General features: G+C 46.2%; 1 protein-coding gene across 1 annotated transcript; it reads right to left on the reverse strand.

The window, feature by feature from the left end:
• Nucleotides 1–7654: 7654 nt before the first annotated feature.
• LOC144168909 (uncharacterized) lies at nt 7655–67246 on the reverse strand. Its single transcript, XM_077697906.1, has 6 exons — nt 66820–67246; nt 53279–53437; nt 45560–45867; nt 44276–44431; nt 32041–32137; nt 7655–8486 (listed from the first exon to the last, which is right to left on the reverse strand). Exons 2-6 carry the CDS (start codon nt 53398–53400, stop codon nt 8360–8362), a joined length of 810 nt encoding a protein of 269 aa, XP_077554032.1. The 5' UTR covers nt 53401–53437; nt 66820–67246; the 3' UTR covers nt 7655–8359.
• Nucleotides 67247–131140: the final 63894 nt, after the last annotated feature.

The raw sequence follows: 131140 nt of genomic DNA on the forward strand, positions 1-131140 counted from the left end.
AATTTGCACCTATGGTGTTGAGAGGTCTTAGTCCAGAAGTTCCTGAGAGGTTGCTGCCGGCCGGGCCATTTTGACATGCTTAAGGTTATAACCGGGGTCAGGGCTGGCTAGCGTGCTTTTTCAATGCTCACGTCTGGAGAAAGGGATAGGTATAAGAGTAGTGTTGGAAGCAGGCACAGTCTCTGGCTCACTGTGTGGTAGCGCGTTAGCCTTAGAAAGCCCTGCGGTCCGTATATACCACGCACGTGATTCCCTGAAACGTTGGGCAACCAGTTCATGTTTAAGTTCAAGGGTGGAGTAGCAAGAACAAAGAGCTATTACTACGCCTTGTTTGCTCCTCATACACTCGATCACGAACTCCGCAATATACACTGCCCAAAAAAGGTACCTCGCATAATATAATAACCAACACGAGACACCACCTTTGCGATTTCATCAGACGAAAAAAAAACTGTTGGCAAGAGGAATCTTCAATTGTTTCCTGCCTTTGCTACATTACCGAAGTCTCTACAAACAACGGTTTTTGTGCTTCCACCAAAGGCTTTCTTGCAAGTTTGCGTTTTGATATTTGTACATCAAATAAGGCATTTTATTATTTGCCAACTGCACATGTAGCGCCACCATTTCTTCCGTCAGAAGTGAGTAGGTCCACGTTTTCTTATTATTTGCTTTACGAAACAAACAGCGAAAAATGTGGTAGTTCAAATATACATATTTATACTTTCAGTTTTATTTGTTTCTTGTCGCGTATGCTTAAACCAACTGTTTTTAGGACATATCCCTATGCTCGAAGCACTTACAACTACACTTTGGCTGCTTGCAAATATTCTTGGCACGGAGATTAAATGATACAATGATGCTTGTTTTTTGTTCGACTGCTTTCAGGTACGAAGACATGCCAGGCAAATGAAGCGTGTTCACGGCGGAAGCCAGGGCGCCGACACTGCAATGCAGCGTGAAGCCAGGCACTCAACCAAACATGTTATGGGGCATCAGGAAACGCAGAAGAACTTCATAGGTCACTCACTAAAGTGAAATAAACGGGTTGAGAAAGAAAAGGGCACCCAAAAAAGTGTTTTATGCATTATGATGCTCTTTCATAGCTGTGTCTGTCGATGACTTCATAGGGTTAAGGTGCCTGCGAAATGGCTCCAGAGAGTTGCTTCCTTTGCTTCACCGAATATGCCATAAGTAACTGTCTGCATTTATAATAACGCATTCAAACACCAAACATGGCCGGTCAAAAGGGTTTTTTTCGTCACGCCCAGCACACCTAATGGAGTAAAAACTTTCATGCCCCAAAAACCCAACCAAATGTTATGCCAACACCGCCAATTGTGGTCACAATCGGTTGAGCTTAGGTTCTTTACAACCATTATGCATGTGTTCTGAGTCAACTTCGGAATTGTCACAGAGATGCACTGCTATTAGCTTGCATAGCGATTACACTTAACAGAGCTAGGGAGGAGTTATTCGATGACCCTTTCATGCCTCCTGGCTTCTTAGGCTCTCTGCACCTGCCAAAGCCGTTCGGCAGAGTACTATCCGGACAGTGCTCAATGCTCAAAAGAGCCGAAGCGCAGGTTATAAGAGGTCTGCCTAAATTACAGCACGTCATGACATAACAGAAAGTCCTCAGGACCTGGCAAAAGAAGCATTGTCAGGAATATAGTGTGGGTGACAAATTGTTGGCTCCAGTGGTGTGGAGAAAGGTGCCTGGATGCTTCCAATGTGACGTCCTTGTTCGTTTGTGCGGTTTTGTGTGAAGTTTATTCTCTTCGCTCTAGGCGGTATTTGCTGTGTGTTTTTTTAAGTACGACAGGAAAGAGACCTTCCCCTGCTCGCCGAATGACTGGCTTACCCGGTTTGTCACCTTTCGGGCATGCTGGTGGAGAGCTTCGTTTCTGGGCCTGTAAGCATGAGTTGGAGAACAAAGTATCCTTATCAGATATTAGTGAGGATGTTGCGAAAGAACTTGACAGGCGGTTCGGAACTTGACAGCCGCTAGAGAAGGTTCTACACGCTCGTTGACAGCTTGTAATAATGAGTTGCGCAGAAGTTTGAGCACTTGTTTCGCCCACACGATGTGGGTTGTAGGAATTCATAGTTGTGAGTACGGCTTGCGTAGCAGTCAGAATAGAAGTCAAGGTTGCCCGTCCTGGGTAGGATGCTCTGTGTGTAGACTGCCGCGAACTTTTGCCCGTACTGCTTAATGATAGTTTTAACAGCGAAGCTGTTTACCAATTTCTAATATTTGGTGTCCGCAGTTAAAAATCCCAAAAAGTTGCCGAGTGCGCGCACGTGGGCGCGGGACTTGCGGCGTCCGCCCGACAGCTTAAAAAAAAACAAGAATACCAAGAGCGCTCCTGTGTGCGTGCCAAGCGGCGACCGCTCAGCGTCGCCGGGACAAGTTTGTCAAGCCAAGCATACCGTACACGTAGTAAGATTGGCCAATATTGGCGAAACAAATAACTCTAGCCTCCGCCGTAATTGCGGCAGCACTCGCTCGGAGCTAGAAAGGCATGTGATGCCGCACGCCCCTCCAAGATGACGTCCAAGGATTATTATTCCAAAAAAATGGAAGGAGCTCACATTTGCAGGAACAATAGAGCGCGCGTTTGTCAAGCCAAGCGTACTTACTTAGAGAGATTGGCCAAGATTGCAGCGACCACCCCGCAGTTTAAAAAAAAACAAGAATATGAAGAGCGCTCCGGTGTCCCAAGCGGCGACCGCTCGGCATCGCCGGACACGTTTGTCAAGCCAATCATACCCACGTACTAACATTGGCCATGAAGGTTGCGTGAAGGTCGCTGCTGTCACGTCTTATGCGCTTCTTCATTTTTTTTGTTCTGGCGTCTCGGCGAGTAGTATGATTGCTGTGGGTTGCCTTAAGGAGGGTAGTGAATAAATTGCTTATTTTTTCAGACTCCTGACCGCCTTCCTTCTCGACCTCAGGGACGCCTTTCACAATGAAGTTGTTTCTTCGCATTCTGTTATTTACATCGTCAACGACGTTAACGAGTTCTTCTCTTGGTCTTGGCGGTTCACTTTGGTTTGTGGAACCGAATCGCTCCCAGCAGCTAAATTATTTGTAAACTGGAGAAAACTGCTCACTGTCGGTGTCATTCCGTAAATGGGTGAAGGCAGCCCCTGGATGCTTGAAAGTTTTAAACCTCCATGGAGATCGCGACGTTGTCAACCGTTTCGCGTAGAAATGACCCGTCGAAGTTCACTCCTGTCCCTCTAACTTCTTTCAACCATGTAAGCAGGATGTTTTCTTTTTCTCATACTTCGCACCTCACGTTTGGTTCACACCAGGTCCAAAATCTTGCAGCTTCTTTAGAAGCTACTCTTGGTGACCGACAATAGTGTTGAGCGTTGACACTGGCAAAGAGAGTTCGCTTGCCAATTCTACGCGGTTCCTGTTCGGGCTCTCTTCAATTTGGCCTACAATTTACACTTGCGCCTTGCATTTCTTTGACGTAGCCACAAGCCTGGAAACACGGCCGCGCATCGAAACAAGGCAAAAACAAAGCAAATCACTGCGAGGCAAGCGTGGTCCATGCGAGAAGTCGGGAAGAGAAGTCGATCCTGCCACGAGCATTGCGCACCTTCTTCGTTGATCATGATAAGATTTGCTACCGGGCGGCCTGCATTGCCTGACTTATCATCAGCCCTGCACGGAACGGCCGCGCATAGCAGTAATGTTTCTGACGCAGAAGCGGCGCTTCCGCTTCCTCGGAGTCTCTGTAACGTGCCGGTCGCCGCTTGTTGGAATGCGGTTCGAGCAAGTCTACCAAAAACTAAAGGTAAGATTACTAAAAATCTCGGTCGAGATCCACTTTCGCGATCGTATTATCCAATTTTCGGCACAAACGTGATCCTAATAAACGCAAGAAAATGCATTATTTCTAAGGGACGTTGACCGGGAACGAAAAGAAAGACTTATTTGGCCGAAAAACGTAATATGCCGAATCGTACCAACGAGATTCCACTGTAAATGCCTACAGGGTCCCGGTACAGTAACTGATTTTGGGACCCTTGTCTGCAGTGTTTTTACTTATTCATTGTTCCCAGCACTTCATTAAACTTCTTCTTCAAAAATAAAATGCCCATTTTAAAAATTAGTGCCTATATCAACACTATGTAGTATTAATTTCCGCTTTTGAGTGCAGTTTAGAATCGCTGTTTATATAACAGGACATCATTGGCTGCTCTGAAGTGTGTGACGTTAACCTAGTCCGATAGTTCAACCAACTCCCACAAAACAGCAGCTAGCAGCAGTGAAACGGGATGATTACTCTCAGTGACATGAGGCGCAGTTCTTAATGAAAGCTCCGGAGATGGCGCAGTTTGCTATTGCTTCCACAATTTTTACAGTGATTCTCAGACTAAGCCTCACGTTCTCTCCAAACAGCTTTCTTCAAACATGCGCAGTCGCATCCTCATTTCTGGAAGCATACTCAAATCCAACTCAGTTTTAAATTGAAAGTTTGAGCATGGAACAGGCCCTTGTTAGCAGATCACATCTATATTGCAGAGCCAACAGCGATACATCGCTGCGGAGCTACATATCCTTACACTTTAAAATTCATACTGCCAACGGGCTCCAAAATACGCTTTTCTATAAAAAAATCTGTTCGGCTTGTAAAAATCCCTTAAAACTTATTTTAAAATGTGTGAAAGTGTGTTTGGCAAAGTTGAGATGTCCTGCTTGTACAATTGGGATAATATCTATGAGAAAATTGCCACCACTGCATCTTAAAGTCTTCATCTAAGAACATGCTAAATTCTAATGAAGCATCATCTGTCTTCCGTTTATTATTTCTGTCTCTTACCCGCCGCGGTGGCTCAGTGGCTAAGGCGTTGCGCTGCTGAGCACAAGGTCGCGGGTTCGATTCCCGGCCGCGGCGGCCGCTTTTCTGATGGAGGCGAAAAGCAAAAACGCCCGTGTGTACGAGAATTCGGCGCACGATGAAGATCCCCAGGTGGTCAAAATTAATCCGGAGCCCTCCACTACGGCGCGCCTCATCGCCTGCGTTGCGTCTGCGCGTTAAACTCCAAAATCAATCAATCAATATTTCTGTCTCTTTTTGTCGTGTCGCAAAATTGTAGCTTTAAGCAGACGCAAAGGAGCGCTCAGTCCAGAGTTTGGCCGAATACCGTCTGGTCAGCTAAAAGCATGTTTGCAACTATAAGGTTGCAGTCACTGCACTGACCAAGACAAAAATACCGAAGTTTGAAGTTCGGGCACCCCTACGGGTACCGTGTTCGCAAGGAGCATGTGCAGTGGCAAACGATCCACTGTGTCCCATAAACGACCTTATATACAATAAACGATCAGTGATGACGACACTCTCGAGCAGAGCAAAACGACAGTGCTGATACCCCGAGATCATGAGAAAAGAAACAAAACCGATTGCAAGAGACCTAGAACGGAATAGCTACCCGAAACAAAAGGAGCTGCAATATCCTAAGTCCCGCACATCGGTGAAGCGCTGGCAGGCATTTTCAAAAAAGCGCGGTGTGCACATCGCGGACGTGCCTTCTAGCAAGCTACGTTCTAACCATGTTAACAGAAACATTCCCTCCCACGCTGCAAACATTCAGGTGTTGTTTACAAGATTCCATTCGCCCAGTGTAGTTCAGAGTATATCTGCGAAACAGACAATCTACACAATATACACAGACGTGAAGAGGGGCCATGCACCATAAATACAGGGAAGTTTGCCCTCACGCGCAGGACTTGAATGGCGAAGCTGTTGTAGGTGATCCTTGACAGAAGAAAATTTGAGTTTTCGTATCGTTGTGATGACGTGGTTGACGTAGACGGCAAGGAATTTCAGTGACCTGATCTCGAGCAAGACAAGACTGAGCTCGTCGTCTTGGTCGACGTTTTTGTGCACCACTCTGTAAGCGCGACTTATCGTCTGTAGCGGATTATTTGCACGCTGAGCCTGTCGAAGAGCGGCCTCTTCCCCGGCCGTACGAACTATCCGCGGCTGGTCCATGTGAAGTCAATGACCACCTACAGCAGCTCCGACACTCAAGTCGCGGATCTTTTGCGGTATAGAGGGCATGCGCATGACGACACGAGGACGATCGAATGAGGGGCGTACGCTTTGACGTGTCTTTCTCGTTACGAGCAAGTGTTGCCACGATACGGCGAACGCTGGAGATTTTGTGGCCAGTGTTGGATAATCTCCCTAGGCAGAGCGTGCGCTCGACGCACGCGGCGAGCGCTGGAGTTTTTTTTTTTGGGGGGGGGGGGGGGTAGTATTTGCCACGGAGAAGTAGGTATGTTTAGCTTGGCGAAAGTGCAACGAGGTACGAGTGCACGAGCGGTTGGAATTTTTATTGCATGTTTAACTGCGGACACCATAGAGAAACGATTTGCTGAACCGCTTCGCTGCTAAACCAAGTGCACCTGCGGGGCACTGTGAGAGGACTGGACACATTGTCTACAGGAATGAGGCGAAAGTACTGACAAGCCAGCGCAATGTTGTTCTCGCATGCTGCTGGAGTCCCTGATCACAAAAGCAACGCTAGACACCATAAATAGGACTGGTGGCAATCTGCATCAGATCCATCCGAAGCCACTGCCCCGCCAAATGCCGAATATACAGAATCGTCTTCCACGGCACGCGCTCATTCTGAACAAGGCTCCCGTAGGAGCATCGGAAGGTAAAACTTCAGTATGTTTGACAACCAATTTGGAATGGATTTGAGGGATGAGAGCAAAATTGGCATATATGTAACAACCAGGAGGTGCTCTCGCCGACTTTAATCGGCGCTAAACGTTTACGGCGGCAACCTTGGTCATTGTGCGCAATTTTATCGTTGCAAGGTAGCGCATTTCAGTATTCACAGCTTTCAATTATTCTTTTTTTGTGATTGTTTCACAATGTGCTACGCTAGAGCAAGCGACCGCGGTCATTTAACATGAATGGCGCTTTTAACATGGCGCATTTTGAAATAATACAATGGATATTGATTAATTCCGCAGTTTTATGTAAAAAATACACGGCTCTGTTCTACTGCTGACGTGTTTGTTCAATCTCTAAACAATAAAATTTTTGGTTTCCTTGTCGCAGATAAAGGCCGCGCACGTCTTCGTGTGTATTATTTGCACTCATGTAAAAATGTATCCTGCCTTTATTTTCGTCGTTGGGAGCCTATAACGTCGTTTTCTCCGCCAATTATAGGCGTCTAAAACGCGCATTTTTATTCCCTAGAAATCCAGCCACAATTCATAAATACGAAGTTATAATTTAATAAGTACTCCAGAACACCAGTGTGCCGGCTGCCGCTCGAACTAGGATAAAATTACGAGTTAAATGCGCAGGCAAATTTTTTGAAAGCTTCTAGTGATGCCGATTCTACGCAGAGTAATGACACCATGTACCCGTAAGTAGCACGGCCGTCTGTATCTCTTGTAAGTACTGAGCCATGCGATGTCGTGAAAATCGGTACCGGTCACTAGACGTGCTTCCTCATAAAAAACTACTCGCATTATTATACCAATATTGTTTGAAAGTTACAATCGTGGTGAGGTAAACCGGTAGGTAACATCACACTAAAAGACAAAGAGCTGCGGGATGTGACAAACAACGAACAGAAGAAGTACTGCGTTCATCATCATCGTATCTCCAGTCTCGTTCTTCTCTCCTCGTCGTTGTCATGCTCATTCAACTGCTCTGTTGAAGTTCGCTATAAGTGAACGCCTCTATGTTGGTCACTTTTATAAACATCTGCTTTATTTTTCACAAAATTGCAACTATTTAGACGAATGGACGCTTGACAAGCAGGCGAACTAATTGATAATCTAGGTGTTTTGCAAAATTTTATCGTCTTGCCGAATTAAGTGAAAGTATCAAAGAAAATTAATAAGGCGCCAGTGTATCTTTCGGTCTAGCCTAAATGTATTTTAATCTGCGTGACCGCATCTAATAATTACCAGTTAATGATGTACCGAACGGTATTTCCTTTCACCTTTCAATGACATGAATATTTTTCACATTTACAGCCTTACTCGGCACTACTATCAAAGCAGCCACTGTTCAGACTAACAATAAATACATGAGCAAGGTTTAGGCGTAGCCAGTCACGAGTATCTAACTTTCGGTGGCAGTGCGACAACTGAGGGTGGCGGTCAAATGGTAAAGCCTGTTTCTGCTATCCCCTAATAAATGACTTGCTATTAAGTGACATATAACAACAAGTTAACAACATCTAAACATGTTAAAAAACGCAAACAGCTAAGGCTCATCATTCTGCCGCTGTTTTTACAGGGCACACAAGTGCCCCTATCACAAGGGTTGAAAGGCAAAATCGGCTGGACTAGCAGTGCAACGTTTCTCTACGCCAGTTCGCCTCGCAGAGGTGACGTCATGGGGGTGGAGGAGCCTCCACTGGGTGCAACCTGCTCCAAGCACTCCTCGTCGCAGTCAAGGGAGTTCTCCAGCAGTATGGGCCCACCGGTTTTTCTGTTAAAGACAACAAAGACGCCATAGAAGAGCATGAGACACAGGCTACACAAACATAGCACCTCCATAGAGGAGGTCCAGCGGCTGTGGTGGGGAAAAATGTTTCAGGTTTACAGATATGAGCATAGTGATCATTTGCTGAAGCAAATATTACTACCAAAGCAGTGTTTCAAGAAGTTTTGCCTTGGCTTGAGATTTCGCAGACTCCCGTCTGTCGATATCTAACGGGTGATTGGGTGGTACCTTTTGCTTGCGCTGAAAGGCACGCGCGGACAGTCGAGCCTGAGCGTTACCAACGGCGAGACTGAGGAACCCAGCGCCAGCGAAATAGCCCCTACACTCTCGCCTATTTCGCTAGCACTGAAACGTAGGCACACACAGCTTACACGGCCAACAGGGCGCTGAGGAATCAGGCGAAAGTCACATAGCCTTCTCAGCGCCTAGTCTCAAAGTGCCGTGGCGGCAACGCTCCTAGCAAGCAAAGCGACCAGGCGAGCTTGCGTGTCGGAGGCTCAAACTCACTTGAGACGCAATGAATAACCCTGAAAGATGTAGCCTAGTAAAGCTTTCGCCCTAAAAAGGGAGGAAATAGAGGGTAGCGGCGAAAGAATTGATCGCAGCAAGCTCCCAAGAGGATTGTGCGACGATCTCTTAACCTCACAAATTTCACTAAAAACGCAAGCTATGTTGATCGATTATCGGTATGCACTGCTAGTTCTCGAACGTTTCTGCACGACCAGCTTAAATCAACCCAGAAAAAAAAAAACACGCGGTACACTGACTAGAAACTAACAACGGTGAGTTGAGTAAGTGGAATGCTTTGGCAAAGGTTGCCCTACTCTAAAGTTTTATCCGCAGAGCTGTTCGAGCTTGAGCTTGCTCCGCTGGCGTTAGCAAAAAACACAAAGAAAAAAACTTCCCCGGCTGGAGGCGCCCGACGTGACATTCGCGGTTTCTTTACGAAAAAAATCCGAGTGCACGTGAGCATGCCCCTCGTGAGGAGTACCTGGCGTCGTTTAGGCTTGCCCGTGCGCTTGCGCCATGCGAGGGGCTCTCACACTCGTCATTTTCTGGTTGGTTGAGCATGGAAATTTCGGGGCGGGATCTTTGAAACGGGGAAACCGTGGGCGGGTCGGAGAAAGCGATGTAAGCGGGCTGGATTCGGTAGGCGGCGACGACGTTTTGGCGGCCGTTAATGTCAAGAGTGACACTCTTGTGCGGCCGCTCGTCGCACGAGGAACGTGCATATAATTGCTCCTTCTGCTCCCGTTCTGCTTGGATACGCTGTCCGTGTCGCTGGAGTCGAGCTCGGTCGAGCCCCAGCTGTGGTGCTTCTCCAACGTAGCACCACCAGTGCAAGCTGCGCCGATTTTTTTTTTGTGGTCTCATTTATTGCCGAGTATATCTTCCTGCACCATCGCAGGGTTTAAACCCAATAGGGGCCCGAACGTGGGACAGGTGGCGCTGCTGGCGCCGTTCAACAGCGCCACCAGCGGAAGAAAATCGCAAAACTGAACTGGGTATTTCCTGGCGTGTGAATGTGGAGCACGCGTGTTTACGTGCAGATTAAAAGTGCAACCGCTCGTTACCGTGATGATGTTGGTCACGTGACACGCACAATTTTTGCCAGAAACTAGGTCCGGGCGACGCGCGTTCATTTTAATTACGTAAAATTTAGGTTAATTAATTAATTAGTGGTCATTGACTGGGTAAAGTCAATGTGAGGCCACTAGGGAATGTGAGGTATCAAATTAAAGGTCTTAATGAGTGCAATCACGTGGGGCAAGTTAAAAATTGCTTCCTGGTCATAGTCATTAGACAGTCATATGAGTCATAGATCGGGTTAAAAGTCAAAATGGTGCTATTAGGGCTTGTGAGGTATCAAATTAAAGGTCTCGATGAGTGGAATCATGGGGCACAAAGTAAAATTCGCTTCCTGGTCATAGTCATGAGACAGTCATGTGAGTCATGGATTAGGTTAAAAGGCAATGTGAGGCCACTAGGGGTTGTGAGGTATCAAATTAAAGGTCTTAATGAGTGGAATCACGTGGGACAAGTTAAAAATTGCTTCATGGTCATAGTCATGAGACAGTCACATGAGTCATAGATTGGGTTAAAAGTCGAAATGGTGCCACTAGGGCTTGTGAGGTATCAAATTAAAGGTCTCGATGGGTGGAATCATGGGGCACAAAGTAACATTTGCTTCCTGGTCATAGTCATGAGACAGTCGTGTGAGTCATGGATTATGTTAAAGGCAATGTGAGGTCACTAGGGCTTGTGAGGTATCAAATTAAAGGTCTTAATGAGTGGAATCACGTGGGACAAGTTAAAAATTGCTTCCTGGTCATAGTCATGAGACAGTCATATGAGTCATAGATTGGGTTAAAAGTCAAATTGGTGCCACTAGGGCTTGTGAGGTATCAAATTAAAGGTATCGATGAGTGGAATCGCGTGGGACAAGTTAAAAATTGCTTCCTGGTCATAGTCATGAGATAGTCATGTGAGTCATGGATTAGGTTAAAAGTCAATGTGAGGCCACTAGGGGTTGTGAGGTATCAAATTAAAGGTCTTAATGAGTGGAATCACGTGGGACAAGTTAAAAATTGCTTCCTGGTCATAGTCATGAGACAGTCACATGAGTCATAGATTGGGTTAAAAGTCGAAATGGTGCCACTAGGGCTTGTGGGGTATCAAATTAAAGGTCTCGATGAGTGGAATCGCGTTGGACAAGTTAAAAATTGCTTCCTGGTCATAGTCATGAGACAGTCATGTGAGTCATGGATTAGGTTAAAAGTCAATATGAGGCCACTATAATTGTGAGGTATCAAATTAAAGGTCTTAATCAGTGGAATCACGTGGCAAAAGTTAAAAATTGCTTCCTGGTCATAGTCATGAGACAGTCATATGAGTCATAGATTGGGATAAAAGTCAAAATTATGCCACTAGGGCTTGTGAGGTATCAAATTAAAGGTCTCGATGAGAGGAATCATGGGGCACAAAGTAAAATTCGCTTCCTGGTCATAGTCATGAGACAGTCATGTGAGTCATTGATTGGGTTAACAGTCAATGTGAGGCCACTAGGGCTTGTGAGGTATCAAATTAAAGGTCTTAATGAGTGGAATCACGTGGGAAAAGTTAAAAATTGCTTCCTGGTCATAGTCATGAGACAGTCATATGAGTCATAGATTGGGTTAAAAGTCAAATTGGTGCCACTAGGGCTTGTGAGGTATCAAATTAAAGGTATCGATGAGTGGAATCACGTGGGACAAATTAAAAATTGCTTTCTTGTTATAGTCATGGGATAGTCACGTGAGTCACAAATTGGGTAAAAGTCAAAGTGGTTCCACTAGGGCTCGTGAGGTATCAAAATAAAGGCCTTGATGAGGGGAATCATGGACAAATTAAAAGTCGCTTACTGGTTATAGTCATGAGATGGTAACGTGAGTCACGAATTGGTTTAAAAGTCAAAGTGGTGCCAGTAGGGCTTGTGAGGTATGAAATTAAAGGTCTCGATGAGGGGAATCACATGTGACAAATTAAAAATTGCTTCCTAGTTATACTTATGAGATAGTCACGTGAGTCATAGGTTCGGTTAACCGTGAGTGTGACGCTACTGGGGCTTGGGGGAGATCAAATGAAAGGTCTCCATCTAGAATGTTTTCATACAATCTATTTTTTGAAAAGATAACGAACGAATATCTTTAAATAAAGTTAGAAAGATCACCAGTTTAGGTGACATCAGTTGATATTACAAGCCGACACAAGTCCGCGAAGAATCCGTATTAGGGTACAGCGCACATTGTGGGCGCGATTTTATCTTTACATAGTACTTGTTTGCCTTTCTTTATTTTAAACACAATATGAAGGGGAAATATGTTTGCTGACACTTTTTAGAAACCGTATTTTTTGGTGTATTAGTGAACTTTCTTCACTGTTGATGCGGCACTGCTGTCGAGGCCACTCTATTCGCCGCTGAATGACCTCCCGAACCACGGTTCGCCGCTAAATATCATTCATCTCAAACGTCCTTCGGTGTTGTCGTGTAGCGCTGAAACATTGACATAAAGCAAATGTCATTCGCTCGAAAGATAATTTGATCTGCCGTCTGGGAGTTGTATAACATATGCTACACAGTTTCGACCGTAATCCATATTAGTGCTCATAAAATAAAATAATATTGATGAGGTGCAGCATTTCTATGGCAGCCGCTTGTGTAACCAAGGTAATGCGGCCTTCGCAGAACACTCCGTGCCAATACACGGCTTGCACACCATCCGCGCTGGCCGGTTGCATAATGTAGTTCGCCCAAGCGGGGCGCGATGGTGAAGTAACAGAACTTCACATGTGTTGCCGTCAGCCCACCCCGGAAAATATTTGTACGGGGATCTTTCTAAATGCGGGCTGATTTTTCTGAGCCACTGCAAAAACCGTTACTCGGACTTGGGCATATATACTGTAACAGTCGAATGAAGTGAGCCTCAAAGCTAAGCTATGTGATGAGGTACAAGATGTCTAGCGGAGCTGCAGAAGGACGATCGTTACAATAATAATCATAGCCACTTCTTTGTCTGCGCCTCGAATTGATACGGTATTGGAATGAAAGTGGGCGGATGAGTATTCATGTTCTGGAACCACACTTGTGGCAAAAATGGATCTATTGCCCTAAGCGTAAATGCAAGTAGGGTGCCATAAGCCCGCTCTCTATGGTGCGAATTGACAAACGAATTCGCAGCTGCGGCGTCGCTAGTGCGGCAATATGTCGTTTCGCGGGACAAGCTGAAACAATCCAAGTTATCAATTTTCGTTGCTGCCGACGCTACAAAATTGCTTCCACACGTTCAGAGGCACAGTTGAAGAAGACGAAGCGAGAAGCGACTTAAGGAGAACCATAGGGAGAATGGGCTCAAAATACAAGAACAAGTGAACACTCCTAAGATGGCGTTACCGGTTGCACGAAAGAAGTGGTCACAGCCTCTCCTAAACTTTCCTTATTTTTTATGGTGGAATAGTTTACAAATCGTGGTGCCAGTGTTCAGATAGTTGTGAATAGTTGTAGCGAGACGACACAAACAGGTATCTGTATATTGGAATACATGCATGTCGATTTATTCATTACAGTTTTAAGGAGCAGAAAAGACAGTATAGTGCTGTCACGTTAAAAGAGTAACCCTTCGAAACGTCTTGCAGGGCGCATCATGGCGCTGTTGCGCCGCGCATTCCCTAAGAAGTGGGTGACGTCGCCACGAGTATTCTTGGGGACAGTCATTCTGGACGGCGCATCACGTGACTGGCGTTACTCGTTCTGTCGGTGGCTTGCAACATACTCTCTAGAGCATGAAGTCGTTTATAACAAATTTCACTACAGGAAAGTTTGGCGCTGCAATCAGGTGCCGTCATGGGACTGCTGGAAAATATTATATTTTTACTTCACCGGCCTTTCAAATTCCTCAGCTTCATGATTGACAACTCTTTTCCCGACGGTGGCTCGAGTTTATTTTCCCCCTAGCAGCACGACGCTTCCTATCCACTACTTTGGAGCAAGCACTGCTTGCTTTCTTGAGGCGCTGCGTGTTGCTTTTTTGGGGGGCTGTTAATTCGCGCCAAAGAGCCATAGAAAAAAGAGCTCTGAACAGATGCAGCGAACGCAGGAGAGTCGGATCAAATTGAGCAAACTTCGACTGCATCTATGGTGGTGGAGGGGGAGCGGAAGAGACCAGGGTGGGGGGGGGGACACAAGGGGGTTTTACAGGCTCGGATGGCAGACGACTACTGTCTTTCGATGGCATTTGCAGCAAAGGACGGAGATATAGGGCCTTTTTAAATTCAATTTATGAGAGTTTACGCGCCGCGGCTGTGCACCTGGGCCACGAGGGCTCTGGATTACTTTTGAGCACCTGCGCACCTTTAACGCGCGACGAAATCTCGACATACGATCGCCTTTTTTTCTCCTCCATAAGAAAAGCAGAGATCGCGAACGGGATCAAACCCGCGTCCTTGGGCTCAGCAGCATAACTGAGCCACTGCAGCGGGTGCTATTTTCAGTTACTGCTGTAAGACTGCCAGGGGATGTAAAAGGCTTCCGAAGCGCGCTGGTTCGTCATGTGTATATTTGTTTACTACCATAAAAACGTAAAGCACCATAGATATGTTTACCATCCTGGTATATTATTGTGTTGGTGCTACGTACGTTGCTTCACATGGCATATCAGCCACAAGTAACAAAGTAGCAATAAACAAACAAAACAAATGAATATATTTATTTTTTATATATAAGACAAAAGCTTCATTTCGAATTGCAAGGAGATGCCACCACAGTAGAGTTGTAATTTCCATCAAATAGTGAAGGGCGTGAAAAAAATTTTCTTTTCATGTTTTTTTAGAAAAATATCGGAAATAGAAAAAACACGATTCCAAACATATTAAAAGCTCGACATGCTTTTAAAGGGCTGCTGAAGAGCTTTTCAAAACATTTGTTGGTAGCATTCCTTTATAGTTTTCTTGACGCTAAATCAGGAAAAGGTGTTTATTGCTTGTGAAAATACACCCAAACAGCCTTTTTTTTTCGCGAAAGCAAACGACCCCTGCCCAATGTGCGGTAAGAGATGTGGCTTCCTTTCGCGATCGGGCCCCGGTAGATAACGTCCTATTCGGAAGCACCGGAGCTGCGTTGACCACTCAGCATGCAGAGCTCATTCTGTTCTCATTCCGAAACGGGTCAGAAAGTCCCCAGTAATATTGAAGACGCACAAAATCTTCCCTTAGAATAGGGGAGCTTGAAGAAAGCAGAAACTGAACAAGTCTGCTCTCGGCGAGCTTAAAAAACGAATATTCACCGAACGACTCATAGCCGACTTTGGACTACTTTGGACTTTGGGATGCCGGGATCTTGTGCAGATATGCTATTGTCGCTTTCACCACCAGCGCGAACACACATTCCTAGCACACTTTTCAACACCCCATCAGACCCCATCTCGAATGTGCAACTTGCTTTTTACATTCGGGAGGGCAATAACAAGCTCTAGGGCATCACTTTGACTTTTACCCCAATCTATGACTCACGTCACTATCCCATGAATATAAGCAGGAAGCAATATTTAATTTGTCCCACGTAATTCTCCTAATCGACACCTTTATTTTATTCCTCAGAAGCCCTAGTGGCACCACTTTCACTTTTAACCCAATCTATAACTCACGTGACTAGCTCGTGACTATAACCAGGATGCAATTTCTAATTTGTCCATGATTCCCCTCATCGAGACCTTTATTTTGATACCTCACGAGCCCTAGTGGCACCACTTTGACTTTTACCCAATTTGTGACTCACGTGACTATCTCATGACTATAACAAGACAGCAATTTTTAATTTCTCCCACTTGATTCCCCTAATCGAGGCCTTTAATTTGATACCTCACAAGCCCTGGTGGCATCACTTTGACTTTTAACCTAATGCATGACTCACATGACTGTCTCATGACTATGACCAGGAAGCAATTTTTAACTTGTCCCACGCGATTCCTCTCATCGAGACCTTTAATTTGATACCTCACAAGCCCTATTGGCCTCACATTGACTTTTAACCTAATCCATGACTCACATGACTGTCTCATGACTATGACCAGGAAGCAATTTTTAACTTGTCCCACGCGATTCCACTCATCGAGACCTTTAATTTGATACCTCACAAGCCCTAGTGGCACCACTTTGACTTTTAGCCCAATCCATGACTCATGATGATGATGATGATGATCGTTGGATGTTTATGGCGCAAGGCCAACTGGGGCAAAGAGCGCCAAAACAATAGTCGATGATAGGGGTGAAACCTTAAACACTAAGTAAAATCAGCAAAAACAAAAGTAAAATCACAACACGACAATGAGCATGGCTGGTGTATAGGGCCAGATTTCATGATGCGTGATAGGACATGAGGTTTAAAAACTTGACGTCGGACAAATACTCAAACACACGTTTCACGGAAACAATGGCATCATCACCTAGGAAAAACGATGGATGTAGGGGGAGATGTTGTCTGTAGAGTTCTCTGAAGTGTTTGTGTCGTGTTGTGTGAAGTGCCTTGCATGTGATTAGTATGTGCACTACGGATAGGGCCTCTCCGCACCTGCCGCACTGGGGTCTAGGAGATCCCGTCAGCAGATACGAGTGCGTCGCATGGGTGTGCCCTATCCGTAGCCTTGCCAAGGCGACTTCTGTGTGTCTGTTGTGTGAGTCAGTTGTGTACCGTCCCAAGTGTGGCTTTATTACGTGTAGTTTGTTGTCTGTCTGTTCGTCCCAGTGTGTTTGCCATGTTCTGCGCAGGTGCTGTTTTATGTGAGGCTTGAGGTCTGTATATGGTACGCTTGTTATGTCGACAGTGTTCCTGAGTGCAGCAGCACCGGCCCTCTCGTCCGCCAACTCGTTCCCAGCGATCCCAGCGTGTCCTGGGACCCAGCAGAGGAGCAGCCGATGCTTCTCCGCATACACCGACATGATAGTGTTGAATACAAGATTAATTATGTGGTTTTGGGGGGGTTTATGCGATGATAATGCGCGAACAACACTCAAAGAATCTGTGTAGATGATAGAATTGGGAATTTGATTTTCAAGCATATGTCGTACAATCAGTAAAATTCCGTACGCCTCTGCTGAAAAAATTGTTGTGTGCACGCTCATGGTTCTGGCTGCATTGAAATTTGGACCATGAGCAGCGCACGACACCATAGTGGAGGTTTTAGAAGCGTCACTGTAGAATTCAGCACGTGGGTATTTGAACTGCAAAGAAAGAAAGTGCTGAAGTATTGCAGCTCGCGGTACCCGATTTTTGTCAAGCTTTATAAAAGAAAGGTCACAGGACACAGGGCGAACTTGCCAAGGCGGTAAAATGTTTAAAGAGGATGACCTGTACACGTCTAAAAACGAAGCACTCAGATCCGAGGCTCGCTCTCTCGCTCGAAGTGAAAAAGGCGGAGTAATGGACGGGCGATATACAAACAGCACAGATGTGGATGTATCGTTAAGGACAGGATAACAAGGGTGGTTATTCTGAGATGAAATTTTAAAAGCATAAAGCAAGTCCATGTACGTTCGCTGGTTCTCAAGGCTCCATTTATTACATTCAACATATAGACTCTCGACAGGGCTAGTGCGAAAAGCACCCGACGCAAGCCGTAGCCCCAAGTGTAGTACTGGGTCAAGCATTCGCAATGCTGTTTTACTCGCCGACCCATATACCACACTGCCATAGTCCAAACGAGACCCAACCAAAGCAGTATACAAGCGCAGCAGGAGTTCTTTATCGGAACCATAGGATTGGTGTGAGAGAACCTTAAGGATATTCATTGTTTTAAGACATTTTTGTTTTAGTTGTTTCATATGAGAAATAAAGGAAAGTTTTTCATCAAGAATTATACCGAGGAACTTGTGTTCTTTTTTGACCGGAATCGAGACACCATTCAGTTTGATGTCTGGATCTGGCCTGATCCCACGCCTTTTGGAAAACACAACACAAGTGCTCTTGACTGGGTTCAGCTTAAAACCGTTCTGATCTGCCCAGCCTGCTAGTTTGTTGACACCAAGCTGGACTTGGCGTTCGCAGATTGACATATTGCATGATTTAAAAGAAATTTGCACATCATCTACATATATTGTACAGGAAATGGTTCGTGGCAACGCCTTTCGAAGTGAGTTCATCTTGACAATGAACAATGTGCAGCTCAAAACGCCGCCTTGAGGCACGCCGTTTTCCTGCAGGAAAACATTTGAAAGGGCAGTGCCAACTCTCACACGAAAGGTTCGCTCCGCCAGGTAGCTACGAAGTGTATTAAACATATTTCCCGAGACACTGAAGGCTTTTAGGTCGCAAAGTATCCCGTATCGCCAAGCGGTATCGTAGGCTTTCTCGAGATCAAAAAAGACCGTAGCACAAAACTGTTTGTGGACAAAGGCATCCTTTATATACGACTCAAGGGCGACGAGTTGGTCGTTTGTGGATCGCCCCACCCTGAAGCCGGCCTGGCAGCTCTCGAGAAGACCATTATATTCTAAGAAGTACACGAGTCTCCTGTTAATCATCTTCTCGAGAAGCTTGCACAGGCAGCTTGTGAGGGCGATGGGTCGGTAACTGGCGGCAGAAGACGGGTCCTTACCCTCCTTCAAGAACGCCACTACAATAGCCTCCCTCCAAGATTTCGGAATGTGCCCCGAAAGCCATATGTTGTTGTATAAGTGTAGGAGTGTTTCAAGAGTATCTGGGTGTAGGTGTTGTATCATTGTGTATGTAATCTGATCTGCGCCTGGAGCTGAAGGTTTACATGTGCTCAGGGCAGCCTTCAGCTCATAAAGAGTAAATTCAGAGTTGTAACCAGATTTTGACTTGTTATTATCATGTAAGGACTTCTTTTCACAAGTGGTTTTATGTCTCAGGAAAGTGTTTGTGTAGTGTGCAGAGCTGGAAACGTGTTGAAAGTGTTGTGCAAGTGTGTTAGCCTGGTCTTCCAGTGTGTCCCCTGTTGTACTAACCAGGGGCAGGCTGTGTGTCTGTTGTCCTTTTAGTTTTCGTATTCGTGTCCAGACTTTGTGTGTGTCTGTGTACGAGTTAATAGATGTAAGGAAGGTGCGCCAACTCTCTCGTTTTGCCTCACGGCGCACACGTTTTCCTAACGCCTTGGCCCGTTTGAACAAAATAAGGTTGCCCGACGTGGGGTACCGTCGAAGGATACCCCACGCCTTGTTCTGGGCCTCTCGCGCCCGCCTACAGTCCTCATTCCACCACGGCCTCCTCTGATTGCGCGGAGCACCAGAGGCGTGGGGAATGGACTTCTCAGCGGCGTCGAGGATGTGCGCCGTGAGGAGTTGGGTAGCTTCTTCAACGTGTAGGTGTTCAATGGATGTGTGGTGTAGTTTAGATGTTTCTGTAAATGTACTCCAGTTCGCTCTATCTTCATTGAACCTGTTATGGGAAGATGGACTGCTCGGGCCTTTACCTAAGTATGTTAATGTGGTTGGGAAGTGGTCACTGCCATATGGGTTAGTGCCAACGTCCCATTCTAGAGATGGAAAGAGTACTGCAGAGCCAATCGCCAAATCGAGGTGCGAATAACTATTGTGTCCTATATTATGGTATGTAGGCTTGTTTGTATTGAATAGACATGCTCCCGAAGATGTTAGATATTTTTCGATAAGGCGACCTCGGGCATCTGTGCGAGCAGAGCCCCAAAGAGAGTTATGTGCGTTGAGGTCGCCTAAAAGAATGAAAGGTGTGGGTAGCTGATCCATAATACCCTCGAAATCCGAGCTCTAGAGCTGGAAATCAGGAGGGATGTAAACTGAGCATAGAGTTATTAGCCTATTGAAAATTATGGTACGAATGGCAACAGCCTCAAGGACGGTCTGTAACAGGATAGAATGACACGCCAAGGACTTTCGGGCAATGATGGCCACACCCCCGGAAGATGTACCACCACCAACCCTGTCCTTCCTAAATACCTGGTAACTATTCAAAAAGTTTGTATGTCTGGAATTTAAGTGTGTTTCTTGTACACACATGACACTTGGCTGATTGGAATGCAGTAACTCATAAACATCATCAAGATTTTTAAGAAGGCCTCTGCAGTTCCATTGTATGATATTTTCTCTTCCCATTATTGAAGTTTAGATCTACTGGAGTATGTGTGTGTTTACGTGTCGGCTTTCGGGGCTTGTACTCTTGGAAGGGGCTTTTTCATTTTGTCTACTGACCTGGACGCCGGAGCCCGTTCCTTCCGCTGTGGTGCATGCCGGAACGGCTCGACGTCTAGGTCGTCATCTGAGGGCAAGGGGGTGCCCAGCGGACTGGGCCCCCTAGACTTGGACTGGGCACCCTTTGCGGTGCCCTTCGTTTTGGCCGCGACCGCCGAGGGCGTCACGAGCGCCCCGGGTGGCACAGGCGGTGCGGCGGAGGTGGGAACTGCTGCGGTTTCCTCCAGCTCCATCTCCTCCGGGCCCTCGCAGGCGCTTCGGGCCGGTGGAGAGGAGGAAACAGTGGGTGCAGCAGCATCCCCACGAGACGTGGTTGCCACCACAGCCGCTGCTGGCTCAGCGAGCGGTGCGGAGGCGGGTTGGGCTGCCTGAGGCAACCCAGAGGGGGGCGGGGGCGGGACCAAGTCCAACTCGCGGTACTGGGTCCCCGCCGAAACAAGACGCCGCTCCGCCCCCCGGCGAGCTGCGTCGGCGTACCTCCCCAGGGGGAAAGAGGCGAACCTCTTTCGCGCCTCGGGGAAGGAGATGTTCTCGGTTACTTTTACGTGAATTATCTTCTTCTCCTGGTGAAATTTCTCACAGCTGCGGGACCATGCCGCGTGCGGCCCCTGACAGTTTGCGCAGGTGAAGGTGGTGGAGTCACAATTTTCAGTGGGGTGGTCGTGTGCGGCGCATTTTGCGCAGGTCTGTTTGCCGCGGCAAGAAGTCGTAGCGTGCCCGAACCGCTGGCACTTGTAGCAGCGGCGCGGGTTAGGTATGTACGGACGTACACCACACCTAATGAAACCAGCATTGATGTGCTCAGGAAGTTTTGAACTGCTGAATGTTAAGACTACGTGCTTTGTTGGTATTTCTACATTGTCGCGACGGATGGTGATTCTCCTGACAGCTGTTACGCCCTGATCCTTCAGGCCTTCCAGAAGGTCGGCCTCTGTTCACTTAGCAGATCTGGCTGAGATATCACCCCCTGCGAGCTGTTGAGGCTGCGGTGGGGTGTGACAGTGATGTCCAGATCTGCCATGCGGGTTTGGGTCAGGAGATTTGTGGCTTGCTGCTGCGTCTTGACTTCAACCAACACTTCGCCTGTTCGTAGTTTTTTCGCTTCGAAAGATTTGCCAATGATTCCTTCAAGGAACTTGGAGACGAGGAATACAGATTGGGAGGAGACGGGTTTGGATTTGTCTATTGATTCGAGGACCAAAAAACGGGGATAGTTGTCATGTTTTGGAACGTTGATAGTTGGTAGGGGTGGAAAGGAAACTTCGGTGCGGCCCCTTTTCGGGGGCCGATCACGTCTGGGGGGGGGTTTCGAAAATGCCATATGATACATTAAAAAGCAGGGAGACTGGGGTACTTTCTTCTTTGACCTTACCCTGGTAGCCAAAGAGGTCCCGGAGCTCCCTGCCTGGTAGACAGACAGGGAGCCCATCCGCCGGAGCTTGACCTGGGCTCCGACGGCCACCGTTCGTGGTTTCTAACCCTCCACCTATAAACACATTGCCACGGTTGGATCCAGCGTATGTTTGGGGGCTCGGGGTCCGCGGTATCGCCAGTACCGTCACCAAGATTGCTCAAGGTGCCCCGTGCGGGGAATCCATGACTCACATGACTGTCTCATGGCTATGACCAGGAAGCAATTTTTAATTTGTCCCGCGCGATTCCCCTCATCGAGACCTTTATTCTGATACCTCACAAGCCCTAGTGGCACCATTTTGACTTTTAACCCAATCCATGACTCACATGACTGTCCATGACTATGACCAGGAAGCAATTTTTAACTTGTCCCACGCGATTCCCCTAATCGAGGCCTTTAATTTGATACCTCACAAGCCCTGGTGGCATCACTTTGACTTTTAACCCAATCCATGACTCACATGACTGTCTCATGACTATGACAAGGAAGCAATTTTTAACTTGTCCCCCATTATTCTACTCAGCGAGACCTTTAATTTGATACCTCACAAGCCCTAGTGGCACCGGTTTGACTTTTAACCCAATGTATGACTCACATGACTATCTCATGAATATGACCAGGAAGCAAGTTTTAACTTGTCCCACGCGCTTCCATTCATTAAGACCTTTAATTTGATACCTCACAAGCCCTAGTGGCACCACTTTGACTTTTAACCCAATCCATGACTCATATGACTGTCTCATGACAATGACCAGGAAGCAATTTTTAATTTGTCCCGCGCGATTCCCCTCATCGAGAGCTTTATTCTGATACCTCACAAGCCCTAGTGGCCTCACATTGACTTTTAACCTAATCCATGACTCACATGACTGTCTCATGACTATAACCAGGAAACAATTTTTAACTTGCCCCATGCGATTCCACTCATTGAGACCTTTAATTTGATACCTCACAAGCCCTAGTGGCACCACTTTGACTTTTTACCCAATCCATGACTCACATGACTGTCTCATGACTATGACCAGGAATCAATTTTTAACTTGTCCCACGCGATTCCCCTAATCGAGGCCTTTAATTTGATACTTCACAAGCCCTGGTGGCATCACTTTGACTTTTAACCCAATCCATGACTCACATGACTGTCTCATGACTATGACCAGGAAGCAATTTTTAACTTGTCCCACGCGATTCCCCTAATCGAGGCCTTTAATTTGATACCTCACAAGCCCTGGTGGCATCACTTTGACTTTTAACCCAATCCATGACTCACATGACTGTCTCATGACTATGACAAGGAAGCAATTTTTAACTTATCCCACGCGATTCCACTCATTAAGACCTTTAATTTGATACCTCAGAAGCCCTAGTGGCCTCACATTGACTGTTAACGCAATCCATGACTCACATGACTGTCTCATGACTATGACCAGGACGCAATTTGTAATTTGTCCCCCGTGATTCCCCTCATCGAGACCTTTAATTTGATACCCCACACGCCCTAGTGGCACCACTTTGACTTTTAACCCAATTCGTGACTCACGTGACTATCTCGTGACCATAACCAGTAAGCAGTTTTTAATTTCTCCCTCGTGATTCCCCTAATCGAGACCTTTAATTTGATACCTCACGAGCCCTAGTCGCATCACTTTTCCTTTTAACCCAATCTATGACTCACGTGATTACCTCATGACTATTACCACGTGATTCCACTAATCGAGACCTTTAATTTGATACCTCACAACCCCTATTGACATCACTTTGACTTTTAACCCAATCTGACTAATCAATAATTAACTAATTAACCTAAATGAGGTAATTAACGTTCGAGCCCTACTGCCTCGGGAAACACTCGCGGCAAGCAAAAAAAAGCGCTCACGCTTAAAAAAAAAAATCACGTGCCGCAGCTGTGGGCATCGCGCTCACAGCTGCGGCACGTTCTTTTTTTTTTTTTAGTCCATAACTTCCGCTTTCCACCACTACGGGAAAAAAATGGCGCTAGTGTCGCGCGGCAAACTCCAGGTTCCGGTCCCTATTTGTGAAGCATATTTTCTTCCAGAAAGAGCGTAAATTTAAAAGACATTGTAGCATGTACTAAAATGCGCTTTATATAGCACCGTTCGCCGGACACAGCGGGGGAAATTCTTTAGGGGTACTTTTTTTTACTTCAACTGAGATTCATACAATACACAGGGGGTGACGCACAGAAGTAGGCTCGAAGAATTTCAAAACGAAGGTGAACAGAGCTGCCTGTTTGTATCAAAGTGCGATCAGCCTGTTTTGAAATTGCGTATAGCAGCAGCTGTGTGCGGAGAAAGAGAGCTGCAATATTTCCTGAATTTGGAAATGCCTCCATGCGTACGATAGAGGAATGTAGTCGTAGGTCGCATGCCAACGCCAATTCCACGGGGATCTTGCGCCTATTAAGACTACATTACACGATTTATTCGTAGGCGTTTCATATTTTGTAAGAAACACAGTTTCAATTTCTGCAGAAAGCGCAACCATCGTTACGGGTACGTATAACTGATTGTCAAAGGTGCTTCTCGAAGCAGACACACAAAACAATCAAGGACCCAAATTCTACTTCACAATTTGGTAACATGGTGCTGTCAATTCTGTAGCTGCGGTATCGATAACACTCGGGCTCCCCCACTACACTGCCTCAAACAGTTTCTGTTGTAAGGGTGCGAAACATGAGCACAGCTGCATAATGCCTCGATAGATCCTATTGTGCCGCATGTCTGGCTTGCTCATAACTGACTCTTTGAGCATCTTTTATTGTGTAGCTTTGTATGGATTTTGAGCACTTCTTAAGGATTGTGAAGAAATCAACGAGAACTGTGCCTGAGGACTGCTGATGCACCATTTAATTTCGGTAACATAGTTTATCGATTTTAATTTAAACTATTTAACATAGTTTATCGATTTATCGATTTAAATTTTCCTGACATCTATTATTACGAAAATTGCGTACACTGTGGCGGTTTTTGGGGTACAACAACGTCTGCCCTGGTTATACAATTCTTTCTTAAAGCACGCCCAAAATACTCCACACATCGTGATCAGCACCGAAATTGCAGCTGTTCTGTCAACTACCTGTTGATATCCTGGAGTTTTCCAGTGGCTAAGTCATTTTTAAGTTCCTAAAAGAGCAAAAATACTTTCTATAAAAAGCGCACTGCTGAATGGCATGCGCTATTCTAAAGCCCCGCACAAGGCAGCCGACTGCTTCAAATCGATCGTATTGAAACGGGTGCGACGCAACAGAAATGTCTTTGGTAAATCTCGTCCAGGTATTCTCGCGCACCTAGTTCCTATTCACGAGGCCCACACAACGAAGCTAATACAAAGGTATCCCCCTGCTTCACGCCATAGAAAAAAGTCACTGCCATACCACTATCTGAAGGTAAACGATCAGTGAAGCTGTTTGTGGGTTACTACACCAGACACCTGCCCCTAGTCGACACATTCCGATGTCACACATTGCCATAACGCCACGGCCGCGCGCTTACGCTCTTGAAAACCACGCATCATGGCAACTGGTCTGAGGTCCACGGAAAGCTACAAGCGATCACATACCGCACCAGAGGCGCCGCCGCAAACTACTGCTCAAACCGCGCCGTCTGGCAGGAGAAGCATTAAAGGGACACTGAAGTGATTAGTAAACATTGCGGGATTCCTAGCGCAAATTGTAGTTCGGAGTCCATAGGCCACGTTTAGACCATTCTGAGTGTGTTTACGTGCATTTCATTAGTAGAAAAATAATTCCAAAATTCTGCCCTCCTCTCTGAGTCCTCGCCCATTTTTTGTGGCGTTATGGTGTGACGTCAGGAGGAGATGAGTTGGCTTGACTGCGCTACTGCACGGCCCGCCGACTTTCCGGCAGTGTCAGTCGGCCCAGCGTTTAGTCCGCCAGCCCGAAACGGGTCGTTTAATTCGTTCGCTCAGTTGAAACTAAGCCACGACACGTTTGTGAATGGAAGAATGTGTGTTTCTTCAGTTTGTTAGTTTGTACACTGTATGAAGCTCCAAGTCCAGGTCGCTCCACACAAACGCTGCGCAATCGCAAATGCGACGCTTCGCTGGCTGGTACGGTAGTAGGAAAATCTAAGGCTACTTGAAGGTGGGAGAAGTTATCGAAGTCAATATAGGTGCTAAGGAAATAAAATCAACTGAATCTTTTAGCGTACAACGTAAAACTAGCGAGCAGGAAGCGCTTTTTTTCGCTGGGTGAACAAGCACAGCGGTCAGCACCACGACTCCGCATCTGCGAACGCCATTTCGTCTAAGAAATGCCATTGGTAAACGTGAGATATCGCGGCAATTTGGGGTACGCTTACTGCACGAGCGCTATACAATAAATAGCTACCTAAGCTGTTTGAAATGCTAAAACTAAATAAAAATAATAAATTCGTTATACGTTATATACCTCATATTTCAAACACCCACAGCGCTGGGCCGTGGCCGGAGTGAAGACGACGACGATGGCTGCTACGGCCACGATTGCAATGCATTCTGCTGGAAGCAGCGCATCGTGCTTGGGCCGAGGCCTCTCGCTAACCTCATCGAAGAGACAAAACTACGCTTCCAATATCATCTGGACCATTCGCCACAAGGAAAAAGACTCCAAAAATGGGACCACTTAAATAGTCAGTCTGAGAGCACCGATTTGCCGACAGCATTCCCTCCGTGGGAACGCCCACCCATCGAAATTCTGCGTCGACGCCCGATCCGCCAGGATAAAAGAAAAGTACTCGAACTTCAACTTCCGCATTCAACTTCAACTTCAACTCTCGCAAATGACAAGGAAGGCGACGAAGCTGACATCTACACCGACGCGGCTCTGAATGAAACGACGGCGGCCATTGCCTGGACATCTGAGGATCTGCCGAAATTGAATTGATCCAGGCACATTTCTAACACATACGACCTCGTAGAAGAGGTAGAACTTCTAGGAATTCTGGGAGCCCCGCAGCGAATTTATAACCATTCCGGCCATCTATCCACGAAGAAATTTCGCATCATCACGGATTCCTATGTTGCTGTCCGAGAGTTAAATCGTCCGTTTTCACCGAACAATACGGCAACAAACATCCTCACCTTGATAAGAGACCTACAAATTGAAGGCTTCAAAGTTCGAATTGTTTGGACTCCAGGACACACTAAAGGCGCAGAAGGCAACCGTATGGCACACGACGCTGCCAGGGAGAGGCTACAATGACCTCCCGTGGTGACCGCCACGCCCGTCCCCCATCTCCAGGCAGACTGGCCACTTCAGCTTCGTCACCTCAAAAAGGAAAGCTGCAAGTTCTTACAGGAAGAAACTCCTGTTGGCATCCTTGCCCCTCTCAAGCGCTTCTCGCGTCCAGGGGAAGTATTCACCAATAAAGTGTATGCGAATGCAGCGTACACCCCCCACATTATTTATAAATGCACAGCTCCAGCAGGATCCTAATTGCGCTGAGGCCCCCACTGTAGTCGTGAAGGCACACCAAATCTTTATCACTTAATTTGGCTTTGTCCATTATTCGACCGTAATCGCCACCAGCTTTTAACTGCAGATCCCGCCCCTGCGACTGAACAGCAACATGTTAGTCGGGTCCGCGACGATCCCACCACACTAGAAGCAATCACCGAGTACGCCCTTGAAAACGGACTCTACACATTAGTGTAACGGCCTGGTAGACTCCCCGTTCTACCTACAATGTGAACTGACTGCAGCGTGCACTGTTTTCAGTGTGAACCGCATTGTATACAGCGTGAACTGTACATTTAAGTGTGAGCTGGGCATTTTAGTGCCACTGACTTACTTTTATGTGTTCATTTTGTGATTAGGAGGCCAAGACTGCAACTGTGTTCATTGTGCGAGTTGTGACCTTCCCCTTTTCCCCTCATCCTTGCTCCCCCCAGGGCCCCATGGCCTCTCGTCTAATAAAGTTTTTCACTCACTCAGGTACTACAGTTGCGTCATCTGACGACTCCAGAACCTACAAGGTCGTACTGCCCCGTCTGCCTTCTGGTCCGTTACTCCACTGCGTGCGCTTCGGCTAGTGATTTCTACGAGTCCAAGCCGTCCTGGGAGGCTTATCTTAGGTATTTACAGCCGACAACATTGCAGTAGCGTAGTATGACGATTATTGAGATATCGAAACGGCTCATCCAGCGATAACGTCGGATGTCAAGCAAGCTGTTTTACAGAACCAAAACCGAAATTTGTTTTATTCTAACCTAGGACATGGTCCAATCACGGTACACATCCTCCCGAAGTCACAGCGTTTAGATCGTGTGGCCACCGCAGACCATGCATGGTAGTTTTTTTTTCTTTTGGGCTTTATAAAATAATTACCTACTCATAATAATTACCCTGAGCCCAGGGTGGCCAGCTTTATGCTACTGCGGCTGACATTGACGGGCAGAATTGGTCTGGGCGCCGCTAGGCAACCATGACAGCTCTGTTTACTTTTTGAAGGTTTAGAGACAGCGGGCCAATGAGACGGGAACAGGCTCGATTACGCTAGCATATCTTATTTAGTGAATCTATGGTTACCCTGAAGCACCTAATTAAGCCACGCTTTTCTAGTGGCTGTAGGTTACGCGAGGTCGCTGTCGTTATTTCCTAGCGGGGAGCGATGCAGGCGTTTTCGCCCTTCCCGCCGGTTGAAACAGCCCCGTACGGAGAAGCAGGGCATCGCTACTTTTTCCGGGGGGCTTAAAAACTCACTCTCAACGTGTCATACAGCCGCGCTGCGCTCCAAAAATTACGACTTCTCTAAGAGCGCGCGCGTGGCAACACAGAGGCACCAAAATGTCAGCGCCCAAGGGGTAAAAAAATGTCACATGACGCGGTTCGACCAATGGGCGCGGTCGGCGCCATTCAATAATGAGAGAAAAAAGTGCCGATAATCTCAAACCTGATCTAATGGCTCTATTCGGGGCCACAGCGAGCGATCGCGTTTGTGCTTGGCGTTTATGGCCGGATCATCGTCGGTGGTGTCCATGGAGGTGTCCTTCCGTCGCATCGCGCCCTTTGCCGCTTCTGCTTACACCGGCGCTCTCGAAGGTACACTATTCTTCCTGGCTGGGCACAACGCCGTTCCTACTCATAGCTCGGCCCGTACGGAGCTGCGATTACATCGCTAGGCGGTGTATGCCGTCACAATAGAGAGCTACGTGCATTGAACGCGCACAACTAACGAGACACCGCCGGAGGCGAACAGGTGACCGAAGGAAAGGGTGTAGGGAAGTGACCTGTGGATACGGGGCAGCGTCTGTCGTTTCACTGACCGAAAAAACGGAGGAGGTTTTCTGCAACAGCTTCACTGCAGAATAGTTATTTTACTAGCAAGTTACTTCCTGTCCGTTATATATACGTGCAAGCGTGACTTCGTGGACACGAATACGATAAATTCGGTATTCTTGCAATTCCCGCTTTCAAATGCGTTCTCGCCGTCTGGCGGCTAATGTGAGCACGCTAACGTTCAGGTCCGGTTGCTTTGCTCTAAGTGTCGAGCCGCTCACGGAATACATGCCATGGCCGTTTCCGTTCGCAACTATTGAATTACAGATTTATACTGCCACCACACAATGACTCGGATACAAGCTCCTTTAGCTTGTATGCCAGCGCGGAAATACAGCAGTAAAGGTACACAACAGTCTCACGCGTATCCACGAGTAGTAGACAATGGCTACCGGAGAGCGTTACCGACGATTAAATTGAGAATATAATGTAGTTGCAGGGGGCATCAGAAAGTTAGATGGGCAGATGAGATCAAGAAGTTTGCGGGGATAAATTGGTAGCAGTTAGCACAGGACCGGGCTAATTGGAAATTAATGGGAGAAGACTTCGCCCGGCAGTGGGCGTAGATAGGCAGGTGATGATGATGATGAATATAGTTACGTGCCTGGTGAGTACGGTAGTGTGGTCGAAATAATTCACTCTGTATGACTATCAGCGCTGACTCACCTGTAATTCGCTTAACGGTAAAGGGTCGGGTAAAGGTCAATGGGGGATGCCTTCGTCTTGCAGTGCGTATAATAGGCTGTTGATGATGATGAGCAAAGGAAACCCTTTCAATATAATTCTCAGCAACATATTTAGTTACATTTCAGCTCTCGCACACTGATGATCGCTTTAATATATTTGTTTTGAACAACAATGAGAGTTCAATAAAGAATATCCGAATGTGACGTTCGGACATTGATACCCACCGCCGACGGCGAACACAGAAACCCCGAACAGGTGACGCGAGTCCTACCCTACGTTCGAGCAAAGACCGCCCTTGGGGGACATCATCCTTACTGAACCACCGGCGGTGGGTGGAGACCTAGCCTATGCGCCAGGAGTGCGCAAAGACCGGCCGTGCGCCAGTTACCCGAAACAGCACCCAGCTCTGCCTGCCCTACGGGCGCTGGCGGAGGCCATAAGAAGGCCCTCACATCCCTCGATTGGTCTCTCGCCACCCGCCGCCGCCGAACCCGCCGTAGGAGACATCCGAAAGCGCTCTCGAATCCTAACGGAGATCGAGACGACGATCATGCCTCGTTCCCATCTACGCAGACCAGCGAACCCGCAGCCGCACTTTGAGTTCTCCCCCACGGCCCTGCAGCGTGCGTGGACACCACCGTTCCCCGGAACAAGAGTCCCGGCCTTCCCGGACCCCGTGCACCCTGGCCACAGAGCGAGAGGCCAGGTCTCCGAGGTACAGCGCCAGCCGCCTTCCTGACCCGCACCTACGAGTCACGCCATCTCGCCCGGTGGCGTGTTTCCAAACGTTTTCGCTGCACAGAGCACCCACGTGACATGTGTGATGTCACTGCGCGCGCTATCTTTTTGAGCGCCTGATAATACGCGCCCACCGTTTGGGCTCTGTGACCTCGATGTGGAGTACTCAGTGCAGACGCTGACGGCTTGGGTTCGAGCACCAGCAGTTGTTGTTCTTTGTTTTTTTTTTTTCGGTTGCTTAATTTTTTCTAAATTTAATTTTTTATTCTTAACTGAAATCTACGCGTTATGTTTCTTATTAATGGTGATTTGGTATGTTTTACGTGGGTTTATTATTGGGGTGCAGCCAATGACCACCTTAAATTACCGTTATCCATCGCGCGAGCAGACAAGTCCCGTGGGTGATCAGTGCAGCGAAGCGTTTCGAAATACGCCGCCGGGTGATCACGTCGGCACCAGCCCAACTTCATTGCTAATTAAATTATTTATATAGCCAAACCTGTGTGGCCTCTTTCATGTCAACTCCGTGGAAACCCATATAGTTGGTAGCGCGACACTATCAGCATATTGTGGGTGTCACAAAATCATAATGTTTAGTGTTGTAGGGGGTTGCGGTGTCGCCTAGCAAATCTCCGCATGTAAGAAATACGCCGAATATACGAGTTTGTGGACGCGGGAAGGAACTGAATAGCATCTTTGGCAGAGATTCCGCGCAAATTTCGTTCCAATTTTTGTGAATCGCGAACCCTATAATCGTGGTTACCTCGGTTACCTTGGTTACTTCGGCAAATAGGCACTAAACATAAAACGGCCTCAGTCTTGCGCAGTTACTTCCGAAGTGGAAAAATTGCGCATAAGAATGGCAAATTTCCGTTAATGCGCGCTGGCCTTGAAACACCTCAGAAACAATAGGTATAGGGAAAAATTGCTGTATATTTTTTTCGACTTGCTCCACCGTCCCCGAAAACTGACATTTTCGAATTTCATGTGTACAAATAGAACACTCTCCCACGGAATAGCGACCGTGTCCACAGCGGTGCCATCAGCGAGCCACCGCAACTGGTAGACCTGAACTACGCGAAAGACAACAGCGGTAAAATCAAGGGAACGAAGCTAAAATGCTCTCCTTTTTGCCGTTCTTTTCTCGCGATGCCGTATATTTTATGTAGATTACATTTTCATCGAGTCATCCTTCATTGCCCTGCTACGATGCTTCTTTGGAGCGACCTCTGAACAACTGATAAAAAAGGAACCTAATTTTCACCATCCCTTCAGATATCGTTTAGCGAAAAATGCTAACATTCCTTCACAAAATACTGTCCCCCCCCCCGCCCCCCTTCACAGAAAGCATCTTAGAAACAGCCTCGCAATGTTGTCACAAATAACTAGCACAGCCCTATAATGTGGGAAACCGTGGTTCGCCCTTTCAGACGAAGTGTATTGCAGGTAAAGCGCTGTACATTCTAGTGCTACGAGTGTTGAAGGCGCTACGGTAGGAACGGTAAGGCGCCTCATTTCTTGTGTGAAGTATACAGAGCACGGGATTTGTGTTCCCTTCAGAAACTTTCGTGTTAAGTGCTGTGCCACATAGAACGGCGAAGTAGCAGCTTGAGATGTATTTTCCCAACTAAGTCAAGGAGCTTACCAATGAACTGGCTGTGGATATTGCGAGCTTGTGGAATTCTTACCTACGTATTCTTCGTGCCGCAAGAACTGCCCCCGCGGCCAGCAAGACAGCCACTGCGCCGGATGTCCAGGCTAGTATGATTGCCAGACGGGTGTGGCCTGAAATTGTGCAAAAGGAGCGCGGGTAAGAAGAACGGCAACGTTAACAATACAGGCAGCGAGAATAGCTGCACAATGAGGTCTAAAGCGAGAGGACATTTTATTATGCGGCACAAGCACTGGCTTTTGCCTTGTGACTCTGCCACCCCTTTCACTTTCCTATTCTTTAGATTCACTTTCTCCTCCAGAAGGTATTTTTGAAACTTCAACTTTTGTTGTGTCATGACCCAAAGCTACGCCTAGGCTTTTGGGCGAACCGCACTGAGGGCAAGTGAATAGTTAAAGAAATACTGACACGAAATTTTCGTTTTATCTTTTTTTTTTCGCTGATATGCGCGCCTATTAGCCAAGTAATCATAGAATGGCGCATTGGATCGCAGTGTAAACAATAATTTATGGCGTCGGTTTTTCGTGTAAGTTTCGGTTTCGACAAACGCTGTGTATCAAGGTACGTCGGACGTGCCCGCAAAATTTCTTAAAGATACGTCGGACGTACCCGCAATATTTCTTAAAAATACGTCGGACGCACCCGCAATATTTCTTAAAGATACGTCTGACGTACCCGCAAAATTTCTTAAAGATACGTCAAACGTACCCGCAAGATTTTTAAAGATACGTCGGACGTACAGGGCACAGACTGGCTCGAAAGCGGCGTTGCTCGAAACTAGCGTGGTTATCTCGAACCACCGGCGGCAAAACCATCACGCGTTTGCTGTATATAAACCAAGAATCTAACGATGCCTAACCTGACGCAGAATGTATTTTTTTTCCTCGTGTTCTCTAGTTGGACCTTATTTGAAGGGACGGTTAGAGCCTTCACTGAGGTCAGAGATCGAATGCGGACCACTACGGGTTCTCGCAAGAGGGAAACAAAATCATGTGCGACGCGAGTATCATTCTAAGTTTCTGTTTAAGCCCTAACCACATGGACGCGAAATCACGCGTCGCGCAAGCGTCGGCGTCGTTCGGCGTCAACGCGCGGGCCCGCAGGAGACCGGCGAAGTCGCGCGCCAGTCGCTGCGTCGGCGGGCGTTGCTGGACACGTATGCCATCCTGTTGAAGTCGTTTATGAGCAGTTATTGTCGCTTCTTGAACTGAAATTATCAAGACTTTAACTTTAGCAAAAAAAATCACTTGGCGTCTTTATTTATTGCTAAGTATGTTAGCGGGCAAATATTGAAATGCTGCGAAATGTATCTCGAGCCATCACGGTCAAATCAGAACAAAATAAGATAGAATGATAAACGAAGACGCATCTCGCACAACTGCTTTAGTTGCTACTTGATTTAACCTTCATGTTGCGTACCGACTGCACGTTCATGAATTCAAATTGTAAGCAAAACAAATTTCAGCGCTGCCGTGATCCTGAGGTTACCGTCGAACGTCATTCGTAGGTTGAAAGACAGGGTACTCTGGTACACTGTCTGTACCCTGAAAAAAAACTGATCAAACCCTTGCCGCAAAAAACAAATATCATCTTTGCTAGGATTCGAACCACGGACTTCCAAAACAGAAGCCAAAACAGAAGAAAACAGACTTCCAACAAAAGAAAACACACTTCCAAATCGCAGATCCCCGACCTCCCCGATGAAAGCCGAACAAGCCACAAATGGATGAGCGCTTGCGAACAGAAATAGCTTGCAATTTGTCTCAAGGCAACCGATTACCGTACGTTAAAAAGAAATTGATTGTTTTGTGCTGAAAGGAACGACCCCAAACAACGCGAAGACGGACGCTGCCGCTCGCTTTTCGATGCTCTCTCGCGCTGCGTCGACGCCGATATCAGGCGAGCGTAGACATCGGCGTCGCTCGAGTTTCAGCTCGCGTCGCCATGCATTTCTGGCGACGGGACGTCGACGCGAGAAAACGCTGAACATACGCTGCATGTTTGGCCCGAGTGAAACCGAATACACCGAGGTACTCAAAAAACTCCCAAGCATTTCCCCGAGGGTGAACATGGTTAAGTGCGAATGCACGGGGTGATGCTATGAGGGGGAGTAAAGTTAAAATCCGTTGGCATTCGCCCGTGAGCGCGCGCGAGCCGACCCACGGAGGTCTGGCAGTTTATCGCTGCATATATAGGGGGGTACGCCGCGCCGAGCGCGCCGAGCCAGGTGGCTGAGAGAGGAGGCGAGCGCAAGGGGAGAGGGACAGCGGCGCACGGCAGCTGCAGCCGAACGAGGGGGAGAGGAGAGAGTGGACGTCACGGTGGAGAGAGAGGCGCGCGGCAGCTGCTGGGGAGAGGAGGCGCGCTGTGACGTCATACCATGACGTCACGGCGCGAGGAGGGGTGCGGGGAGCGGCGCGCACCCGCGCAGCCACGGCGAGGAGGCGGAGCGAGCGCGGTCACGTGGTGAAGTGACATCACCCCGCCGTTGCTACCGACGCTCCTCTCCGCTCCACGCCGTTGCTAGGGAGAGGAGGACTGCGGACGCCGCCGCCGGCGGTGGAAGGTTTGGGGTCGCTTATAAAGTGCATTCGCACTTAAAAAGTTTCGCGGATACGTCCGAAGTATCTTTAAAAAATCTTGCGGGTACGTCCGACGTATCTTTAAGAAATCTTGCGGGTACGTCCGACGTATCTTTAAGAAATGCTGCGGGTACGCCCGACGTACCTTTAGACGCAGCGTTCGACAAAACGAACGCTGAGCGGCCGCCATGACAGGAGGGTTCACGCAACGTCACCATTTTTGTCGCACCGCTCCCGGTATGTACGCGCGCGCGAGCGAGCGCACGCTCGCGCCCAGACGGGCCGATAGATCGAGGCTTTGACCATCCCCACGCTCCCGGGCAGCATGACCTCAGTCCCAAAACCGTGACGTCATACAGGGCGTAGCAGCGCACGCCAGCCGCAGCCGGCGCGTCGGCTACGGCACGGGAGACCCGGCGTCGGCAGTTTAAGGCAAGAAAAGAAGCAGATGATGTCATGTCGGCTCGCTCTAAGCTTTCTCGCACGGGCAAAGGTTCAAATGGATTTGAAATACGTTATACTGAACGGTCACTGCTGAAACTCGCTGGGAGATAAGTTCTGATGAAAAGGGAGAAGTTTACATACTTATTTATGCTTTGATATTTCGTCTCACTACTCCTGTAAGGCTCCCTGTGTACCATTGCTACGCGCGCAAGTCTCTACACAGGGTGTTTTTGTTTTTCCCTCTGTAGGCAGTTGCAGCCGCGATCGAACCAATGCCTTCAGGCTTACCAACACAGCCCGTCTCATCTCTCCAGCGATATGGAAAAATTACCCAGGTTTCGGTGTACTTTATTAGTTGAATGTAATTTTTTCTGGCATATTCAGCCCGTAATTAGAACAACCATTAAGGCAAGACCTGTAATTGTCAGCGACGTTACCGAAAATCTGAAGACTTTGATAGTACGTCGCCGAACTTACCATAAAAATATATCATTACTGTGTATAACGGGGTCTCCCGATGTACCACGTGAGGTAGGACACTTTAAAGTGTAACCGTAGTGAATAGTTCATGCTGCAGGAAAATGTTCTTCGAAAAATATCTGTGGGAAATCGGCCTCAAAAATTAGGCTGAAGATTATCGTCTATTTATCAGAAGTGCTGTAGAATAGGTACGCATTAATTACCTTGGTTTATTAATCCGAGAGCGTAGATGGGGCCTACCGGCAAAACCTTTCGATCGAACGACGAAAAGAAAGACTGGAACATCGCAAGCCTCCAATGGCGCTTCCTTCACACTTCTACGTACGAACATTGCTAGGGAGACGTTAAGCCCAAGTGCGGCTCGGCACCTGCCTTCACCTAGCGTCACTAAATAAGGTACGCTTAAGAGTGTTGCCAGTTCGTGCACCCGGAAGCCTTTGGGGGGCACTTTGTTTCTGGCTTGCAGGGTTGCGATCTTTCCCAACGAAACCGCCACCGGTTGTGATGGGCGGAGTGTGACCGGCCGCTCTAGCGTCCGCGCAGCAGAGGGAGAGTAGGTGGAGTGGCGCCAAGAAACAAAATGGCTGCGCCCATATGTAAACAAATACCACGTGCTGCCGACCGACCAATGAAAATCCTGGCGGCACATAACAATGCAAGAGTGCCGATACTCCAAAAGCCTTTATCCGAAGCGCCCGTCAAGCGCCCAAAGGACGGCAGTTTGTACGCGTTGTAAAATAAGTGCCCCGCCACTGTGCTGCGCGAATTAGAAAGGAATTGCAATGACGACGACGAAATTCGGTGTAGATGTGGAACAAAAAGAGTGGCAGGAAGCCATCGCTACTGCTACATCCTACAAACTTTATTAGTGATACTTCGAGTGCTAAGCACGGTCGGCCTGATGTGACAGCGGCGTGCGGGATATTCCAGCTGCCAACTATTATTAAGTGTTGCGTAGGTGTCATGTAGTGGCTCAGTCTAATGCTTTTCACGCCGCGTTCTTCAGCTGACTTCAAGAGCAAGGCACCCTCATGGGTCTGAGCTTCAACACTGCGATATAAAGGGCCGAGATGCTCGTGCCTTTCTCCCGATCCGACGGTAAATCTGCTATTTTATTTTTCTTTATTTTCTTTGCAGCAACATTTTTTCAACTTCAGGCCGCCATGAATCTACTGGTATTTTAATCTTGTTCTTGAGAAGCTGAACTTTCTTAATATATTTCAGAGCCGAAGTCAAAAACCATATTGAAAAAACACTTTGGTGACACTCTGGAGTTGCACATCAGTGTGGTAGAGCAATCACAGCAAGCCCAAGTTTGATAATTGAATATAAAGGTAGTAAAAAAGAAAGTAGCAACTGGATGAAAGTTTTGCGGAGATTACTCCGCAAACATTATCGCCAAAAAAACATCCGGGAGGATGCGAAACAAAGCACTGCACGAGAGAATGCACGGAGATAGTACCACACACCACACAAAGGCGGAACGCGAGAACGCATGTTTTGGGCGCTGTACAGCAATGTAGTCGCTTTGGCATTTCTCTATTTTATGCGACGCTGTGTAAGAGAAAAATACCTTAATGCAGGATTAGCGCCCACATTCGGTGGTACTTATTATTTTAAAAGGGCTTGAAACAATTTTAATACAATTTTAGCGCAGTTATAAGAGAACTTGGCCTCACCTGATACAAAATTACAGAGAGTGTTGCACAAGTTACGCCTGCTTCAGCAGTAATGCCGCAACCTTACATGCCACGCACACCGCCGGATATCGGAAGGCTAGAAAAACGTATCCGAGACATTGGACAACAAATGAAAAGTCGCTTAACTGCTATACAACAAAGACAGGAAGCTAATAAAATTGTGAGGATGAAGAATCGTACGAAACAAAAGAACTCAGACCCCAGCAACCCGACTAGCACAACACCATCCGATGATGATTTCGAACCATGTGAAAGCGGGAAACTCTAAAAGCTCCCCTATAAAACCAACAGTGATTTGGCAGTGGAACTGCCGATCGCATCGAAGCAAGCGAAATTCCTTATCTCATTTTTCATCACTACATACGGCCACAGTAATCGCACTCCAAGAAACAGGCACCGAAAAAGTAATGCTGCTGGGATACAACACGTACTCTGCAGATACAAATTTTAAGACAGCAACCCTAGTCCGTGCAAGTGAAACAGCGCAGGCGCACACCCTGGCCACTACAGTGGACTACACATTTGTTGCGCTAATTCCGAACATCAAGGCGCAGACCAGCCAGTTTATTCTCAACATTTGCAGCAAGCCATCATCATCGCTCGGAGACATCGATCGCGTCTTTAAAATCGCGAAGCAACGCACGAAAGGACACGCCTTGATTATTGTTGGGGCTTTGAATGGCCATCACACCACCTGGGTCTATCAGCGTAAGAACAAAAAGGGCCAGCAACTCCATGACGCCATCCGGAACAACAATCTGCCGCATGATTTATGCAATGCAACCGACACTCCTTCGAGAATAGGGAACAGTGTCTCCAGAGGCACTTTCCTTGACCTTGCTCTAACATATCATCTGGAAATGCCTAGAAGAAACACTTGGCAATGACCATTATGTTATTCAACTGCAACTTCCGCATCACAAAACCCCACAACAGAGAATAGGAACTGCCCGCGTCACTGACTGGCGAAAAGTCCGAGAAACAGCTCCAACGAACCCCATTGATGACATTGAAAGTGGACAGAAGAAATGTTAGAAGCTGGAAAAAAGTAAACTAAAGAACTGGCGCTTGCCCAGGATTGTCCAGCCGTAGATGCCCACCTACTGCACCTTTGGCAGGCCCGCCCGACGAGGGCTAATAAAACGATAGAAAATTCGAAGAACGAATCGAAAATTACGGCACGGAATAGCTCGACTAACGCAGGAAGCAGCAGACTACGCATGTAAACTTAGTCAAGAAAATTGGTCTGATTTCTGCACGATACTGGAAGGCACACTCGGCACCTGACGCACGTGGCATCTCCTTCGATGCCTAATGGGGTACTACGCAAAGCAAATCAGCCACAGCCCATCAACGAAAACGTCTTATGCACAACTACGATGGCACGGTAGAACATCTCGAGGAAATCAAAAAGCCGTGGCAAGGCGTAACTAGCATGGCCCCGTCCCCTCTACAGCCATACACCGGTGCTCCCAACCCTGAAATAGACAGCCCTTCCACCCTAGCGGAAATTGAAGCAGCGGTACGAGGTTTAACGAGAAATACTACGCCCGGGAAAAGGTAGGATTCCAAACAAGTTACTTCGAAACCTGGATGCCGTAGCGTTAGAGACCCTTCGCGACTACATTAAATGAACATTGGACAACCGGCAATATCCCTCCTCACTGGAAGCATGCAAATATTACCTTGATACCCAAACCTGGAAAAACGCTAACCCCTGCTAATCTGCGACCTATTTCCCTCACTTCTTGTGTTTCGAAGGTGCTAGAACAAATGGTACGAAATCGCCTCTCCCCCTATATTGAAGATAATGGACCCTTCCCCAGCACCAAGTATGGGTTCCGATCCCACTTGTCCGCACAAGACATCCTTTTGCAGTTGAAAGAAGAGATCATTGGCCGGCTTTCGAATATACACAAGCGGTGCATCCTGACATTGGACATCAAGGGCACCTTCGATAACATCAGCCATCAAGCCTTCCTTCATGGACTAATTTCTCTCAACTGTGGGCAACGAATGTACAAATACGTCACAGACTTTCTAACTGGACGCACAGCAACTATAGGAATCGGTAACCTTCGCTCGACGACATTCAGGACAACACCCAGGGCCACCCCTCAAGGATGTGTAATATCGCCGCTTCTTTTCAACATAGCGATGAAGGACCTTCCTTCTCTTCTGGAAGACATCCCTCATCTCCGGCACGCACTGTACGCAGACGACCTCACCCTCTGAACCACCGCAGGATCCATAGGTGAGCAGCAAGACGCTATGCCAACAGCCATAGAAGAGGCGCATCTTTATCTGCGGGCTAGAGGTCAAAAATGCGCACCAGAAAGGTAAGCACTTCTTGCTCTGAGTAGTGAGATGGCTCAACAAAAGAAGCGGTGCATCCCGGATCTGGAGCTACACACAGCAGGCAAACCGGTCCCAAAGGTATCCCATCTGCGCATTTTGGGACTTACAATCCCCCAAAATGGATCAGCCCTCCACGCCATAGCTCCACTACAAAGACGTTCAGTCAATTGGTTCACTTAATACACCGAGTATCAAATCGCTGATTTCGATTGCAAGAGTCAGGCACCTTGCGCATGGTGCAGGCAATACTAGTCAGCCGGATGGCCAACGGTGCACCGTACTTGGCTCTCAAAAAGAATGAGAAGGCAAGATTGAATATCTTTATCCGCCAAGCCTATACGACTGCCATAGGATTGCCATCCTAGACATCGGCAAAGAGATTGCTTCAACTTGGATTGCATAATACCTTTTAAGAGATAGAGGAAGCCCTTCCTACCTTTCAAATAGAACTCCTCAAATTAACGCCAACAGCACGAGTGACCCTAAGGAGATCGAACTATACGACGCCGCCAATACGAGACCAAAAGGTTGGGATTCCCCTACGTATTCGACAGTACATCAGTGTAACGCCACTACCACGCCACATGCACCCAATTTCCAATCAAGCCAGCCGAATCGCACGAACCAGGGTCATGGACATAAAGTATGGGCGAAGCCCGACCACAAGGTACACTGAAGCATCTCCTTATCTTCAGCGGCCTGCCCACACGGTATGCGTCACCAATTCAAGAGGGCAAGAAATGACCTGCCTCACCGTCCGTACAACACATACGGAAACCGTAGAGGAAGTGGCTATTGCCCTAGCCGCCACGACTAGTGAGGACGCAATCACAGTGCTTACGGATTCGCAAGCAGCGTGCCGCAGCTATCTACTGGGACGCATCTCGAAAACAGCCCTCCGAATCCTCAAAACCAAGGGTCAGCCACCCGAAATAGAAATCGTCTGGGTACCCGGACACACGTTTCTCGCTGGTAATCGGGCGGCCCATGCCGCTGCCCTCGCGCACGTACGCCGGGCCATTATCTACGAGGGACAAACATCGCCTGCTGCTCCCGAAACAGAACCTCTCGTCAAATATGAAGACCCACTATCGCCAAAGCAGAAGAACATTCCCGGCTCCACATCTACAGTTATCGAGACAAGAAGCCACTAGCCTGAGAAGAATACAAACTCCTATCCCCATCGCACCCTTCTTCAGGCGATCTACCCCACCATATACCCGGCCACCTGTAATTTTTGCCCTTGCCCGGAACGCTATACTACCTAGTATGGCAGTGCGGACAAACCACAGGCCTACCCCCGAAACATTCGCCCTCTTAGAATCAGCGGGTAGCCTGCCTGAAAAGACGAGGCCCTGGGACCCAGCGCATAAAGGTTAAGAGGGCCTGGACTGCCAGCCAAGGCCAGGGCAACCCGGACTAGGGACGCCGGTCACCGGGCGGGTGCCCTAACAGCAGCACCAGCGCTGCTGTTAGGGCACTAAATAAACATTTATTCCTCCTCCCCTTCCTGGCTTACAAATCACTTGTACGACAGATACTTGAATATAGTATAATCTGCTTGTTCCCTGATACAAAACACCTTATTGCTAAACTAGAAAATGTCCATCGGAGGGCCATGCGTTTTATCTACAATAAATACAAGCGTTATGACTCCCCCACGGAATCACTTAGAAGAGCTGAACTACATATGCGCCAAAACGTTACACCTGAAATTTTCGTTTCAAGTAATTCATGGCGGCGTAAAAATACCTTGTAAGAAATTTATCACTCCATCTATTTCCAGGTCTACAAGAACAAAATACGACAAACATCCTATAGAGAACAGGTTCCACCATGAATCCTTTAAATACTCTTATTTTCCACGTGTGATAAGAGGATGGAATTGTCTACCTAATGGCATTGTTACTAGTTCATCCCTTGATAATTTTGCTGCTAAATGGTCGAACTTTTTATTAAATAGTCCTTGGTATGTGTTCTGTACTCCGTATTGCTGAAACTTTCATCTGTTGCTATATAGAACGCCAGTCCTTCACTTCGAGTTGTTGTTCAATTCGCTCTCGCGCTACGCACGACTAGCCTTCTGGTTACCTCAGTCGGTAGAGCGACTGCTCCGGTTAAGCGGTGGTGCCGGGTTCCAATCCTAGACCAGGACGAATTTTGCTTCAACTGCGAAGTTTCTGAGAAAGCTGCATAGCTTTTCTTTGTAGCCGCATGGCTGCATTTAAGTGGATGTCAAACTTTCCTTTGCAGAAGCTTATTTCACCTTAACGATTTACCCTAAATCGTTCGATTATATGTAATGCATATACGTTGTTATCATTTGAATTGCTACTTGTTTATATGTAGTCTATTTGACTGGTGTGGCTGTTTTTACCATGGTCCTTTTTTTCTGCTTTTGTGATTTGTAAAAAAAGAGCACGCTTATTATTCATGTATCCCCCAATCCTACAACAGCCTCCAGAGTTGAGGCTAGAAGTAGGAATAAATTATATCATAATGAATTATTTATGATAAATAAATAAACCAATAAATATTAATAAAATAACTTCTTTAATTACTCAAACGTAGCTTCCATCTTAATTCTAGTTAAGCTCTTATTCAGAAGATGCATCCGTATTGCGTTTCTACGAAGAAACGCAACAGATTTTAAATAATTTGGAGGATGTAACGAAACGGTTGGTATCCTCGTTCACTACATTCTGAGTGTCACCATATTTATCGCACATTGCTTAACCTTAAATTTCAAGCCTTCTCTTAGTGAACAGACGACAAATCGTATTGTGTTTTCACCATTCCCAAGAGCGAAAGTAAATATCGACAACTCTTTCACAGTATTCTTTCAGATATTACGGCATCTCAGAAAATGCGGGAGGGGGGGGGGGGGTGTTTCCGATCATTTTGTTTTATACTTGATACATAAGTGACAATGTTACTGTGGCCTCTAGAGCGAAATCCATGCTTGGGCGGACGATATGAGTTTGATTTAAAACAGTGAAATAATAAATCAAAACTTGACTAAACACGTCCCAGGTTATACGGACTAGAAGAGCGGAGACGCCAGAGCTCACACAGCACACATTCGGAAACACGACCGCTATGTTTAGCAGCGAATGCAGGAAACTTATATGAAATGACACACTATCAGCTCAAATTGAGCGAATCCTGTTCAGGTTTTCGTGCATTTTTCACAACAATATCTCATGAAATAAGAGTATGAACTCCATCATAACAAATATATCGGGATTAATTAGGTTACCCTCATGTGCCCGTTTCAATTTACAACCGAACATATGATGGGTATTTATATATCTTGCTTTTCACCATAATAAACTTGAGTGCCCTAATTTATGCATCTAAAACAATTGGCAATAAACGTAAGATATAAGCACTCAAATAGAGAGTATGAATTTTTAGTTTAGCTGGCTCTGTTAGAAAACAAGTCTATAACGCACAGCCAGCAAAAGCGGGGCTATGGACTGCCCAAACAGGGCTACTTCAGACTTGCAACAAGTGCTAAAAAATGTGTGCCTGAGACTACTAAAGCCATACGTTATGCGAACGTTAAGCTGAAAAACACTTCCTTTCCTATATAAATAGCCTCTTCACAAACAGAAACCAGACTTTGCCATGCGGCTGATGCAATGGCTCTGCGTTGAGAAGTCTACTTTGATAAATTGACGTATTGTGCTTGTTTTCTTCAATATTTCTTATGCACATGTAGCAGGTTTTTCTTGCAGCATTGTTGCAGTAATCTGAAGGGAAATATTTCTTAGATTAGCAGTTTAACATTAGTTGCACGTCCTTTCTGACAGCGTTTGCATCCGGCCTTCGGCATCATGTACTTGTAGCTTATTGAAATAAACTCCATTGTGCATTGTTCATTGTTTATCTAGTAGAGTACGAAATTCGCAATGTCGCCATCGCGATTACAGCATAATAGAACCGAAAGGTCAAGCTATTTCATGGCTACGGGTACCTTGATATAGCAGTTCACAAAGTGCCCCATTTGAAGCTTTTTTTTTTCGCCGCATGCCTTCATATTCATTTTTTTTTGCTGTTACAGAACGAGACCGGCAGCAGCATTCGGTGTCATTTCCAACCTGTACGGCAATGATGACTGTGATAAGTGAGGTATTGTGCACGTTATAATGATAATACTCTCGCCCCACCGGTCGCGCGTCTGCGGCGAACAAGTATTGGTGCTGACAACTCTCTCCTCTTGTAGCCATTTACCATAATCTATGGTTCGCGGGGTGGGCCGGTCACGTACTTGCGTGCAGTCTCGGGTCCCCGTCTTCAAGGATATTCTCTTCGTAACTATTCTGCCGCAGCGAGCACGGCAGTTTGTCCAGAAGCTTCAGGGAAAGCTTGGCTGAAAGTTTCATAGTAATATATACTAGTGGGTAATCTGTCGCTGCAATCGCGTGCCGTCGTGGGCGCCACCATAGCTCCCAACAACGTTCCCCTCGTACTTGATTTGGCTAGACAGATGACTTACATTCGCTCTTGAAGCCCAAATTTGACAGTCAACAAGCGAGGCGTACCGATTAGTTGATATTTACGCGATTAAAATGCAAATAAAAGCGTTCTGATACAGTGGCGCCAAAAGCAAACAGTGAAGTCTATCGCACCACTTACGTGCGCGTATGCTGCAATAGATAGCATTAGTATGGCTTCTACTCACTTCTCGGCAATGGACTGCTGCTAGAATCTGACAGCGAAGAGGTGTCATTGGGGCACTGGCGGCAGGATTCTTGACCACAGGGGCAACTCGTGTTTGAACACATTGTCCTCCGATCACAGGGTGCACCCTTTTTGTCCTCACTGGCAGTTGGACCGGCTGCACAGTTTGAAACAACAAATAAACCAAAGAAAACAAGTTTTTATTGCTTGCATGCAGTTTTGTTGTTGCTCTATTTTCCGAGAATATTTGCTGCTGCTACTCGGAAGGCGCCACAAGCTGATTTAACCTCCCAGAGGCTGCGATTCGAGGGGTCAGGGCTACGACTCCACATTCCCATCTTGAATGGCAGAGACGTTAAACGACTTTTGTCGCCAGTTGATCGGAGAGTTCAAAGAGATTTCAGCATCCACCTTAATTGCAGACAAGAATGTTTAGGTGTCAAAATAACATCTTGCTTTTGTCATGCCCATGGTTTTAAAAATTGCTGAGGGACTGTGGGCAAAGGTGCCCGTCACACTTCTGTCACTATAAGAAAACAAAAAGAGCCCCTGTTATCTTAATCCTCCCTTCTCTGCATAGCAGACTCAGAATCTGGCTCCTAGAGGACTCCTCACGGTCCTTTGCTTCTGGTCCCTTACCAAATAGCGACGGAAGGAGCGGAACAGTTTTACACTTTACATGCTGTATTTTGCCTAGTTTGCTCAACTTTGTCCTCCAAGGCTCCGTGTCTGCCAATTCAATTTCATTTACAGGCTGACTTCATGAGTTTTCTGCAAGTATGTTGCACTATTCTTCGAACAAAAACGAGGCATCGCTAACCCCCTACCATGTGACCTCTGGCATCTTGCAGGCATCTTGCGGACCAAGGTAAAAAATCCGGGGCTAATCTTGATATTTTTGCGACAGTAAGGGTGCTCATGGCCAACACCAGTTATGTATGTGTTTTTTGTCTCAAATATGCCGAATGTAATCTTGTTGTTTAACAATGTTGACAAATATGAAGTATGGTACCACGCTGTATAGTTTAAATCTTTTTGCCTATATAAACGTGTAGTTCAAACATTCCTTTTTACTTTTAGCCCGGTGGCTGTACTAAGGGACGGCCGGGTGGACGGGCCGACAGACAGACAGACAGACACACAGACAGACACACAGATCAAAATTTTCACGTTTAAGTAGCCCAAGAAACATTCCTTCAAAGCATTTTACATGATCTTCCATGCTCACGCTGCAAAATGGCTCTTCATGTAAGCACGAAGATAAGGCAAGTCGTGACCCACTCACGATGCACTGCAAGCTGGGCACTCTGCGTCAGGGTTCCGTGGTCGTCGCTGAAGTGACAGGAGTATACTCCCGCGTGGTGCGCCGACACGTTGTCCAGGAGAAGCCGACTGCGTGTCACCGTCGCCTCGGACGCAGGACTCTGCGGGGGCTTGTGCCATACCCTCGCTTTGTGTCCGGAGGAGCCGGCCTGCCCCACAAGGCTGCCGTTGTGACGCCACTCAACGCTCATTGGCCCGTGGCTAGCAGCTTCACATGTAAACGAGGCCACTTCGCCCGCTTTGACGTGTAGAACCGGTGCAGGCTGCTCTCTGTATGGGCAGAAAAGAAAAACAAAAAAAAAGTCTTCACTGCCAGGCGCTTCCCCGTAGTCAACTAACTAGTGATGAAGTGCCGCGAACTTCAATGTGAAAAACGTTATTACCAAACCAAAACCAACAACAAAAGAGCAGATGCCGCGCGTCATCAATGAGTCAGTTCTTCAGGCATCTTCCAATTCTGCGAAGGCTAGACAAAACACCTTTATTTGTTTGTGCAAATCGATGGACGCCTCCGCCTTTGTCAAGACAGCTACTTACACTTAGATGTTGCATTGACCGACACAATAAAATGCTGCGTAGCTACAATTACCATTACTTTCAATTCTTTTCTGATTTCAATTTCGTTTTCTCTCGAAACGACAATTATCAGTTCTTAAAAACATTATGAACATAAGATATGTTATCAAGCTATGTTAAAAATATTACAGACGAAGAAGAGATGTCTGCTAGCAGCTACTCCGCTATCATCATCATTAAAGAGAAGTTCCATCCGCCAACAAAGAACCACCAACCACCCGAGATCCGCGCCTTGACTTCTTCAGCAAAATGGTGCCGTGACCAGGATGAACGTCAAGAGTTGAAAAATTGAGTGTTGACCGCCTCTCACGCTGACGTGAATGACTGTAACGATTGAACTAGACTGCTACCCTTACCACTGACCGCAGGCGACCGCGAAGAAAACCATAGAAGGAACTGACGACGCGCCAGAAATGTACCTGATCCCAGGTCCTGGACGACTTTACTGATCCTAAAAGGACGCCTCACGGAAACAAGCTGAATAGACCAACACTACAGGGGATTGGGCTAGAAGCCTCGTTGTCTGAAGAGTCAACTAGACTTTGAGCACAGCACGGCTAACGGCTGGAGCAGTGAACGCTACTCAGCTGTTATGCTGCGGAAATTTTGTGTGCATTATTGGGGCATCTTCGAACTGAATGAGGACAGATGATCAGGAGAAGGGTTTAAACAGTTGAATAACAAGCACATCGCCTTCTTTCGAGGGCGGAAGAAAAAAGGCGAGTTCGGGGTCACACATCTGATTTTTCAGTAATAACTAAGTCATCAACATGGTTCACAACCAGCTCAAAAAATATGAATTAAGGGCAGCACAGGTTTATACCACAACATAGTGCTGCGAAGATGGGGTCGTGAACTGCAACGACGATGCTGAAAAACTATAATTACGTGTGTGGTGAAACCTCAATATGCGATGTAATGGATGATGCCAATGCCAATCCACATACCAGTCCACGAAACAAGCAGGTGAGCATGCAGTTTGAAACTTTGGGTGCAGTACCCCCAATACGCGAGGAGGTGCACTGGTTGACTGTTCTGTACGAAATACTTTGAAAATGGCCAACATATTTTTTTTTCGCAAACGAATGAACATATCATGGACATTGAAAAGCTTTATTGGAGAAACAAAAAATAAAATGCACATGATTATGGCAGCCAATCAAGGGACAATTCTTAATACTGAAGTGCTAGGATATGTCGAGGACCGTGAACACAAAATTCTGAGGAGCCAAGTTGGGATAAAAGAGAAGAGGAGAAAGTTGTAAACCAAACTTCATCTTGGAATCAAAACGAAAAGGGGTGGGGCGAGAATTCAGAATGCTACTTCAGTACAGATTCGCAGTCGACAGAAGAAAGCGTTGATGCACTGAATGACACCCTGGATGTGCTCATCAACGTCGGTGCTGGCTAGGGGGAGGGAGTGTGGGAGGGTGTAAAACTTTTACAAGGACCTTGCAAGCTCTCTCAGTAAACTAAGGCTGCATTTGAAAACGACAAAAATATAATAGCAGTAACTGCAGACCAACCAGTAGAATTGGCTTAGCTGTCCAAGTTTATTAAATATGAGCCACACTGCGACATTCGAGCAGGCACAATGAAAGAAACTGAAGAAGTGTTAAAAACGGAGAGGGTGGGACGGTACAACTGGCAAAGAAGGGAGGGACTGGTGGGCTATTTTTCCGCATTAAACCAACAATGTGCTTCCAAAACACTACAGCAAACGACTAACCCTAATGTAACCAAAATGTTTTGTTCATTTGTTCGGTGTGAAGTGTCTCGGCACAGCCGAATAGAAAGGCCAGGAAAAGCAATCGTTTCACATGTTTTTGTGTAGGGGTCAGCACTCGGTTGGCGATGGTGGCAGCGGCCAGTATCAGCCAGCGCAGGAGAGGTAACTTGCAGGAGTCAGCGACAGCGTATGTGCTTCATCAGCGGCTGACCGGCAGAAGCCCGAAACTATACATCTTGGTGTTGAAAAAGATCACAAAACAGGGTCGAAGGTAAAAAAAAAAACAGACGACGCGGCGCTACCTTCGTGCCGGCCTTGTGAGCGCTTTCAACACCAAGAGGAACAGTTACCACTTAGCCCAATTGTCCGTTCTACTTCAGAAACTATAGACCCCGCATTAGGGCAGGAAGCGCTTCGGTCGGTTTGTAGTGTATTCGGCCGTGTACACTGGCAGTCAGGTCTACTACGGTAGTGCACGTCGCTGTCTTGAAGCGGCGTTCGACGGGGAGCGTGCTTTCAACGTCTACCTGCTCACTTCATGCACGAGATATCTAGTCCTAGTAACCCTGGGCCCCTTTCATGCGGGCGTTTTTAACAGCGGGACTGTTGTTGTTGGCCGTATTGTGTGTGGCGCAATTATAAAATCCAAGGTTATAGTTACTCCCTCCGCTTACCGTGCGCGTGATCCCACGCCGCACGGGGAGAGCCCGGCGTCGCTAGGCTTGCGCGCGGCGCTCTAAAAAAATACCACGAAAACAGTTCACGTGCGCCTGCTCTTGAAGTGGGAGCACAACACAGCTATCGCTGCAGGCGCCCAGTTCGGGATCCGGTTACGGCTGGTTCCAGCGCGTGCTGACGCGTTCCACTGTGGGATAAAATGTGAACGCCTGTGGACAGAACAGTCCTGGCCCGCCATTTATGCATGAGGAAGACGATGATATAAATGGATATGACGATTACTTCTACTACCACAGTGGAAAGCGATGGCGGAACATGTAAATAAACAATGTCAAAACTAATTCAATGCATGGTGGCGTGCCCTTCAGTGCTGACATAGAAAGCAATCTTCCAGCTTTGCTACGCTTCAAGCCTTGCGCGACTAAAATCAAGCTTCGCAACATTTTTTTCTTTGTCGCTTTAAACGCCTCCGTCTCTGTGCCTTGCAGCTTTTTGTCGTCTTTTCATGTTCTTTCCCATGATTCCACCGGCTATTTTTTAGCAGCTGCATAGATCTCGGCAACCTGGTCGCTGTTCTCGTGACAAGGCTGCAGTAGGCTCTAGTTGAGCTAAAAAAAGACGTCACCTGGTGCGAATTTGTGGAGGCCGCAATACCTACAGCCACGCTATTGAGATTCCGCAATCGCAAAACCTCTCGCGACATTTACTTCCTTCTGCGACAACACATATCCAGTCGGTCCTCTCTACATCAGCCTGATTAAACCCAAATATGGATCACATAGCAAAGAATAGTGACAAGAGGGTGCCGAGTTCTACTGTTCGAACACGCAAGGCCCAATACAAAACCTCCTTATGTTGCATCGGCGGCTTCTTCCTAAATAACACGGAAACTATTCGCCCAACCACATCTAACTCATACTCTCACTCCGCTACCTTGACTCAATTATCGCACTGTGGATGGATTAAGTTCACCTTTGTTATCAATCATCAATCTCCAAAACTCTTGCAGGCTACATTCTCCCCGGTAACCTCTAGCACTGCTGATAATGGCCCGAATGCAATCCAGGTCAACCGAAAGGGCAGCTTTTAGAAAAAGAAGCTAAAGTAAAGAAAGGAAAGACCAAGAAATCATCCTGAGTCTCTGGCGAGCTTCTCATCGTTGGAAGGTGGAGAATGGAAGTAAAGGCGGGGAGACATAAAATGACTGGCGGGAGGCGGTATAAAGTAGAGGTTACTCAGAGTTTCAGTTCACTGCCCAGGAGGGACATCCGGCATGCCCCATCATGTACTTTGAAACAGAGAAAACCCACAAGGAGGGGCTCAACAGCAATAAATATCTGCATAACAGTATTATGATTCCCTACACGGTAACTTTTATTGAAAGTTAAAAACTTACTCAGGGCGTCTGCGGCTAGTCAATGGGCCGCTCGTTAGAAAATTGTCTGGAAGTCCCCCAGGAGGCCTTTGAAACGGCCGTGTACCAGAGGCGTTAGCGGCCTACGTTGAAAGCTTAATCTAGTCTACGAACCGCGTAGATCCGCAGCGTCACTATGGATCAGCGCTTCTGGAATGCCATACATGCCGTGGGATTAGTCCCTTCGTTTCAAGCACCCCCACCACGAAAATCTTTGCCCCCACCCCAATCGCAGTTCTTTCTCCCTCATCCTGTGATCTGTTAGAAAGGCAGTGTCCTTGATAATCTTCAGTCTTGTAACATTGATCGGCTAGAGGTTGCCTAAAGGTCATCACCTTTGTTTAAATAAGTGGAAATTACTCACTAAATCAATGTAAAGACTTTGTGGCATGAATGCGACAAATAATTTCAGGTGACGGGCTCCCTCATGGCACATCATTTTTATTAGGAACGGGGTGATGGTACGCTCTCAAGGTTGGAAACATAATGCCCCGTTTACGCGGTTTTCTTTTCAGCTACTTCGCGTAACCGGCGCCCACTTGATTTTCTTACTTCAAAGGCAAGCGAGCATAAAAAGTTGACAGCACCTGCAAACTTTCCTAAAAATAAGACATGCTTACGGCTTCTGCAAGAAATCAGCGCCAGGGGTTTTAATGTGCGGTTTCAATGGATTCCATCCAAAGTTGACGTCAAGGGCAATGAGACCGCTGATCAGATGGCACGGCGTGCGCTGCAATTAGCACCGACTGGTAAAGTTTCCCCCAATCACTGGAACGACTTCAGGGGAACAGTGGCCGAACATTTCTAGTCCTTGGGAAATCCCTAGCACCATCCTTGCGTCACAAAGGGAATTGCGTCACAAAGGGAACAAGACATTGCGGTACCGCATCCGAACGGGCTCAGCGAAGACCACAGCATGGGTATTCAAGGTGGGCCTCGTGCGATCGCCTGTGTGTTCGTCAAGTGCAGTAATAAGGGATGTACACCACTACGTAATGTGCTACCCAGAGCATGATGTCTAGCGGACTGCAATGCTCTCAGCGAATCGAAAGCTGGCAGCCCCACACAACACTCTGGACCAGATCGTCTTTCCAAGGGGACATTGGATACTGCGCAGAGAAGTGTCGCGACTTCTCCTAAGCTTCCTTCAGGAGACGGAACTGGCGAACTCGTGGTGAAAGGACACTACCATTGGCTAATTTAGGAGGAGCTTGAGCGGAGCAATTGCCGGCATATTCAGCCTGGCTAACCCCGCCTGATTCCACACAACAACCACCACCACGACCACCACATTGTAGAGCTTAGTCAACAGGAGCTTTCAGTGCCTAGGCAAAGGTGGCCGCAAAGTTTCGATGCCAAATATTACCTTTATATGACCAACAGAATCTTTAAACTCGCTGAAAAGGTTTTTTGCGGTCTGGGTATTCTTTGCGGCCGTCCGTAACCGCGTGCAAGCCAATTTTCAGTTATTGGCCGCCTTCTTGTTTTTTCCAGAAAGTATTATTAATGGCCACATTACAGGACATTTCCGCACAGTACAAGCCCAAAATGAAAAAGGTACCGGCTCGGACGAGCAAATGCCTTATACTCTTCTATTCTTGCGATGTTTCGAAAAGCTCATGTGCACATAAAAAAAAGTAAAAACCTTCATGGGAAGTTTTGCAGGCGCACCTTAACGCCCAAGTCGGGAAGAAAGAGCGGGATCGTGAACCCACTGACTTCTTTCTTTGTATTATTCAAGAGACTTGCTAACATGGTGCCGCTCAGTGTTAACCACCGCGGACGAACGGAAGCCATATGCTTATTTCCGCTGTACGCAAGACACATCACTCTTTTTTGAAGGAACAGTTGAAGTTCAGACACATATCAGTGAGGCGAAGGAAATGTGAAAATCAAGTGCTCCTCTGTCGAAGCTACAACGATAGCAAAAACGCTAAGCTATCCACAATCAAGTGTAACACCACACAGACGAACCCAGAAGCTATTGACGGAGAGTGTGACGTAAGACTGCGTTCTATATGCGAACATCGGTTTCTTATAGGGATGGTTTTCAACACGGCGATTGTGCTGTATAGTGCTTTTCTAATATCGGCATTCCATGGCTCTCCATAGCGTTCAACCATCGTCGTCCTTTGGAGGAGAGAGCATTTTCGGTCAAATTTTGGCCAGCTATTCACCACTGTACAAATCCGAAGTATTTACAGCGTTCCGCAATGGCGTGCAATAAAAAAATTTCCGTAATGACGCAATCCGACAGAAGTCACATTTATAACGAGAGGAACCCGTGTTCGATTCCGACCGCGAGAAGCGTCTTGATTTGTCTACACTTCACCCATAGTCATCATCGTCATCAGAGAAAGTCAGCTCTGCGGCAGTGGTTTTTCACTGGACTACATATGACTTCAGGGAGAGGTTGAAATCTCCGCTTTAAAAACCAGATTACATCCTCGTTGCCACGGTTCCATGGAGGCACCTAGCCACTGCAGTGCCATTGCTGGCTTTTTTCACTTGTAGATGCGGGGTAGTGGTCGAACTACGGGATTCTTTACGCTAAATTTATTTCACTGCTGTCGCCCAGTGCTTGTACAGCTAATCTGGACCGCCAGTGCACGTCGATTTCCCCAAGTATACGTACGCAGGCGCTTCTCCGCCAAGCGTCCGCTTACATTTCAACTGCTTGAAACAGTCAAACACTTTTAAAGACGCATGAAATAGTGCTCAGAAAACGTCGCGAAGTTATTACAGCGATAAGTGTTGGGGTTGTTCCTGTATGGAAATCATATACCTTTCCATTCGGCTCCAAAGCTGCCGCAGGCTTCGGCGCCTTGTATAAGGGAGTAAAGTTCTGCTTGCAACAGTTCGAAACTGCTATATTTTCTGTCATGGTAATAGTTCGCGTTCCGACCACAGGTTACTTGTATACTGAATCCGCAGCTTGGTTTTTGGAACGTAACTTACGCGAGTGTACTGCCACATAAGACAACACTACGGCAAGCATGATTTGATTGTAGGGTTAACGGCCCGACGCAAGGCAGGCGATGAGGCTTGCGCCGTAGAGGAGGGCCCTGGATTCATTTTGACCACCTGGGAATCCTAAACGTGCGCCGAAATCTCGTACACACGGGTGTTTTTTCTTTTCGCTTTCATCAGAAAAGCGGCCGCCACGGCCGGGAGTCGAACCCGCGGCCTCATGCTCCGCAGAGTCGGCGAACGTCAACAACAAAGTACATTGCGAACGCTGCAACCCCAGCGCTAAACAATGAAGCTTAACAGTGTCAGCTCACCCCTGATGTGGAGGCGCTGCTGTTCCTGAGGCGTCCCTCTTTCGCCGAAGAAGGAGAAATTGGTCTCGCGCCACTGCGCCCACGATGAAGGAGAGCAAGAGAATGGCGCAGGCTGTGGCCATTCCACTCCGCACCTCCAAGTCCCGGTGCCCGTATTTACTGCGACACAGACAAACCTATTCACAAGGCATCCATTTACAACAGAATCTTTCGCTTGTTTTGTAAAAAAACAAATGATTGTCTTTAGTAAAAATAGTCTTCATGGCATATTGTACGAACAATATTAATTCTCAATGTGCTCCCAAATTCACGTATAAGATGAATATTTTTCATTTAGGAGCATATTGACTTTTGCAGTTTGACTCTCGCAGTCATACCTCTGACAGCAATTGTTTTGGGGCGTCACAGTATGCTTAATAACATCGAAGATGTCTAGCAAATCTTTAAAGCTTTGTGTCGGCAGTTCAAATCACCAAGAAAATACCGAGCGCACCTAATCACGAGCACGTGAGCGCGTGCCTCGCGGCGAATGCCCAGCAGTTAAAAACAAGAAAATGCGTAGCGTCCCCGCCGCACGTTTGCCAAGCCAAGCATACACACTTTGGGTGCTTCGCCGAAATTGCGGCGACCACACGGCCGTTAAAAATAAACAAAAAAAAATCCCGAGCGCTCGTTGAGATTGCCCAGGTTTGGCCAAAAAAAAAATCCAACGTTCACCTTAATCACGCAAAACTTGCTCGGAGGGAGAAAGACACGTGATAGCGAATTCCATTCGAACATAATATACACTGATGATAACTTCGAAAAAATATGAAGAAGGCTCACACGTATTACAACTAAGGTTGAGTAAAAGTCGTTGCGGCAGTAAGGAATGAGGAGGAATGCTTTTATTATCAGAGGGGGCATGAATGCCCTCTTGGGCAAGGAGAGGGACATGAAGGAAGGGAGGGAATAATCGAAAAAAGAACACTGTTCAATGTTCAATCACCTGAAATGGTGGATGGCATTTTAAAGTCCGTCAACATATAATTCGAAAAAATCGTGAAGAGATAGGTGCGACGATTTTTTATCGGTATCGGTCTAGGTTATTACACCGACTTGTAGAGACCACTAGTTAGTGCGTATTCAATAACTTTCTCAAGCACTGATTGGTCCTCTCGAGCTCGTTCCAGATGCCCTTCTTCATCTCCGGGTGGAGAACCGAGGTTCAATAGTGGCTCGCGACCGGTCTTGAAGTGTGCACAGTGCCATATTAAATGGTACAGGTTAGGGATGCACTGCTCGTCACAATACGGGCAGCGTTGGATGTGGGAGCTGGCTCCGTGGGTCCATTTATGTAGTACATGAGGGGTTAAGGCCGTGTTAGCGTAAATCTTATTAGCTACCACCTTCCCCGAGCGTGTGAGCGTCTTGGGCGGGCCCAGTACACCCAACGGGGTGGTATCTTGAAGCCACTTGAGACTCCCTGCCTTGAATTTCCGCAGGTGAAGTTGCCAGTCTGGTCGTGGTAGGTGCTGCAATAAGGCACTGGAAACCACTGGAGGTGTGTGAAGTGTTTCCTGAGCGGCGGTGTGAGCCGCGTAGTTGCCATGTGCCTCAGGCGTGTGTCCAGGTCTTCTAGTTGAAGGCCTCGGATGGCATGTAGTATATTCGTGGCCGTATAATTACGTGAAAAGTTTCGGTTCAATTCTTTAAGGGCGACGTGAGAATCCGTAATAATGCGAAATTTCCGGTATAGGAGTGAGTAACAATGGTCGCGGATGGAATGGACGGCCCCCAGGACACCCATAAGTTTAGCTTATTCAGCTAGGCCATATGTATTGGAGATCTTCCGGGAATCATTTAGCAAGGGGGCGTCCGAAGATGTCCATGCAATCGCAGCCTCATTGCCGCGCACGGCGGCATCCGTGAAGATGTGGACTTCGTTCTCTATCTTGTCGTTCTGGATAGTGCGAACGTATAACTCGCGTGCTGTCACCTGCCGCCGAGGTATAGGGCGACGTCGAGGGAAGCCAATCGCAGGGCGCTCCCAGGGCGGAAGGGACAATGCGTAACAAGTGGGGTCGAATTTACTGTTCATACAGTCCCATGAGCCGATAGCCTTGCCTTGGGGGGACTGTTCAAGATGTTCCTTAAGACGTAGCTTGGTCACTTCGATCAGGGTATCAAGGGGGGGAAGGGGTACAATTTTGTGAATGTCTATGGAGGAGAATTGAGGAAGACCATTAATTGTACGGACAAGGTGCCGATTTAATATATGAAGATCCTTTACGTGATCTGGGCGAAGATCATATACCGAAAAGCCGTAAGTGAGGTGGCCGTGTGCTATTGCACGGCCAAGCATTGTACAAGGCTGCTGACGAGCGCCACCAAACTTGTTCGATAGGCGGAGGATGGCGTGCAAGAGGTTGCGCCAAATGGTTTTCAGATTAAGGATCCATTTACGGGGCTATTGCAACTGCTAACGGGCAGGCTGAGAAGACAAATGGTGCCGTTATGACAATCAAGCTGCGTATCCCCGATCTGGATGGAAATGCTTTGATCTGAATTTGTGCCATTTTTGCTGTCAACGCTGAGTAGCTCTGTTTTATTGTGTGATAGCCGTAATTGAAACTGGGAAAGGGAGCGTTCAAGGCTCAATACGGTAGCCTGCAACAGAACTACAGTGAGGAAGAAGCAAAGCGGCTGTTGAATCGTGGACTAAAACCATCGTGATGGTCGTAAAGATTGCGTACACCTTCGCTACCTTAAAGTCTTACGCGTTGGTGTGAGCTTCTTTCATTTTGTTCGTTCGCGGTTAAGAATTATTACCGGGTGCACTGTTTAAATGTTGACATGGAATGTGGTGTTTATGAGAAAGGCCAAATAGATAGTGTGGAGAAACACATAAGTCAATACTAAGGGATACGTCATTACTCCTTCGTCTGGAGCCTTGGATGGGTAACCTTCCTGCTCAGTAATAGTTTATGAAATGCTACAAAACGAACATGCATCTGTTAAAGTAGAATTCTTTGCATAGAACGTTCTTACTACGCCTGTTAGCAGCACGTTCACTCTATGCCATGTTATCGTCACAGGAGAGAGGCTGTTGCGCAGAAAAAGTAGCTCTGCTTATGAGTAAGCTGCGCACGGAGTAACGAAACAACAAGAAGAAACCGCTTTCTTTAAAAAATCATCATTGAAGCCGCTTAGTGGCCCTGGAACATTACCGATAGTCGAGCATGCCCCTGCGGGTAATTAATGTCTCTAGTGTGGCAATATATACAACTATTTGAAGTAACATTACTGCTTCAGCAGGGCGTCATTTTTAGGGAGCAGCCCTTGGGCGGCGGTCTCTGGACTGAGCCGCGTTGTCGGCGTAATAGAATGAACGATGGCAACAGCGAAGAGTGAAGGAAAAAGCGAACCATGAAAAAAAGCAAAGAATGAGACTGTTGCAAAATTAGGAGGGGAGGGCTGTTCGCCATGTCGGCGTGAGCCAGCGCTCTCTGATAGTGTGTGGTGGGGGAGGGGGCAGCATGCTGTTGCCGCACGAGGCACTCTACGGCGCGACGCTGGGGCAAAAACGTGAAGGTGACGTGCGCGTGACTATGATGTGCGTTCACTAACACGCAGTTCGCGATTCGTTCCTGAGACGCAGTTCGCGCCCCCCACGCAGAGGCACATTATGGCTGCCGTCTAGAGAACCTACGATTGAGTGCTGCCTCAGCGCACTGCTGCTGCGCCCAAATATCGGATTAAGAAGTATCGTAATCGCCAGCCAATTTTTTAGTTTAATGACCAAAGGAAGACACTAGGCCTGCCTGCGTTAAAAGATACGTAGGGACAGCAGGAAATGCATATCGGACATCTTCAGTAGTCAGCAGCGTGAAGGGAGTCTTGAGATATTCGAAAAGGTTATTTCGAAAAGGTTCCTTCGAGGTCATCCGCTTCGTAGTAGTCCAGCACTCGGCTCAAGTCGCTCTCAATATCGAATTGTTGAATTTCAACGATGGTGAGCTGTCGGAGTAAGTTAAGGTGGTGGTTGCAAAGCCAGTTGATAGCAAAGTTTCGTGCTTTGAAAATTTCGGCACTTCCAGACGAGATGGTGATCTGCGGGGGTGAATGTTTTGCAGTGGGGAACTTGACAATCACTTTTACGTAATAACATTTACGGATTGCTTCTGGTGGATATCATTTATGGATATATTTTGTGGAAAAATATTTATAACGATCTTTTGAGGGAGGACATCTGTGTGAGAGCCCGAAAAGAGAGCTAAGGGGAAAAACTATATCAAACAGCACTCGTAACTTCTTTCTTGCTTTTCATCACGACTTTTCTTCCAGTTTATCAAGTGAATCTGGAAGAACTAACCCGATTCACCCTTTTTATATGCACAGGTATTCTTAAGAGCCTTCAACGCCACAAAATGAATTTACTAATCGTCACACAAAGCCATGGTATTTCTCGTTACCTGCGCCATTCAATTCTTTGAGTGCATGTAAATAAAAAAAATGTTATTAGCTGAATTACCCTCTGGCGCTTTGTAATTATATCTTAAGGCTAGTAGGGCACCCTTTGCTCTGTATAAATATAATAAAAAATAAGACGGGCGCTAATGTGGTGCGTAATTGTAAAAAGAATTTTTTACGCTTGTATTCGAAGAGCATTCTGTTCTATTACACGCTTTTTAAACTATTTGCAACACGCCTAAAAATATCACACCGCGTGATAGACCGCGAATGCTATGCATCTTAAGAACACTTTTACAGCTTTTTCGCACAATGGTTTTAATACCTTTTGTCCTTCAAAACGGCAGTAATTATTGAAATTAAAGTGCATTTCACTACCCGTTACACTGTTTTAAAACTTACCTCACCATGTAGTAGAAACATTTCTGTACGTTTGTAGTGCAGTTTCCTTACCCATCTAATAAGGTCCTTGTACATTAAAGTTGAGCTTTAGTGTCGTCCCTGATGCCCTCATACGCCAATACGCAGAGCAGGAAAGCCACCGTTATCTGACATTGATGATGAATGATCGTGGGTGAAGTGAATGAATAATTGCTTCCCGTGGCTGGAATCAAACCTGGGTCTCTAGCGTTGTGAAGCCGGCGTGTATCCGATTGTTTCATTTCGACATGGTCGAAGCGGACGCCACGCAGCAGGTATTGATTCTTGCCGTACGCCCCAAACCTAAAAAAAACTTTTGCTCGGCTCGTATCTTTCTATATTTACGACGAAGCTCTACAAAGCGGTTTTTTATGCCAAAGCCAACGTTAGGCCTACGGAGCAAAACGTTAGGCCTACGGAGTGCAAATCTGAGAGTTGCTATGGGTATTCCAGAAAAGTGGTGCGTACCTCCAGAGAAACACGTACTTGCAGTGCGGAATTGGCCGACCAAAAAATCCAACACGAAAAAGCTTCGCGTTCCCCGATTGTCGTCGTTAGACAGAGGGGTACACGATTTTTTAATAGTGAATCATGCATGACATCCAGAAATCATGGATTTCGAAAGCGATCCACAATGGGTTAAGCAACGTTCGCTTCCTTTTAACCACTCCACAACAGACATGGTTTTAGCTCAGGCGTTACAAATACATATGCCTTCAATTATAATTACGTCATTTGATGGCTGACAAACGGCTTGATATTTTTATGGTTGGATGGATAAGAATGCCTAATAAATTGGTTGTTTTTTCTTCGAAAATAAACTTTTAACCTACCTACATCTGGAACAATATTAATCAAAGGATTTGTAGCAGACCTCACAAGAATTGTTTTTAGTGTGCTGTTTTATAAAAATATATCCTGGCCTAATCACATCAACACTATACGTTGCAAAATTTCTGAATCAATTAAAATTCTGAACAGATTCCGTGAATTCCGGCGAATAAGAACAAAAATGACCATTCCGATTACTGAAATGCATTCAAAGATGCTGTATTGTTTATAAGTGAGGTGGGGCTCCTCCAAAAACTACATGAAGCAGTAGAACGACAAAATTATCCGCACATTTATACACTCTCCCATACGCATAAGTACACTTTGCTCTAAACGGACCATTTCCTGAATAAATGTTGAGGAAACAGTGTTCTGGATAAATTACATTTCTTGGAATAGTAACAATATTATACACAGTTCCTTCTGGAACGCACAAATGTGGACGCACCATACTATTTTAGATATAAACTTTGCGTACATAATTTTCACAGCCTGATACGCTACGTAATTGGTAAAGAGGAAACTCCAAACTTTGAATTATAACTCCTTGTGCCGGTATAGAATGAACAATTCTTCCATCATGCTTACCTTCACAAGAATATAAGAAACTATGTCTTGAAAACGTTATAATTTTTATTCAGTTTTCTTTGTTCCCTGAAAACCTAGAACAACATGCATGTATTTTTTTTAGTTTTTACATTGTTTTTTTTTAACCAAGTGCTCCTGTGCACTGGCCTTGAATAGGTTGGTGTCACTTTGATAAACAATGCGTTCTGTAACAATTTAGTTATTTTGTTTTATGTTATTTGCATTTGATACAGTGTATATATTGTCTTTTTGTTTTTTGTGTGCATTAGATATTCTTTGCATTGTAGTTCCCTATGTCTTCTGCGCTCTTGTTGTGTGTGGAGTGGAATGTCTGGAGTAACATGCTAAGTCTAAATCTTTTATTCTGTAGTCACAATGAACAGCACAGAAGCAGCCTAAATTTATTTTTTTGTGTTCTTCATGCCGTTGGATTTGACAAAAAAAACCCATTTGTAGAGCTTCCTCGTAAATATAGAAAGATACGAGCCGAGAAAAAAGTTTTTGGTTAGGACCCAAGATGCGTTTTCGGCGATTTGTAACCTCAAAAGCATGCATCTTCGAAACCATCAACTAGTTGCGTCGCGTATGGTGCGGTGAGTTATTTAAATCGAAAGTTACCTCGTTCGTCTTTATGTTTTTTGTCCGTACTTTATTTTGGAAAGTTTGAGTTCATGCTGATATAGTTGCCTGTATTTCAGCTTGGAATTTTTCTGTTCATGCGAAATTGGTACCTGGTCTAACCCTATTCTTATTAAAATGCAGTTCGCTTAATTCCATGAATTGTACAGTGCGTTCTGGTGTATACCTTTTCGCCGTTGTCGCAAAGGAAAAGGTTTATTTTCAAACCTGCAGTGGCAATCCGCATTTGCTAGTGATATATGAAAAATCCGCCTATGCACTCGGTACAGATGGTTAACTAGGGAAGCCGTTAAGTATTCACCCGTGTGTTTCTGACCCTCCGATGCGGCGTACCAGCTTACCATCGTCCGTAGATGCGAGTGTGTTGCTACGTCATGTATAAACCCAGCCAATTTATCTCAGCTTAGTTCCACCTCCTCTACAACCTGTCTTTTTCCCGCATGCGCGTGGCGTTGCCCCGAGGGAGCTTTCTGCGTACACGGCACCACCGGATTTTCGTTTACCCGAGCCATATGGAGCTTCGCTTTGAAAGGATACGTATATGAAATGGTAAAAAAATGTGCGCGGAATGGTGCTAGGCATTTCCATGATACTGTCGAAAAAAATGGGAAATTTAGGAGAAGCAAAAAATCTTTTTGAGACCCACGGGAAACACCACTGCCGTAAGTATACATGATTAATTTACGCACTGCTAACGTACCATCCCCCTTCGTCCGCGAGCCCAGAGTCGGTGGAACGCCGGCGCGGCTGCGCGTTCGCTGTGACATATAACGGCAGATTCCCCGCAGTGACAAGTAGCTTCCCGCACTTGCGTGGCCTCATTATGCGGTCGAGGGGCCGCGCGCGTGAATAGTTGGAGAGAAGCTGTCGTGAAAAGCTGCTCTTTCAAACTTCACCCGCTTAGAATGCATGACGATGAACGTGAACAATATGGTCGCTGATAAGCAGGCGTCTGAGCCGAGGAAACTTCGGCGAAACGCGCGCCACAGCCGCTTTACGACGGCTTTGCCTTAGTATAAAATCTCGAACACTTCAAAGCCCCGTACGAAACTTGCAGCCACATCTAACGAGGGAAGGATATTAAACCGAAGCTCTATACAGTATAGGATGATAAAGCAGACGTAGCGCTTGGGTTCACAAAGGCTGTATAGCGGTTTTGGTTTAGGGTTATTTATAAGATATATCTAGTTGGGCCATTGAAAGCACTATGTATAATAGGTCCCTTTTAAAATGCTGTACATTAGAAAAGGGGCTTCTGTGTGCGTCATGTGCGCTTACACAAGCTCCTCTCGGCGTGTGGCCGTATGCGCTGGCGTCTCAAGCTACCTTCGCGTGGTCTGTCACTGACCGATTAATGGTACGTTTAGTTGCAAGCGTTCCCTCAGAACCACGTTTCACTGCCTTCAATTCTGCTTCATTGTATTGTTCCCTAGATGCCCATTAGCTCTCTCCAATGAGCTGACCTAAACTTCCCGTTTACCCTAGGCCAATAGTAAATCACCCATATGAAGAGACAACAAGCACATTTACGAGCAAATTTTGTGTGCGCAATTTTAATATTGATGCAGTTATAACTCTGTTGTCCATCTTTTGTTCAAGCGCAACTATGTTGCGCATATCAGATATAAAAAAAAATCAGAAGAAAGAATGAAACGAACGTCCACATGGTGCTGATCAAAAATAGAGCCAAGATCGTTGCAGCATATTGTCAGCAAGCTTACGTTTTACCGCCGCGAGCTAGCCGGACACGTAACCGATCGAGTTAAAGGCCATACTTGGTGCATCACAGCCTCTGAAGCTCAAGACGCGTCGTTCTGAAACGGGAGCGCTTAGCAGAAGGTTTCTAGAACACGATTACAAGCCATACTTCACCTAGAGGAACAAGAGAAGTGCCTAATGCCACATATGATACGTAATCCCCAGATATATGAAACACACTGCGATCATACGTTCATACAGCATTCTTCTCAGCAAGGCAACCGACAACCCTTCATCTGGAGGTACGGTTGAGCCTAGCACGCGCACGGTTACAAGTATGCTATCAGCTTTCACAACTGAACGATGCCCTTAAAAAGAGCTGTGGTTTGAATGCTGCTCCCTGGCTGAGCGTGTTTCTTGATATGGTTACTCTCTCCATCATTCAACACATTAACAGTGTCTCCAAAACCAAAGACTGTTGTCGCGGCACTCCCACAGCCAATATCAGGAAACTGAAGTTATAAGATACGGGAGTGTGATTATTTCCGCCAACATGATGTTGTTAAACATGCTAAGATAGACTCTAAGATAGACTCCAAACAAAACGTAAGGTCCATGTACGGATAAGAAAAAGCAATAACATTATATTGTTATAGAAAAAGCATTTGATACCTTTCTAGCCGACACCGGGCTGGCTAGAAGGACAAGACGATGTATCTGTCATTGAGTGATACATAAAAATGTCATTACGTTCAGTGGCGATATGTGTTACGTGAATTAGGTTAGAGCGGGAAATAGTTGTTTAGCCACGTACCAAACGCCTGGAAATGTAATTACGACGGGTCAAGCTAACGCCGAGGGTACGTTTCTAATATGCTGTACCTGCTTGTAAATATGTGGCAAACAGACCGAACCCCACGATTGTATCAGAGTCAAGTGGTCTTAAAATGTCGTGGCAGTAAACTGCAGTACACTATGGGTAGCTCTTGCCCGGCCAGGGCACTTGGAGTGTGGTGTAAGCAAGGGAAGCATCTTACGTACAGGCCAGACAGAAAACACCGCGACGCGCAATCCTTTTCAACTCAGCTCGCAGTTTTTCACAAAATTACAAGAAAACTACACATTGCAGAAATAATTCCCCTACACGGAACATTTCAGTTGTATGAGAAACGCCGAAAAACATCCTTCGATACACGCAAACATTTCGCGATTTATTGATAAAAATGTCTTGATTCCATGAAAAACATTCTGATCAGACAAGCCGGTGACTTTTTTCGTCCAGGAATGCGCGAACCTTACGGCGTTCAGGGCCTCGCATCGTCAGCCGGCCAGCTGACGCCCTTTTGCATTCCCAGGCTAGGTAATTGGCGGAATTAGGAGGGGGGGGGGGGAGCAGTAGGTGAAGCAGTAGGGGTAAGTTGACGGAGAGATTTGGTTCAGCGTTTAAGTGTTGTAATATGCGTGGGCTAGAAGTCAACGCGTAATGCCGGCCGCCTGTGAAATGACAGACGAGTGACACGGGTACCGCCAAAGAAAAAAGAAACTGAGTTAAATGAGATTCCATTTAAACAAAAAATCATAATAGGACCAACGTTATTAGTAGGCATCGCGTGTCCCTTCTTTATATTGTTCCGACTCTTGGCTTTCGTCGCCAATTTAAGTGTACCGCAGGGGTTGCCCTGATACTTCTGACTTGCCGCTTAATTCGAAGCCTAAAGTTTCGAACACGAGACTGCTCACACGGCGATGTGCGAAAAAAAACACAAAAAAGTTGTGGAGCTGCAAATAGAGAGATGCGTACGCTAGCGCTAGTCTCAAGTCACCTGCAGATTTATTGACTGTGCGCTGCCTCAGTTGCGACCGCGCCGGCACAGTGCAAAGATGGCGGTGTTTTGGGGCCGACAATCTTGAAATTGTATTGGAAAGTGATGGTCACCTGGATGAGTTTTATTTCAATTGACTTGCAGTCACCGATATTTAGGGCTTTAGTTTTGAATGATCGAGAAATTTTTTTATTGAATTGCACGTAAAATTTCCGGTACCAGCACATCACTTCTAGTTAACCGAAACTTCGGGTTAAGCGACTTCAAGAGGGTGCTTCTTTGGGCCTGTTGGTATGACATGACGGAATCTTGAAGCGCTAGGACACAGGGACAAGCGAGTGGGAGTGAGCGCCTTGTGTTGTCCCACTCGCTTGTCCCTGTGTCCTAGGTGGAGGGTACGGAAAAGTAACATTTCGTCGTTAAAACGTTTGAGTGTAATACCACCTGGCGCGGCATGTGCCGCTTCATTTGCCCCTAGGGCCACAATCTTGAGTGCTGAAGGCGAGGTGCGGCCTCTACAGTAGCTGTGGTAGGCCTGTTATGAGTCTCTGAAAAAGGCCACATAACCGGAGGTCGCTGTGGTTACGGACAGAGCAATCGCGGTCTTGGTTGACCGCGATTGCTCATGAGACTCACTCATCACAGCCTGCTCAATCAGACTCATTTGTGCGCGAACTTAGGCGTGAGTTTCAGTCGCAGTGAACGTGAGACACGTAGGGCATGATGCGTTTGAGCCAGAGTGATTCTGGGCTGGAGTGAATCTCAAACCGACTCAGAGCCCAATTACTTAAAGGGTCATGAAGACAAAATACAAGTTTGTTTTACTCGAAAGATTTCGTCTTTTGGAGGGCCCCCAGCGCTTGTCCGCAGCAAACCATGCCGCATTCACTGAGCATTTATTCAATTTAGGTTAAATGTTTAATTCTCCCGCCAAATCCCGTGTTTTCGTGACGCCAGCCCTGATGTCATGAAAGCGGGTATTCAAACGAAATTCCAGTGCGTCGTTTGGCTCCGCAGCCTTGCTTACCATCAGTTCTCCCAGATGGCGCTGCCATAGTCGGCCGCGAACCGTTGTCCGCCGTTGCTTTGTTTTTGACCGTAATTGCTTCTGACTTGTTTTTGTTGCGGTAGAAAGTAATCGCTTCGTGAAACATGGGGAATGCTCGACAAACAGGCTCACGTAATACAACGTCGCTTACGATAATCGGCCATTGTCATGTAAGTCAACTCCAAAGCGGCGGCCTGCTGTGCAGCTAAAACAAGCATAGTACGACCAGTAGCAACAGCACTGCGCGTCGGTGCACCTATGTTGACGTGTATTTTCGTGACTTCTGTTGTTTACCCAACCATTCTTACTACTAGAAGATGACAATGCATTACAATTAAGCTCAAATAGCTCCTTCGGCAAGCTTGTAAGCCCTGCCTAATTGGCGTTTGCTTTTGCCGGCCTCAGACAATCGCACAGCTGGGCATATGACATCAACGTTGTATGGCGCGAAATGAGCCGGTGGGTCGTATGGCTATTCTTTTATTTCCGAATTATAAAGCTTATTTGAGCGAAGTGTGCGTTAAAAGTGGTGTCAGTATGATTCTAACGAGGCACTCTTCGATTGAACCAAACTTGTGTTTTGCCTGCATGCCCCTTTTTGCCCCCTTTTAGTATGAGCCCACGTTAGACTGCGTACGTCTCACGTGGGCTCGGATTTTGCCTCTTAGCAAGAATTCGTGTATATCTCGTCCTCGCGAATTTACTTTGACCTAATTATACGTCACTGTCGTTTTTCGGCATCATTTCAGGTCGACGATAAACTAAACCCGTCAGTTCAGAAGAGGCAATCAGGTGATAAGATAGCGGATGGCTACCTGCTGAAATCGTTTATTCCAAGTGCAAGTATGAGGCCGCCGCTCGTACCAGAAAGAATTTGCGCTCCTAAATGCCTTCATTGACATGTACAAATCTAGGAGCGTATTCAAAATTGGCAAGCGGTCCCAAGGTCCGTAAGTGTAGCTGTAATGCAGTTATTTATTAATATGTTGGGGTGGTGGCTTCGGTTTCTTTTTTTTTTTTTGCCATCCGGTCATGCTAAGTTTCCAGTCTAAAGCACCGTAGCAGAATATACCGGAGCACAACTGCAGTGGTTAGGATATTCTTGTCCTCTTCTACACTGGAGGCCTCAATGACATTTTGTCAGGATTGCTGCATTTTTTCCTCCAGAGCCGAGGCCGTAACGAGCACCCAAAATCGCGGCGCTGGATACCACCCGCACGCATATGCTATATTTGAGATAATACTCATAAACAAATTAGAAAGCGGAGAAAAATGCATCCTAACAACGAGCATTTTGTTATAGGTGCACCTTAAGCGTAATCGTAAGTTTGGGGGTTCGCGTTCAACTCGGCATGCGTTTTCTTTTATTTTGTTTCTTTCTGTCATTTCTAAATCATCTATTTTCACAGCAAAAAACTGTCAAACCACGCCCCCCCCTCCCCCCCCAATCCTCTCCTTAATCACCACCGAACTTTATGTCTGTCTTTTCATCTTGATTGCGATATGACAACATCCACTACCGCAGACGGCAATACACACAGCCGAGCTATTTCTCCGTGATGCCGCGCTACAAAACAAGAATCATACAGCCTAATTATAAAATGTCAATAGAGAAACGTGTGGTGTGCGTTTCTTACCATGAGCGAGTTTTGGAAGGGAAAAAATCCCAGCACCCTTCAAGGAACCGCATGGGGTCACAGCCAATCTTGACGGTGCGACATCAAACACGAAGTTCTATTTCTAAATATCAACGCTTGGAATTGTTTGTGTTCCTTGCAAGTTTCCTTATCTGTAGTTGCTATTGTGTTTGATTCCCCGCCATCGGTCGTGTTTAGCATTTCCGTTGCATGCACATCGCACACCTGAATACACAGGGTAGTGAAATTGCTGCGAATATAAAATAATGCTAGCATATTCGGTTATGGCTCAACCAGTAATAGTTTTCGTGTCGTCTTTTTAACCACTTGACAATAAAAATCGAGATCCCCAAGCAACGTCCAATGCCAAAGGGCACGAAGTAGAAAGAGCTGATACGTGCCTACCTTGTTTTTTCTGAGACACTTCAGGGCAGCCGGCGCTCACCGTGGTGCCAGGATCGATGTTTCCGTGGTGCCGTAGTTCGATCGTCCAGGCAATCGCTAGAGTCGAAACTGGACTGTGGCTTTGAGGTTACGGTTGTATCGCTCGCGAGGGTCGCACGCACCAAGGCCGAAGGTAGCAGCGATTGAGTTGACCGTGGCTACGGCGGCCCGGCAAGCCCCCGAACGGAACAAACCGCGTGGAAGCCCGCCACGCGACATCCGCTACGGTGCCGGAGGGAAACGCGACGCTCCTGCAGTGCACGTTGGCGTCGGTGACGCGCCGGACGGCGTGTATCGAACGCCGAGAGTGCGAGCGCGGTGTTTCCTCTTTCAGCGGCAGACACGCTCGAAACACGCGCGAAAGTCGCCTGCCCTCCCTCCGCTAGACTGCTGCCCTCGCATATCGGCACAGATGGCGGCGGCTGCAGGTTGATGAGTCTACGTGTGTGGCGGCTGCTCGGAGAAGAAAAAACCGCGGTCATTGTTGGAGACTCAAACACGGCAACGTGTACACAAACGACGCCTACAAAGCGAGCATATATCACTCCGTATTTTAACAAGCAGAGAAAATTTAGGCTGGAATAACAAGTACGCAAGCACAAACACCTGCTTCGGTTTCTTTTATTGTTTATTTTTTATTGCGGCTCAAATTAGAGCGACGCTGCTCGTTCTAGTGAGCCCATCTGCATCACTGCCGCCAGAAGTCAAGTGCGTACGTGAACATATTTAGCATTTCCTTTGTTCTTGTGCCTGCTGCGACTACTGAAGCACCGGGAAACCGTTCAATTTTCCAGCTTTTTTCCCGATCCCCATCATCGATTGGATGAAACGAAAGGCATTATTTTATTATTATTATTATTATTATCACCATTCTTCTTATTATTATGATAGCCATTTCTTTCACGGACATAGCAAGAGCGCAAGTTCTTCATTCGGACATTTCTGTGGCCTGCCGTGATAAGCTTCTCCCCCACTTCTTGTTTCCGCACCTTCAGCCATACAAGGTGGCACGGCTCTATACTCATACTCTACTCCTCACCGCTATTGCTTTCGACGGGGTGATTACGTAGGTTTATACCAATATATTCCCTCGGCAGATTGGTCCACCGTTTTGATGCACTCTGACGTTCACGCGCTAGTCAACTGCTTCACTGAAATTGTAAAGAATGGTATCGACCGGTTTATCCCAATGTGCAAAAACTCTAAGAAATATCTTTTTGGTTCGCCAAAACACTCCGAGGTGCCCTTAAGCTATAGATCGCGTACATAGAAAGGCACTTGACTTTGGCCTGGGCAAGTGGAAGACCGAGTTTAGAATTCACCGTTCAACGTGCAAAAAGCTCTACAAAAAACATTATAGTTTCTACCTTGAGTACGTGGAGATTCGTTCAACTTGTGACCCTTTCAGTTCTGGCAGTTCGTTCGTTCTCACTCAAATAACTGAGATGCTCGCATTCATTTGATTCATTATTCCGGGATTGAGGTAACTAATGTAGCCAATACCTTCCCGCGTCACTTTCGTAGCACTTTCGCACCTCCCAGGGGCAATGAGACATCTCGATTCATCAACAGCGTGCGTTGCGCAATTTCAGTTCTCGATGAGAAGCTCGTATTCGAAATTCTCAAGCACATGAAACCTTCTTTGTCGCCTGGCCCAGATGGCATTCCTGCGGCCATACTTAAAGCTTTTAAGGATATTTCAGTTCAATTTCTAACCTCGATATTTATTAAATGCTTAACTACTGACAGATTTCCTGCTAGGTAGAAAATTTCTACAAGATCTCATATCTTTAGGTCAGGCAACAAAACAGACGAAAAGAACTAACGACCGATTTCAATCCTTTGTGCTGCATTCAAACTTTTTGAGTCCGCGTTACACACAGTATTGTCTCGGTATGTGAAAAAGTCGTTTTTACCAAATCAGCGAGGGTGCATCTCTGGGTGGTTAACGACCACTAATCTTGCTTGCTTTGTGACCCATACTTCCAAAGCAGTCACAGACCAAGGCAAGAGAGATGCAGTTAGTAAGGCTTTCGTAAGGCTTTCTTAGTAAGGCTTTCGACTCGTCACTGACCCCCTGATGCTCAAAAAACTGTTGCTCCGTGACGCCGGGCATCCTTGGGTTGCCTTACTAGGCAGCTATCTAATTAATAGACGCTGTTATTGTAGTGTAAATGACCAAACCTCTGTCGACTACGGATCGATTGTTGCTGGTAGCCCCCTTTGAACGGGTAATGATTTGTCATTATACAAAAAATGAGTATATATATATATATATATATATATATATATATATATATATATATATATATATATATATAGCCGTGAAACATGAAGCAAAAGCTGAGACCAAGGTCACCGGCCAAACCACTACCAAACCGGGGAGGACGGTCGCCGACTGGAAGCGAAGGAAGAGGAAGCGGAGAGGGGGTTTTAGGGGAGAATAAACTTGGCGTCCTAGAATACAGTCGCAGTTTCATTACAAGTGGCTCAGTCGACCAGTCTTCAAGACGGAGGCGACCCAGCTTCCGTACCTGCTCTCCCTCGTGGCAATCAAGCCACAGGGACGCCCCTCAGCAGCGGCGAAGGGCTGGCACGCCTTCCGGCACTGCTGCCCGGGTTCATCGGTGGGGCAGCTGTCACAGCACGAGCGCCATACGCAAGGACAGCCCAGCCCCCAGGCGAGCCAGCCTTGGGCGCGACTTTCCCCAGCGGCCGACGTCTTCTTGACTCATCGCTGCGTCCGCAGTTCACGCCGTGACTTTTGCGGTTTTTGTACTCTTCTCAATGAGTGATCAACCTCTCGCAATGCCGTCCACTGATGCGAACGCGAGCCATTCTTTTTTAACTGCCCTGGCCCTCAAGCAGATGTGTCAGCAGCTTCGCGACGCCATTACCAGCCAGTTTTTCTCGCCCGCCCACACGGGCATCCCCGTCTTTCGAGGTTTCCAGGACGATGCTGTTTCTTGGTTAAAGCTGATCGACGTCCTTGCCATCCATGACGCCTGGACCGACCACACCAAGTTGTTAGTTGCGCGAGAACGCCTGCGCGATGCTGCCCGAGCGTGGCACCTTTACGAAGGTTCTTCCTATTTGTGTTGGAATAGCTGGAGCAGAGCGTTAATCGCTGCATTTGGTAGCTGGACTGGCAGATATGACGCTCGCTTCATAGAAATGCGTGCCCGTCACCAAGGCCCTGGCAAAAACGTCATGACGTACATCTATGACAAGCTCCGCCTACTCGCAGACTGTGACTTCACCTGGATGTCTCGTTTCGCGAGGCAGTGGTCATAGATGGTACGGGCGACCCCATTCTAGCTGCAGCCTTGGCTGTGCAGCCGCCGGAGTTGAGCCCACAAGCCTTCGCCCATCTGGCTGTAGGACTACAGCAGGGAGCAACGCTGCCGCCACACGAGCGTCACCTGCAAGCATTGACGCAGACCCTGGCGGAGAGCCGTGACCCTGGTCTCGAATGGAGTAATGTTCCGCTAAAGGATGAGAAGGTGACCGGCGAGGCTTCGATGCTGACACATAGCTGCCTCGTAGTCGAGCCAGCTTCGGCTCCCGCAGGCTGGAAGAAACCATCTCCGGAGAGCCTTCAACCACCGTCGTTAAATTGCATCCAACCAGAAGGCCAGCGAAGGCAGTCAATGTCCACCGAGCTCAAGAACCCTCAAAGCTGGATCCCGAAGTAGAGTTCTTTTCAGAACATCACCAGGGCACCGCTGACCAGCTCGACGACATCAACGTGAGGAGCACCGTTCACCGTTCTTCGCTCTCCCGGCCGGAATCCGGAGGTCTGGCGGAGCAGCAGCCACATGTGCTGGCGCTCGCACCTATCCAGCCGAGCAAACGAAGTGAAGACGGGTTCTACCACTTTTCGGACGACACGACGCCCGCACCGTTGAAGCAGGATAACGTGAGCTTTGGAAGTCTGATAGAGCCCTTCAACAACTCCAAGGTGCCGTTGAAAGACCAAATTCCGCTCACCGCGACGGGTAACGCGAAATACCCCAGAAAGAGTATCTTGAGCAGACCAGAAGGCAAAAACACGACCGAGAGCAACATCTTGGGAAACTCATCCACAAACGTTTATGAAAATTTATTGAGGATCAGGGCATAGTTTCGGCTGAAAACGCATGAGACCGAAGCCAGCGGCGAGGTAGCGTCAAACGCCCGAACGAAAGACGTAAAGCATGACGAACACAATGATGCACCTGCTACAGACAAGTATGTTTTCGCGACAATTACCGAAACCGACAACAAAAATCTTTAAGGAAAGCACGTGGAAAAAAAGACGGACTAACGCATAAATGGAAATGACAACCAAATCACCATGAGCAGGAGGAACACCTCAAACGAATGGACTGCATTGACAACAGAACGCGCCGCTTAGAAACGCCGGAGAGGATCATTCCAAAATACACCGTGAAGAATTCTTTGTCAATGGAAACAAGCATAGCTCTCGCACTAGCAGGAACTAAAGAGGACCGAACCGCGACACGTAACCAATGGGAAAATACCTGCAACGGATTCTTCAGCCATTCGTGGGCCAATCGTCGAGACAGAGCCTGGGGCCCACGCAAACAGCTCGCTGGTGCGCCTCTTCGCAGCAGTGTGGCCGAGTGTAGAGGCGTAAAACATGAAGCAAAAGCTGAGACCAAGGTCACCGGCTAATCCACTACCGAGGAGGACGGCCGCCGACTGGAAGCGAAGGAAGAAGCGGGGAGTGGACGGTCGCATTTTCATTACAAAATGTAAATATGTATATATATATATATATATATATATATATATATATATATATATATATATATATATATATATACAAGAGAAGAAAAACTTCGAACAAGGTAAAAGCACGATTGTGGCCTACGTTTCAGCAAAGAGAACTTGCTTTCCTCAGGGGAAAGCAAGTTATATATATATATATATATATATATATATATATATATATATATATACAGAAAGATAGGGCAGCAGTCTACAACGCCAAAGGAGGCATAGGGGTGTGGTTAGGCTCTTTTCTTTTTTCACTACGGTTAATGAAGTAAACATTTTTTTTTAATATACAGAAGAAAGAAAGAAAAACAGGCGCCCAGAGGGCGCGTGTTTTTCTCTGGGCGCGTGTTTTTCTTTCTTTCTTCTGTATATTAAAAAAAATGTTTACTTCATTAACCGTAGTGAAAAAAGAAAAGAGCCTAACCACACCCCTATGCCTCCTTTGGCGTTGTAGACTGCTGCCCTATCTTTCTGTATTTCCTCAAGGAGCCCCTCATTTCCTTACTATATATATATATATATATATATATATATATATATATATATATATATATATATATATATATATATATATATATTTATATATATATATATAAGTAAAGAGTCGGATACACAGCAAGAACAATAACAAACAATGTTTACTTACGTAGCGGCAACGGGACTTGCCTTCATCAGAGTAAAGTTACATGATTGTGAGTTTATCTTTCTCTAGATTTATATATATATATATATATATATATATATATATATATATATATATATATATATATATATATATATATATATATATATATATATATTTATATATATATGGCAACCTCTCGCCTGGCTGGCACGCTTTTATAGGGGTAGGTCCCCAGGTGAGGGGAGAGAAGGAAAGAAGGAAGTAAAATTGAGAAAGCGGATTGGTTTGGTAGTATGTCGGGGGCGATATTAACGGGGGAAAGAAGGTTGTATAGTTTGAGTTGCGAAGTAGGTCACAAGGAAGTCCGCCGGGGGTTGATATTCCGGGAATTTTCGGAGAGAAAGGATGAGAGGGTGTTTGTTGACCCGCCGCATGGCATTCCGAAAGGTTCGCAGAATCGCCTGAAGCAGAACAGCCGGTGAGAGTGGGGTCCTTATCAGAAACTATCTGCAAGCCTCAGGTCAAACGAGAATGTAGAGAAGGGGGGGAATAACTAGGTCAAGGAAAAAAAAAACACGGCGGGAAACCACACAAACTCACACACAAAAGAAAAAGAAAATACCCGACAACTGAAATGGCACCTGTCGCCCACGGCAACATTCCTAGAACAGGCCTGTGCTGAAACTCAAAAATGAAAAGAAAAAGTTAGAGTGATGTACCGGGCACAAGCCAAAGCGGCGCAAAAAATATAGAAATAAAAGAAATAAGATGGAATTCCAAAAGCAAAGGTTGGAGGGATGCGGGCGCGTACTAAGCTGAAAGCTAAGGAATTGAATTAGGTGACCGGATAAGAGCAGAGGGAGAGGTCGTAGTGTTTGGATAAGGTACATGCAAGACAATGCCTAATGCTGTATTACCGGTGAATATCAAAAGGATTCCAAGTTGCCCCTAGATGCATTAATTCCAGCAGGTTCCTTGGAGTTGATGTTGGAAATAAATAGGATTTTCTCTATTTCGTGTCCCTAGGAGAATTAAAGTTTGACTGAAGTATACAGAACTTAAGGTCATCAAAATTGTGGCCTGGTTGGTGGAAATACTGTGCTACAGCTATGGAGGATTTGCTAAGAGTATCTGCCCGGTGACCATTAGGACGTAGGCTCATAGGTAGACTCGTTTCGACTATATACTCTTTGTGGCACATTGAGCATTCCAACATATACACAATGTTGGATGAAGTGCACGTAAAACTTGAATTAATCTTGTGGACATAATTTCTGGCTGTGCTTTTTACAATGCAGTCTGTCTGCAGGTGCCTGGAAGTCTTGCATCTGGGACGGGAGCAGCTAACTATGACTGGTTGCTTTGAAGGCCCTGTTTTAGCATGCACTAAAAAATATCTTTTAGATTCCTGTTTCTCCGGTAGGTAAACCTTGGTGCTTCCGGGAATGTCTTTTTCAGTCGGTCGTTACTGGCTAAAATGGGGTAGTACTTCCGCAGTATATTGTTTACGTTTGGGAGGGCGTTTGAAAATTTAGTTATTAGGGCAGGCGGCCCGGCGCTTTCGTTTTGTCGCTGTTTGTTGAGCACGTCATCCCTTTTGAGATTAGACGCACGTTGGTACGCCTGATCGGGCGAGCTTTTGGGGTGGTTCCTGTTAATAAGGGTGGACTTCAGTTCATCTAGGTGCTCTACGTAGTCACTGTCATCACTGCATACTCTCCTAAGCCTGGTGGCTTGTCCTACAATGATTCCTTTCTTGCGGTGTCTCTGGTGATGGCTTTTATAATCTAGGTTCTGTTGCCCGCCGGTTTTCTAAAAAGCGTGGTTTTAAGTTTACCGTTGCCTAGAATGAGGGTAGTATCGAGGAAGTTCACTTCGTTTTAGAATACTGGCAGGAGAATTTAATAGTCGGATGCGAAGAACTGAGATGAGATATAAATTTTTCTAGAGTCGCGCGACCGTGTTCTCAAATCATGAAGATATCGTCTATGTAGCGGAGGTAAACCTGAGGTTTATGCGGAAAAGAGCTTAACAGGGTGGCTTCAAGTTGCCCCATGAAAATATTGGCATAGGTTGGCGCGAATGGAGTACCCATGCTTGTTCCAAAAACTTGCAAAAAGTAAGAAGAGTCAAATTCAAAATAATTGAGAGTTAAAACTAGTTTTAACAAAGTTATCCGTTTCAGTGACCGTGTCTCCATATGGAGACGCGACTTTCTTCGTCGCTTTCCTCGTGAAAACGAAAAGAGTTCATGCTGCAGAGCGGTGCGGCTGATGTTCGAAACCTACGGAAGTGAAAGGTAGCACCATGTGATGTGGACTGGCGGAACCGCACTCATAAACATCGTTTCAAAATGGACGCCAGGAAGTTATATGGGAGCTCCGGTGTGTTGCCGTCCTAAGTTCTCATTTACTCAGGCGTAAATCATTTATAAAGGCAAAAAACACCTCTTTCGTGTTCAGAATGTATTATTTCACCTCTTTGTTTGTAAAATGCCTCAGGATATTTATTATTTTTTGTAGGGCAAAGCAGTATTGGCTAATGGTGTCTCCGTGTGAGGACGCGACGCCATTTGCGTACTAAGTATTCTAGAGAGAAAACTTTTTTTCTTACAACTTACTTTTTACCAACTTACTTACAACTTACTTGTTACTTTTTTTCTTCGTACAACTTACTCGGTGACACCTTGGATGTTTTCAATGCCTCCCTGAAACAGCTTCGCTCACGGCTAAACCGTACCTTTCGTAGCTAACGATATATGTCCCCAGTCCATCGACATAATGTTTTATACCAACTACGTGTTTTCTTGTACCTTTACATACACTGCATTTTCTTGAATTTATTGTTTGTACAAGCTTGTATCCTTACTTCACTATCTTTTCCTTCTGAGTTCACTTACAGAGTAAACCATTTGTGTCTAACTATTCCGTCTATTTTGTGCCGTATCAGTGTTTTTAATTTTTTCCTGCTTGTGTTATTGACCCTTTTGTTTAGTGATCCATGTTGTATGTGCAGTTTCATTGTATGTTTTTCTTACTTTCTTTAGTGTACCAGCTCTAAAATGTCACCGTCGTTCGTGGGCACTGAAAATAAATTGATTTATTTTTAATGCTAGTAGTGATAGCAATCTTATTAATGTTGTTATATCATTTCCCCATCAAATTAGGCTCATCCCGCCACGAGCGCTGTCTTCAAAATATGTGTCGCATTTCAAAATTTCCCTTCTTCCGGTCCAAATTTAAATCCATATAAAAAATGTGTAGCACTCAGAGTATGCTTCTTTTGCCTGGAACGGCATCGCCAAACGTGTGTTTTCGTGTTTATAACGTGGAAATATATGTTCGTGTATAAAACGTGGTTATAAAAAAGTGGTTATTCGTATTTAAGCACCATCATCCCAGTAACCTTCGGGTAATAATTTTGACTTACCCATAGTTCCTTTCCTCCCTTCCTTGAACTGCCGACGTGTGCGTGCAGATCTTACATATTTTTACAAATTTCTTTATGGTGTCCTTCCTTGCACGAACCAGCTGAACGTTTTAGAGCTTAGTGTTCCACAAAAGCCCACCCCGTCGCATCGCCCGTTCTTGACTGCTGCGCGCATACCTAGACACTCTCCCCTCCACAGAATGAAGAATTCTTACAGCCACTTCTTTGAACGCCTTGACATCTTTCAAAGTTCCTTTTTAATTTACAGTACTGAACTGTTCCAAAGAGTATGTTAGACATGTATGATGTTTTATCATTCTTGTTATTTTATTCGATCGCTGCAATTTACTTGCTCGGCTGTTCTAAAAAAACCAGCCGATATTTGCACGTTTTGGAAACTGTGTTCTGTGTTTCATTCGTCTTATCATTTATCTTTAAATTCTTGCTATAGTGTCTTTAGTTTTTTTTCTGTCAAACTTTACGGCTGTGCTTGTATGTGGTGTTTACAAGATGAGAAACTACAAAAGCGTAGTTTGTTGCTTATTGCTAATTATTTAGTGCAGAGCAGCCTATTCCTATTATTTTCTCTAAAAAGATGCCATCCTTTTTCAAGAAGACAGTTTCAGTAGGCGTCTCTTTTTTACCGGTGCTCTCCTTTCACTTTGACGGTGTTTTATTTATTCCATTTTCGTCACTTTGACTTGTGTGTGAGTTGTGGTATGTTTGTTCCTTGAAATATGTTTGTTGCATTCTTTTTATGCCACTGTACCTGCGCCAGCACTCAGGCCACCGGCTGTTCCTGGGCACGTTAATAAACGTGACTATTATTAATAATATTTGCTTCACGTTGCCTCTCAGTAGTACTTGAACGGACCTCCTTCATGTGCGAAGGGTTGCCAGCCTGGCCTCTTCGGGCGAAATCACGCCGACAAGCATAAAACAGAAATGGCTGCTTTATTCCGGACAATAAAACAAAAAGACATGAGTGGAACTATCAGCATGCAACAGAACAGTCATGCGAGAAACGTGACAATGAATAACAAACTGCAGCGATTCTGCATAGTAGAAAGTGATACGGCGCTTCCATTACACCCACGGCGATATCTGAGTCCTTTGTACTAAGCTGCCTCTTGCACGCTCACCACATGTGATTGTTAATCCAGGCCGGCAAGGGGTCGTACTTGCATTCGTCTACCACTCGCTGCTCCCATTGCGGCCATCCACTACTGTCGGACGGTACAGTCCAAAATCGCCCCTCCGCACACGTGATAGCAGTCTTTATACCATACGGGGCCGTTGTGCGCATGTGTAGGGCTTGGTACGCAGCACACGTGTTTTTTGCCCGCTCACTGTTTATCATACCCATACAAAAATGCCTTATGGGCGTCTATTGAAAAATTTATGGTGAACTATGACCGCCTATGGGTCTCTATGGTCACCCATAAAAATGCATAAATTAGGCTATAGCCAGCTATGGAAGTTTTTATAGACCCTGCACTAAAGACTGTAAACCATAATATTCTCTTTAGACGATTATAGAACATCCTAGTGTGTTTAGTCTATAGAATCACAGCTATTCAGGTTAGTGTAGCCAGCTAAAGAAATATGTATGGCTTTAGTTCTATAGACCAGCCGCGGCAAAGCTCTTTTGGCTGGCTATAGACCATTGTTTAGCTTTAAGTCTACAGACGTGAAACCATTCAGCTATCTTTTGCCAGCTATTGGAAAAAATATGTCCTCAAGCTAAAGAGAGACAGCGACAAGAGCTCTTTTGGCTGGCTATGGTCTGTTTAGCTCTAACTCTACAGAGTCAAAACCATTCAGCTGTCTTTTGCCAGCTATTGAAAAGAGTTCGTCATAAAGCTATAGAGAGAAAGCCATAAAAGCTCATTCGGCTGGCTGTAGGTCGTTGTTTCGCTCTAAGTCTACAGACTTGAAACCATTCTGCTGTCTTTTCGCAGCTGTTGAAAAGAGTTCGTCCTAAAGCTAGAGAAAAAGCCATAAAAGCTCATTCGGCTGGTTATGGGCCGTTGTTTAGCTCTAAGTCTACAAACTTGGAACCGTACGGCTGTCTTCTGCCAGCTATTGGAGACAATTTGCTTTAAAGCTAAGGAGAGGCAGCCATAAAAGCTTCTGCGGCTAAGCACAGTACAATATATAACTGTAAATCTTTAGGCGTGTGATAATTAAGGAACATTTTGCCGGCATTGAGAAAGCGTTTGGCGCAGAACTTACAAGCCAGCATCCATAAAGGCTTCTTTAGCTAACTACATAGTAACATAAGGCTCCAAGTCTCCAGCCGCTAATCGAAATATGTTAGCCTATAAAGGTATAATTCGAGCAACCATTAAATCCTATTCTGCTCGTTTCAATATGACTTATGACGCGAAATTCATATACTCGTGATTTACGTAGCCCCATCTACAACACAGATTCGATAACGATGATGAGGTTGATCGGCCGGTTATATGAGCGTATTTGTTCAATAAGGTTAGGTACTTGTTATACCAACAATGCGGGAAAAGTACAATTAAAGGAAGCTACTGATTAACGCTCAAACTCAGGTTGCAACTTTGGATACTGTGCGTCGGCAAAGCATGCAAATGAACGTTGACCGAAAGACGTGTAATTTCGGAGAATTCTTCTTCTGCGGCCCTTCACTGCCGCGGTCAAGTGAAAAAGCGGGCTTCTCTGAAAACGGCTCTCACAGCGTCCAAGCAGATTGAAAAAAAAAACTTTCGCGGCCCACAGTACGCTCCCTCAGAAATATGGTGGAAGCTGCGAACAACCGCATTCTTTCTCCCGCGGAGCCCCCTTTCAGATTAGTCATTGAGAAAGGGGGAGAGCGACCCACGCCGGACCGAAGGAGGCGCGGTGAGGAAATTCTGGGAAGCGGTGAAAAGGTAGAGGGGACACCCCTGCTTCCTGTTTTATTTTCTGTTGTTTGTTTGGCATACTGGTTTTGGCCGTTTTAGCGATGGGTACCGAAGGACACGGCCATGCGGCCCGCGCAGTGTTAGTATTCCTGCGCGCAGAAATGCTAATGACAGACAATTTTCCCTGAGTACTGAGAACAGATACTTTTTCGGATGAAGAAAACAAAACGTTATGCGATCTTGTATTTACCAAAAAAAAAATAATATTTACCAGCGAACAAGTTAGAAAAAGATCGAAAGATGGGCACGTATATCCGCACTATTTGCTATCGCGATGGACCTGCTTATACCTGGATATACTCAGTCAGCCACATTTCGTCTTCTTGCTCATGTGCGCGGGCATGGCACGTGTTGCCGGGTGATGGGAATTTGCGACTCGACGGCAATGTGCTTGTGTAGATGGTGTGACGCCAAGCAAATGTGTCGCTTTTTGGTGTCGTAAATTTCGGTGTTTACGGTGATAGTGTTATGATTAATTCAACATCAACTTCAAGTCATACGAAAATGGACACCTGCGATACTGTGACAGAAATTTCATCGTACGCAAAACTCCAGGGTGAGTGATCTTACGAACTGAAGAGACTCTATAGTGAGAGAAATGCAGGACTTTTTTTGGTGTTCACGAATACTTTTCTAAACTACCCGACACCACATGGGCATTGCAACGTTCACAGAAGTGAAGATTTGGCCGCGGTGATGTGACAAAAATAATTATTTTTTCGCGAACTGAGAAAACTTACAAGGAATTGAGTGAACTTCGAAAAACGTTTTTTATAATTGCATTGTGTGCGACCGTCTTCATTGTTTTATTGAGAGTGCATTTCCATTTTAGCCACCGTACTTGCAGCTGTGTGCGTTGAGTACTGAGTGTAATGAACGACTTCTGAGTGCTCTCTTTTCTTTGGACTACCCAGCACCTGTAGGTATTTGTGTCTCGGCGGGCGTTCGCGGGGAATGTGCCGCGTAGTGTGGCTGTCGAGCGAATTACCTAAGAGCGAGCCCGAGTGTTGGAATGCGCCTGCTGTGTTTTTCGATCGGCGTATGTGAACAACTGTTTAGTGGTGGTGAAGTAGCGTAGATAGTAGCCCCTTATGTAATGAATTGAATGAATAAACCCCTTGGTTTTGCTTTCCTTGAATTCCTGTGTTTAAGCCTTTTGTGAATGAAAACTGGCGAAGTGTTTGCAGTCGCAACCTCGCACTCCCATCTCTGAAGTGTTCACGGAGCATATATTACAGAATGCAGCTAGGCACACAACCTAAGTGCCACAGGAGAAGTTCTAGAGATCTGCAAGGCTCTATGCCGGCATGGCAGCGTGCTAATAATTTCTCAGCGGCTGCTGCTGTCGCTGTGTTTCAAGTAGTGGTGATTCTCTTCTGGCTGCAGCCCATGCAAAAATATTGCATGGTCGGCTATTTAAAAACCTTCTTATGGTTGTCTTTAGCTATTTGGCCCAATTATCTTTAGACATTTCCATGGCTGTCTTTAGCCATTCCTATCGACATTCCAATGGGTGTCTTTAGATTCGTCTATAACCACAGGGATATCAAAAGAAGAGCTAAAGACAGCCATAGAGAAAAAGCCTTTGAGTGCATAGCCCAGTTTGCTAACCGGCATAGAAGAAGCTAAAGACACCCATAGGGATTTCGATACGAATAGCTAAAGACAACCATAGAACCGGCTATTGAAGAAGCTAAAGATACCCATAGGAATGTCGATATGAATATCTAAAGACAACCACAGAATCGGCTATTGAAGAAGCTAAAGACACCCATACGAATGTCGATACGAATAGCTAAAGACAACCATATAACCGGCTATAGAAGAAGCTAAAGACACCCATAGGAATGTCGATAAGAATAGCTAAAGACAACCATATAACCGGCTATAGAAGAAGCTAGAGACACCCATAGGAATGTCGATAAGAATAGCTAAAGACAGCCGTAGAACCGGTCATAGAAGAAGCTAAATACACCCATAGGAATGGCGATACGAATTGCTAAAGACAGCCATAGAAAAGTCTAAAGAGTATTGGGCCAAATAGCTAAAGACGACCATAAAAAGGATTTTCTATAGCCGACCATACAATATTTTTGTATCAGTATGAACACGAAAAGGGCTCATGACGCACAGGGGCTGACGTCCGCATCTGAGTTCGTTGTGCGTTCACTGCACTTTAATCGCAACGCGCTCCACGCGTAGTAGCTGCGTCCCTACATACCTTATTATAGTGTAACTTTCCAAAAACCACCAATTTCGTTTAAGATCTATACTCTGCCTCTATCACGTGCACTGTACTTTATGTTTTCTATTTTCCACTTGCCTTGAACGTTTCGCTGGCCGAGTGCCATAGCTTGGAGCTAGGGGTGTGCGAATATCAAATTTTTCGAATACGAATCGAATGCGAATATCTAGCTTCGAATATCCAATCGAATATCGAATAATTAAGAGGGGACGTGGCTTTCAAAACGAACTTCTTTATTTCTTTGTGGATTTTGATGACATTTGCTGTAGCAAATGGAAGTGTTTGTGTGATAGCACCATAAAAAGTTCAAAGTAATATTTTGAAAGCTTTTTTATTTATACAATTTTATTTCTGTTCACATTGTACCGAGTTTGAGCAGCATATAAAATATGATAGAAAGCTTGTTCGGAGTGCTTTGCATTCCCAAATGATTGGACGTGGTTGTGACAGTCAGATTTTTTATTAAAACACAATTTTTGTAGTTCTCAGTTTTTTGAGGTGAATGTACAAAAGGCATATAAATCATAAACAACTATTTGAAAAAAAAATTCCCACAAAGTACATCTGAAAAACCGAAACTGTCACGACCGCAGCTGTTCATCAAGGAATGTAGCGCAAAGAACGGAATCAAAACACACCTAGCGGTCACGAAGAAATCACCGGAACAAACGACGTACGTGGCAAAAAAAAGAAATAAAAAAGCATTTTGAGAAAACGGGTTCCGAGATTGCAACATAGATATCATACATGGAAAGTCGCAAGGGCTGCAGCCTTTCGTGTCCTTTTCAAGACGAAGCTTCTGGGATGCATTGGCTTGAAATTGGAGTGCCTTTTGCAGCCTTTTTCTTTCCATAAAATATTATTTTCAGCTCCTCTGTCAAGAGTGCATAGCCCAGTTTGCTAACCAAACGGGGGGAGATAGCTTTCAGTGCAAAGTAGGTTAGATGGTTGCCTGTATTGCACTGGACAACTTCCCGCTGCAGTGTTGTGACCATGGCAACAAGTGAAGCATTCTTATTTTTTACTTAAATTTGAAAACTGAGTTTCCACTTCTTTAATGCTTTAATTATAACCTTGCCTGGAGCAGCAAGATCGTGCTCGTACGCGCAGGTGTTCATTGTCACAAGTTTACATACCACAAGGATACCAACGAGCTACTTGAAAGCTTGGTATAATATTCTGCGTAACCCCAACTTCAATGCATGCATTTTTTAGTACTCTTGACATTCAGGGCATCCAATATTCCTCAAAGCTCAACCAATATGCACTAAACTATACATGTATGTATTAGTCATAATAGTTTCCCTAAAAATTCAATTTGTTAAATGCTACGACAGTAAGGTACATTTTAACTCATCGGTATTAATATATTTCCCAAAAAATTCAATTTGTTAAACGCTACTAATGTAAGGTAAATTTTTAACGCTATCAACACGTTTTTATTCCTGACTGAGACCTGTTTGCACGATTTCTCGAAGTGCACGGGAACCTTTGCGCAAGAAAACAGTATGGCTCGCCCGCATCGCGGTGCTCGTATACCGCGACACGTCCTACTTTGGGTATCCCTGAAAGAGGCCCTTCAGGTCGCTTTTAGAGAGAGAGAAAACTTTAATGAATACTGAAGAGGTTAGCCCCACAAACGGCGGGGCTTGCTACTTCAGATGGGGGTGAACATAGCGAGGTGAAAAAAAAAAAAGAAGAGGGGGAGAAGTAAGATTAAATATAACGTCATAGGAATTATTTACAACTACTGGTGTGCAATCGTACCCGGTTGCGATGTCAGGCGATGCTCAAACGCGCAAATGCTACGCCTTGCGCGCCGCAACTTTTGACGCGTCGGCCGTTTTAGCGTGTAAGCATCGCAAATCAGGCGAAAATTTCACTTTGCGAACCGCTATTACAGGCGCGCACACCATGTTTCACCCTCCGGGGTAAAGTCACGCGCACCACGAAGCGTTCGATGACCTCCGCATTTCGTGCCACGCAACTTCCCGTAATCTGGCTTGTAATCTCAGCCATTTCCATCTCGACAATGTCCGCGTTGAACACCACAGCAGATAAGATGACTGAACAGAAACTTGGTCGAGTGAAGCAGCGAAATCGGACTCTAAAACGCGCACAACGCAGTTCAGGAGGCCGCCATCTTGCATTGCCGTGGCGATGCCCAATCAAGAGGGCCGTTGCAGCGCACGCCGAATGGAAGGCCATTCGCGCTTCAGAATCTATTTATGGCTTCGTTTGTGCCTCTGTCTTTTTCTGCCGTTGGTGCGTCTGTGAATGAACGAAGATAAAAAAGATGGCCGGGACCGGAAAGAGGATCGCTTGGCCGATCCAATGGTGCAAAAATGGCCGAGCCCGGTGGCGCCGTTGCGAAGATACAGCGCTCCAAAAACTACTGTTTTTTCGCCCTTTTTTGTGACTGCGGCTAGCAAAAGTCTTTTATGCCACTTTGCGATGGTTTCCGGCGGGGAAACTTTGCAAACGCACACGATAGGAAACTTTCCAAAAGCATGTTTTCCGAAGTTGAAAATCGCGTCCCCCCATTCAAATCAATCCAAATATTCAATATTAGCCTATTATTCGAACCCTTTCGAATATTCGAAACGTTTCGAATACATATTTTGCGAAGCGAATACGAATATGACATATTTAATAATCGAGTAATATTCGAACTTTGCGAATACTCGTACACCTCTACTTGCAACACTAGGCTTCTTTTTTCTGCTTTTGGCTTTCTGCAACTATTTTTATTTAATTGTTTCTGTCATATATATGACTTTTGTGTGTTGCGTAGCTTGATTTTCGTTTAATTTTCAGAAATGTTTTGTATGGCGTACCAGCACTAAGACGCTAGGGTTGTTCCTGGGCACCGAAAATACAGGTTGATTGAGTGATTGATTGATTATTATTCTCACCGTCACGCTGCCACGATTGCACGTAGGAACAACACTTTGCCAAAAACGCATCATCCTGCCCATAGTACAGTACACCTGTAACTATGGCCCCTAAATTATATATTAACCTTATAGCAAACGGCTTTGATCCGCCTTTACTCATGGCCCTGGATTTGCGTGACATTTGCGGTCGTGAGGAAATTCCTAGCTACTCCATACGCTACTCCTCTCGCCTTAAGACGAAGAGAAGGCGGCAACAGGTGGTCTCCATATTTGCATAAGTGCCGGAACAAGCTTAGCAAATTGGCAACGGTGGCTGGCGTGCGCACCGCAAAAACCGTTCTGCGCAAGCTAGCTTTACAAGGAATAACGCACTCTATATCCTGTCCAGCAGCCACGTGCACGCGAATTTTCCGTTCGGCATGAATGCTGTAGAAAAGAGCGTTCTTAGCGTATTAAAACCGCTCTTTGTACTTGAAACGCGCCTACAAATTCTTCCTCGCATATTCACCCCAACCTTTTAAAACAGAGTAAAATGGCGAGGTTAAAAGCCGTGCGAGTCTGCAGTATTCCCATCGGCTGTCATGTGATAGCGACCGGAAAGTTGCTCGACGCCTCCCTGTCGGGAAAATCTGCCCCAAGTTTCTGTTCAATCTGCCATGGAGACAAAATACAAGGTTACAATTCAAGACAACTAGTATTTGGTAGCTTACTCAGCTTCGTCCCAGCAACTAAAGATAGTTTTCAACGAAACGAAAACCGTGACATATCACAGAAATCAAATGTCGTGCACAGCAGCGTAATATGCGCAGAAGTGACGTAATAAGAGCCAGCACTAAAAGCCGTTATCAGCGTGTTAAGCGCAAGTGAGTATTCAAGTGATAACGATAAACGGAACTACAGGTCCTGTCATGATCGCTAACTTAGGTTTATGAGCGGTGGCGCCAAATTGCCCCAAAAAAGTTCCTGTGATATTTTATTTATTTATTTATTTATTGATTGATTGATTTATTTATTCCGCTTGCTACATTCGCCCAGAGCGCATTGTTGTAGGAGATACATAAAAAATTAGCAGTGGCTGAGCTCGGCTATGCCAGGATATACGTAGCGTAAGCTAAGTAAGGTTCAGCTGGTTATTCTTAGGTTTCTTGGTTGTCTAGGATTAGCTCATTATCATGCTTACTGCTGCTAAAACGATTTCCAATCCGATCGAATCCAATCCAATCCAATGCAATCCAGTTCGGTCCAGTCCAGTCCAGTCCAGTCCAATCCAGTCCAGTCCAGTCACTGCTCCTCGCGCATGCGCAGGCAGCACGGCTATGGTGGCTAGCCGCCCTAGCACGGCTCCCCAGGAGCCACGCGAAACAGCTATCAAGCGGCTCCTGCGCAGCGTCAGACTTAGCTACTGCGCAACAGAGGCGCACAGCTAGGCACGCGCCGGCGCCAGTGCGTCTGCCGCGGCTATGACGTCCCTCCTCTGGAGTGCGCAGACCGGCGAATGTGCAGACCCAATTCTCTACACACCCGTACTACAATTTAATTAAATTTCAATCCAAAACAATCCAATTTATTCTAATCCAATGCAATCCAATTCAAGCCAAGCAAATCCGATGTGATACAAACCAATCCAATGCTCTTCCCGCTTGCGCAGAACGGCCCTTCACGGCCCACGCGAAACTTCTCAACCTCGTTCAGTGTAGCTTACGCTAGAAAAGTTCTGTGCAGAAACGAAATCATGAATATCGTAATATACAAAAATAAAAACCAACAGAGGCATCTTTTACAAGCTTGAAGCAAAGAGCATTGTAGAGAAATCGCGAGAAATCGGCTGTGGAATCCCAACAGCTCCACTTGTTTTCCTTCAAATGTCAGTTATATCTTTGCCGCTTGCAATAAAAATTAGTATCATTTTTATCTAGAAAAGGCTGTTTTGTTTAACAAACCAAAGTTGTATTTTGCCTTCATGGACACTTTAAGGACCACGGTTGCCGCCGCTGCGGATCACGTGACCGCCTTTCCTCCTTGAGCAAAGCCACGGGTTTTTTACTAATATATACTAAACGGAATTCCGGCAGCAACGTCTTAACAAGCCGTGCTTCAGCGTGCGAGCACTCATAAACCGCTAAGAACGTTCAATGGTTATTTGGCATGATTCGCAAACAAGCAAAATATTTCATGTGACTGCGAAAGCTGCAATTACTGTTCATGAAGGAACATTTGAATTTTTTATCAAGATAAATGTCCTGCTTATAAAATAGTTAGTCGGTATTTCTATGGAGCGTCATACAACCGGAACAAGACGAACTTTTTTTTTTTTTGAATTCAGGGATCACATGAAGGCATGTCGTAAACAAGGAAAAGTTGGATACCAACAATTTACCGGCTATAGAGGAGTCACTTCCGCGGCTCAGTTCTCAGTATGACGTATGCTGTACTCGGTTTACAAGTTACCAACCCCAATACAAGTGGCACTGCGCATTATTTCCGCAAGCAGTCCCTCATCGCGAGTATCTTGAATTGCAGATATGAAAAGCTGGCACAGAAGGACAACTATGGAACTTTGCGCGCGTGCGGTTAAATTTTTATTGTAACACTCCGTGAGAAAACCACATATGTCTCACGCATTACACTCAATGGAGTTTTTATTACCGCGCTAATTGACGTCAAGGTTTTGTCACTTTGGCGGAGGGATACACTAGATGCCAGGTTACCGTTCTCGACTCCTACCCGACTATAGTATAAAACTCTATAAGCACAGGCACTCGTACCGCGTGGCCGCAGAGTCATACAAATCGGCGTGCACGGCAAAAGCGGGTTTTTTTAGTTTGCGCTCTGAACGTCGCGACAAAAAGTACCCGTCACGCCTTTATACCAATATTGTTACGGCAACTGTCTCAAGCAATCTACCTCAACATGTAAGCGCTCTTATAATAGCTGAGAAACGATCGCACAGCTGTTGCTGTAGGCGAGGTTTTGGAGCGAGTTACTTTCCCAGATGGTTTGTACTATTCCTTATTCGACCACTTTCGCTCACATTGAACCCTAGCCAAGTATATGCGAAGCCTTTTCGGTACTTTTAGCTGTTGCGTACGGGGATCCTCTGAGATTTAGAGCCCCATGATGATATAGGGCATTTTCTAGGCCTGTGTGATGGTAACATGGCGAGGAACGAATAGAACGGAGTGCAAACGTCTGTTGAGGCTGGCCACTGCGCCAGAAGGGGGATGGGTGTTTTGCGCTGTGCGAAGATTTAGGTGACTTAGTTTTGCTAGACACCTTTGAATGTTGCTTTTTTTATGCGTTCATTTCTGATTACATGAAAGTTTGAGCTAGTTGGTACTGCATTCTGCAAAATTTCACAGCGTTAAAAAAAGAACGAACCACGATGGGTGTTGAGACCGACAAGCGCTTGTCCTTGTAAGCACTTTCCGTCCTTCGTTCTTTTTTTGCACGGTAAACTTTTCTAGAATGGCCTTCCTTTCTTTCTGCCGAACTTGTGTGATTTCACAGGAAATTATACACGGTTGTGAAAAAACCAGATACCATTGTAATTTCCTCTGTGTGTGTTGTCGTGGTTCTCTTCTCGGATACGGGGCGCTTCCGCACAGCTGTAGTATTCATGATCACAATAGAAACTTCCAAACAAACATAACCTTTTATTGGTGATGTGTAAATCCCCTAAGCGACGTTGGTTGGGATACCGTGGTTTGAAACGTGGCTGGTGCTGCTGTGAGATATTGGAGAAGAATGGTGTGTGCGGAACCGTGAGTTACTCTAGAGTACCGGAAGAAATGCTCCCTATTCGAAAATCCTGCTTAACTAGAAACCAATAGTTGCGCCTCTTAAGATCCCTCTCGTATGGTTGCACATCACGGATTACACTTGTGGGTACACCACATTTTTAGCGCACTGAATTCACTTGTTTACAGTTAAGGAGTTTTTTATAACAGAGTGGCGAAATAACCATACATTTCCCAATTTTTTTATTAATTTACCTTCAGAGACACAGTGTACTTAAGAAACAAAATGCACTCAATATAAAAGGCGATATTAAACATCTCCGTTAAAGCTTTTGCAATGCGCTTTTCGAGTCTCGTAAGGAGATAAGAAAAACAGTAAGTTAAAGTCAAAAGCAGCACAGCTGCGTCCAATAGTTACGTTTTCACCATCATCCGCAAGCCGTCTCGAGAGACCAGGCGTGGAAGCCTCGTTCTTTTCTCACATGAAAAAACTTAGGCGGCAATTCTGTATAAAAAAACGCATCACCAAGGCTGTGCTCCGTACAGTATACAGAAGGCATCTTAACTTGTAGCGCACGACAGCAGATAAAAAGTTTTTGGTGTGCACTTTTGCGCACAAGCATATGACAAGAAACGGTGCCGTTTTGCTCCCGGAGACTTGGTGGGTATTTTAAGCTTGACAGGGCCTGGCGGAACCATTGCATGGCTTCGAAGAGCTTGAGGTCGAAACTTCTGTAGTTTACTTTGGAACCACATTACGTTCACTAGGCGTCGCAGAACCGAATCGTCTCCAAGGACTCAATAATTTCTGCATGCACGGGCGTGCGTGAACTCAGCCTCAATTCATCAACTCAACGCACAATTTTTTCCGGAGAATACAGAGCCAGAAGAAAAGCGACGAAACAGCGAAATGTCTTCGCTGGTGATTGCCGCAGTAGCAGCTCGTCGCGCTACTTGTCAACCAGGAATCAATAACATTGTCACGATTTCCTCTTTCTCGCCTATAGCAGACGAGGCTGAACACCATCATTTTCATTATCTTCGTCACCATCTCAAGCATGATGTCGAGGCTGCGCCGGCTCGCGTCCGTTTTCTAGCACATTCCATTGAAGCCTCATCCGAACAGGCCGTGTCGCTCCGATGTCTGAGAATCGCGACGCCGTAGGAGGACCCAAAGGTCCAACAGCATTAATTACTTTTGAGACAGTGGAAATTATATTGAAAATTCAATTTCATACAAGCCGCAGGAGAAAATGTTTGGATAATATTGTTGGAAACAATTTTTCCATGTCTTTTGCGTGTCTTTAAACTTTGCCGAATGCGTGTTTGAAAGACCAGGCCGTCGAGTCCCCCCTACTGTATCCCTATCTACTGATTTCCTTGGAGCACTCTTGCTGTTTTCGCGAGTAACTGATATTATGCGCGCGCTGCCCAGACCTGTGTAACGTAGGGGAAGAGGTACGGGTTCTTACGTAAGCGGCTTAGGTTCAAGCTCCAATTCTAATATTTGTTGCAAGGATCCGGCGAGTTTTTTCTTACTGCAATATATTGTCCTAGGTCCATTCTACGCATTCTTTTGCAAACTAGGCATCGCTTGGTATATTTTTGGTTGGTTTATCCAGCCAACCCGTTGTATTAGTGCTGCAATTACAAACGTACAAAAAATACAGAGGCGCACAAGGGGTACAACTAGACAGCTGGTATTTCAAATACGTTTCTCGGCAACCGGATGTTACCTATAATGGTCAGACGTGGTTGCAAGCTTAAGGTTACAAGCGCCCTAAAGGGGCATCGAAGTGAATTTGTCAAGCTCCCGTTTTTGCTTGCACTGCGCAGACTGGCTCGAATGAACACACTTTTCATCGTTTACCCGGGCGATAAGGCGGTATTTATTTTATAAAGTCTGAAAGAAGAAAAACTACCATGAACTCTGAAGAGTAACGGCCGCGTGTTGCGGTAGTGCACTCTCGGGCTCTCTTTCCTCGTGCTTCTTTAAAAGGTTAATATGAAATAGGCTCTGTTGGCAGGAAAATGTGGGAATGTCTGCTCGCAAGCAAACACTCCCACATTTTCCTGCCAGTGTTCTTGTGCTCCGTGGTCGTCTGAGCAGGTCTGTATCTCCAGCTTCATGTTTTGGTTTTAGGTTTTATCGGTTTTACAGCGCGAGCTCAGAGTGTCGCTCTTGCGTGTATATTTAGGTTTCCCCCGTTTCTGTCGTTTTTTAAATAAACAGTTGCAAGTTTGCGCCTAGTCCCAGTCCTGTTAGCGTCCTATACGTCTGCCTACTTAGTGCAATTCAGTAGGAAATAAGCTCCATAATGAACCCGAGTTGGGATACATGTGTAAAGTCGCATAAATTTAGTAGTGCCGCTGCGCCGCTTAACTCTCAAGGATCGTAAAATACGACAATGAAAACGCCGGCTCTCGCCGTTTTTGGTTAGACGATGTTACAGTTTTCCGGTGGTCGCCTGGTATACGGTGTGGAATAGTGAAAAAGGAAAAAAAGGAGAGGGTAACGGCCAGGCGGGCAACGTCACTTCCGGTGCTCTGATCCTACAGCACGTCTTATTTGCGGTCGTTATTTTTGTTTACAAATACGCGTGGCTGGCTCCGTTGCGGTTTCTCCGTTCAAACGTCACAGGGGAGAGCGGGGGAGGCGACTGACAATGAATGCACTACGCGCGCTGAAGCCGCTCTTTCTCTACTTCAACAGTTATTTTAGAAGCGCGTCGTGTAGTCGTTTTGTGAGTGGAACCACTCATGTAAACGGGCGCGATTATTTTACCTGATTCGCGCCAAATAGGCTGCATGGTTTGCGCCACCGAAAATTTCCACTCCGTTCTGTTTTGCGCATTCAATGATAGTTTTGCTTCCATGTGTGCGCCCATCTTGTTTTAATAGGCTCCAGTTTTCGAACACCTGGTTGAGACACGCTAGGTCTGTGTTCTTGTGCAGGGCCATTTCCACATTTCCGCTTCAATTTTCCGCTCCAATGAAAATAAAACGTTAAGAAATGAACTAAAAAGCACGTCTGTGGGTTGTGAGTCTGAAAGCGCAATGCTAGCTAAATGCCTTCGACGCCTTTCATCGCCTCACATTGTCGAAGAGCTCTGCCATCTTGTCGCTAGAATAGCGGTGTGTTTTTGAAAGGTTCTGATATGTCTCCTAAGTGTTGCGCCGCTGTTAGTTTATGCCGTAATGTAATGACACAGTTCACAGCGACGGGGAATTTCGCTGATTGTTCTTCCCGTACCTTCATCTGCGGTGTGCTTAAGGGGCGACCTCCCCTCATGAAGCCACCCTCCCGAGTTTAAGCTCACTTAGTAGAGGTCCTCGGGAAGGGGCCATTTTTGTAGTAGCAACACCGATCCAGAAGCCGGCTTTTCGCTCAAGCTCGTGGCTTGAAACATCTCGTAAAATATTATCCTTGAACTTGACGACAGCACCGCCCTTTTTGGTCCGTCGTTTTCAGTTTTCTCAGTCCTGCTCGAGGCAAGAGGTGAAGATTTCCACCGTCCGAGCAGCCCGCCAAAACGGCAGCTAAAATTATATAGCTGCCGGCTTCGGTCTAGCAGCAGTATCGGTCGCCGCCGCGTCATTGCGCGCAAAGCCGGGACGTTTCCCGTCAATGGTGTGGGCAACCGGACGACGGAAGGCTTGGGTAGTAAAATCCGGAAATATTGAGAACGGATGTTGCAACCCCGAACGCTGATCGTAACATCGCTAAGAAAGGAAGTTTCTCCTCGATGTCGAAGTCAACTCCAACACACTTGCAACTGGAGAAACGCAAGCTGAGGAAAAATGGGCTCACGATGTGGCCTAATAGCGCTAGGATATTTGACAACTCTGCCTCCCCATTCAAAGCAAACGCTGTACACATAAGTATTGGTGGAGTCTATTTGCAGCGCAACGAACACAGTCTGCGTGTAACGAACGTATTTACCATTTGGAATTACTGGCGAATGAGTCCGTCACCTCTCACACCGCCGCTCCTACCTCTCAGTCGAGATAGCCAGATTTGAAGCCTATCGGGCGCGTGGCCCAATCACAACCTTTCAATGATTTGCCGTAGTCACCCGTGATCAGATGTCATGCACATATGGTATAAGAGGCTGTGTGTGGGTGCGAAATTATAAAAGCACGGTTACCGCGGCGAATGTCTTGGGGATCCGTTTTATCTTCATCTAGCCAGGCTGGTATGCGCAGGTCAGGTGCGGAGTATGATTGCACTCCGCGCATGCGCTGGGAATAATTTACGTGGCTACGGGTGTTCTGGCTACATACGCAGGGAACAGTACGTGAGCAGTGAGTGCGGGAGTGCGTGACATCACATATCCTAGTATTGAAAACCCATTTATTAAATGCGTGTTAAAATGTTATCGAAGAAGGTGGTGCATGTTTTTGTACTCCAAAAACTTCTCCATGGAATGAAACCATCTCTGCTACGTATTATTAAACACGTTGTGTACCTCCCCAGCAAACCACTAACGTCTCTGCGACGTCCCAAAAACATCCAAACGTCTATGTCCCAGCAGTATCTCCCCAGCAAACCACTAACATCTCTGCGACGTCCCAAAAAGATCCGAACGTCTAGGTCCCAGCAGTATCTCTATTAGACATCCGTACAACGTGCGATATTTTTCTGAAAATTTTTGGATGTCGAGATAACGTTGCTGGTACCTTAATGTGGGACGTTATTTCAACTATGCTGAAGACGTACTCTAGATGTTGCTGCTGCTTCATTTGTGGACGGTATTTAGACACATTTTTCTGACGTTGTTCAGATGTTGCTGGTATATCTGCTTGTTACATATTTTTAGCTATATCTGCTATACCTCATTTTCAAACTCTCCGCAGCCGTAACCTTTTCATGTTACCGAGGGTTTTGTATGGGTTTTGTATGGGTTTTGTACCGAGGGGTTTTGTGCAAGTTTTGTTATCCACCAATATTGCTTTTACAGAAATATAAATGCGGAGGACATAATAAATAAATTATCTTCAACATATGCCTGAACAAAATTTGATGCCTAAAGGAGTTTTCATTCACTGAAACCACCATTTTACTTGGTCCTTGTGCTCGCTCTCTCCGATGTTTCTTTGCGCGCGGTTGAGATTTTGTGCTTGTCAGCACTAGATCTCGCGTATGCGCAACTTTTTTCGTAACAAAAGACTTAAAATAGCGTAAACTAGCTCAAGGCGTGATTTTAAGTATAGTTTGTGATACCGCTCCGGAAAAAAACATTGCTGGCGTCGCCCATGCATTGCTGTGAAGCTGGCCCCGTGAGGAGCGCGAAGAGTCTGAGCTAGGCGTCAGCCTCTGTATGCAGCAGTCTTTCGAACAAACGTAAAAGCCGGAGGCTGACAACCGACAACAGCGAAAATGGAGGACCAAAACAAATTCCAATCCTTCAGGGCTGTCGGCTTTGGCAGAAGCCATTACGATTGCAGCTAATCGTATATGTATGGTAAAACAGATTTGGCAACCTTGCCTAACGCTCGAAACTATTATATAAAGTCACTTTACGTTGTCACGGCATGAGAGTGTGCCGACATGCACTATGGGGCACAAATAATGTAGGTTGGTTTCCAAACAACCTTCTGTGTGTATAGGCGCGTGCTGGTTTTATACCAGGGAGTATGCAGGCTTATTGAGTATGCAGTATGCAGGCTTATTGAGCAAGACGAGTAACCGGTATTGCAAACATACAGTAAGGTATTTTTGTTCAAATTTGGAGGGATATTTTGGTACATTTGCCACAGCCATATTATCCCAATATTCAGATAGGCGTTATAGTAGAACCGCACTCAAGAGGAGGAGGACCAGCCGGAGGAGAAAACTAACAGTAAAATCGAGCTGGTTAGTGGGCAGGCTCCTCAGTCCCAGACGAGAGAGAAAGATTCATTCTTCAATTCACCGAACGTCACCCCGAGTTGCCCAGGATTTTTTTTTTTGGGCCTGAAGTGGTTGTAAAACAATAAAAAGCTGTCTGGACATATTCATTGGTTTCGAATTCTGTTATACTGAAAATTGGCATGTACACTATTTATTGCGCTCGTTAGCGAGTATATGAAGTTTTCAACACCGTAATCATGGCATAACTGTTCGGGTTGAGATTTAGTTCGTTACGATAACGATGGTTCGATAGAAATTAGGTGCGCAAAAGCTTTCTTCGAGTACTGTGGACAACATTATCTGCGGCGTAGCACAAATCTCATTGCATTGCATATCCACATGAACTTTGTGAGCCTTAAAAACATCTCCAAACCTCCTGGGACGGTGCAGAAAAATGAATGCGTTGGGCACAGAAAAAAAAATTCATCTAACACAAGTCAACAAAAACGAAAGAAATGGAAAACACCCGTTTTATTTCCTGCCGTGCGCCCCGCTGCTTCATACGTAGCATTACACTGTTGAGTCTTCATAAGAGCATCTCAGAAATGTTTCGGGGAAGCTTACGCATTTTCAATACTTACCAAGGAGCTCTGAGCACTGAAACTCGCAGATACGCTAGGTAGGACGCGTTACGCACGATCGTAAGAGCGGTGCTCTCTGAAAGACGTTATCGCTCTCCTCGTGTGTTGTAAACTTGTGCGGGATAAAGCTTGAAATTATTCAGAGCTGTCGGAATCTGAATAAAAACACGCTTTTTAAGGCCCCAGAGCATCAAAGCGGGCGATTTCTAGCAAAGGCACTGCTGCCAGTCACAACCGGACGATCGCGGCGCGCATGTAGCAGACGACAGAGGAGCGGGTCCCTCAGACGTCACATCCAGGGGGCGCCACTCAAATATCTCACCATCTCACCGTCATTTCCCTGCGCAACAGGAAATGTTACTTACACTCCAATGCACCGGCTTTAAGAATTTGATCCTGAGTCCTACACGCATTACGTCGACATGTTCCACTATCCTAGACTTGATACTTGCAAATAACGACCACAAATTTTTTCCTGGGCGCATTGCCGCTGATATCAGTGACCACCTCCCTGTTTTTGTGTTACTTGAAAAGCATGTACATAAAACCCCAGTTAGCAACTGGCGGCAGCCGATAACTCGGGCATCACTTGATCTTTTCAAAAGCCGTGTCGCACGTGTAAACTGGGAACCTGTTTATAATGAAACGTCAGCTGCGAGGGCTTATGCGGCATTTCTCCAGCGTTTCCTTCCAATATATAGCGAATGCTTCCCTACTTTAAATATTCGCTCCTGCAATAAAGGACGGAAGCCATGGATGACACGCCGCCTTGTCCGACTTATCGAAAGGAAGAACAAGCTCTACGTAGCATTTCTTAGAAATAAAAACCTTGACATACTTAAGCGCTTCAGATCTTTACGCAATAGCGTAAACAGAGAGATAAAGTTAGCCAAGGCAGCATATTACAATAATTTTTTTTTCTCAGAACCTTGCCCACTGTCCAAAAGATAAATGGCGAATACTTAATCAACTCTTGAATAGGAGTACCCAAGGTCATGTTAAAAGTTTAATAATAGATGGTAAAGAGATTACCGATTCAAGTTTAGCTACAAAATTTAACCATTTTTTTTCCGATGTAGGCCACGGAGAAAGTAATCCACGTTTTGTTTACTACCTTGGGGACAGGTTACCTGAGTCAATGTTTGTTGAGCCAACAGACATAGCAGAAGTTTTCTCTACCATAAAAACACTGAGGGACTCAAGCAGCTTAGATTGTAACAACATTCAAAGCCGGCCAGTAAAATTTGTACTTGAAATAATAGCACCGTGTCTCACACACATATACAATACCTCGTTATCGACAGGGGAATTCCCATCTGATATGCAACTCGCAAAAGTAGCCGCTATTTCTAAAAAAGGCGACAGAAATATTTTAGGTAATTATCGTCCGATTTCCGTACTCCCATTCTTTTCAAAGGGGCTTGAAAAAATTATCCATCGGCGTATTCATAAATTCTTGCTACAAAACTCCGTTATAACTCGTAGTCAGTACGGATTCACTCCTAACAGATCGACTGAACATGCCTTACTTGCTCAAAAAGAATACATACTGGAAAACTTCGAAGAACAGCGCTTTGTACTTGGTATATTTGTTGACTTCAGTAAGGCATTTGATACCATTAACCATAACATACTTCTTTCTAAATTGGAACACTACGGCGTACGGGGTCACGCCTCAAAACTTGTTATGTCCTATTTGGCATCCCGACACCAATATGTAGAAATTAACCAATGCCCCTCAGATACCATAAAAATTTCAAACGGTGTACCCCAGGGAAGTATTTTGGGTCCGCTTCTGTTCAATGTTTACATAAATGATATCATTAACGTAAGTAAGGAGGCTAGATATATCATATATGCCGATGACAGCAGTATTTTTCTCTCTTCCCCTGACGTATACCAATTGGCTAGCGCTGCGAACCTGGTCCTGACATCCTTAACGAAATGGTCATCCAGTAATTCCTTGAGAATAAACAAACTGAAGACAAAAGCTGTGATCTTTCATGCAAAAGGAAAGCAAGTAACAAACCCACCAGCCCTTTACCTAGGTGACACCCTTATTGAATACGTAGAAAAGTTCTGCTCTCTCGGAGTCCTGTTCACACCCACTTTGTCGTGGGACGACAATGTAACCCAGACATGTGCGAAGCTTTCTAGGGTAATTGGCATCCCATTCCGGAACAAAGACCTACTGCCTGTGCAAACAAAACTTCTGTTGTATTATGCGTTTTTCTACTCTTGTCTCAATTACTGTTTTTTGGTGTGGGGAAGCACTACATTGTCAAATACATTAAAACTACAAACCTTGCAAAAGCGCATGCTCCGCACAATTTGCAACGCATCATACGACGCCCCAACCCGGCCAATTTATCTAAAATATAATATTGTACCTGTTCACCGTTTTCTAGACTACAGGTTCGCATGTTTTTGTAAAAGAGCTACGCAAAGAAATGATAATTTTTTTTCCAGCCTTGTTGCACTCCAGCCACATGACACACCTTATGCCACAAGAAATCCCCACACTTTCGTGGTGCCCCGATGCAGAACGAATTATGGGTTGTATATGCTGAGATATGTTTTGCCTAAATTTCTGAACACGGCGTTTTGTCATGATTTGCCCAATATGTCTTTTTCTATGCTCCGTAGTCATTTCATTCGTGATTCTTGATGCATTGTTACACCCCTCAAAAACATGTGCCTATTATATATCTGTATATCTTTTTCTATTGATTATGTTAATTTTTTTTTTTTGTTAATGTACCAAAGTTTGGTTGTCAATTGTGACCACTTCCGACAAAAAAGGGTGGCGAGGCCTGTCAAGCGGTGGCTTAACACTGCTTTTTTCTCGCTGCCCCAGTTTTTCCGACTTGTTTCTGTTGTGGAAAAGCTGAAATAAAGTTTCAAAGTTTCAAATTTCGCGCAGTGCCCAAAGTTGAGTATAAATTCCTCCCGCTAAGATAAAAACTACATAAAATACACTAAATGTGTACTAACGCTACAGTTCGAACTATTGAAAAGTTTATTGTTGTATATGCTGTTTTGAGACCGCAAAATAACGACGGTGCTATAAAGCCAGATCATATGAGCCAATCCAATCCACTAGTCATGACCTTCGGCGTTCAACGAGTGCAACGGCCAGACGCGTGCTGCGCCGTTCAGTGTAAACGTGTTACAGGATGAGAGCCTTGAATGTTACTCAAATGTCTACTGTTACTACTGTGAATGAAAGAAGACTGTGTGCAGCCGTGTGAATTGTGTTGTGAACTCAATTCGTCTGGAAGAGCTCAGCGAGCCGAAAGCGCGAGGACAGTTGTCACCGATGCAACGCTATTTAGACCGTTGCAGTTGCGACCTTGTTCATCGCCTTTCCCTCGTGAGTATTGTGCATTTCAACGTCATTACTAATGAATTATCACGGTTTATTAGTTTTGCCAGCATGTCTCTGAAAAGGCATATGGGTTGTACGTTGTTGCTGCGTTGTGAGAAACGTACCTTCGAAATAAAGCGGTGGCGTTACAGACGGGGCAGAGCGATAAGCAGATAAACGCTTGCGCTTTGTTCACCGCAGAAGCACATCGTCGCATCTCATCGCGAACGCGGCCACAACACACACACACCCACACCACTTCGTTCGCTTGCCTGGCTACAAAGCTTTGTTTGGACAGTCAGCGATGTCGCGACGATACAGAGCTGTGCGAGGGAGATGTGCTAAGCACTCGTAAAGCAAGGAACTTTCTCCATCGGAGGCAAATTACTGTCGACAGAAAGACGGAACCATGAATGCTTGTCGTGCTACTTGCCGCCTGTTAGAAACGCGAGCGGCCTTACGTAGGCACGCTATTTCGCTTCCGTTCGCCAAATGCAGAAGCGGCTTAACGTACGGCGCATGCGCGGTGAGAACGACGCAAAGAATAAGCGTTCGCTAACTTTTTGCATACGGTTGCGTACGTTATTCTAAAACTCTCTAGTTTCCGCCCCGTCCGCTCCATTGGCCTACGCCTTCCCTCGAACCTACCAGTCGAAGTTAAAACTCCTGTGAAGCGTGCCTCAACAAAAGCAGTTGTTGGTGACGCGATCTTCAATGGATTTACAGCGCACGTAGACGAGAACATAAGAAGAGAAAATAGGACAAAGCGGTGAACTCTGAGTTTTATTCAGACACGAAAGACATACATCAGGACACATCCGATAGGAATGGCAACACCACCTGACGTAAACATCATCTTGCGCCCTGCCAGCTACACCCGTTGCTCCTACTGGCTCCGCAATGCTGATTTGCCAAAGTGGACTAGCTGTGTGGATGTTTGGTCCATACTCTTTAGCACAGCCTCGTTTCCCACTCGTGCGTGAAGGCACAACGCCTCAGAAGTGTCATCGGGATTTGTTTGCGTTCGCAGCGTAGAAGGCGCCTTTTGTACAGTCAGTAAAAAAACAGAACGAGAGATTGTGCACCTGAACGGCAAAACTCTGATGTGCAGCAGTGATGTAATGAACACGAGTGGCAGGAATTTTCATTGTTATATCCTGTGCGTATATATTTCTGCGATTTGGGCAGAGAAACTGTAGGATGACAAAATCTGTGCGATGATACTCAGCACGCCATGGAACGGAAGCGCCCAACCACTAAGTGCGCAATTGAATGGAAGATGATAGGTATAACATTAAGCGACAAGAAGAGAACGGAGTGGATCAGGGAACGAACGCGTGTTAATGACATATTAGTAGAAATTAAGAAATGGAGGTGGGCAAGGCATGTAATGCGAAAGAAAGATAACCGTTGGTCATTAAGCGTAACAGAGTGGATCCCTAGAGAAGGCAAGCGTGGCAGGGGGCGGCAGAAATTAAGTTAGATGGGCAGATGAGATGAAGCTTGCGGGGGTAAATTGATCGCAGTTAGCGGAGGACCGGGATAATTGACGATCTATGGGAAAGACTTTTGCCCTGCAGTGAGCGTAGATTGGTGGGTGAAGATGATGACTCATTCCTAAAAGAACGCAAAAAAACTCAGCTGAGCCTCAAAGAATGCAATTGTAACTTTTGTATTTTTAACACGCCGTTCTGCTGAATATAGCAACCTTGTTTTCGCGCAAGTTGTTGTCTCTTTTATGTCTACCGCTGAACTGCAAATGCAACACCAAACTCGTAACAAGACTGACTGCCAACTTTCACTTGGGGAAGGCCTACCCCAATAGCATTGCTATACAGTCAATTCATCCCACCTATGCAACGAACAAAGCCTGCTGTATGCCGTAAAATTGAGCCAGTATCAATTGCAGATTGCGTGTATCATGTTTTACTTCACGTGCGTCTTGTTTGCGTCCTGATTATCCCGTCTACCAGTCATGTTTGTTGTTTGCCTAAATGCCACCTTAGTCTTTATATTTTGCATGTGCTTCATTGCTGAGACGAATATTTTTAAACTTGTTTATCTCCTGGTGCAAGCCAATGCCATCCATGCCCCACCCTTCACTGCATTGTAAGATCGTGCGGTGTGGCCTCATTAACTGTATATTGATGCAAAGTTGAATTGTAAAAATATTCGGCTGGCTTGTGTTCAGGGCATAGTAGGTGCAGTAATAACCAAAGTGAGTGGGGGAATCTATTATTTTGGTTTCATTCCTACCTGTTTTTAAGCAATGCCGCAGCCACCACTGTCACATGTCTGTTGTTTAAACGCTAACGCCACTGAAAGAACATAAGCAAAATTCACTTAATTTAATGAAAGCCTGCCAAAACAACTCACTACAATAGAATTCTAACCTCAGAAATTCGAATACAGTGGCCACTAGAAAGTTTACATAGAGTTTAAATTAAGGGAAGTCTATGTTTAAATTTGAGTGTGCAGTAACTATTTCTTGCACTACCTTGATGTTTCCTGCTGTACAACGTATATTTGAAATAAAAATGTAGGCCTAACAAGACAAGCGAACAGGACAACAGGACGAGTTTTTCAGTGATGTGGTTTTTGAAGGTTTAGTTATGCATACATACCAACTAGCCCACCTCGCCATTGTGCTGCAGGATGTACGTCCATGGCAGAGACGCTGTCCGGGTTTGTGCATGTTTCCTTTTGCCACATTTTGGGGACATGGCTTCATCGGTGTATATGTTGTCACTTCACTCAAAAAAGTGGTTAACATAGACAGAAAAATATTTTGCAAGTACAGGTCGGACCCGTAGCTGGGCTAAAATGTCCTCAGAGTCCCGATTCACGAAATATAGTGCGTATAAATAGTGGTACCTCACAATAGCAGTCATAATTTTAAGGTTGCCTTAGTAGTGCCAATGCTGGCATTAAATTACATCGACTCCGATCGACTCCGCTCTCTTCCTTTCCCTTAATGTTACACCCATCATCTAACGTTCTACGGCCTGCTAAGTAGTCCCTAATTTCAGTTAGACCATTTTATTGACCCTCGAAGTATCTGCCCCGTAGGTGAGTACCGGTAAGCTGCAGCTGTCATACACTGTAGTTTTCAAGGACGATGGTAGGCGGCCACTCTGTATTATACCAGCCTTAAAAGCTGTATTAACAACATATATTTTCCTGTACCCATGCCTAGATTGAAGAACTGGATTGCAAGGGAGGTGCTACTGCAACAGTCCACAAGGCGCCTGCTCGAGCTACTTTTGACGGTCAACTTGGCGCAGGAGTTCTCCTGGTTTGGGAAAAAGAGAAGCACCCTTTTTTCCACCTGCGAACGACATCCTGAATTGTGTGTAACTAGATATCTTCGTGTTGTTACAGACATCAAATTCTTTCATTAGACAATGTATAGGGCCCAGATTTTTATTGTCAGTCACATCCTGCGCAAATATCAACATTGCCGACAACCTGCGGCTTCTTAGTTTTTATTGCTAGAAGAGGCATTTAATTTCCTTGAGCCTTTGGATCATGAAATTTCTACTCACTTTCCAACCAATCCGGTCCGCAACTATTTTGACAGTTTCTGGCACCACAACGAAGAATGAAAACTGTTCAAGAATCCCTACCATAACTGATGATGGAGGCATGCACCATAGAACCACCATTGAATTATTTCCTTGCTTCGATGCATTTTTATTTTGTGTTATTGTTCCTTGAGCGTATCACTTGGTGTGAATCATGTAGTTGTGTATATCTGTCTTGTTGTAAATATTATTCAATCATTTCCGTGTTCCCCGTTTTTTCGTTTGTTGCCAAATCATATCACTTTGTGTGAAATATTGAAATAGTGTAACATTGTATTGTTTTCCTATCCAGACTTGAATAAGTTGTTGCTAAAGTTTTTTGTTGTTTTATTGTTGTCCTGCCATTTCGCTAAGTGTGAATTATTTCATCACGTAAATTACTACTGCTCTTGTAACCGCCGTACACTCATTTCTGTATACTCACCTTTTCTAGTGTCTAAAACCATTTCCCTAGATGTTGGTTTGTTTAAAGTATCTCAAATTTGTATGGCACTCACACCCACCACTCAACAACACGTTTGTGTTTCCAAGGTGCTTTTGGTGTATTGTTCCACAAATTGTTCACTAGATTTGAACTATTTAGTTCCGTAAATTTGCTTTGTTTTTGTAACCACCATTCAATCATTTTTTTTTTTGTTTCCACACTGTTTTTTTCCACACTGCTGTTTTTCACCCATTTCACTTAATGTGAGATACTTCAAGTTGCATAACTATCTTGTGCTTGTACGCTGGGTTTACATGTCATGTTTTCTTTTTTTCTATTTTTGTCAACCTTTTTGCTGTGTTTGACTTATTTAATTTGTCATGAATATTTTTACTATTCTTGCAAATATACAATGTGTACCCTGTGGGCCAGGGCAAATATGAATCAAAATAAAGTGGTTGTGTTGCGAAAGCATATCACATAATTTTGTGAAGTCAACATAAACTGTATTACTCAACTCTTGTGTTTTATGTGTGCATTAAAAGCTTTCTTACTACCCAGCTACACTTACTTACATCTAGGATGGCAAGACTGTCATTTTATAGTTTAATTTTTGAATTGTTTCCCTGATAGTTTATTTTCAGAATGCCTGTACAGCCATGCTGGTGGTGCAATTCGATGACGCTACTGTTGTTGCCTTAGTGTCAAGGTCACTTGTGCTGATCAGGACTGGTTTGCTGTTACCTACTGCCACTTGTTTTCGATGCGACATTTCTTGTTTAGAGCAGTGCTTCGTGTGCTTCTGCAAGAGTGTGTGGTCAGCTTGTTACTTCACATATAAGACTGAATGCAGTATGCAGCACTTCAAAAGTGGAAGCATTATTCTAGAAACCAGGTGACAAGTAACAGCAAACAGTGCTGAATAGCTAGTAAGACATTTATTTGAAATATTATTGCCTACAACACGTAGGCAGCCTTGAAAAGGGGGCTGGCCAAACATCCAGATAGAGTATAAAGAATGTAAATTTCCATTATACAGGTTCATCTCTACAATATCATACTAACGTACACTAGTCATGAATATAACAAAATAATGCGTGTGCCGAAGACAGAAAAAGAATGTAGAACAGACGTCTATAAACGTCTTGCATGCGTACCACTACAATATCCATACGACGTACCACTAAGGTAACGTCCCGCAAACAGCGTATAAAAGTACCATGAGACGTCTACAGTACGTCATCCTTCGTGTTATTTGGATGGGTTTTTTGCAGTTGTGGGGACGTTGATTATATGTAACTCTGACCCCAACAGTACGTCTCCTGGACAACTGCAATGTCTATTGCTGACGTCTCCGGGATATCTGCACGACGTAACGTGGTTTGCTGGGTCTATTGTATTGCACGTTGTACATCCGTACAACGTGCAATATTTTATTGAAAAGTTTTGGATGTTGAGATAACGTTGCTGGTACCTTAATGTCGGACGTTCTTTCAACTTTGCTAAAGACGTACTCTCGATGTTGCTGCTGCTTCATTTGCGGACGGTATTTAGACTTATTTTGCTGACGTTGTTCAGATGTTGCTGGTATGTCCGTTTTTTACTTGGTACATGTCTATCGCAGTTACATTTATTTTAGCTATATCTGCTATACTTTATTTTCAAACTCTCCGCAGGCGTACTGTATTGAAGTTACCGAGGGGGTTTGTATGTGTTTTGTAAGGCTTTTGCACCGAGCGGTTTTCTGCAAGTATTGTAATCCACCACTATTGCTTTGAACCTTTGACCTTCAAAACAGTAGCCCAATACCGAACCTCACGGAAAGAGGCAGGGACTTAGTGCAGAATTCGTTTACAAGCGACGTTGTCAACGAGCCTTGTAAGTTTTTTTTTGGTGGGGGGGTCATTGCCGTCAAATCTGAACAAAATAAGATAGGATGATGAACGAAGACGCAGTTCGCACAACTTTACTTGCTACTTGATTTAACCTTGATATTACGTACCGACTGCAGCTTCATGAATTCAAAGCGTGAGCAAAGCAAATTTCAGGGCTGCATTGATACTGAAGTTACCGCCAAACGTCACTTGTAGGTTGAACGGCAAGGTGCTCTGCCTTTTTTTTTTGCCTTGAAAAAACAATTCGATGACACTCTAACTGCAAAAAAACTAACAAAATACGTGAGGTTTCGCCAGGTTCGAACCATAGACTTTCAAATCACAACACCAGCATCTTAGCTCCAATCCACTCGACCACGCTGGAAAACAATGCGTGGACCCAAGAATTTGGTACCCTAACCGAGGCTGGCAGCGAATATTGTCGGGTGATTTGTTTTGGTCGTATTTGACAACTTTCGGCAGTGCTAACGCTTGTTTCTTCCGCACCGAACTTCGAGGCGAGGTCAATTATGCTAAACTGCAAGTGATGTAACCAAAGCTCCCTTATTTAAGCCAAGAAAAGCTGTCGCCCTTCATTGTTCCCCCTATGCAAGCTAGGGTAGCCGCGAATGAAATTGAATGCACCGCTAGATTTCTGGCGTTGATAAACGTTGTTCGTTACGCACCGATCTTGCAGACAAGCCCATCATGCTAACACTACAAGCGATGTAGCCAGAGCTCCCGTATTTAACTCGCAAAAAGCGCTCCCAAACCCCCCATCTCCCCGATGAAAACCAAGCTAGCCACGGAGGAATGCGCACTTTCAAACAGCAATAGCTTGTAATTTGCCCCAAGGCACCAAATTACCGCACGTTAAAAAAATGATTGTTTTCTGCGAACGTAATGACCCCAAACCAGGAGATGGACGGAATCCGACGATGTCGCCTGCTTTCGGATGCTTTCTGGCGCTGCGTCGACGCTGATATCTGGCGAGCAGCGTAGACATCGGCGTAGCTACATAGGAGCAGTGGGAGAGTGAACTTGCCAGCTCGTACCTAAGTATAGGCAGCTTTTGCTCGCTGAAAGGGCGAAGACAGCAGGCCGCACCAACGGAGTACTCGATTGAGGACCCCGCCAACTTCGAAGCTCGATCTACCTGTTCAATAAAGTTTTCTCCTCTTCCTCTTCCTCCCGCGTGAGCGCACGTCGCCGTGCATTTTGCCGACGCCGTCAACGCGGGGCGATGTCGACGCGCGAAATCGGGGAAAATACGCTGCAAGTGGTTGCGGGCTCAGAACAAACCGTAAAATTACGGCGCCCACAACCCCACGGCAGCTGTATTTCCACCGCAGACTCTGAAACTGCCTTAAATGCAGTAATCTAGATTGTCGGTACAATTACTGTTTTCTTTAAAAAATACCCACGCGCAAGCTCTTCTTGTATATAATTGGCAACTAATATCTGTATTTACCAATAACTTGGACATCTATTTCACAACGCGTTTTATCAAGGTGGGTGTTTTTCAGGAACTAGTTTTTCCCTCCGACGAACACAAGACAGGAAGTCGCTGCGCGGCGAGTCCGATCGTCCCACAGTTCTACATTAACTGCACTCCGTATCGATACGCGTGACGGTACGGGTGTGCACGCCTTCAACTTTCGTTATTTCGGTGATTTGACTAATACGGATTTATCTACCGGACGAACAAATACTGCCAAGTAGTGGAGGTAAGTGAGTACTAGTGAACCTTGTTTTCTTGTCGTATGTATTTAACGTAGTAGAGTTGCTCTCGAACTTCGGTACGCGTAAGCGGTTACCCCTAACGATTTGAGGGACTCGCTTTGTGCGTTGCGGAGGTTTGTCGGTAGACCTTTGTACCTGGCTGCTGCGTTTGTAAACAGAATCCATTCTCGCGCAATTTCTAGCCCTGTGCTTGGTTAAGTGTTTGTGTTCTGTCCTGTTTTGCTAGGCGATTGTTTTGATATGAAATGAAGTAAATGAAGCTCGAGAGTGCGAATATAAGTGCGTGTGCGAATATAAGCATGTATAGGTTACACGCACATTGTGTACACGCACATTGTGTACTTTTAGCGTAATATTGGTTTTTGTTTCGTTTCTGCATATGCCTTTTTTTTTCGTCATAATAGTTTTCGGTTAAAAAACGTGCACAATAAATTTAATGATTGCCGTGCGTGTAGCATTAAAATGAAATAATAAATCGAGTGAATTCCGAGAGTACAGCATTAGATTAAAATGCCATCTGGATGGTCTTTTCGCGTTTCGATTGAGTGTTCAATCTTTTCGAACGCTTAGTTTGGTCGTGAAATGTTGGAATGAACAACGTGTATGCAACCCGAATTTATTTGTAACGTCAGAACTACACGCATGTCGTAACTGGTGCAGTAGTATGAGCAGCGCTGGTTGTGCTTCGTACTCATACTGCCGCATCGCTAACGTAAATTAACCTTTCAGAACCAAGTAAAAATATTCAAAAATGGCTGTTAAATTTCTGTCACTTCTGGAATTTTCAGCTTAATGAATTTAGTGTGTAACACACCTTGGTGATCAGAGTACCACAGCTTTTGGGATTTCGCAGGTTTAAGGCAGAGTATGACTCTGGTGTCTGGCCTGTCGTTTGCTAATAACTTACATGTTGCACGCTGCTGACTGGTGCAACTTAGACTATGTGTGAATGTGATTGCGCTGTAAAAATTTCTTGCACTACTGTGATGCTTCGTGCTGTACAACGTATACTTCAACTAAAAATGCAGGCCTACCAGGACAGGCGAACAGGACAACATGACGAGTTTTTCAGTGATGTGCTTTTTGAAGGTTTAGTTAAGCATATATACCAACTAGCCCACCTCGCCATTCTGCTGCAGGAAGTATACGTCCATGGCAGTGACGCTGTCCGGGTTTGTGCAGCTTTCTTTTTGCCATATTTTGTGGACAAGGCTTCATCCGTGTATATATTGTCACTTCAATCCACCAAGGGGTTAGGGAAGACACAGAAAAATATTTTGCAAGTTCAGAGGGAACCTGTAGCTGGGCTAAAACGTCTTAAGAGTCCCCATGCACAAATATAGTTCTTATATACAGTGCTACCTCACCTTAGCTGTCATGGTTAGTGTTAAGGTTGCCTTAGTAGCGCCAGTGCTGACATTAAATTATATCCACTCCGCTCTCTTCCTGTCCCTTAATGTTATACCCATCTTCTAGCGTTCTCTTGCCTGCTAGGTCGTCCTTAATTTAAGTTAGACCCTTTTAGTTAGCCTGGAAGTTTCTACCCCGTAGGTGAGTACTGGTAGGATGCAGGTGTCATACACTGTATTTTCAGGGACAATGGTAGGCGGTCATTCTGTATTATACCAGTCTTGAAAGGCTGTATTAACAACACAGATTTTCCTGTACCCATGCCTAGATTGATGAACTGGCTTGCAAGGGAGGTGCTACAGCAAGTCTGCACAGGGCACCTGGTCAAGCTACTGTTGACGGTCAACTTGGCGCAGGACTTCTGCTGGTTTGGGAAACAGGAAACACGCTTTTTTCCACCTGCGAGTGGCATCCTGCATTGTGTGTAACTAGATATCTTCGTGTAGTTACAGACATCAAATTCTTTCACCAGACAAGGCACAGGGCCCATATTTTTATTGTCAGTCACATCCTACGCAAATATCAGCTTTGTCGACAACCTGCGGCTTCTTAGTTTTTATTTCAGAAGCGGTATTAATTTTCTTCCAGGCTTTGGACCATGAAATTTTTACTCACTTTCCAACCGATCCGGTCTGCAACTGTTTTGGCAGTTCAGGCGCCACAACAAAGAACGCGAACTGTTCAAGAATCCCTACCATAACTGATGATGGAGGCATGCACCATTGAACCACCATTGAATCATTTCCGTGCTTCCATGCGTTTTTATTTTGTGTTATTGTTCTTTGAGCGTACCACTTGGTGTGAATCACGTAGTCATGTAAATCTATCTTCTTGTAACTAATATTCAATCGTTTCCGTGTTCCCCGTTTTTTCGTTTGTTCCCTAATCATATCACTTTGTGTGAAATATTGAAATAGTGTAACTTTTTGTTTTCCTAACCAGAATTAATAAAGTTTTTGTAAAGTTTGTTTTGTTTTATTATTGTCCTGCCACTTCACTAAGTGTGAATCATTTCATCACGTAAATTTCTACTGCTCTTGTAACCGCCGTAGTCATTTCTTTATACACACCATTTCTATAGATCATAACCATTTCTCTAGATGTTGGTTTGTTTAAGGTAGCTTAAATTTGTATGGCACTCACAACCACCACGGAGCACCACTTTTGTGTTTCCTAGGTGCTTTTGGTTTATTGTTCCACAAACTTTTCACATGTGAACTATTTAGTTTCGTAAATTTGCTGTGTTTTTATAACCACCATTCAATCATTTCTTTCTTTTCACACTTTTGTTGCGTTGATTTTCACCCAATTATTTCAATGTGCGATATTTCAAGTTGCATGACTATCCTGTGCTTGTACTCTGGCTTACATGTTTGCTGTTCTTCCTATTTTTGTCAACCTTTCAGCTGTGTGCGACTTATTTGTATCCATGAATATTTGTACGATTCTTGTAATTGTAAAATGTGTACCCTGTGGGCCAGGTCAGATAGGAATGAATATTAAAGTGGTTGTGTTGCGAAAGCATATTAAATAATTTGGAAGTCAATATAAACTGTTTTACCTGAACTCTTTTGTGTTTTGTGTACATTGAAAGCGTTCTTACTACCCAGCTGCAGGTACATACAGAGAGGAGGGGAGACTATCATTTTAATTAGTTAAATTTTTGAATTTTTTCGGTGATAGTTTATTTGCAGAATGCCTGTACAGCCGTGCTGTATGGTACAATTCGATGACGCTACTGTGGTTGCCTTAGTGTCCAGGGCGCTTGTGCTGATCAGGACTGGTTTGCTGTTACTTACTGCCTCTTGTTTTCGATGCGACTTTTCTTGTTTAGAGCTGCGCTTCGTGTGCTTCTGCGAGTGTGTGGTCAGCTTGGCACTTCACATATGAGACTTCATGCAGTATGCAGCACTTCAAAAGTGGAAACTCATTAATCTAGAAACCAGGTGACAAGTAACAGCAAACAGTGCTGAATAGCTATAGTAAGACATGTATTTGAAGTATAAATGCCCACAAAACACGTAGGCGACCTCGGAAAGGGAACTAGCCAAACTTCCAAATAATGTATAAAGAATGTATATTCCAGGCATACAGCTTCATCTCAACAATATCATACTAGCGTACACAAGTCATGAATATAACAAACCAATGTTTGCGCCAAAGATAGAAAACCAATGTAGAACAGACATCTATATACGTCTTGCATGCATACCACTACAATATCCATAAGACGTACCACTAAGGTAACGTCCCGTAAACAGCATATAAATGTACCATGAGACGTCTATTGTACGTTATCCTTTGTGTGATTTGGACGGGTTTTTTGCAGTTGTAGCAACGTTGAATATATGTAACTCCGACCCCAACGGTACGTCTCCTGGACATCTGCAATGTCGATTGCTGACGTCTCCGGGATATCTGCACGACGTAACGTGGTTTGCTGGGTCATAAACGGCCCTGACGATTCTGCTGCTGGGTGTGAGATATGAATGATTCAGGAAACTTCTGGCGCACCGGTTTCTCCGAGCGTCTTTACTCGCATGAAGCATATCATCACGCTTAGCATACCAGCTTCCGTGGCTAGTGAAACGCTGAGTTTTGCTACCTGGTAGCCCACACGGGGCACCTTGAGTAATCTTGGTGATGGTATTGGCGACACCGCGGACCTTGAGCCTCCATACTCACGCTGTAACCGACCATGGTAATGACTTTTCAGGTGATAGGTAGAAACCTCAAACGGTGGCCGTCGGAGCTCAGGTCAAGCTCCGGCGGATGGGCTCCCTGTCTGTTTACCAGACAGGGAGCTCCGGGACATCTCTCTGTGTCAGGGTAACCCGAACGATGAAAGTACCCCCGTCCCCTGCTTTTTTTTTTGCTGTATAGAAAAATCAAACTCGCCTCTAAAACGTGATCGGTCCCTGACAAGGAGCCGCACCGAAGTCTTGTTTCCTCCACTTCGAAGCATGAGCTTCCCAAAGCCCGAAAACTACTCTCGTTTCCTTGTTTTCGAATCTCTTCACGCAGCCCGCGCTCTTGCTCCACAATCAGAATTTTTGATTACAAAATACCTTGACGAAATAATTGGGAAAACCTACAGTGCCAAAAAGCAACGCACAGCTGAAGTCCTTGTTGAGGTAAAAACCAGCAGCAGGCAACCACTTTTCTTGGTCAGACGAAAATGGTCGAGCTGGACATCACGGCCCCACCCCACCGCAGCCTGAATAGGCTAGATCTCCTTACCGAGACTGATGCCGATCTACTTGAAGGTTTAAAGGATCAGGGCGTCACATCCGTGCGCCGCATCACGATGCTCAGGGATGATAAGATAATCGCCACGAAATGTATTATCCTGACCTTCAACCTCTCCTCGCTTCCCAAATATAACGCAGGCTTCATTTGATGCTCCATTCGTCCTTACATTCCGAACCCGCACCGCTGCTTCAAGTGCCAGCGGTTCGGGCCCAGTACACCCTCTTGCCGCGGCAAAACAACCTGTGCGAAATGCGCCGCGCAGGACCACCCCACTGACAGCGGTGATTTGGACAACCTAACATGCGCAATCTGCAGTGACCCACATGAGGCCTACTCCAATAAATGCGAGACGTTCCAAGTAGAAAAGAAAATATTCAAATACAGGGTCACAGAAAACATCACCTTCCCAGACGTGCGGAAGTGGTTGCCTCCTTCCCCCTGGGGAGGTACGCTGACGATGCTCGCCGTGGGGCGGAGTGCGTCTGGTGTCCACAGGGACACAGTTCAGCGAGTATGGCTTGGTCCCTCCCCCGCTCCCCACTGGGTTGCCTCTGGCAGCCCAACCCGTCCCCACACCGCTTGCTGAAGCAACAGCGGTTGTGGTGCCAACCGCTTCCGTCGGGACCGGTGCCGCTCCCATCCCTACCTCCCCATCCTCCAGTGCGTTGGAGGGTGCAAAAGGGATGGACACCGGGGGCCCAGCATCGGCTCCCACCGCCCCCGCACCAACCGTGCAACCACTGGCGCCCCCGACGCCCTCTGCGGTGGTGGCTCAAACGAACGGTCCCGGAAGGGGGTCCAAGTCAAGGGGGCCCGGACCGTCGGGCACTCCTCTGAAATCTGACGACGAGATGGATGTCGGGCCGTTCCGGCCTGCAACGCAGCGCAAGGAGCGGACCCCGACGTCAAGCCAACAGAGAGGCCCAAAAAGCCCCTCGCGGACGATTGGACGATTGCGGCTCGTAGGGCGATGTCAGACCACGTAACATTCTCGGAAGCTACAAAAGGCTTCGCCTCGTCTGCGGCAGCCAGTGGGTTCGGCAGCAGTACACCGGGCGCAATGCTCACTAACCCGTTTTGCTTCATGGTGCAGGTTAGTAATTACTTGCCTGTGAAATGTTACAGAAGCGATAACCGACTTTTAGTACTGCTACTTTGCCCGCTGAAGCTTAGGAATATCTTTACTGATACTCTTTCTTTTGGACTAAGCTTGCTGACATGTGGTGACGTAGAACCAAACCCAGGCCAACTGAAAAAGAAATGCTAACTAAACTTCTGCAGGGCCAAAATCAATTGACCGAATCCGTTAACACTATCCCAACAAAGCAGGGTGAGATAGCACATAATGTTCTCTCCATAACGAAAAGGCTCGAAGGTTTGGAACTACAGTTGACAGCCAGGAATGCGCTAAAGACTCACGTCGATAATTTGAAAACCGTCGTTGAACATCTCAACAAGATTACGTCCTATCTACTGAACAAGGTCCATGACTTAAAAAACAGAAGTAGGAGGCACAACATTAACATCTACGGCCTCGACGAACAAAGTGAGAAACAAATGAGAACCTCAACAATAAAATACAAAAAGCTATTTCAGGAAAAACTGGGAATTGAAGTTACTAGTATGGAGCGCTGCCATAGATTAGGCAAGCCCAGAGACGTCAGCCGCCCTCTTATCATAAAGTCGCAAGACTACTGTGAGAAGGACTTGATTTTTGGTGCATGCAAAAAATTGAAGCGAACGGGTTTGCCGGTAACGCATGGCTTGTCAAAGAACGTACGAGAGATAAGAAAAAACCTATGTGAAAGCTCTGCTGACGAAAGAGACGCTGGCGCAAAATTCAAACTGATTTTGGATACGCGTAGTGTCGACGGAACAAAATTGGCGTGGGATGTCGTGATGAACAGACGCTATAAGGTGAACAAAGCCGGTAAATGACTTCACAAAGAATCTACGCGGGCTTTCATAATCTTGAACATTAATTGCCATGGGATCGTAAATAAAGCCGCTCTGCTGGAGGCTTTCTTTATTGGACACGACCCAGACATTGCAGTACTTACTGAAACCTGGTTAAATAGCGACATTTACGACAGTGAATGTCTACCGACGAATCATCACTTGCTTCGCAAAACCCGTGACAGGAGAGGGGGCGGTGTAGCGATCGTTTTTAGGGATTCACTCGAAGCTCTAAAAATGCCAGATGTTCCCGTGGGACAAAGTTTATTTTGTAAAATATATTTTGAAAATGTTAGATACGTCCTGGGAGCTGTCTACCGTCCACCCAGCTCGCCTGCCACTTTTTTGGAAGGATTAGAAGAATATTTACATAGTTCTGTTAAAGCGGAAGACAAACTGATTATAGTTGGTGATTTCAACTTACCTAATATTGACTGGTGCAATTTTTGTTCTCAATCATCGTCACTAGTTGACAACAAAATGCTTGACATTGCTTTCACGTTCGATTTGCTCCAAGTCGTAGACGATTACACAAGGATCAAGAATGACTCTCGGGCAACTCTTGATTTAGTTTTTGAAAGCGGAACTATCGAAAACGAATTGTCATGTAATACAGCTGACATTTCTGATCACCTAGCTGTAGTATTATGTTTATTGAACGTTCCTCCTACCAATTCAGACAGGGTACAGTTTTACGCCAATTTTTCAAGGGCCGATAATTAAGCTATTCTTGATGCCTTGGACCTTCACTACGAAACAATTCACAACAGAACGTGTGATATCAATAATTTATGGTTCATTTTTAAGCATATTGTCTTTGAGTTTATACCGCGTTATGTCCCCAAAATAGCCAAAAAATCGAATACTTACAACCCCTGGATTACTCGGGAGGCGTTACAATTTCACAGTAAGCTTAAGCGCCTTAAGAAAACATCAAAACGCTCAAGCGCTCCTCAAATGGAAGTAACCTATAATAAAGCGTCGCGGGAATTAAAACTGCAAATTGCTGCAGATAAAGCCAGCTATTACGGTACAACTCTTCCAAGTTTAATCACGACGGCTACCCAGCGATTTTGGCGGTTGGTAACACCCATCTTAAACTCAAACAATACATTTATGATATGCAACAAATGCATTAGTGACGACTCTGTGATTTGTTCTGAGTTCAACGAATATTTCACGTCTGTATTCATCAAGGATGACGGCAATTTGCCTGTGCTCGCTGGGACTTGTCCGAGTATTCCCGACATAATTCTTTCTTTAACAGGGTGTTCTAAATTTACTCTTGAAGCTCGAAATCAAGAAGTCTTCTGGCCGAGATGACATCCCCAAATGGTTTTAAAGCGCTATGCAGAATGGTGCGCTAAGTACTTATTTGTTTTATTCTCTAGGTCTTTGAGTGAATGTGAGTTGCCGGATGACTGGAGAACAGCCAGAATCAAGCCGATACACAAAAAAGGAGACAAGTCGCGTATTCCAAATTATTGCTCTTACGATTGAGCCCGCCGGTGGGCTTTGTTTCAGCACTCCTCGGCTGCGCGGCGAAGCCTCCACTTCGTGCGCCTTTCAAGCAGTACCCCCGTGTCGGTGACTCATGCTTTGACGTCTCGACAAGCCTGGGTCAGACGCTTCGATTTCGGCGGGTTTCAAACGTTGTGCGAGGTACCCGCGTCTTCTTGAGGCAATATTGGGGACAGCTGAGTGCGCCCGAGAGAGGCGCAGGTTGCCGCGGTGCGGCGGTTTGGGAGGATGGCGACCGCACTCACTAGGCCTGGTGGCCAGGCCTAGCAGTAGGGCCAGGGTGGTCGTTTGAGAAGGTCCCGTTGCCGAGCTGTCTGGTGAAGGAGAAGTCCAGACAGGGTGTCCGCAGGTACACTGTGATGTAGGCCCCAGTTGTGTAGTCAGGGAATGGCCAGAAGCGGTAGATCGTGTTTAGAAGAGCTTGAAACGGGAGCTGAAACAAGCCGCTTTTGACTGTGTTGGCCCTCTCGCGGCCGATCTCCTAATTATTAAAGATACTTTTAAATACGAGTAATTGTAAGTGCAGATTGAGTGCGACTACTCTTGAGTAGAGATTGAGGACGATTTCTACCCGTCAGCACAAATTGAGTATGAGTACTACTCGTGAGTACAGAAGGAGTATGAGTTGAGTGAGTACAGATTGAGTATTATTACTACTGGTAAGTACAGATTGAGTATGAGCACTGCTCATGAGTTCAGATATGAGCAGATGAGTGCAGATATGAGTAAAGGTGAGTTCGAGTACAAGTGAGTAGAATGAAAAATGAGTTCGCGGCGATTGATTACGAGAGATTTTGAGTAGAGATGAGCTTATTGAGTCTACGTTTGAGTAAGTTAAGTGCAAAGGGAAAAAAATTGTGGTTGATCCCTCTTTCGTAGGAATCGGCAAAACACGAAAGTGAAAGCGGCCTTCACAGGAGCTGTTGAATGTTCACGGAACACCCTTCATGTGCCAAGGGTTCGCGAGCCCGACCCCGCCAGACGAAGTGACGGCCGACACGCAAGGAACAAAAAACAGCCGAGGGTCCCTCATTTCACGCGCGTCCCCCGCATACAAAGGCGCTGGCATCGAGGCGCCAACTGTCGGTGTCCATAACCATCATGAAGCACTACTTCGCTTCAAATCTCCTAGACGGCAGCACCATCTGAATGAGTCATGGGGAAGGACATAAGGCGCGTTCGTAGAACTGATCACGTCTCTATTCACAGCGCAGTGGGCAGAGTGCCACGTGCCTCCCGTTGGGGCGAGTGCGTTCTTGGGCTCGAAACCGGATGTCGCAGCGTCACTGGCACTTTTTCTAGCGACATCACTAGTGTGACGGCTATGACGTGACTCAGATCTTGGTGTACCCGGGCATAAAACACTTTCGTGTTAAAAATGTGATTCAGTTTGAGTGAGTTCTTTTTGCTTTGCCTACCTACGCGCGTAACAGAACCAAAACATCGCATTTCATCGCTCAGCATATCTTGGGTTCGCTGCGTGGTCTTCGACTGCGGAGTTTGACGTTGATTCAGTTTGCAGGGGAGAAAGCTTCGTGTTCAACCAGCTTTCTGTAAGAAAGGAGCTTGATTCTTTTTCCACGTATACCCCTTAACCTGAATAGAATCCGAAAGGGATTCCTGAAAGCTGCTGAACAAAATGCACGTGGTTATTTTTTTGGACAAAGATTTTTTTTGCATGGGAGAGAATTTGGGTCAATGAAACTGCGTTAAGTAAAGAAGACGTTAACAAAGCTTTAAAAGTACAGTTTGCTTCGCGTCAGCACTTAAACAGGCCTCCTGAAACAGACGTAATATTTGTTTCATAATGACGAGACTATCTTCTGAAATAAAGCTACGAAATCAATTATTGATTGGGTAAATCATTATTAGACGAGCTTTAGAAGTGAAACAAGGTCTAGTCTAGTTTGCGCTGCTCCCTCAGAATTTAGAAGTGAATGTTGCGGCACCTGCCTGATGGGGCGCTACCGTAGTACCGGACCCTCTGGTTTCGGGTGGCTTCGCGGGCTCTCTTCACCATAGCTTGCTGGATCACAGTATCCAAGCGAAGCAGACCATACTTTCATTGATCGTAAAAGGGCGCGGGGTCAGACTGATGTACGGGGTGAGTTATTCCCCCTCCCGACAAAAAAACAAATTAGCGGTTTTTCATGTTCCGAAACTGCACTTGGGCTATGGAAGCACTGTAGTGGCGGACTCCGGATTAGTTTTGGCTACCTGGGTATCTTTACGTCCTCCGAAGTTGCTACACACGGCGTTTGGATGTATCGCCTGCATCAGGGAAACCGCCACCACGGCCGGCATTAAACCCACGTCCTTCCACTCTGCGACATATCGACTGCCCTCCTAGCCACCGCGAAGTTGAGTTCGCGCTTTCTTGAAAAGTGGTGCAGTTAAACCCGATTATAAGAAACCCGGATAGAGCGAATTATGCTATATATCGAACAAATACAAATAAGTTACGGAAATACACGCGAAACATATTGCTTATTACGAAGTTCACATCGGATATATTGAACTCGGCGAACTTAGGATTGCCGCCGAAACGCATGGTCGCACAGCGGTAATTGAGATGTTGATTGGCCGCGGTTGAGACATTGAGCCTCACATGGAGCGACATGGCGCCGGAAACTTTTCGTAACTCAAGAAGGTTGAAAGCCGGGCTAGTTAAAAATGGTCCATCACTGCAACTCCGCACAACAGAAAGGGACCATAGAATTCCTTTGGGGATTACCTGAGTGTCGTCGAAGACCAGGTTGCCGTCATTGTTAGCCTCTCTGACGCAGACATCGTCACCGATGCCATGGCAGCTGCCGCTGCTGGAGCACCACAGAGGCTGAGGATGTCGCAGGAGAAAGCCGTTCGCCGCTTAATGAAGCGCTTTCCTCAGTTGATATGATCCGCCGTTATTTCTTAGATATTGAAGTACAGGAACTCGAATACTGTGCTAGTTGATGAAGCCAGAATTAAAGTGAAAACAAGAATTACCTCTTTTTTTGTGAAGTAGGTAGTTGCGGCGGAAAGTAGCCTTAGTGCTTGCAATAAATGGATTGTTTTCTGTATGGTAACGACATACTTATTTGTGTTGGTTTTCCGATGCGGGGGTATGGAAAGGGGGAAGGGATGTCCCGCGTACTGCGAACTCGTAACAAAAAACTTGTTATCGGCGGGTTTCGCACTGTAGAGCAATTGGATATATCGAACTAATCGTGGTGCATATTGCAGTTACCGCGTGGAATGGTAAAAAATGTGGGGCAAATGACATTGAGCACGGTGGTGGTAGAAAGTGTGTTTGTTCAAAGATTAGTGGTTTACAAGTTTAGCCTCGTTAAACAAAACATGCAGTATGTACACTCGAAATTTTGAAGCGTTTAGTACAAAGGCGGCACACGTCAGCCCCAGGGTACTCATAGGTCACGCCTGGTTAATGATGCTCCTTGCAACGCCAGATATACGTCAGATGGAAAGTAAATACAAGTGAAAAGCCACTTTTTTAACCTTCCGGCGACCCAGTCGACTGTGAAAATTTGAAAACCGAACGTTCAACCCTCGCACACACCTAAACCTGAAGTTGACTTATATTGTTTATTTCTTCTTCTACAGGAGGAGGACGCGTTCTCAGAAAAACAGAAACAGGCTAGACGCTTCACAGATGCCTTTTTTTAACCAAGCAGTGATTCGGGGTATTTCATTTTCGTCCTGAAGAGATAGGTAAGATAGACCATACATTCTGTTATACGCGCGAACAAAAGGAGGGCTCTTAAGCACTCCTCATAATCTGTTCACTGAAAAGCATAAGTATACAACTGCCGAAGGCATCCTTTCTGTATAATCTTCATCCTTAACCTTACGCATCTCTTTTATATCAGATACTACTCAGGATATCCCCACGCTCGCCTATTTCTTCGTCTTTATGTTTCTTCGTCCAGTGTCATGTTTGCTAGCATTATCAGTTCACTAGCCTAACTGCAACTTCTTTAATTAACATGCTCAAAGTTACACGCTAGAGCACATCCCTCTAGCCAAAGGCCATACGCGTATGGCCTAAGACCAAGGCCATAACGTATATTATAAGTCTGCTGGATTCGCCCAGCTGTGGTAGCGTTAGGGATGCGTGCCAATCTGTAATTCCGGTAGTCCATGGTGCCAACCCATCGATGGCGAAATTTACCTAACTTTTTTTTCACAGAATTGGCCTGCTTTTATTCCATTATCTGTCGGTATTTTTTAGGCCACCAATCGGCAATTCTCTGTGCCATATGCGCGCGATAGATGAACGACCTTTGACCTAATTGTTAAGTATGACTTAACATTAGCACCAACTCAAACATGCTGCAAAGTACAAAAAAAGAAAATCCGTTGCATTCTAAAGTTGGCATGTGGATGTGCTAAGTTAACATGATTACAGAAAAACAGAGCAGCGGCGATGGCGACCAAAATAAGAGTCGACATAGACGCCCGTGTTGTGTTTGTGTGTTTGGGCTAACCAATCTACCCAACTCTGCTGCGCTCTTTCTAAAGACGATAGTATTGGGCTACTTAAAAGTACCGTAAACATAAAATGCAAGTTTGGTTAGATTGCCTTGTTAGAATAACACTAACAAGACTCCTACGCAAAGTTCACTATAATAAGCAATAAACGAGGAAATTAGTGAATAGGTATTCACCCCCCGATAACCTTCAGCACTGAACCCATGATGTCTTATGGGTAGCTCGTTGCGATTGGCTGAGGCCTACAAAAGATAACGCAAATTGAACAAGGATTACAAGTTTTCAGAACAAAGTATCTGAGCTTAATTTTATTCTACATTTTTTTTTACCGCAGTAAAAATTGTAAGGTAAACAATAAAAGTTACGACCGAACAAGTAAACATATAAGCACCGGTGCATATGGCACGGACTATGCTGGCCAAACCGCACAGCCGTCGGGCGTGCTCGGGTTGTCTGAACGGACACTGGACAGCTAGCACAGGCGACATTAGTACGTAAGTGACCTTCTATGTCGTGCATACCCAATTTTAGGTGCGGAGTACATTAGGATCGCACAATCTCCGTCCGCGTCCGTGTGCATAGCATTTACAATCGCAAAAAATCACACAGGCACCGGTAGGATTCGAGCCTGTGTCTGGTAGGCCAGACAGAGTTAGTGTCTGTTGTCTTTCCCATTGGGCTACGACTGTGAGTTAGTACGCGAGAGTCGAACGGCTTACTCCCTTGCTTGTAACGGTGCAGAGTACCTTAGGACCTCCCAATGTCCGTCCGCGTCCATCCGTGCGCACAGCACCATCATGCGAAAATCAAGCGAAATTCGATTTGAGCCGTGAGTTGCAGTTTCATTTAGGGAATAATCAAGGTGCAGCTGACAGCTCAAATCGAATGACGGACGGGGCGCAAATCGGATGTCACTCGGTGCGCAACTTGGATGTCATTTCGAGTCACCGTACTCCGCACCCTCGCCATCATCCAAAGAGTGGAGATGCTACCATTTTTTTCAATAATGATTACCATTAACACCAACAAAAGCAAGATAGTTAGAAATCCCTTCAGAAACAGCAAGTACGGACAGCGGTCCTTCAGCAGTATAGTCGCGCCACCGATAAAGGCAGACGGTAAAAAAGGCAACAGAAAACGTTTTGCCGTTCGCAGCAGCCTTAGTCAGCGTACTAACTTTCGTTTGTTGTACATTCTCTGGATACGTCATCACTAACGTCAGGAAACACACAATTCAGCAGAAGAATTAAACTTTTAGCTTACAACGTACAATGTCTAACTCAACAAAGCATCATTTGTTGCCCGCCAAATGCTGGGGTCTCTATAAAACACCAGATAGGTTGAAACACGCTTGTATTTTATATTCCAGGCCCATTTAAACGCGCAAACTTTGTTTTCGGTCGGCATGCTAGCCTGGCCTTGATTCAGACGCCCGGCAAATTGCTAAAATGAATTATTGAATGAGAGGTATACATAGGCGAAGGTTTTTTTCACAAGACTAACTATTGAAACGCAATTATACTTGTCAATATCGTCCAGAAAAAAAGCATTAGGTACACCTGAGGCCAAGCACCAATAAGTGGCGTTTTCATTGCTCTTTTGATTAAAAATACATGGCTGCTTTTTTGCGACGGCGTTTAAAAGTACCCTTTTAAAACAGCGTTCTGACTCACAAATACAGAAAGCATCATTACTCTGGGACCCCTTTCTGTATTGACTTTATTCTTGTGATGCACCATTCTGTAACAACAAAAATAAAGTTCTATTCTATTCTATTCTATTCTTTTAGAAGAACTGCGAGTTGGGCTTGTTGGTATAGGTTCATAATGGGAAACAGCGCAAAAACAAAACTTGGACAAGAAGGACAACGGGACGAAGCGCTACTAGCAACTGAAACGTTTAATCGTCAAAACACACAAATATATCCACACAATCTAAGCCACCGCCAACACAAAGGTACAGTACAATCTACAATCTTGTACAGTCACCGGGGACAACCACCAAAAACACTGCATACAACCAAACCGCACGTGTTCATACTCCGAAAGATGCACGGTACATTTTATCAGCCCTTATCCAAGAAAGCAAACTCGGCATCTGATAGCAAAACAGAAGGTTGGCTGACACATGTTTTTTCCTCTTTTTTTATGTAAAAAGCTTCCATTATCTCTCTTGTTGCCCGCTTACGGTGCTTGTCAAAAACGATGGTGTGCGGTAGCTCCGGATGGCACGCGCATTCCTGGAGGTTTTTGTTTCCATCATTGAGCGTGAGTGGCTGGTGAAGAATGGTGAAGAACGGTGTCGCTTTTTCTTGCATTAAATCAGCTTTGAACAAATCCTGCGAACATTTCATGGAACAGAGTGTCGCCGCCCAGGTAGACAGGTTAAGGACAGCCGGGCACCCAGATGAAGCCCAGATTCAAAGCTTGTGAAGACCGGTGTCGCTTTTTCTTGCATTAAATCAGCTTTGAACAAATCCTGCGAACATTTCATGGAACAGAGTGTCGCCTCCCAGGTAGACAGGTTTAGGACAGCCGGGCACCCAGATGACTCTGTTGGTTTGGCTTGTGAAAGGAATCGCCGGGAGATTAAGAAGGCTGGAAGCGTGGCCCGCGGGGAGGAAAATGAAGTGGGTACAGTTCCTGACAAGATAGCTGTCATTCTTTACCTACACGGTGTATCACATCGGCTAAAGAAAGTTGCTTCCAGATTTGGCGTGCGCGTCGTCTTTTCAGCCCAAAACAAAGTGGCTAAGATTTGCCCAGCTGTGCAAAGGTTAGCACACTAGAAAGAAAAAAGGACAGATGGTTGTGGGAGAAGACATGGCATTAAATTTGTTGAGTGCGGTAAGGACGTTGTATATAGTATCCCTTTCAAGTGTGGAAAGAAGTACATCGGTCAGACTGGGCGCTGCCTGAACGTTCGCCTTCGTGAGCATAACAGCTCATTGAAAGGGGCACCGTATTCCCATTTGGCCATGCATTGCAAGAAGTGCATGGGCCGTCCGGAGTTGCCACTCACGCTCAATGATGGAAACAAAAACCACGAGGAATGCGCGTGCCATCCGGAGCTACCGCACACCATCGTTCTTGACAAGCACCGTAAGCGGGCAACAAGAGAGATAATGGAAGCTTTTTACATAAAAAAGAGGAAAAAACATGTGTCAGCCAACCTTCTGTTTTGCTATCAGATGCCGAGTTTGCTTTCTTGGATAAGGGTTGATAAAATGTACCGTGCATCTTTCGGAGTATGAACGCGTGCGGTTTGGTGTATGCAGTGTTTTTGGTGGTCGTTCCCCGTGACTGTACAAGATTGTAGATTGTACTGTACCTTTGTGTTGGCGGTGGCTTAGATTGTGTGGATATATTTGTGTGTTTTGACGATTAAACGTTTCAGTTGGTAGTAGCGCTTCGTCCCGTTGTCCTTCTTGTCCAAGTTTTGTTTTTGCGCTGTTTCCCATTATTCTATTCTATTCTATCACACGCCCAACCTCAGGGTGGCATTCCAAGAAGTCAAACACTAACTAAAGGTTCTTGTAAATGACGCTCGATCAGAGTCACATGGTAACATTCATTTGACTACAGCAAACCACCACGTGTTCATTGTGTGTGTGTGTGTGGGGGGGGGGGGGGTTCAAGACGAAAGGGGAAGAGAAGAGAGGCAGTTACGTGGCAGGAGCGGCTAAAGACTATTGTCTTTCGACCACATTTGCTACGAAGTACGCAGTCAATTATTTTTCTGTTCATGTGTGTGCTGAAACTGTAGCTGGAAAAATAATCCTACAACGCATTCAAAAAGATTCTCTACCGATATTCACGTCAAATAACTAGAGGAACTGTTTCTTGTGTTAAAGAAGTAATGTTTTAGAGGTTACCTGTCTTTAGAGTGGTCATAAACCAGGCCGTAAGGCAGCCGCACGAAAGTTCAATTTACTTAAACAACTGCTGCAGTTTAGTTTTCCTGAAATTTGCGTACCTATTTTGCACAGGTGCTCTGAGATGAAAATGTCAAAGAAATCATTAAACCTCTTGCCGAAATGGACCAGATGGTCAGTTGAAGTTCTGGTTGTTTCCAAAGGGGACGTTGCGCTATCTGCAATTCATGTTTGAACGAAGAGGTCTAAAAATGCTGTGAGTTGGACACGTCAGTCTGTAATGCAAGAAGAATCTTATTACATTTACCTGAGCCAACTTGCGCTTACTTTTTTACATCTATTTGCAGACGTTCGTGAAGGGCAGTGCCGTCTTATGCTCTCTGTTAGAAAGCAGGTCAGCAAGCACTCAGCAATAGCTATTTCGTTTGTTTTGACTGCGTCTCCTAACTAGAGACAATGCTGCGGCCACCCAGGCGGCAGTTACTTGCTGCGGCCCAAATGTAGAGGGTTTTTTTAAGGAACCCTGCAATACTTCCCTTACCTTTTTTCTAAAGCTTGTGGGGATCCTTCGTATCCGCTTTTCCTCATCCCGCGAGCGCGACCGCTGTCCTGCGCCGCATCTGACGTCACCTCGCGGGCCAACGGGCCGGCGGGCACCAACAGCCCCGCAACCGCTTTCGCCCCTCCTCACCCGGGCGCGGCGCGTGCACTTGGTTGCTCTCTGTCTGCCCTCTTGCTCTTGGCTCTGGCGCTTGGAAAGGAGACAGAGGATAGAGTGTAGGGAACGCGGGGGAATGCGGCTCGTCCGCCCCCTCACCGCCACTCGTTCGGAGCATGCCCCTGTCCCCACTGGGACGCGCGAGGCAGGCCTAGTCCAATCTCGCCGGCAGCCCACGTTTTCTTAGTCCTGAGGAGGCGATCAATTGGCGGTGAGATGTTTGAGTGGCGCCCCCTGGCTCTGACGTCGGCTTAGGGACTCGGGCCGCTGTCGTCTGCTACACTCCGCTTGTGAGGGGCAGCAGTGCCTGTGCTAGAAATGGCCCGCTTCGTTGCTGTAGTGGTTTAAAAAGCGTATTCCCAGTGACTCAGTTATTTTGCCAGCTTCTGACGCATCTGAATAATTTGAAGCTGTATCCACCACAAGTTTGCAACACACGAAGAGATAGAGAACAACTTTCTTCAGAGCATCGCCCAGAAGATCGTGTGTAACTCGTCCTTTCTAGCTTATTCACGAGGATCAGCGATCAGAGCTTCTCGATAAGTATTCACAATGCGTAGGCTTCCCTGCAGTGTTGTTGAGATGCTCTTATGAAGACTCAACCGTCTAATGGTACGTACCAAGCAGAGGTCCCTACACGCGCATCGCACAGCAGGAAATAAAGCGGCTTTCCTCTATTTATTTCGTTGTTGTTGTCTTGTATCAGATTAGTGTTTCTTGCTCTTTTTTTTCTGCCCAACGCATCAATTTTTTTGCGCCGTCACAAACGTCTTATTAGGAGGTTTTGGGATGTTTGGGAGGCTCACAAAGATCGTGTGGATATTTCCTTCATGTTGTATTGCACACATTTTCTTCTTCACAAATTGGCTTTCATTACTGCTGCGTGCAAGAAGGTGCATATCGGCAGCGTGCTTTGTTTATTCACATGCAAATACAATGAGAAGGTTTGTGCTACGCCACAGCGATCGCGCCCTAAACAACGTTGTCTACAGTACTCGAAGGCGGCTTTTGTGCTCCGAATTTCTATTGTAATCATATCGTTATCATAACGAACTGACTCTCAACCCGAACAATAATGACATGATTATGGTGTTGAAGGCATGATATACTCGCTAACTAATGCAATAAATAGTATACCTGCATATATTACAAGAATCGAAACCGAAGAATAATTCCATGTAGCTCTTTATTGCTTTTCAACCCTTCCAGGCGCAAAGAACAAATCCTATTCTACTCGGGATGGCGTTCTATGAATTGAAGAAATTTCCTTTTACTCTCTTGTCCTGGACTGAGGACCCGGCCCACTAACCAGATCGATTTAATTGTTAAATAAAGTTTTCTCCTCCTCCCCGTACTCCTCCTCCTCTTGAGTGCAGTTTTCCTATAACGCATATCCGAATATCGGGAAGATATGGCTGTGCAAAATGTACCGAAATATCCCTCCAGCTCTGAACAAACATAGTGTTACTGTAAATTTAACATCGACGTTACTCGTTTTGCTCAATAAACCTCCATACTGGTTAGATGTCCGGTATAAAATCAGCACGCGCCTATATACACACTGGGTTATTTGGAACTCAACCTACAGTTTTTGCCGTCTATTGTGCATTTCGGCAAACTTTCATGCCTGGACAACGTAAAGTGATGTGACAACACGTTCGAGCGTTCGGCAAGGAGGCAATTCTACCTTACATATGATTACCGGGAATCGTAATGTCTTCTGACAAAGCCAACAGCTCTGAAGGCATAGAATTTGTTTCGGTCTTCCATTTTCGCTGTTGTCGGTTATTAGCTCCTTTTGTTCGAAAGATTGCTTAACTGATCAGAAGCTGACGCCTAGCTCCGACTCTTCGCGCTCCGCACAGGACCGGCTTCGCAAGGAATGGGGCGACGCCGGCAGTGTTTCTTCCGTAGCGGTATCCAAAACTATACTTTAACTGACACCTTGAGCTAGTGTATGCGATTTTAAGCCTATTATTATGATAAAAAGTTACCCACACGCCAATTCTGGAGCGGACAAGCATCAGACGTTGACCAATCGCAAAGAAACAGCAGGGAGAGCGAGCCTAAGTGAAGCAGACGACAAATGCGAGAATCCCTAAGCCGACGTCACGGAGGCGCGCTTCGCAGCGCCATCTGTGTTCGCGCTCACCGCTAATAGGCGCTGTACCACGCGGCCAATAAATCTGGTTCGTCCTGGCCCTTTCGAGCCTGTTGCCGCCTTTGGCGGTGAGTCAAATCGATCCCGGCGCCTCCCTCGTGGAGGCGCGAACCTCTCTGGGGCATTTTGGATGGGTAATTTCCGGGCGGGGAGAAACACCCTGTATCTCACACCGCATACGCCCACGGAAGCCCACATTGACACCCAACACGGTCTCGACACTGCGACGAAACAGGCCCTTTGTTGGCCTTAGTCTCTGTGCGATTGTCCTGTGAGGCGAGCGGTTTGGCTTTCGAGCGCCACGTTTTTCGTCCCAACATGCTCTGGCCCTCGACCGCTGCTCGCGAACCGAGGTAATTATCGCCCAACCCGCGCCAGGATTTGGCTTTTGGGAGCACGACGCTTTTCGTCCTTACGTGCTGCCGCCACTAACCGCTGCCCGCGAACCGAGGAAAATATGTGGTGGTGGTAGTGGTGGCGATGTTTATTGACGGGTGGACCTAGCCTTGCGTGGTATGCCGGCAGTTGCTCACCCGATCGGCACCTTTTTACCGCTATGCGCGGGAATTCACCATGACTCGCTGAGGCTTGTGACAAGTAAAAATTGCAGGATCAAACGAAAGATGTCCCTCCTCGTGATCCAATGGCCTTCCGGGAAAATTAAATCGTTCAAAGAGGCATGCGGAGCGGCTATCCTTCGCAGTTCTTTAAACAAAGCTAACCGCTCATCCGCATGCTCTCGGCAGTTCATAATAAAATGAGCGATGTCGCCTGTAGCAACACACGTTCCACACAGAGGTGAAGAGATAATGTTCAGCTTATGGAGCCACGCCGGTGCCCGGGCTGAGTTGGTCCGGATATCGCCCGACCCGCGCAAGCGCCTCTTTTGTTCAGTACGGCTAAACGTAGCGGCTACCAGGAGCCTGCGAACTTAACTTACGATATAAACCAGGAGCAGAGCCATATGCCCACTACGTGTAGATACGAGCACATTTGCTCGGACGACGTGAGCCTGCAGCCAATGTATCACAACGTGCAGACGCCAAACTACCTTTGTAACCAAGCTTGTGTCTCACTAAGGAGTCCCACGCTCTTCTCCGAGAAGGAGCCCCCTGCTCCGACGACGATAACGCCCATTTACTCTACCACGTGCACGCGCCTAGCGCGCATCGCAGGCGGGGACGCTAATGCCTTGTCGCAAAAGAGCACCTTTCGCTCCCACGAACCCACCGGAACAGCGTACCACATCCACGCGCAGGCACTGTACGACTCTTGGTTGTCGATTTTGCCCCGCGCGCGTGAAAAGCTTACGCTCAGCCTGCAGCTAGGCCCATGGGTGAACACTCGTTGTTTCCGAGGACTAGTTCGCCTTACAATCGCGTGCTTCCCAAGCATGGTGGCCCGCTCGCCGTGTAGGTACTACGGATTACGTGGAGATCCGGCAACGCGTTCTGAGCGAGTTCGACTATTACGTCGACGCAGTTCGTTCGTGGTGGCATTCAGTTGGCTTAAGCGATTACGCGAACCACGCGTGCTGGCTGTGTAAGCTGCCCCCGTGAAAACTTACTTCCCCGTGGGCATTGGGAGCAGTAGCAACACGTGGTGGCAGAAGCATGTCGCAAGCCCCCTTGTCCGCTTGAACGTTCCTAATGCGCTTAGCGCACCACTGGACTCGTAGCCACGCGCTGAGCATAGGCCAGTTGGTGCGAGCCCCAACGCATTAAGCTACGCATTACGCAATGCTACGCATTAAGCGTGCAAACGTTGCAATGCCCGGCGAGATTGCATACCGAGCAGACCCAGTGTCGGCCGGCATGGCATCCAGCAGAGACGAGCATATGCCCGCTGAGCCGAACGATCCGTGTTGTAAATATCATTTTAACTGGCTCATAGGAGGCGTGCTCTGAGATGGAGCGGGCAACGCGGTCGCAGGACGTTTGTAACCGCTTTTACTGTGGTCAACCTCGAGCACCATGCAGCTGGTACTGCTGCAGGAGCATTTTTTTCCAGTTCCCTCGGATTCGTATCTGCTACAAGCTCATAGTCTCTCGCTGAAGTTATCCCACCGAAAGAGATTCTCGCTGAGAGTTTCATGGTGGTGAGCACCCGCAGTTTGAGAATGGTGTACAATACCTCCGTGACTTGCGGGTGGCTGGGCCGAGTGGCCACAAGACTTCGTGAAGTTGTGCCCTTCCACTACCTGTCCACTCACGAAGCGAGCTGATCTCCACTATCCTCGCTCGTGCCACTGCGCTAAAGGAAGGTAAACGCGAGCCTGGCGGCAAATATCAGCCCCCCATCTAGCGCGCCGCAACCGACGGAACCTATAGCCACGTGCTCGTCGGTACGATCTACGAATATGGCAATCCCCAGTCGAGAGGCGCACCCGGGGACATGTTGCCCGCCGCCATCGCCTTTGGCCGAACAAACCTCCTCTGAACGCAGCAGAAAGGTCCGTTGTGTGAATATATGTAAATAGTACGTCATTTCTTGGCTCGGAGAAGAGCCGTGCTCCAAGATGGAGCGGGCGACGCGGTCGCGGTAGTCTGATAACCGCTGGTACTGCGGCAGGCCTCGTGGGCTATGCAGGCCGACCGCTGCAAGCGCGTTTTTTTATTTTCGCCTCGGATCTGTTTCTGCTCGGAAGTGATGGAGTTCTGCTGATATAAACCCACCCGATGAGGCCCACCGAGGCACAGCTAGGGTGGTGATTTCCCGCAGTCTAGGAAAGCCATGTTGAGCTTCCTCGACTAGCGAAGGACCCGACAAGCGAGCGACCGTAAGACTTTTAGTATTAAGTTGTGTCACTCTGCTTAGATTCGAGCCGAGCACACGGCGAGGAACCTTTTCTCTTCTCGCAGGTGTCGCGCGTGCCACAGCGTGAAGCGGTGCACCTGAAAGCTATGCGATTTCATGCAGCCAAACCAGAGTTGCAAACCACGGCAAAACTATGGCGTACACTTTAGGACTCCATCCCGGTGGCCGTACAGTCGTCGGTTCCTTTCGGGCTGTCGCTGTTGGCTTCGCGGATGGGCGACATTTTAGCCCTGCGGAAGCTCTAGGCACGCGAGATGAGAACAAAGTACTACGATATTCACCCATTTGGCTGATTCCGCGGGCCTGGTCACCCGTCCTCACGTCCGAGCGGAGCGTTGTCGAGGGGCGACCTCTACGCCACACGGCCGACCCGACCAAACACCGGATTGCTACACCTATCGCCCGCTAGCGGCATTGTCCCAGCCACGGAGAAGTTAGGCTAAGCGGCGCGTTTCCGCGATGCTCCGCTCGGCGGCGAACTTGACCGCGCTCCTCAACGGCGAGCGGAAGCTCGTCACGCGAGGCGACGGGCCATGTAATTGGCCCACTAACCCGACGTGACACGGTGTGGCACCCTCTCTTATGGTGAGGACATAAGGACCACACGGGAGACGTAATGTCACGGGAAATGATGGGCTTACCCTCTGACCCAATAAATCCACGTGGCGTACGGGTCTCTCTCGCGCGCGCGACGGGAGCACGAACAACCCTGCAAGGGGGCGGGTGACGTGTGGCAGCGGGCCTTCCATTGGCCGCTATAGAACACGTGGTTTCACCAGGCGGGGCCTACGGATGAGCTGGCGCGCTTCATCTCCACCCAGAAGTGGAAATATCAGCGGAAGGGAGAGGTGGGCATGCCGGAGGACCAGTTGGCGGTGGTATTCCGGGGGCGCACCCTACGTGCGCTTCTAGCCCGGCTTGACGGGGACTTGGCCCCAATGAACGTCAGCGCGGCCGAGGACCAGGATCCACTCGTCGTCCTGGACCTACCTGGCACCCCGTTGCAGCTTCCTGGGCAGCCGGCTCCAGGTGTTCCGCCGGCCCAATTCGAGGCCATAGTGTGCACCCTGGCGTCGAGCCAGGCGTTCGCAGCGGCCATCGCGGCGCGGGTCTTCTCCACCCCCGTTTCTGCCGCGGCCGAGCCGTGGCCGCGGCCGAATTCGTCATGGCGCCTCCCGTATCCAGCACCGAATAAATATCTAAGCGGCCTTCCAACTTTTCCGTCCGTGTGTGTTCTTGGGTGAACGCGTGGGCCGGTCAGGCTAGACCGGGTTCGGTCTTCAGGAGGGGGGTGTGGGGATCCCTAGTATCCCCTTTTCCTCCTCCCGCCAGCGCGACCATCAAACGATTGCACTTTCCCGCGCCGCATATGACGTCACCTCAAGGGGCAATGCGCCGGCGGGCACCAACTGCCCCGCAACAGCTGTCACTCCTCCTAACCCGGGAACCTGCCCCCTTTCCTCCGCACCTTATAAGCACGGCCCGAGCACTTGGTTGCTCTCCCTTGGCCCTCTAGCTCTTGCGCTTGGCTCCGGCGCTTGGAAAGGAGATAGAAAATAGAGTGTAGGGAATGCGACTCGTCCGCTCCCTCACCGCCACCGGTCCGGGCCGGGGCAACTGACCCCAATCGGACACGCGAGTTAGGCGTAGTCTAATCTCCCCGGCAGCCCACTTGTCACCTAGGCCGTCGCAGCCCATTGAGGCAGGGCCTTGAGGCGTGCGTTGATACAGTGTAGTTTTTAGCCCTGTCGAGCCGATCAATATGTGCTATGCCATCATCATCATCATCATCATCATCACCAGCCTATCTACGCCCACTGCAGGGCAAAGGCCTCTCCCATTATTCTCCAATTGCCTCGGTCCTGTGCCAACTGTGACCAATTTACCCCCGCAAACTTCTTCATCTCATCTGCCCATCTAACTTTCTGCCGCCCCCTGCAACGCTTGCCTTCTCTAGGGATCCACTCTGTTACCCTTAATGACCAGCGGTTATCTTGCCTTCGCATTACATGTCCTGCCCACGTCCATTTCTTCTTCTTAATTTCTACTAATATGTCTTTAACACCAGTTTGCTCCCTGACCCACTCCGCTCTCTTCCTGTCCCTTAATGTTACACCTATCATTTTCCGCTCCATTGCCCGCTGAGTTGTTCTCAATTTAAGTTGAACCCTCTTAGTGAGCCTCCAAGTTTCTGCCCCGTAGGTGAGTACCGGTAAGATGCAGCTGTCATACACTTTCTTCTTCAGCGACAATGGTAGGCTGCTATTCATTATCTGAGAATGTCTGCCATATGCACCCCACCCCATTCCGATCCTTCTAATTATCTCTGCCTCATGGTTTGGATCTGTGGTAACAACTTGGCCTAAGTAGATATATTCGCTTACCACTTCCACTGCCTCGCCACCTATGTCTAACCGCTGTGCTGTCCCGAGGTTATTGATCATTACTTTAGTTTTCTGCATATTAATTTTCAGTCCCACGGTTCTACTCTGTTCGCCCAGTGCGGAAAGCATGCTTTGCAATTCGTCCCCCGAGTTACTTAGCAAGGCAACGTCATCAGCAAATCTGAGGTTACTGAGGTATTCTCCATTAACCCTTACACCCACCTGTTCCCAATCCAACGTTCTGAATACTTCTTGTAAACATGCTGTGAATAGCATTGGAGAGATTGTGTCTCCTTGTCTGACGCCCTTTCTTATAGGTATTTTACTGCTCTCCCTATGGAGGATGATCGTGGCTGTAGACCCATTGTAGATATCCTCTAGTATTGTTACATAATGCTCATCTACCCCCTGGTTCCGTAATGCCTGAATGACTGCTAGGGTTTCGACCGAGTCAAATGCTTTCTCATAATCTATGAAGGCTATATATAGGGGTTCAGTATACTCAGCGCACTTCTCTATCACCTGATTGATCGTGTGAATATGGTCCATTGTTGAATAACCTTTACGGAACCCTGCTTGTTCTTTAGGTTGACTGAAATCGAAGGTTGCAGAAATTCGGTTAGCGATTACCTTGGTAAATACCTTGTAGACGACTGACAGTAAGCTGATTGGCAGGTAATTTTCAAGTCCTTCATGTCGCCTTTCTTATGAATTAGGATGATATTCGCGTTCTTCCAAGATTCCGGTACCATTGCGGTCATTAGGCATTGCGTATACAGGTTTGCCAGTTTTTCAAGGACAATTTCTCCGCCATCCTTCAAGAGGTCTGCTGTTATCTGATCCTCACCAAGTGCTTTGCCCCCTTTTATTTCTTTCAAAGCCTTCCCTACTTCTTCGGTCGTTACTGGTGGGATGTCTATCTCCTGTGAACTGCTGTCTCGTTCGGCATTATCCTGTATGTCCTGGCTACTGTACAGATCCCTATAGAACTCCTCGGCCACTGTGACTATTTTAACCCTATTTGTGATGACATTGCCTTGCTTATCCTTAAGTGCATACATCTGATTTTTCCCCACGCCAAGACGTCTCTTCACTGCTTTCAGGCTACCTCCGTTCTTTACAGCGTATTCGATCCTCTCCATATTATACTTCCGTGTGTCAGCTGTCTTACGCTTATTGATTAGCTTGGAGAGCTCCGCTAGTTCTATTCTGTCAGCTGCGGTGGAGATTCTCATGGTTTGCCGTTTCCTGATTAGATCTTTCGTCTCCTGTGAAAGTTTACCAGTATCCTGTCTAGCTATAGTGCCCCCGACTTCTACTGCACACTCCGTAATAATGCGTGTAAGGTTGTCGCTGGCTTCCTGCGTCGTAAACTCGGCTTCCTTGTTAAGAGCGGAATATCGGTTCTGCAGCGCGATCCTGAATTCTTCTACTTTACGTCTTACTGTTAGCTCATTTATCGGCTTCTTTCGTACTAGCTTGTTGCGGTCCCTCCTCAAATCTAGCCTAATTCGGGATCTTACCATACGGTGATCACTACACCTTACCCTTCCGAGCACTTCCACATCCTGCACGACGCCA

This window comes from Haemaphysalis longicornis, unplaced genomic scaffold, assembly GCF_048455015.1.
Source record: "Haemaphysalis longicornis isolate Haplotype H1 unplaced genomic scaffold, Haemaphysalis longicornis Haplotype H1 scaffold_2, whole genome shotgun sequence".
Classification (NCBI taxonomy): Eukaryota; Metazoa; Arthropoda; class Arachnida; order Ixodida; family Ixodidae; genus Haemaphysalis; species Haemaphysalis longicornis.

What these genes read in the sequence shown, in the direction of transcription:
- LOC144168909 (XM_077697906.1), bottom strand. Translation starts at nt 53,400, where the DNA reads ATGGCCACAGCCTGCGCCATTCTCTTGCTCTCCTTCATCGTGGGCGCA. An exon ending in TGCCCAGCTTGCAGTGCATC is followed by an intron (nt 44,432 to 45,559) that starts GTGAGTGGGTCA and finishes CAAACTGTGCAG; the next exon opens with CCGGTCCAACTGCCAGTGAG. An exon ending in CAGCAGTCCATTGCCGAGAA is followed by an intron (nt 32,138 to 44,275) that starts GTGAGTAGAAGC and finishes GCACAATTTCAG; the next exon opens with GCCACACCCGTCTGGCAATC.